This window comes from Corvus moneduloides, chromosome 6, assembly GCF_009650955.1.
Source record: "Corvus moneduloides isolate bCorMon1 chromosome 6, bCorMon1.pri, whole genome shotgun sequence".
Lineage (NCBI taxonomy): Eukaryota > Metazoa > Chordata > Aves > Passeriformes > Corvidae > Corvus > Corvus moneduloides.
Genome location: NC_045481.1, coordinates 31,692,474 through 31,836,652, shown reverse-complemented (window position 1 = coordinate 31,836,652; position 144,179 = coordinate 31,692,474). Strand labels below are relative to the sequence as shown.

Here is a 144,179-nt window from a genome sequence, read left to right as displayed (position 1 = left end):
AAAAGTCTAAAAATGTAAACAGTTTTCTTTCCCCTCCCCAGGAAGTCTTAATGCACTAAAGACGTAAGCAAAGAAGTTAAATTGCAAGTGATCAAATCAGTTACACTTCAGATCAGACTGTGGCAGGGCTTTTTGGTTCTCAACCAGACGGGACTAGACTTCTTGTGAAGGAGGTGCTATTATTTCTTGTCAGAGTTTCAAAAGGAACATAGGAATTCATAGTAAAAAAATTACTTTTTTTTTTTTTTTAAATATACTAGAACACTTGGAGGAAAGAATCCTTGGGAGCTGATGTCACTAAAAGTTATCAGACACACTAAAAAAATCATCTTAGCCATTTAATATTCTTCTGATCTGGCAAAACAGAGTACATAAATGGATAGGATATTCTCCTATGCTGCGAGGCAAAGAAGAAACCCTCCTTTTTAATATAGTTAGATTCTTGGATTCAGAGTTTATGGATTCTTTTGGCTATGCCTTTCTTATAGGCTGAAGTTTTTACATTAAGAAAGCTATGATGTAAAAACATACAAGGAACAAAGTACAGTGGTTTTTATCTTGATGTAATTAGTAATTGAGATAAATCCAGATGAGGGCACAGGCTGTCTGGAGGCAGAAAGCATTTTCATATCCTGTGGAGATAGGACAACTTGTTTAGAAAGCCTTCTGTGCATTAGGAGGGGAGGTGACTGCTGTAATAAGGTGTAACAAAACCGCCTTCCCAGGTGAAAAAAATCACCATAACCAAATGTGATTTGTTTGTTTCTAATTTAGAGAAGTACTTTGTAAAACCAAGTACTTTTATAGTGTAGTCTTTCCAATCAAATTGTTAGTTTGATCTAGAGTTCAGATCCCTCTTGCTTTGAGTATATTGCCACCAGCTTATGTAAAAGCTTTGAAAACCCATTCAGTACTTGGACCTGCATATTTTAATAGGGCAAATTCCACCTGAAACCACCTTGAAGAGAATTATTGATGCTGGTGTGAATAAACATATTTTGTCTTAACTTCAGTGTTGAAAATGCTTATAATAAGACACATCTTGGTATAAACACATGTCATGTTAGCAACACTAACAGGATCCCGTAGGCTCACTGGAGCTCTTGGTCAGCAAATCCCATACATTACAATGATTGCAAGATTAAATTTGTCACTGGAATGCTAATAGTGAGTAAGGAAGTGGAGTTTATAAATTCTTCTTTTCAACAGATGCAAAATGATCTAAAGATATTTTGAAAGTTGCTAGAAGAATGCACAGTCAAGCAAATGAACTCTTGCTAGTTTCCAAGTCTTGCTAAATGTAACATTCTTCCAAGAATCTGGGTAGCAGCTAAATACATCTAACTTTCCCAAAAAAAAGAAAAAAAAACAACCCATAAAAAGTGAGTGGAAGGAGGCTGGTGGTGTTTCAGGAATCAGAAAAGAAAAGGTGGTGTTGTCTACCTACTCACTGGAGGCATTCAAACCGGCACCTCCAGAGGTGCAGCCTCTTGGCCATGAGGCTGCAGCCTGTTTGTGTGAGACCTGCACCTATCCTGCTGAGGCTGTGAAACAATTCAGGAAACAATTAGATTAAGACAAGGAGCCAAAATTAGCCGTCTGCTCAGGAGGATGGGGGTGGGTGGTTGACTTGGCTTTGCCATGCTCTCAGACTACTCTTGTGTTTTTATCAGGTGTCTGCCTAGCTACCCAAACACTCCTTTAGGACTAGCTAGAGCCCAGCTACCCTGTCCTTCCTCGTGTTCAGCCTGTCCTATGAGCCACTAGATGACAAATTTGTGTTCATTTCTTGATTGCCTTCTCTGGTGTCATTAGAGCTTTGATTCTTTTGCCGTAACTTTTACAGACACCTTTTTTTTTTTAATTAAACTGTCTATGTCTGCTGTGGTATTTTGTGCAATGCCTGGTCCTGTAGACATATGTGAGATGAGCCATTGCCAGGCTTGCTCCCTCAGGGAATATAGGGGAAGAATTGCCAAGTTTGTGGATTCAGGCTGGGTTTAGGACGCATATAGATATAGAGCTGTGCAGGTTCACCGAGTCTCAAACAGTCCTAGGTGTATACAGAAGTAGGAGCTCAGTCACCTGGGGTGCATGATTACAAGAAAACATAGTTGTGTATAGCCTTTAGGTGCCTAAGGAATCAGGAAAGAGAGGCAAGGTTTGAGGAGCCTGTTCTTGGGCTTTGGTATTTGTGTTGGACACAAATCCAGCTGTGGATACTTAGGCCTTTACTGGAGCCAGCACTTAACTTCTTTGCAACTTTTGACCCATCTTTTAATTGGAAATCATTCCCAGTTTTGTAAACCTCCAGATCAAGAACGTCCAGATGCACAACAAAATAGACACGAAGTGTTTTTAACAAGCAGCTGATACTTTAGGAGAGATTTATGAAGGCCTTATCTTCAAGTTTGTGGATGGTTCTTGTTCTTTTAAAGGCTTAGAGATTGCTGCTGAGAATGTAAGAACACAGCAGAAAATAGCCAATATGACTAGAAGTTAGAAAATAGCCTCAACTACTAAAGCAGAAAATAATTAATGTATTTTTAACTGAAAGAAATGTGTATCATTATGGCGCACATTGCTTGCCTACTGGATAACTTCGCACTCAAGAGAGTCCATGAAAACGGTATCTTCCAAGATACCATAACTTCAGAGCAGTAACCATCAGAAAGGCTGCAGCAAAGCTGGAGACACTGTGGGATTAGCAGGATGAAGCTATAAAGAATCAGAAGCAGGACATACTTTTCTGCTTTTTTAACTGTGGACACATATGTTACCCACGCATGCACAGAGTCCTGTGGCTGCTCAGTCATAGGGTTTGGGAATTCAACCAATAGCCAGGGTCTATGCATAAACTATGACAGCCATGCTGTCATTGTTATAACAATGCCTTGGAAAGAATTTACTTAAATCCTATTTTTTTATTTGATCAATGGTTTATGCAGCATTAAAAATAGGTTTCTTCAATTGCCGTAACACAGCTTTCAAGCCCATAAATCTTACAGCCATTGCACTATCCATTGGAATCAAAGTTTTGCAATTCTCTTAGTCACTGCAGCGTTGTTTAAAGAAAGGGAAAAAATAACCAATGGTGAAGTATGAGTGCTTCTCTGGATGGCCTAACTTGCTCTTTTGTACGTCTGTTTTGTCCATTTAGAAATATAAAATGTCACAGTGTGGTATTTTGTATTTCCAGTGTAGAAAGGTGTTCTCTATCAAGTTGAAGAATCAGAACCACATTTCCCCATACAGGCTACCCCACTTGAATTTCAGCCACTTTTAGAAGACTTGGGGCATTGGAATATAGATACTGCACTGAAAGAACTGCTAGGGTTTGGGGGTTTTTTTGTTTCTCAGAATAAAGAATTAAAAGCTGTCAAGACTGAATTCAGCGTCAAAGCCATATGCACCTTCTGTGATCTAGCAAATATGCCCAGACCCAAAAATCCCTGTCATCGGTAATGGAGATCTTTGGTGGTTCCCAGGAAAGTAACATTGTCATATGGTGGTTAGGTTAGGAACAAAGATCTGGAGTAAAAGGAGTCTGTTTATACATTTAATGGTCTCTAACTTAATGACACAGGTTAGGGAATGAGGGAAAGTTTGAGACTAGTAACAAGTAGCACATTATTTTTCTCTGTGCTTCCTTCTTTGTCTCACTCAGCTTACCATGAAATTCAGCCACTGACACCCACCACTGTTTTTCTAGAAGAGAGTAGGATAAAGAAATGAAGTGATTAAATGTAAAAGACAACCATGCATTGCATTAGGAGCTGCATTCCGTGTGTTTTGGTAACAGGAACTACAGAAGAAAATTAAAAAGAGGTGTTTCAGGTCTACCTAATCTTTAAAGTCTGAAGCCATTCTCAATTCCTATCATCTCTACCTCTGCCTCACATACAAATACTGACCTCATTAATAAAATAGGATTTTTTTTAAAGTTCTTTTAGTTCCAATTGATAATGCTACTCTCATGACACTTGTATTTAATGTTTGTTACGCTCTCATGTATTGTACACATGGTTAGCAGCTCTCCCAACCATCAGGATTCATGTAATCACAGCAAAGCAGTCAGCATCATAAATAAAGCAAACATGACAACTGAAACTGCGTATTTCCTTCTCCTGGTAAACTAGGACGATGAACTGGAGCTCAATGCCTTTCTTCACTCAACAGCAAAAGGCTTGAGCATGGTAGACCTGGACCATGAGTGCACTCGGAAAATGGTTCATTTGACCTTTTCATTGTCTTGTATTTGAAAATCTTGGCCTAGTTCCCAATCCTGTGGTAGTCAGCCACATTTGTGAGTGATAGGGACCTTTATGATGGCAATTCCACATCCTTTGCTTACATTTCTTTTTAGTTTTTATTTAGTTTGCATGTAAGCAAGTCATTGTCAGTGGCCTTCATGGTTGGAGTCTGCCATTGACCCTAGGCCCGATAAACTGGCAGACCTTTTAAGGGACACAGTAATTCTGTATTTTAAAAGTACACTTCTTATTTGAGATAGTTCCTGAATATTATTCTTTTTAAAGAGTATTGAAGGTAATTGCATGCCTTCAAACAAAACTGAATTTTTAAGTGTACGCATATGTATCCATATGGCAATGGAGTCCATGTGTTCTGTTGGGTTTTTGTTGTTGCTGTCTTTTCTTTAGGGCATATTGGATTGCTATCCTATTTGTGTCAAGCATGGCAGAAATATAATTTAATCAAATTGTCCATTAGCCTGAAATGTTGGATTCAGGTGTCTCAAAATTGGAGATAATGTCCTCTCCCTGACAGCCTTGATAGCTTCTGGCTTGGATGGCGAGCTGCCTTTAATCCTACAGATAGTGACACTTGGCTAATAAAATAGTGGACATACTCATGTCCCTTGTGGATCATGTGGAAGTGTACTTTCCTTGGACATTTTAAATTTTCGTGGGGTTGTGGTAGCATCTTCTGAATCTCCCTACCTTGCCCTTCTCCCTCCATAAGTCTGAGTGTGTGACTTTGAAATCTGAAAAGTTGTCTTTAGGCTCTTTGTCCTACAGATCCAGGTGTTGTCTATTTGCGTGTCAAAAAATAAGTAATTGCATAAAAATTATATCACATTACAAGTAATAGAGCATTACAGATGAGGTGAGAACTGGTTTAGTGAGCTTACCAGCAAACAGGCCAGAAGATTCCAAGTTTGTTTTGGGTTGATGTTGTTACAGGCTTTTTCCAAAAAATTTAAATGTTCAAAAATTAGTTTTTTGTACACCATGAAAATGAAAAAAAAGCCTTTTCAACACTTCCTTAGAGCTACTGTTTAGAGGTCTGATTTGAAGGCAAGTCTCCTCTTCATTGTCAAAAAGCTACTTGTCTTCTTCCCCAACTACTGACATTTGGAAACAAAGGGGCTTGAGTGTTACTCTGTCGACAACAAAGCCAAAAATTTAATTGACTTGGTAGTCATCTTTCTGCCTGTGCCCTTCCTCAGTTTAACAGATGAAGACAGGCTTCATCACATTTTGATAAGCTTCAGGTCAGCTTTACTTGCAGTCCTGTAAGTGACTCTTGGGACTCTGACGTCAGAGAACTAGTACCCAGTTTCTTTGGATTGCTCCTGAGCTGCTGAATAGATAGCAGTGTGTTTTTATTGCATTTGGTGAATGCAAATGTGCCCATAATTAGAAGCATATCACTATTTCCCCTCCTTAGCAGTTCGCTAAGCATTTTTATATTACTTTCTTCTGTGGGTTAACATCTTTATATTCTTTACTAATGAGTTTATTATCAGACTGTATTATCTTCTAAAAAGTGTATTAGCGTGTGTGTGTATGCACATGCACCCTCAGAGTAAGTTTTGTGTCACAACTCAAATACTCTAATCAGTTACACAGTGCTTTTTTTAAACTAGAGTCATAAATATTTCTTTACCAGACAAAACCAATGTTTCAGGGCAATACACTTTATTTTGTATAGCTTCCTTTAAGCACATTGTGTCTCTAATGCATTAAAGGTAATTAACACACTTGCAAATTTTAAAATACTCTAAAAGATTTTAATTTGATGAAAATCCTAAACAACAGTATCAATATACATGCTCCTTAATTCACATGCATCATAAAGGTAAAAGGGCAATTACACCTGTGCAGCTGTTTACATTCTTGTAAATACTGGTTTGGTGAACTCTGAGTGAGTGGGATAGTTGGTATCTTTGTTCATTGATTCTGAAAGACCAGCACTCTGATGATTCTTTTTAAAAAACTACATATACATATTTGGACTGTTGTTGGAGCAGTAGGAGGGACAAGGATTTTTGCTTGATTTTTCTTTTTTTTTTTTTTAATCAATATGGGACTAGCCAGTCCCAATACAGAAAGACAGTTCTACTATGAAACTGAAATTAGAATAATGAATATCATTATCATGGTGCAATAGCCATATTTTATTAAAATTTCACAGTAGTACTGCTGAGTCTTCCTGATGAAACACTCAAGCTGCCTGATGAACTCAGCAGACAGCTGCTCACCACCACGCGCTTGACTTGTTCCAGCAGACAGTTCCTGTAAGACTCATCATTGTTTTGTGCAGTTTAAAGATTTTTTTTTTCTTTGCCTGCATTTAAGGACATAACCAGGTCTGAATTGTGATATTTTTCCTTTGTCTGCACTGTGCAGATCTGTCATACACAGGAGGGCAGCCTCTCTGGCCCAATGCAGTCCACAGGCAGCCTGCCAGGTGTCCCTGTTCTGGCTTGTTTGCAGTGCTGGATTTCACATCCCCACACAGGGTTGTAGTGACCTGAAGTGCTTCACAAAATTACATATGGGATTACTGATACTATTAAACAAGCAATGCTTCTTTGCCCCTCCCTTTTCAAGCCCCCTATTTACTGTACACACCTCCTTTTATTATGCACTGGTCCTTAATGAGAGCTTAAAAAATTAAGTAAGTTGCCATCACGGTTGTTTCATTTTTGTGAATAAAATGGATTTTACTGGAGCTATAAGGACAGAATGTAGCTCAGATTACTTTAGAAGTATTGATAAAACAGTCAAGTATCTGAAGAAACACGCAATTTCTTAGGAATGGCAATCTAGCCTCCAAACACCTGGAAGCTTTGTAGCTACACCAGTGGCTGGCAGCAGGGGTAGATGGAAGGAACGACCATTTGACACACTCTGAGCCACTGGGCATCAGTAGGTTTTAACGCCAGATTTATGCACAGATGTATGGACTCTTTCTTGGTTTTGGAGCAACCTTTGTAATTTTGCAGCTTTCAATACCTGTGTGAAGACTAAGCAGCAGTGCAGAGAAAAAGAGTAAGCTTAAGACTCAGAGAATACAAGTTCTGTCCCATGAACAGCTAGATTGCTCCCATCTTGTTCCAGCCACTGGAAGCCAAGGGAGCTCTGTGATTCATAGAAATTCCTCATTTTTGTGTCATGTGTGAGTATAAACCCCACCTCATGACATACTATTCAGTTTTCTTTTCAAGATTTGTTTAAAAAAGGAAATATGATGAAAGACACAACAGTCCATTCCAAAATGTTAAGAATTTTTCAATCTACCCCTAAATGGCATGAGAGGGCCAATTCTCTATATACATAATTTATTACAGATTACTCAGTGGTGGGACAAAAAAAGCAAATGCCATTGACAGTCATATATGTGCCATCCTGTCAACTTTCATTTTATGTAGCTAGAAACTTTAGTTTCTTACTGTTTTTTTCTTTTTTCTAAGAGGTCGTCATTATTTTACTGTGTCTTTCTATAGGATGGGAAAGGAAACTATTTTTTTTCCTACTGATTTGTAATATTATCTGTAAGCTAATGCTGTTTTCCATAATTCCAACGCTCCATTCACATGGCTTGAAAGATTCAGGTATATTCTCATCATTCAGAAAAGGAGAACCCTGGAATATAAAGTTCTTCAGTCTCCTAGGGGCAAGAAGGCAATTTAAGCTTCCCAGAACAACTTCAAGAGCAATGATAGCTACCTGTGTTATTAGAGTAGCATAGGTTTTCAGAAGATCAACTGTAATGACCTTCATATCCTGGATTTAGATTCAGAGGTTGTTGACACTACCTTATTAACACAGTCAAATGTCTCCATCTTCACTTATAATATGCCCCAGAAGCATAATTTAACAACACTATAATGCACAAATGCTTCAGTTACTAAGACAAAGAACAGCAGGGGAGATTAATTTTCACATAACAGTTCTATTGATAAGGAAGATGTTCAAGTGTTCAGGAAAGCTGTGGGTGTGGAATGATTAAAACTAACAGAAAAATAGTCCAATGAATAGGGTCAAAAAGCAGTTCTTTCCTTTTTAAATTTGCACCGCAATAACAGAGACAAATGAGCCTCTGAAATATTTTGGAAAATGTCACTTTGCAAACCTTGTAGATTGCTTAAGTGTTTATTAAAATGGACCAAAAGCCAAAATTCTCTGCGTAAAATAAATACTTTGTCTTTGCTAAGTAACAATATTTGTGAACAAAACATAAAACTATAACTTTCATGTGTCAAACATAGTAACATTTAAGATGAAATGTTGGGAGTCAGACTTGGCATTTTTTTTCATCTTCCTATTTACAAGCTTCTCATTAAGACCATTTACCTCACATTAGCTATCAAAATGACTAACATTTTTAAAGTTTGCTCCATGACTAAAATAAAAACAACAGAAATGTCCTTTTACTGTAACTTAACAAAAAGCAGAACTGTATTTTTATCATCTAGGAGAACATGCTGTTATAAATACAGCTGTTTTTCATCTACAATTATATAAATAATAAGCATGCTGCCATTCACAAGGATTTTAATAGATGATTATATATAAGCAATATCATGGTCTAGAAGAGGATGGCATGAGTTTTTATCTTTCCTTTTTATTGTACTTATTTAGGATCTTTGTCTTCATCTGAAAATTGTGGAACAGACTTCTTTGCTACAACATTATCCAGTCGCTGTCCTTGCAGATACGGGTTCACACTCTGCAAAAGTTAAAAATTATTTAAACTTATTAGAAACAGGGAAACAGATAAAAGGTAACTAGGATTAGTGAACATATTTATGTATTTTTTATCTGTCAGACATTTGCAGACTTGAGAAAAAAAATTGCTTCCAGGGATTAAATCTAAAAGTCAGTCAGTGTTTTGTTTCTAATATTTTTTTTTTGAGCAATAATTTTATTCAACCCACTGAAAGGAATACAAGTGAACTAGCAAGAATATAAAACAATCTGAATTAAACACTACCTTTTTGCTCTACTCGTTCTTTTCTCAGTTCAGCAGAGAAGCAGCAGCAGTTCTAACTCCCGAATTCTTGAGGCAGGACAGAACTTGCTAGAGAAGTACAGGTAAGCTTCAGCTTAAATCACTAGTCCCTGATGGACATAGTGCTGGGATACAGATTAGAGACCACAATACTATTTTGACCAAAGCCTCTTCTTCACCTTGTCTCCTCTCCAGGAAACCCCTCCTTGCTTCCTCTCTTGATGCTGAGATAAAAGACTGCTGGCAAAGAAGCAGAGCCAAACAAGGTTTTGGCATAGAAAATAGCTCTCGTACCACTGCCAGAACAAGGGAATGCTGGAAAGAAGATTCCTGGAGAGGGTTTAACTTCACTTTGCACCATGCAGGCAGTACAATGTGAGGCTGAAGATGAACAGATCCTGTCTCAAAACTGCTTGGAGATCGTAGATGGAGTACCATAGAGAGCATATGCTTGAATTTTATCTATACCAATGGAATAAAATGTATTTACTGTATTTGGAAGTGGCAAGCAGTTTAGTGGAGCTTCAGTATTAAGTATCATTTACACCTGCTTTCTGGTCTGCTACAGTGTCAGTGTAAGCAAAATTCAAGTATATATTGTCTCCTTCACACAGATACAGACAAAAATTCTAGTGTGAAGATGCTAATGAAAATTGTTTGCCTAAGGACAAACTTTGGAGGAATGCGAATTTTCCAGTATCTCCTGATTCTTGTCAGGCTGACTGCATCACAGAAATTACTTTCCTTAAGACATTTTTGTGCTTCTTTCACCAAAACTTAAGAAATAAAAAAAAAAAAAAAAAAAAAAAAGGCATTCAGAATGGGCATATTTATTTTTCAGCTATCCCAAGTATTTGTCGAATCCCTGGAAAATATTTGGGGTTTATCTGTCTTCAAGTTTAAGGCCTTGGGTTTCTCCAGATTTGTGGGTGCTATTATTAATACTTAATCATAGCACAGAGCAGCCCTTTCGCTTACTTCTGTTGGGTTTTGGGTGTTTTGCCTGCTGCAAGCAAAAACATAAAAATATTAAGAACCAGAAATGAATGTGGAAAAATCTTTGAAAATAAACTAACTGCAATGCTTTAAATTGTTAGAAATAAGACATATGTAAATGATTTGCTTTTGTTTGTTTAAAGAATTCTGTTTAATGTTAATTTAGTCAAATTCAACTGTTGCATAAACTTCTAGGAATTATTTGAAGATTCCTAGGAAGATTCATTGGTCCTTTTTTTGGAATGGTACTTGCTTGCTACTTTTTTAAATAAAGTAGAAGAGAATGAGACTACATAAAATTTTTAATCCTTCTTAACCACCAAAGGAAAGCACAAAATATTATGTAAAATACTTTGGCTGATTTGACTAAAATATGTTTAATCCTGTGCAGCTGTGCAGAATTCGAAGTAATGAAAGTTCCCGAGCACCTTCATGCACAGCTCCGAGCCCACAGCAACTCAGTGATCACAGAAGTAGTCCTGACACTTCTGGAACGGGCTGTCTGCAAGTGTAGAATTTTAAAAATAGGAGAATTGTTCATTAAAATTAGACGTCACTGTAAACCTCCTTTTCTTGCACTGCAAATGCTGCAAGGAAACTAGCACAGCAGCAGATGGTGAATACATGCCTCTGCTATATGCACTGATTATGTGTATGTATGCTTGCACATGTGCTTAGATAGGTACATATATGAATATACACACATGCTTAGAGTATGTGGTTTTCTGGACTCCAGTAGTGCCTCTGTGACTGTGTCACTATAGCCCTGTATATAACAGGGTTACTACGTACACTGTTACACAGGACTTGTTGTAACCTCAAATGGGGACATTCAAATGCAGAAGATCAGTCTGTTCCCAGATCCCAAAACTCTGTGTGTGCAGGAAGGCATGGAGGAGTGGCAGGGAGCACAAAAGGCAGGAAGGGAATTTTTCTTGAAAAATACACTCCACTGCCAGCAGCTCTAGGTTAACCTTCTGCTGATAAAGTGAAAATTCTGAATTGTTCGTTAAAGCATTAGTAATCATTGCAGTATTACTCTAAAATAATTTAAATTCTAATGAATTTAGCATTAAGTAACATGTCGCTGCTAGAAGAATAAATCTGCTGTAAGGCAATTCACCTTCAAAATTCTGGGCTACCCCTGGCCATGTAGCTGTCAAGTGTTTCCAGTTAGTACTTCTTTTGTATCCAATAATGTCTGTCAGCTCACAGACAGAAAGTGTTCTATTTTTTTTTTCCTCATGTATATTTTGCATGAATTCCACTTTAACATGCTGTTCTAGCTATTAATAAATACTCTGCTGAACTATTTCCAGAGTAAATTCTACTTACTTAAAAATTAAAGTCAGGTGCCTACCCTTTTTTCCTTTTCAACTAACAAACTCAAAAATCAAATGTGAGCACGAGGCAGATGCTAAGCTTAGGTCAGATCATTAGCTTATGGTCGAAGTGTCAACTGCCAATGATGTCTGAATCAGGAATAAATCAACTCATCTTCTCCCTTTCTAGCAAAGACTTAAATTTTGAGAGTTAAATAAATAAATCATCTTCACTTATACATGTTATTTTAAATTATACTTACTTCATATACAATATAAATGGTGCTGCATATTTTGAGAAGCTACTTTCTGGCAGAGAGCTAGACTTTTCCTTTTTGTAAAAATAATACACCAGCAGCAAAATTAAAGATGTAGACCCTGCCACAGTGAAAGTGATTTTTTTTTTTTTTCATACAAGAAAGGCTGACACTACCAAAAAAGAGAGATTAGTGAGGCAGACTGTGCAGAAACTCTCTGTATGGACTGCCTTCCTTGTTACAGGAGCAGAACAATGAGAATGCATCCATCTTTGTCTTCCAAGCAAGTGGGGCACAGAGATTGGAGTTTCATCCGAGGTAGATCAGCTAAAGAACCACCTCTAGTGTTATTTACACCCAAAACCATATTCACATGCATAATAGTGGTAATTAAATTTACTAATATTTTTATTAGGAAATTTCAAATGCTGTTCTAGAGATACTTACATAATTTTAAATGGTTTTAAGCAAATAGGATCAATTTAAAAACACAGATAATATGAAGTTTTATAGTGTTCTACACTTAAGGGCATCTTCTGAAAGTAAGAAGCTATTTAGAGAAATAAATCTTGTACCCAGTGTTCAGTCCTGAAGCTGGCTATAGTAGTTTATCACAGAGAGTCCCTGACTTAACACATAATCTAAAGTATAATATGAATGCATTAGACTAACTCTTCATTTCAGGAATATAATTTTAATTTTTATTAGGTCTCTAGATTATATAGGGGCTATAAAATATTCCGATAGTTACCCTCTTTCTTCTTTTTGGACCACCATTGATTTTCTCAAAGAGTAAACTCTTGCTCTGTAAGGGAAACAAAACCAACACAGCCATCAAATCCATTACACTCTTCTTTTAAAATACTGCTTTTGCTGTTAAATATTAGCAAGTCTAGAGGAGTGTGTAGTATTACAGGAGAAATAAACCACAAATAGGTATTTGTATATTCCTGCTAACATTTGCAGTTCTTCAGGAGCAGTCACAGCCTTATCAATAATTTAAAAGCCAGTAATTTTCCACTAGGTTACCCCCGTGTTTAGGCAGGAAGTGTTTCAAGTATGTGCTGATACAGTCTGGATGTTCCTGTCATGTGATACATGGTATAAATACATATATATATATATGGATTTTTTTTTATTATTATTTTTTTTTAAGAAAAGGCAGAAGGAAAAAGAAAAACAAGAATGTGAGGGATAGGTAGCAGGAGTCCTGCCTCTGGTATAGCTTTCTATATGTTTGAGGTGACACAAGAATAGGAGCAAAAAATATTTGCTTTACAAGGGATTTTCTAATTTCTTTTAAATACAGAAATAGGCGTCATTCCTACTGTTTTGTTGTCTTTGCTTATTCCCTTCCAGATATCAACACTTCCCAGTGCAAAGTTCTGCTGAAAGGAGTTCAGCGCCAACTCTTCCTTTGTTTAAGTAGTGCCCTCAATAAAGTTTCTAAAAACCATTTGGTCTATAACATTTTTAATGGCAGACCTTTTAAAAACTGCCAGAAACATCTTGGCAGAAGAGAAAGTTATGATGAGAAAAGAAAAAAGAAAAAAAAACCAACACCAAAAACCCCCTCTGACCATAGTTTACATAAGTGCATCCACATATTGTTGTATTTCTTATAAGTAGTGAATTCTAATAAAGTCTGGAATAACACACACATGTTCAACACATTTTGTTTCAATTCTGTGTTATGAAGAAAACCAAAACCAAACCCTAACCTGAAAATGGAAGGAGAGAAGAATTACATGTATAAAAGCAGAAGACTATATAAACAAGGCCATTAATTCTGCTATAAACAACTGACCGAACATTGATTATATAAATAGAAAGTGTAATTCTAGCACGAGACAAATTCACCAAACACTTCTAACTTTCTCTGCAGCCTTGATATGAGAAAAAACAAACGTTTTCAAGTGTTACAATGAAATCTGCCAAAATTGTATGTTTTGTACTTCTTGTGTTCATTAAACTTCAAATTCACAAGGCCTATCTCTTGTCCAACCTCAGTTATTTTGTCTGAGTTGTTCCAAAAGGGAACAGAGATGAAGCTGGCCAAGGGGGACATTCTTGGCTAATCATTTATGCGAGCTCACTTCAGGAAAACCTAAATGTAACATTTTAAAGAAACTCAAGGATGCTTGAATTATTCTCCTTGGGAAACAAAGCACCACCAAAGCCTCTCTTTGTAAAAACTATTCGACCTTACACTTTCATGAGAGGAAAAGGGGTGCTTCTGAAATAAAAAGAACTCCATGGACTACTGGAGCTACTATTTCTGTCATTCTGAAAAATTCCTTACAATTGAACTGTTCCTGCTCAAAGAAATTATATTTTGTTTAGTCTGCTTGGGAATGTTTTAAGACCCTAAGTACTACTGTAGCATTATGTGGAGTACAAAGCAAGTATGGTTATGGAGCATGAGCTAAGAACATATTTGTATGATAATAGCAATCCTGAAAATTTGTTCCACTGCGTAACGGCCTGACCTCATCAGCCACCAAAATTTGCCCATGAAGTGTTCATCCTTCACTGAGAGGTTGTTAGGAATGAAGGCACAGAGTTTCTTCAGTTAAAGATACACCTCTTGTAGAGACATGCTGCATGTGATTTGCTACTTTTCCCTCACTCCTGGAGCTTCCTTTGCATCCCCTTGGCTACTTGGATTAGAGGACTGCAGGTTGGGATTTGGGTGGAAAAATATCGGAACTTAAAATGCTTACAACCAAGAAAATATATAAGTGGTCTTTAGATTTGGTTGTAAATTGTAAATTATCTTTGTGTGAGTCTTTCTGGATGCCAACAACACTTCTTCAAACCATCTAAAGGGCCAATTTACAAGATGCAAGAAAGGCACACTCAGAAAGTATCTGTGTCCTCTAAGGAAAAGTTTGAACTGGGGAAAAAACCCTAAAATCTTAGAAACTGTAGTTGTACATATGGATAGAAAACTCCAAAAGTCACTCGTCCTGCTATTTCCACTGTCCTCTCTATGTTTTCCACATATGAGGAGAAGGGAGGAGAGTATAAGCCGTGGGTCTCACTCTGTAAACAGAGTCTGTTACTGAGACTTACCACAGGTCAGCATATTGATATATGGGGGAGTTTTCCCAAAGACAGAAAAATTCTTCCTCTTACTTCCCACTCCTAACCCAGTATATATTTATTATGATTTAGATATTTGTATCTGCAGACATATTAGCAGTATTTACACATAATATTTAGCATCTACATACCCGTACACTTTGCTGCATGAGACAGCTTCTAGCCTTGCTTGACCCTTATAAAATGTGTCTGTTGTTCACAGGATACTGCAGAGGTCCCACAGCTTTGCAAGCATGACTGTCACCAAAACAAGCCAACCAACCTGTTTCTGTCCCATTAGGACAAGCTGGTCCTTTTTTTCTGACCTGCTTATATAATTTGGGTTTTTCTGTGGTTACACTAAGGAGTACATGTTGGTTCTTGGAAAGGACAAGTCACTGGGAACTGCAACACTTCCTCAACCACACAGTGGTAGGAAAAGGCTGGGGAGAAGCTCCCCCAAGAGCTGGGAGCACATGCCAACTTCCACAGGTCCAGGACATGCCAGCTGCAAGGGCTGCAGCTGGTGGTGACAGCCTAGTGCCCACACAGCTGACAGGAGCTGGTGGAAACACAGTCTGTAAGCACACAGCTGTCACAGCCCCTGGGCATCTGGTCCTGGGACAGGGGAAGCAGGAACAAACTGCTGTGGACAGTGGGAATTTTAGGGGCTGGGGGCAGTGGGAGGATGAGGATGCACACAGTTACCTGCTGGGCAGCCCACAGCCAGCTGTGGTCATTTACAACTTAATGCAGACAACAGTGAGTGCCCTAAAAGGTCTGATCTACTTTAGCTCTCCTTTATAAGGTCTCAAACAGCTGATTTTTAGAGCACTTACCTTATTTTTCCAAATAATTAAAAATAACAAAGCCAGCCACAAAAAGATACCACTGTATTTATATTTTTACCATGTAGTAACATGTAATTAGGAGATGGTTGGGGCTGTTCTCCTGGATCTCGGCAGAACATTTGCTCATGCAAACGACCAGCTGTTTCATATCTAATTAAAAAGATCTGGGGTTGGCTAAGCTGCAGCTAGATAGGATTGCTGTTTACTACCTAAGAGTGTTTTAATCCATACATGAGCAGCTTTTTTCCCTGAATTAGTAGTGATGGATGGAGATACAAAAAAAGTCCAGGATTCACTAATGATTCAGTATCATTTATTAAATATATACGTTGCTGATGACAACACAGTATGTATGCTTGATTCTGAAATATTGCTATAGGCCAAAGATTTACAGAAGTGCTTTTGTAGTCTTCAGAATGGTATTATGAAAATAAAGTACTTATGAATAATAAGAAAACTAACAGCGTTATCTGGCATAAATAAGAAAGTTCACCATCTGGTGTTTTTTAAATGAAAACCTTTGATGGTAATTACTTAGAGTGCAACAAGTTTCCAAAATTTGGATTTTTGGCATGATTCTCTCCAGAAATTTAGCACTCACATAAGTAATTAAGACTATAAATCTTAAACTGGTTTGATGATGAAGATGAATCATTGTCTCAAAATTACAGCAGGAGAAGAGACTGCCAAACATGTCCATTTATCGATATATGCTTACAGAACACTGGTTTAGTGCAATCTTAAGTGAAGTGTTATAACAATGTAAAATGAGATTTCATTATTTGCTCTACAAGCATAAATTATGATCACTGTTACTGTTTTCCTGGCGCCTGAAAATGGATTTGGGATTGGACATTTTAACTGATGTAATCCAAGATTAAGTGGCAGAGCTTTCGTTGGAGCCTCTAGCCTGCAGAAACAGTCTAGCTGCAGTTATTAAAGTCCTTGTATGCTCAGAGCAAGATTTTTGCCCTTAGTGTAGCTCACTGTGTTTATTATATGTGATGTGTCAGATAGGTTTCCAATATAATACAGTGCATAACCTGACTAGAGGAAGAAGCAGCATCAAGTCCTCCAAAATCCTTAAGGCAGAAAGGATTCCTTAAAGCAAGTTGTCTGACCATTGATTTTTTTTTAAGGTGTTTTAAGCTGCTGCACTCCATCTATTTGTGTTTTCTTTCTATTTTTTATCTAAGTAGCTGAACAATGAATAGTCACTGAACCTGGATATTCTTTGAGATTAGGGCCATTTTATGTTTAGAAATCTTGTCCTAAGATCTGCACTAATTTTGGCTACATGTTCACTCTAGTTTGAAATGTGGTTTTTTGCATTTATTAAGCACATACATAGCTATCATGCTTTGGGACAGGTAATAGAACAAGGATTTCTACTTTCGGTTTTCCTGGGCTGTTCGTCAAGCACAAGCACTATTTCTATTTTTCGGGGCAAGTTCACCTTTTTTGAGAAATTTTCCTTAGAGTGGTAATTTTTCCAGCATTAAGGACAATATTGTCCTCATGGTTTCATAGCATCCCACACAGCAGACAATACCCAGTTCCACATGCAACAAAAATAAGCAAGAAGCACGTACTCACCCACTTGCCCATGTTGGGATAGTCATGCTCTGGATCAAAAAGGTGTTGGTGCAGTTGGTATTCCCTGCTGAACTCTGCTGTGTCCGGGGTGTTTTCTAGACACCCATCATCAACTGCAAAGGAAAGCACTGAGTGCTTAGTAGCTTTGAAACACACAATATGTGCCACATTAGTCAGCAAACTTCTTCAATGCAATCATGCAATTAAAAAAAAAAAAACAAACAACTGGATGACTAGAAAATACCAGGTTTTTTTTTCTTTGGAAATGAGTTTGTCAGAATGTATTTATTAAAACAAACAAACAAACAAACCCTCACAACTTAATGAAACTTCAAAACCGAAGAAATTTCTTTTCCAAGCTGTTCCCCTCCTTCATGTTTTGTTTTAATTATTGCACTTGATTTTTCCTAGAACTGCATCCTGTTCTGATTCAAAAGGGATATTCTTTTCTTTTTTAAACACTCACAGGTAGTTTTAAAAATTGGCAAGGCAGTCCTTTTGAAGGTCATGGTAAAACAGTGCTGTGAGCAAAGACAGAATTTCTTTCACTGTGTAGCTCTTTCTGGAGCTCCATTTCTGGCTTGCTACTTTGTTCAAATTGGCTGAAAATCATTTCTGCATCATAAGATCTCATAAAAATACTATGTAGCAGAAGTTTTATGATGAAGACATTTCTGTAGATTGTAACTAATCTGATTGGTCCAGAAACCTCCTTTGACCACAATGGATGGTTTTGTAGACAGTGTCACATCAAGATAATATCCTTTTAAAAATCAACTTTTTTTTTTTTCTTTTTTTTTTTTTTAACCAAAATAAGTCATCTTTAGCTCAAACAAAGTTTCAGCAACTTGAGCCAGAGTAGCTTTTTGGATGGAGTCTGCTCCTGGAGCTTTCACTGCTTTGCCAGCATGTGGAGCTTGCAGTCCAAGTTCCTCTTAAACATACCCAAGGAGATCCTACCAGCCAGGGCATGACACTGGGCATTCAAACAGCTACATCTGCCAGAACACAGGCACTCCAGAGCACACACCTGTGGACTTTGCCTTCTGTCCTTGTGTGTCATCATGTAAAAAAATTTGCAGATGGATTATCTTTTTCCCTTAGATGTGGGAAACAGTAAAGACTTGACTTAAAATTGAGTTGATTCAATGACCTGAGGAGGTTATTCTGAGTCCAACAGATCCAGCTTTCTCTCCTTTCTCCTTGGGATGGGGAAAAAATAAAATTGCCAATAGAAAATAGGGGAAAACTTTTCATACTGGCTAAGTAACTCAGAAACTATTAAAACACTTAGAAATCATTTCAGTCTCAGCAGGAACAAGGTTTTATCAAGAGAGAAACAAGTGACAACAGAAGTGTGGTAGACCTCAGAGCATTTGTGCCTTTTGGTAGAAAACACAAAGGGCAGCTGGACATATGGGTGTCCTCTATGACTGCTAATCCTGAAGTCTTCAGCTCAAGTGCTCCAGGCTTATGTATTCCTACTGTGGAATGTGCATATGTAGACAGTGACTGGAAAAATTGTTTTCCATTAAGCAAATCCACAGACCTGATTGAGGAAGGCCTCTGGTAATTTGTATGCATAATACAGTCACCACTTGAATTTCCATTTAAGGCTCTGAAAAACATTTTGCTCTAATCCTAGTAGATACTATCTTCACTCACAGCATACCTATGACAGAGCCATTTATCTGAGCAGGCTGCACTTCCCTACAAATTCCCCCTTGTTCAGATCTGACTGTATTAGCTTAGCTAACAACTTTTATTTCACCTAAGAAAGAAAAATTGAAGGGATTTTCAAAGGCATTTCCCTGGAAGCCATGTTTTTAATTGATTTATCTAATCATGAACAGAAGTCTAATGGGCAAGCACAGAAGATAGAAGGTCCGTGTGTTTGCTTGTGTGTGTGAGAAAATCTAAACCCATATTTGCAACTTGTCAGACAACAGCTATAGTGAACAAATTGGAAGATGAGGCATTATTTCACAAGAGATGCAGGCATCATCACCAAATGGGCTGTAATAGAAAACAGTAAGAGAGGACTATTTGAGATTTTGTCAAATTTTTGAACGAAATGCAAAAACACTTCACAAAACTTTTCATAACAAATATTATTTTTTGATGAATTCTAAGCTAGTTAGAACATTTTTAAATAAGAATACGGACAACTGTTCCACATTATCCAAATAACATAAAAGAAGACTAAACAGAAAACATTTTGAAAGGATCTCTTAGCTCACAAATAAAAAATGAGAGAAAAATAGAGTGCTCATTCCCAGTTCCAGTTCCCAAGGCAGCCAATGGGCGTTTTACTACTGCTTTCAGTACTGGAAGTCATTCCTTGGCTCAAATAACAGGAAAAAGATCCATTCTCTCAGGTTATGTGTATATCATGCACATGCAGGGCAGCTTTAGTGACCCCTCAGCACAGCCCCCACAGGGCTCGCTACCTGCACATTTGCAGGCTGAGGGACACCTGACACCAGACCTGGGCCCTGGTCTGGCTCTCTGAGGCTGCACTGCCCCTCTGCCAGAGTGAGCTTGCATGTAATGCCTTGGGGTACATCCATGTAGTTCTCCACTTCTTGGCATAGATGCACCCTCAGTGAGCTATAAAGACGCATGGATTGGAGCCAAGGTATCTTAAATATTGACTCATGGTCTGAGTTGGAGATCAGGGCAGACAGTTTCATTCCTCTTGGCACAATGAAAGTCTCTAAAATAAGGGTGAATCTCATCTGTACAGAATAACTTTTTTCAGGGGTCAGCTTAAAAATGAACTCCCTCGGGAACAAGATGCTTTCATAAATATCACTATCTGCTAATCTGAGGTCAAGATGATTTCTTCCACGTGACCTTTTCTGGCAGTTATATAGCAATACAGAAGGTGCACATATTAAGAAAAAAACCCAAACCCTCATCTGAAACACTAAAACACCCAATTTCTCAACAGTTCTTCTCCTGGAGTAGAGAATGAAAAAAACCCCCATTGCTGATCAAGGGTTGTACAGTGCTGAAAGACTGGAAGATGTACAATGAAGACAGAGGTACAAAGGCTACAGCTGAATTACCTGTTTTTCCAATAGGGCAGGGATTTGGAGGGTCAGGATATCCTTGATCTTCACTGAAATCCTTTGGTACGTTATCTCCTGTCAGCTCAGCCACAATGTTTGGGATATTGCCATAAGGACCCAAGTGCTGGAGACCCTCGTGTGCACCACCTAGCAAAGAAAATTTATGCACAGTCTTTTTACAAGGTTAAAAGTGTAAGTACTTTAGCTGGTGCAAGTACTCTAGACTTCAATTTAAAATATAGTATCTATATATATATATAATTGTTTTAGAGACAAATCCAAGTTTAGATTTCAAGCATCTCTTTTAGAAACATAACCATGTGACCTAAATCCAGTAACTTTTAATAGATAATTAAAAATAAAACCAGGAAACAAGATCGACCACATATTACTAATCTTAGGGCTGTTTTTTAACTTGACTATGAAAGTTTTAGGCAAGAAAATGCAAAGAAAAAGAAACATGAGACAGTAATGAGACCTGATACATTTAAAGCACAATCATCTTCACTGATACTGTTCATTGTAGCAACTAACAATAGAAGATATGGCAAGACAGCATCGTGGCAGGAAGACAAAGTTCATGACACTGTGGAAAGAAATACTACCTGCACAGCCTAGAAATATATTAACAAATTAAGTCCCAAGGGGTATTAAGGTCCTTGGGAACCCAGGGTATTCTAGCAAATTCGGTTGTGTACACCTAGAAAAAATATTTTTAAATCACACCAATTCTTAAATGTAGATTTGCATTTCCTGCTGTAATGATGAAAAGTGGTGAAGAGTCCCTGTTGTTGATGGGGATTCTTGTTCACATACACCTCCACAGTAGTCAACGTGTTACAAAACATCCCAGTCAGTGACTTCTACACCTTTACATACAAGATTACCTTTTCCCTGTGGGACCCAGAGCACCATCACTGCAGGGTCACAGCAGCAGTATGCAGCAGGTTTTGTAACTCAGTGGCAGAGGACACAATGATGGGCCTGCTGTTCTTGGGCAGCTGCACCCAAAACTGGTGTGCTGTGGCCTTCTCCCACACGCCTCAGCTGGGTGCCTTGCCTTTGACAAGCAGGGTCTTCCACTAACGATTTGGGAACCAAGCTCAGGCCACTCTCTGTCTCTATGCCTCTCTACTAATAATTATCTGTCCCAGATCTTTTCTGCATGCCTTACTGGCCAAATACAACCACAGGCTAAACCCCAACTGCTTGTGGAGTTTTTAAAATACTATTGTACACTATTCTTTTGAATTTCAGACAAATAAGTAGTTAGTTTTGAGCATGTTCTTTTTCCCTGACAAAGCCAGCCACCACACACACTGCAGCAGCTGAGATGGTTGTGTGACAGCAAAGCAATATTTTTTTTAAACCGTATATAATGAGGGATAACAACATACAGTCAACATATAAATTCTACTAACAATGAATTGAGAGGAAAAGGCATCTGAACAATTGGAAAATATGAGTTAAAGAGTGAATGCAGACACAACTGGTCGGGTAAATAGCAAAATCACCATATTATCACCAAATAGTCTTATTTTCAATTTATATATTTTTCATAGATCCAGAGTTGTGAATAAAGCCTCTGAACATGAAAGCTGCTCCAAAAGGATCATTAAAGTACTCCTGTCCCAAATTACAAATGAACATTACCAGCCTAAATCATCTCTTATACAGCCAAACATTGTAAGCTAACATAATCACTTGCAAAAAATTGCTAACAGAAGACCTTCAAATACAAAATACAAATTTTGTATTCATTTCTACATTTAGAAGTGACAGTTGAGGCAAATTTTGCAAATGAATTTTGCAAATGATCAGTTGGATGTTGGCATTCTAGTACTAGAAGCAAGTTAGTCTGTAAGCACATATATTTCCATTTTATTTGCACAATAGACTAAAATCTAATCAATGTGGTAATTCTCTCCCTTAAGTACAAGTCTCTTATTCTGTAGCAGTGTTGCAGAAAAGTTTTACAGATATGTAATGAACATAAAACTACCCCTATAAAAAAATTGTATCTCTGTTATATGGGGTTTTGCTTGTAGCTGACCACAAGACCTGATACTAAAACCAGAATAGCATTTTAGCCACTCTGACTTTATTATACCTTTACAGTCCATAGTCCACACAAAAATGACAATAATGTTATGGCTATGAGGTTAAAAAAATGTGTAACATACATTTAATCGAATGTAATTTACTATAATGTCTAATGTACAGCATAAAATACTTCTTTTGTCCTGAGTTCCTTCACATGAAGATTGATTACATGTATGTACTTAAAAGCATCAGGTTATAATTGTGCTGTAAACTACAGAACCACATAATCAATACGTGTTTGAACCTCCTGTATACAATGTGGTTCACTGTGGGACAATCCATCAGATAGAAGCCTATCTGTGCTTGCATGTGGTGCAGACCTCTTGGCACCAAAGTTCCATCCATAAAGAAAACAGAGGTACTTAGCAGGCTCCAGTGTGCTATATATACATGTAAGTTTAAACTGACTGCCAAGAATTCCCTTGACTGAGTACAAACCAATCTTTTTATATTAATATAAAGGATTGTTTCCTTTAGGTATAAATGTACAGGATCATTTGAGGGTTTTTCCTTTCTTTCCACAAGAGGTGCAGACAATAGCACCTGCTCTGGTGCCATAATTTAGCACACTTGAGTGATTTAATAGCATCAGCAAAGCTCATTCCTTATAAGCTGATAAATAGTGCACTCAGCAAAGACTACAATAATAAAAATGAAATGCTATGAATATATGAAGGAGGGGCATTATGTACAGTAACTCTCATTAGTTGCATTAGTTTTGGTATTATAACATTACTGGTTTGAAGAAACATATTAGGATTAAATACACTGCAGCTACCAAGTCAAAATATTGGGATACAAACATACACAGTCAGCTACAGAAATAGCACAAGATTGGTTTCTTGAACCTTGAGGCAGAGTCTGAAAGAAAAAGAAAAGGCAACTAAATATTGAGAAACTTTTCATAATTTCCTATCCAAAGGAACTATGAGAGACACCATTGTTAAATTATTTGAACCTGGACTATCAAAAATCCAGAATAGTAGAGACAGCACCCTTGTACTGAGAAAGGATGAGCTAGATAAATCTATGTTTTTCCCTTATCTCCTTACTTATATGAACAGGATTTCTGTGCCACATACTAGCAAAAAAACCACCCCAAAACAATCAGCTCCCTTTCACATGCAGAATTTCTGTGAGCATTTATTATTAGGTATTTTACATTCCTACAGGATAAACTAGAGGTTTAGGTCTCTTGAGCTAAGGTCAGTATTGTCCTAAGTTTTGAATTTTATTTAAAATACATGCATATATGTAGTCATCTAGCACTAGTCTTGAACTGTTGCAGGGTGGAAAACAAAAAAAGAACAATGCCTCTCACCATTATTATAATTCTGGAAAAGTATTCTACCAGCTCTTCAGCTGCTGGTATCATTTCAATTAGAGAGCCTTGGAATGATTAAAAGTTTGAAGTGCATACATTTCAGCTCATTTCTTTGTAAGAGCAGTACTGTCTGTATGGGTCTCCCACCCATGCAGACAACATAACCACTCTGTTCTTGGAGGAAAAAAAAAACAGGAAAAGAAACACCAAGAGCAACTAATTTCTTGCAAGTATTGACTATTTCCCTGATCAAACACATCCAGTGGAAATGCTGTTAGTCCACTGAAGTTTTAGCTGCTGCTAGCCATCTACTGGTAGTGTAAAGCACAGCTGGAACTAATCTGTGGGGAGCAATCCTCCATATCAAATATAAACAGGCAGTGCTGTCCCCCAGAAGAGTCAGTTTAAGAAAGTCAATGAGAATGGATTTTCAAAAGTGAAATATTATTGCAGAACATTTAAAGATAAATAATAAGACAAATTTGCTTTTCAGTCTCATTGAAACCATTTCCTGTGTCACAGTAAAGATAGAGTTACCCCAATTACAAATTCAGAAAAGTGGTAGTCGGGCCAATCTTAGCAAGGAGGTACAAAATAGGAAGGATCATGAGTATCTGTTGTGAATAAATAAATCCCAAATCCCAAGTTAAAGCCCTTTACTTAGAGAGTCATACTAGATGCCTCAGTCAGAGTGTCCAAGCCCCTCACAGATTCACAGGGGAATCTTCCCCCTGAGCAAAAATGGCATCTCTTTATCTTGACCTGTACAAACTCCAAGCAAACAGGAGCTGCAAGGGAAGCCTGGTATACCTTATCCCATTTGCCCAAGGTTCCCAAGAGAGCAAATAGATACTAATCAGAGATGCAATAACATATTTCCTACTTTGCAAAATCTTTTGTTAATCTGGACTATTTGTTCTTATCACTGGGAAAAATCTTTGAGATTGTGTACAGTGTCTCCTCAATGAATCAGATATGCATCTTTTTCCTTTCACAGTGACAGCTTCCCATACTAGCCTGCACTTTCATCCCCAGTCATCTTGCCATATCTACATTTGTTGTGTTATTGTGACATTCAAAAGGAGCATTTCCCTAATCAAAGGCAGGTTTGACAGAATGCTTCCCAGTGCTCTTATGTGTTAAACTGAGACACCATCCACTAACTTACTTATGCTTTTCCTTTATTATCTGCAGGACTCTCCACCACGTAAGCTCTCAAAAAATCCCGAATGCAAAAAATGCATTTACATTTTCCTTACCCTTTCTAACACTTCTAAAGGGTTTACTGCCCCAATGCCATTTGCTTTGTGCCTCTTCAACTAGCTTCATCCTAGAGAGTCCTGGTTGCTGAGATTGATTAAGCACGGGAAGTGAGAGGAACTGAAAGACTTATAAATTATCACATTTTGTCTATTCCACAGAAGCCGCTAAATAAGAGAATAGGGAAGAAGAAAAGGCATAGGAGAACAAAGAATGGAAAAATGCAAACCTAGCCAACTTCCTTAACCATTCAAGAGCATGCCTCGGGAAACCCAAAAACACTACAGCTATACATGCTCAGGCATCCCAGATTCCAGAGTCAGCTTGTCTTCTCTTTAATGACACAAAGTTTCTTAAAGCTATAAAGACTCATTTTCTTTCTCTGTGCAGAGGGATAAATTTTTCTAAAGCCTTAAGCACACACATCATACAATTACTGACCTTGCTTTCAGCAAATAATTCAATTTTATCCCATATTTTAATTACAAACAGTACAAATATTTAAGATATGAAAGGCTTTTAATGTGAAATGGTTAGGACCAAAGTAATGTCCATGCCTCTCTCAATAAATTTATAACAGTAGCTTATATGTCATTATTATTCAAATTGTATACACAATAAAAAAATCCAGCAGCCCACTTGCTGACAAAGCGAAAAAAAGCAATCTCTTATGCCTGCCTTGGTTGAACAGTCCTCTCTTAACTTGTCCTTCAGCTGAACAGGGGCTTTTGCACTTCACCATATGGATAAGCTCACCCTTTTTACACAGGCAGTGCGTCGTGCAGCACAGAGCCATGGGCCCCTCTGCCACTCTGCCTTGCAGCCACCACACACCAGAGTGAAAAAGAAACCCAAAGCCAGCAAAGAGCACCCTCCTGTCACTGCCACAGCACAGCCTCACTACTGAACACGTGTGCAGCATGTGGCTGTGGGAAGGAGGGCAACTAAAGGAAAATAATGACCTCCTTTATCCCATGAGGGATGGGACACTATTTCTATCCTATAAATGTAAATGTGCCAACAAAAGACTGGAACACTTTTTTCACTGGCATTGACACCAGCTGCATGAGAAGTCCAAATGCTCCATCAGTGTCAAAACATTCATAGAAAAATACTCCTTTCACTCCTATAATGTGAAGCCTGGATGGACCAGAAACATCCAGAACATCCAGGTTTTGTCTCTACTGCTCCACTGAACTTCAGAAAATTTTCGTGTTCATTTCCCCATTCATATTCATCCAATTCCATTTTCCATGCATATGGCTCAAGGTCCCAGCTGGTTCTCCAGCAGGTTTAAAACCTTCCCATGCCTGTCTGACAGCTGCTACCAGGCAGATTTCCCAACTGCCCCAAACGACCTCCTTGTGATCATTCCCAGTGCGGAGCTACAAGGCTCTGGCCTCCACCTTGGTGAGCCAGTTATACCTCAGAACTCCAAAAGCAGAGGCTCTTCCATGCAAAACTGCCCATCAAGATGAGGCTTCTTGTGCACTTGGATAAAAGCATTGGCACACAACAAGGATGCAACAGAGTGGGGAGATGAAGAGCCCTAGAGGGTGAGACCAGGCCCAATGCTGCTCTTTGGTGCTGCAAAAGGGACTCAGCCAACTTGATGTACTGAAGCATCCCAAGGGGAGGAACCAGCTTCTTCAGCTGACAACATTCTTCTTCTCATTCATCCCTGCAGCTGAGAGCACTGCTGAGCACACACACCATGACAAGCACGGAGAAAAAAGCTCTGGAAACCTTTGGAGAGTGCCAGAGATCTTATCTCCTGGCACAACGCCAAAATCAAGAAGAGTAAGAGTCTCTTCTTTGTCTAGATTTCTGAAATATCTCTTCATGGAACCAAATAAACTTTAAAGTATTTTCTTACTGCAATTTAATTTAAAGTTCAGGTGGGAGCATGGGAAATGCAGCTGATTTTGAGAACCAGTGCAGAAAGGTAAAAATCATAGCATGCTCACAGAATCACAGAACATGCAGTGTGGGAAGGGACCTACAGGGATCAAGTCCAACTCCTGGATCTGCACAGGACACCCCAAGAGTTACACCCTGTGCTTGAGGGCATTGTCCAAATGCTTCTTGAACTCTGTCAGGCTGATGCTGTGACCATGTCCCTGGGGAGCCTGTTCAGTGCCCAAACACCCTCTGGGTGAAGACCCTTTCCCTAATATCCAACCTGTTGACAACCTAAGGCCATTCCCGTGGGCCCTGTCACTGCTCACCGCAGAGGAAAAATCAGTGCCTGCCCCTCTTCTTCCCCTCATGAAGAAGTTGTAACTGCAATGAGGTCTCCCCTCAGGCTCCTCATGAGAGATAAGCAGGGAAAAAATCTTTGAAAACAAGAGCTCATAATAATTTGGCCAATCTTCACTGATAGATTTTTTTAAATACTTTGGGACCATATTCCAAGGTTAGATGGAATTTTACAGATTTGTATTAAATTTCTCTATACCATCTGCCAATATTAGAAAATACAGTTACTATAAAGCATCAGACAATACAGAAGCTATCATACTTCCTCTCCTCTTCAGGTTTCTTACCGCTCCTACCAGATTTTTCCGTCTACTAACATGTACAAAAAAATAATTGTGGCTACAAATCCCACTCTAATAGATTAATTATCTTTAGATACATGACAATCTATTTAATTCTAAATCCCTACAGACCTGCCATCTTTCTTTCCCGAAAGCTGCTTGAGATGGGACTCTTTCTCCTTTGGTGGCACCTTTTAAAGATGACTTTATGAATAGCAGCAGTAGTCTGTACCACATAACAGTAGTTAGTAGGAGGTTTTAAGAGTTGGAGTCACTTTGTTTTCTTGGTTCCTCAGCAGAGCTTTGTGATGCCTGCACACCCTTCTGCAATCACGAGAGGAGGATGTTTCAAGAAAAGGTTTCAAAGCCTCAAATCTAAATAGGTTCCTCAGCCAGATCCACATGCAAATAACAGAGATCTAGAGAGAAACAGGGATTAATACTCTTTTCTTCTTGTGTTCTCCATTGACTGACTTCTCTGACAAGCACACTAGATTTAAGAATTTCCCCTGCATGTTCCCAGCCACGCTGAGAACACAGGAGCAGTGCCTGCCCCCCTCCCACAGCTCTGGGGCATTGAGAAAGGGCAGTTCCCAAAGTTCAGTCCTGGCAGAGCTCATAGTGGTAACACCTACCAACTTTGCTGGATCCTGCCCTTGCTTCTCAAGAGGGAAAGTTGTGAAACACATTGAGGTAACCTGGTATGACCTCCATGCAGCAGCACAAACACCAGCTTGGCTTTCTTATTCACTGTTGGTCATGGCTTATAAATTCATATGGAATCAAAGATATTACAGGCCAAATTTTCAAAGACTTTTCCTTAATAAAAATAAAGGCACACCACCTCATCATTTTCCTGTTTGTGGAGTTAGAGGTATAAACATTTTATGTGCAATTTCTTCATAGACCTGTGCCATATCACTCAGACAGAGAAAATCCACTGTAAGCCACTGCTGTCATTCGTCACTGTCATTAGCTTTTAAAGTCAGAAATTAGCATTCTAAGGCACCTCTCTTATGACATGCATCACTGCCTGATACTCAAATTCTGGTTACACTTAATAACTACAATTTGTGGAATAAAATGCAAAGAAAATAGGTATCTTTATTCAAATCTATACAAATCCCGATATTTACATATTAATGTATAAAAAACTGTAGGTTTGCCACTTTCATGTTATCTTAAAAATTTGAGACACCCATATTAAATTTTGAAATCATATTTTCTGGGCTATTTAGATAATTTGGAAAAAAACCACCAAACCCAAAACCACAACAACAAACAAAACCTGGAAGCAGAGCCTAGTGGAGTGAGGTTGGGATTTGAGTTTGTTACACGTCAGGCCCATAGCAGTGTTTGGTTAAAGTCATGCGCGCTTCGGCAGAACAGTCGCAGTGTGAATGCACTTTATGCTTTAACTGCAGCAGGACTTTCTCTGTAGAACAGGTAGGATAAGCCAAGTCCCAGGCGGTGGTGTGGACTCTTTGCAGTGAGCTGCTGGCACGAAGCAGCCCCACTCGCCCCGCTGGCTGCGGGATGTGCCGCAGCTCGGCCGAGTGCGGCCGGCCCCGCGCTCCGCCCCCGCGGCTGCTGGCGCGCAGCGCATCGACTGCAGCAAAGGGGGCGCGGCCACCGCGCTGCCCTGCTCGCTGACCCCCAGCTATCGCACAACAGCCACATGGGTATTACCTCTAGTCACCCAAGGAAGTCCAAATATATTGGGGGTATAAGCATAGCACACATTAGCCCGAAAGTGAATGAGTGCAAAGGTCATTTCTGCACTGGTTTCACTGAGTGAATTCATCAGCAAAAGTTTTTGCAACTTTCTAATACATAGGTTTTTCTGTTCTTGTAGGAAACAAGTACCTGTCTTGCAGGCATGATACAGAACAGACAGCAAAGTAATACACTTATTTACTAATAAGAAAACCTTTTGTTTTCTTATTAGTAAAATGTAAACAAAATAGACACTATTAACATGTGTAATCTGCATAATTTTATGGACAGTAGGTTTTATTTAGACTGTTATTTGTACAGAGTCTGTGCTGACAAACCATTAATTACCAGTTGTTAGTAGACATATTTGCATAATGTTCCACACTCTCTTGAGTTTTATCATCTCAACCTGACAAACAGTAACTACATTTTTCTTAAACAATAAGCATGTGCTTATTTCCTTTCAAAATAATCAACTAAACTCCAGCCTGTTTCCAATAGCTATGAGGAGTCTCTGCAGGAGAATCAAAAGCCTCCCTAAGAGGCATCTATTTTTTATTTTTTCTTATACCTACAAACGATCACAATTTAAGAGACATTGTTTAATGTCGTCACTGAGGTTGACAGCATTCTGCCTCTTCTGCAGACTGAAAACTTCAGACTCTGGGCTGTCATGCCAGCATCTTTACCAACAATCATTTCATTGGAAGTGGTTTCAAGAAATAAAAACAACTAAATCAAACACAAACAAAAAAACCACACAGGAAGCTTTCTGTTGTATTGAATTTATGGTAGGCAATGATATTTGCAAAAGGAAAATGAGACTTCACATTTCCAATTATGAAGTGCTATAAACTGCTCAAGATGAGCTACTGGTGCCCCCGTGTGTTTAAGTGGGATTTCTACTGTTCTCCTATGCAGGGTGTAATAGGCCTGAAATTTACATTGTACACTTATTCTCTTCCACTCCTCAGGAAAAAGGAAAACAATAGAAAACCAAACAATAACAAACAAAAAAACCCCCTTAAATATTGGCACAAAATTGAAAGCATGCAAGGAAAGGAAAAAAAGCGTGGCCTCTTTACTTCATAAACTCCCTGCCAGGCAGAAAAAATAATTTCTGTGATTTTGAAATGTTGAATGCATTTCTTTATTTTACCCTTTTGTTCTCTTTTAATGTAGATACAGCCCTCTTCTTATCCATAAAAGCTTGAATATATCCCCGTAGGGCTTGCATAGTATTTCACTGATAAGCAGAACAGTAAGCACAGAAACACAGCCACTCATTAAAAATTCCTATTTTGCTTTTCTGTGTTTTCCACTCTTTTTATAGATGTTGCTAAGTGACTCCAATATAGCTTTCTGATAAGATGGATTAACAAGGAGAGGGAATATTGTTAGAGAAATTAGAGTACTTAATATGAGTTTATTACTTTTAGGAATCAGGGGATGTACAGAAAGAAAAATCTATTAAGTGGCCAGCAAAAACCAGCTGCTCCTAAGACACCCCTTTCAGATACTAAAACCATTTTCACTTGACATTCATCATGCAGGATCTGTTTGGCTCCTGCCGTGCCATGCACCATCTGCTGGCTGCGGTACATGAGCACAGGGAATCAGCCAGCAAATTCCCGTTTCTGTGACATATCTGTCCTATTCTACTTAACTCACAGAGCCCTAGCAAAGGAAGAGTGCTCACACTGCCTCTGCAGCTCCCTGAACTTCTCAGTAATTTCCCCGTAGATTAAACTTTTTATCAGGCATTTTGTAGACACTACTCCTATTTTAGCAGCCTGACCTGAAGTAACAGTAAATTGACATAGGCAAAGGGAAGGAGAAGAAAAATAAAAAGCCATACTTTTATAGATTTCAACACAATAAAAGGCAGAAATTCCTTTCAATTAACAAGCTGTACATTTTTTTTTCTATCCATCAACAAGAAAACTATCTGGTCACTTCAAAAAGAGAACATATGCTACTAAATGTATTTTCTGAAAAGTGTCTATCTTTTAGTTTTCTTCGGTATAGGATATGTTTGTGACTGCATGTTCTACAGCCAAGTCAGCCCTAAACTTTTTTTTGGGGGGGAAGGGATAGGGTGGGTGTGAAGGTAAGGATGGGAATGATCATGAACAATTCCTTGCAACATATCCGCCTTCTGGTTTTTAGCATTTCAAAGTCAAAATAGAATGATTAACACCAGAAAAAAAATTTAGAAAGCTGAGATGGAAAATGAGCATGATCAGGAAATCTGCTTGTGAACTAAGAGCAATGATATTTTTGTTGCGTGTTAAATTATTAAGCTCTTATTTGTGGAAATAATAATAACATGGAAAATGTTATTATAATCATCACTCAAATTTGCAAACATTTCATTATTATCAGGTTGCAAGAGTAAACTTGTTTATATTATGGCAGCTTAAATTTGTTTCCAAATTCCAAAGCCACAAAATTTAATTTTTCCTGACAGTATGTTGCTTGCAAGTGTACACATATATTGGGTGAAATCCTGGCCTTTTGAAAATCAGTGGTACCTCTGGAACTGTGGTTCAGCTGAAGCTGATGGCAGTGACAGCTACCAACACTGCTGTGGGTCTGTGCTGCTGCGGCCAGTTCTGACAAAAAAGTTTTGTTAAGTAAAACAGTTTTCTGTAGGATCATACTAAATTTATTAAGGTCTAATTGATGAAAGGTTGTTTTTATGTTAAGATGCAGTATCTAGTAAAAATGAGAAACAAATGCACCCCAGAGCAGTCAGGGCCTTAATGATGAGGATGCAGGCATGGAATGAAACAGGTTTTAAAATGTTTACATTGGTCACTGAAACCTGCAGTCTGACAAATGGCTGGAAGTCAACACTTTTGGCAGCTCAGAATTTCTGATAAATGATAAGCATTTCATGCCAAATTTTACTGTCCATTACTTTCAGGAAAAAATTCCCAGTGAAAACAGAAGAGTTGTTAGTGAATTACCACTTTGCTATGACGGTATTTAAGATGAAATCCCTATTTTGCTGTGACACATTCTAATAATTGTTAAGCCTCTTTCTTCCATTCCCCCTTACTTTTCCTTTCTATTATAATGTATAATTCTTTAAGCACTTGCACACGGAATTACTAGCCAGTGGTAACAGTGTGAATATGTTGTGGGAAGCCCATGGGTGAATTCTTCAAACCTGGTACTGATGTTATTTAAAAACATATGAACTTTATTTTTTCAGAATGAATTGCAAGTTTTGATGGATTAGCTATACTATAATTCATGGTCTATATTTAAAAATAAACTCATGGTGAAAATTGACTGAATTATATGTACTTTTTAAAAAAAGCAGTATGAGAAAATATTGTGTTCAGTGATGTAAGACAACACTAGCCTTGAAACTGCAAATAACACTTTCTTAGGTTGAAGTTTCTAATCAGATACTTTTAGACATACCTATCTATAAATAGACACATATCACCACAAGAAACCAAAGAAAGAGCAAGCGATTACTATCTGAAAAACTCACTGCAGAACACTATAAAAAGCAACATTTGATACAAAGGTCTGATTTACTTGTCTATTTCTACACTGACTGATAGTGTTCACCTCACAAGACCATTCTGCTTTTGCAGAAATTTCTCAATGAGCTGTTAAATATCCGTGGTAGGATTGAAAGAAAAAAAAAAAAAAAAAAGAGAGTCATCCTCATCTGAGCAAGAGGGGAAATAAATCAAGTGGATTTATTACCTTTCTGTTTTACTCTGTTACATACACAGATGCCTTCTTTTATTAAAAAAAAAGGAGCAGCAAAAAAATGTTTGTCCAACCTGCTGTTTGTGGAAGACTGTATGGATGACTGGAAAACTAGCATTACTTCAGTCTCACAAACACTAGAAAACTTTTGATACTTGGACAAAGAGGTGCATAGTCTGATTTTCCTAATATTGTAATTAGAAAGTAACAGCAAACAGCTGAGATTAATATTTGCCAGAGATTCAGATTTGCTTATATTTTCTAAGGTTTCTCTTTTTAAAATATATCTAGGGAAAATAGGAAAATGGAGAGTAAAATTACTCACTTCTACCATCTGTCCAAGTTTCTCTACATATGAACACTCACAAAGGAGAAGAGGGTACAGACCAAATTGTGCTCTTTAAACTTAGTCTCTGTTATTTAAGTTTGCAGAAAAACATGTGTCCATCAAAGTTTCTTTGGAAAATATACAAACTTAGGTCTGCAATTATCTGGTAGAAATGCCTATTCAGCTTTAATCTGTTCCTCAGCCTCCATTAAAGCAATTGTATCTGTTTGGCTAGGATAGCATGTAGATCAGAATGAGGATAAAATAGAGAACAGAGACTTATGGCCTGTGCAGTCTTACTGTACTGTGTCTGATTTAATTCTGAGAGGAAGGTTGGGGGCTTCTGCCCTGTTTTGATGTTCACACATAAACAATAATTTTTGGAGTTTCATACCTTCAACCCCTTGCTGTCATGCCAAAATAAAAGCTGATTTGCTCAGTTAAAATAGCAACACACTGAAACTTTATCCCAATATCCTAACATTTGAGCCAGATAATTCAGATTATTTATATAGCTGTAAAAGACTGATTCCAAGGAAAACTTACACAGTGTGAGATCAGAGGTGTTGGCCAAAAAAAATGAAGCTGAGCCCAGAGCATTCATCCCTGCAACACGGTTTTGAGATGCTACTCATGGATACAGGGTGAGGAGCACCCCCAGTGTAAGGTTTATCCCTTTATCTCACATGGCACCACAAACACTTAATCTCTTCTGGTTTGCAGATGTTTCTAAAAATCCATGAAACCTGGGCTCTACAGATCACGTCTGTTTCATGTGAAATATATATGTAATATATTTATACACAAGATTCACGAATAATTTAGTAAACCCATTGTTTTGAGGCACTGCAGATCAGACAATGCAAAGACAACATAACTTTTTCTGCAAAGCCTGTACATTAAAAAACCCCACTACTTCTTCCAAAAACTTTACATTAAGAAAGGTGGAAGATGGATGGTGATTTAAAAACAAAGATCAAGCAACAACCTGGTGAAGAAGTCTATGATTTTATGCTCAGGATATTCTTTCTGCATCTATAAACAAAACATAAATTATTACCAAAGCATACTAATAAATTCATCATTACTCAAAATAGAAATTAGCTACCTTCAATGCTCTGTGGACCAACAAGATTTGTAGCCTGGTGTGCTGGATATTCTACCCGGGGTCTGGCAATGCCCAATTGCTCCATAACCCCATGGAGGAGCCTCTGAATATCTGCTTCAGTTACCCTGTCAGGTGTCCTAGGGCTATGGCTAAAAGCTGAAGCCAATCCAAACGCCAGCAGAAGTATCATGTTGCAAAGCAAGGTAGTTATCATAGTGGTTGCGACTTTTATCCTGTGAAAAAGAAAGGCATTTGAATATAAACTATAGTGGGGGAAAAAAAGTCCTTTATACGTGGTGGAAATAACATATGATCTTACTATTGGACTTTATAGTTTGCTACCACAGGTTCTAGAGGCAGCTGACAGTCTAGCCAGCTGGGCAGGGGGAGCCGGGGAGGGAGTAGGGTGGATATATTCTTCTCTTCTAAAAGAAATATTAGGCAGCAAACTTCAGAAATCAATTTTCTGATTTGCATTTTCCTATAACATTATTTAACAGTCACTGCAAACAAAATGAATCCACTTTTTCATTTGATGAGAATACATCATCCACTACACCATCCAACCCTCCACATTTATTATACTATTTTATAAAGCTCTGGACTAAAAGCCGAGAACTCTTCAGCTAGGAACTGTGTTTTCCAAGCTCTATTCTGGCATTGCCTGAAAAATCAATAATGAGAAGCTGCTAAACAACCTAGATATATTTTGTTTGCACCTAAAGACAAAAGGCTTCCGACTTCATATGCATCATCTTTCCCACCTGAAGCAAATAGGTTTCATTTATTTCCTTGAATCCCTTTCACTAAATGGCTGCACAGTGTAGTTTAATTAGGAAAAAAAAAAACAACCCCAAAGCCAACAACAACAACAAAAAAACCCCAAACCAATAAGCAAGTACCACTTACTGTCCTCTGAGAGGCTGAATTTTAGTCAGAATGCTTGTTTTCTTAAAGCTCCTTTCTCTCTCACATCAGAGACTAATTAAAACGCATCACTTCCAGTCGCCTGGATAAACAAAAGCCCCGCGAGTTGCCCTTGTCTTCCTTAACACACCCACAGCTGCCTGATTTCTCCACGCCAGAGGTTTAAAGATGCTCCAATGCTCCTGCCGCCGGCGCAAGGCACCTGGAAACGACTTTGAGGCAAAAATGGCTGAAATCCCCAGTGCTGGGGATACTCCCCGCTACGCCTGTGCGCGGCTCCCCCACCGCACCACGCTCCCCCCGCAGCCCTCCCGCTCCATCAACCTCTGCAGCCTCCGTTTCGAGGGAAAAAATCTGCTTTCTACGCAACATTCCCCTGCCCTCCGCCGCCCGCACCGCCGCGCCCCTGCCCGGCTGGGCCGTGCTCCCTTCCCTCCTCCCGGCCCCCGGGGCAGCTCGGCAGCAGCGCGGAGCCCCCGGGCCGGAGCGCCCCACTCACCTCCCGCTCCCAGCGCGGCTCTGCGGGTGCGGCGGCTCCGCGGCCGCGCATCCTCCGTGCGCAGCCACGGCCTCTCACCCCCCTTCCCCCGCGGCCGGGAGCTGCTGGGCCGATAAAGACACAAAGACACAAAGCTTGGAGGGATATTATAAACCTCCCTTTTTAATTTCACACTCTAAAAATAAACCTGAAGGGATTGGATGGATTAACTGTTACAGAAGTAAGATACTACATATTCCTGGGAGAGTATCCATCTTCCTGCTGTGATTTCTGTCTCCGGAATAATACGATCAATGGTTTACTTACGGGATGACAGTGTTACCTATCTGCAGGTTTACAGAGTAGCAACATGGCAACCATCTCCAAGGATTTGCAGGTAAATGTCTCCAGATTCTGCAAATCCAGACACATCATCCAGAGCAGAGGTTACCAAGAAGACAACTACAAAAGGATCTTGCTAAATGAAGTCTCTCATCTAACACAGCACTTAGCAAAACGGTAGCCTCTAAAGGCTATTCTATGTATCACATCTTCACTGCTACTGACAGGAATGTGTCACATCCCAGTTTAGTATAGCTATCCCCAGAAAAACTCTGAGATTATACCCCAAAGACCACAATAGTCCCATGAACTACACTTGCACATGTAGATTACTCTCTTTTTGCTGGTCTCTGGTACATTATACAAACTGTAACTTGCAGGATTAAGCAGTAGGAACTTCCAGTTGGCATCTACTGTTTCTTTCTGCAGAACATAATCAACTTTATATAAAGGGATGTGTGTCCAAACTGTTCTGCAAAACCTCTAAAAACAACCTAAACTTTGACTTTTTTTTTTCTGCTACAGGTTTCTTTGTCAGGGCCCTAGCAAATTCCCCCTAAGAATCTAAGTTTAGATGTTTCAAGACTAGCTCGCATTGATGATCAAAAGTAGCTTACTGCTCCATACAGGAGCATCGTTATCAACATACCAACATTGTTAATATGTACCAACTACTTCAAATGCTAATGCAGCTTTGACAATCTCAAGTCTTACTCTTCCAAGCAAAAATCAACATGACACCTCATTACAGGAGTCAGACCTCATTTTCTTCCTGACATTGCCTTTAGCTCCTGTTTTATTTCTAGCTCCTACCTCCTTACATCAGCCAGGACAGCTGGAAGTTGTTTTGCTGATCCGTATCTACCTCGGTGAGATGATCCAGAACATGGTGCTCTGGTGTCTGCATTTAGCCTATTTAGGGATCTGCCAGCACCAGCTGAAGGCAGAGGGTAGGAGTACACTGCCAAGAACAGGAGCTTCCTCTTTGGATGGTGGTGAATTGCCATATATATTCACTCCTTCATGAAACTGAAGCTTCCCATCCTTAACCACAACACCAAGCAATCCTATTAAGACCTCCTCATGGCTGGCTCCCTGGTATTAGATTTTACAGTAATGTACCAAGAATGAGGCAGGAGGTTTCCACCAGATCAACCAGCTGAACCAATTAAACTTGCAAGTTGTTGGATACATGGGGAAGGAGGCAGGGAGCAGAAAAGAACTATTCTTTTGATTAACATACCATTTTAAGAAGTTCAGACTACTGCCGGTAAACTATGTTGCACCATGCCTTTTGCTAGTTGTGAGAATCACCAACATGCATCTAAGATCAATAAAAAGGACAGCCAGAACAGATTTACTTCTGGCTTCAGCATTTTCAGACTTACTAATTTTGGTGTCTACAGTCTGCATGTAACAGCACATTCTAACCTTCCAAGTCATTATAGAAGAACAAGCTCAGAAAAGGGGAAAAAACAATGGTTTTATTAAAACCAAAAGTATCCAGTGCCTCAGCTCTAACCTTTTGCCAATAAGCAATTCACACATATAAAAAGCTAACGAACAGTTTCAAGTGTTTACTCTTAAATAATTTTACAACTGATGACAGACAAACAGTTTTCATTCCAAAAGATGTAAACATTTGCTTGTGCAAATCAACCTTTAACATACTATGGCTTCTTACATTTGTCTCTTGCAACACTTTCAGCATATAAACCCAGCTTCTGCACCGCTTAGTTAACATAATTCTACAGCTCTAAAAATAAGTTAAAACTCCCCTCTCATATTAAGATAAAACATTTTACTACTCACAACTGAAAATACTTAGTACCTACTGCAGAACACATCGCTGGATGAAGTTGTAAGACTTTTCAATTATTGAATAAACGGCACATTTGTTTTCCATGTGTTCTAATAATTCTCCAGTGTGTGTGCATACATGAATTGTATTTTGATATTTACCTACTCAACAAGGAAAATATGCTCCCAATTTACTCTAGTAAAAATAAGAAACATTGTCTCAAAAGAAATAGAGCTCATATGAGGTCCAACTTAGTAGTATCAAGGGGTGCTACAATACACTTAAAACTAAAAAGTAAATTTAACTACTAATACGCAGCATCAAAACACTTCCTTTCATATGTCCGTTAGTTTTATATTAAACATTTGAGAAGCTGTTTTTAAACTTGATACTTTATCAAAATACTGCAAGAACTGTTTTGGAGATGAAGCATGTTTTTAAAAGCTGAGATAATCAAAACTTGAGATCTAGCACAAACATTTGTAGAAACAGATTATTTTTGTTTTGTAAGTCAAATTAATTTAGTTGAACTGACTAGCATTTACAGAAGTTTCAGTAAATGAAGAAAACCTCAATATAAAACGAGTTTCTATTTGTACATCTTCACAACTCGTTCATTTAAAATAAATGAAAAATTACAAATAAGAAGAGCTAAAAAAATAGTCATACAAATTTAGATTTTTCCAAAGGTTAACCAAGTTGCGAAGAACCCATTTAGCTGTCACATTTGATCTTATAAGTCTACTGGCTTTGCAGTTGGCAGTAGTTTTACTTCAGATATTGGATTCTTTGGAGAGCCTCTGTAACGAGCTCTTTCTTTTCCTGGAGCACTTCTTGCAATCATAGATTTTTCTGAGGCAGCACCTGGAATATTTATATTTGCATTAACTTTCAAACTGGATTTAACCATTTCATGATTGGTTAGATCTTCTAGAACAGACTTTGATGGATGAACTTTTTGTTCATGGATCCCAACAGTTCTGACAGAAACATCAGGCTTTTCTGATGGATTTAATGGCCTGCAACATGATTTAGAAGTTAAGTCTAGCTGCTTATGAGCTACAGAAACTTGGTTACATGTGCTTTCACTCCTGCGTGGCAAACGCACGGAATTCTTCGAGGGCTTTTCTGTGCAGGGGAATAGTGCAGAATCATAGCTCAAAGATTTAACAAGTGGTGAACCAACACTGCTTGATTTAACCGCCTGAGAGCTTACAGATTGTCTGTTAGCCTCCAAAAGGGAATTCATTCTTCTTACAGACTGTCTAACTGGAGTACGTTGAAACTTCAGAGGTGGTTTCGCTTTGCTTGCAGAATTTGGATCATTTAATGAAAGCTGGTTGAACCACTGTATGTGGTCAGAAACCTTTCCGTGGTCAGAAACAGTCAATGTTTTAGTTAAAGCTTTATCCAAATTTTCAGCTTTCAAGTACTGGTTGCCTATTTCATTTTGTGATTTAGGCAATTGCGAAGCAGGAAGCTGTCCTGCCAAAGAAGGTTTAGCAGTACCCTCTTCCAAATCACAGCACTTTACCATGCAGCTTTCAGCTGTTTGTGAGTGTATTAATTCTATTTTCTCTTTTCTTCCAGAGCAATCTAATTGGTGTAAGTCATCTTGTGTTGAACTGTTCTCAACAGTCAACTTATCTTCCTTGGCTAGTACTTGAGGCATAGGAAGTTCTTTTCCTTTTTTTATATCTGTTTTTGGGACCTGAAGTTCAATCTCAATAGAAGTTTTGAAGTTTCTTTTCTTCAAAACTTCAAATTCCTCTTTTTTTGATTGCTGTTTATCAGCAGCAGAAGATTGATTAAACTGGTGCAACAGCTCTCTGGATTTTACATTTACTAGATTTTCAGAAACTTCTTCCACTAACGATTCTTTTGCTGAACTGAGCCCTGTGGGACATGGACTTTCATTTAATACTTCACTTGCTACAACTGAGAGGGATGATTTTTTATCACCTATCAAATTGTGAAGAATACTCCCAGATGCAGAGAAGGCTTGCTTAACTTTCAATAATGTTTCTGCAGTTGAATTGCTTTCATCTTCACAAAGTACAAGCTCCAGGTTGTTGTCTTGTTTGCTTACAGTTGCAGATTTGAATTCATCTGGAGTAACTGGTGGCTTTCCAAACACCAAAACAGGTTCTGAAGAGCTGACTCCCATTTCAGTGTGTCCTGGCAGCATTTGCTCATTCTTGTTGATCACCTGAGAATCCGTAACAGCAGGACTACTCCATGACATTCGGTGATCTACTTTATTGTGACATTTTGGAGTTAGCAAGTTTTCTTCTGATTTGCTTACATTCCTGGAACCTTAAAATAAATACCACAGTGTGTAAGAATAATTTATTGTGATTTTAATAATTATAGACAAAATTCTTACTAGAAAATAATTACCAAAGCAACACTGAATTTAAAGATGCTGTTATGCCCTTAATTTCAGAAATGTGAAAAAAGGTTATATTATAAGTGAAATCGTGCATCTCCTCTCACTTAACTTACAAAAGAGAACTACTAAAATATATTAGAAACACAAAAAGCTTGTTCTAAACCAATTCTTTTTCCCCAGAAGCCACTAACATACAAGGTACTTTTGACTTATCTACAAGCATACTTTTAATCTAATTGCTTTTATAAAGTTGCATTTGCAAAGTTAAAAAAAGTAGACCTTTCCCCCATCTAATATATTTAGTTAGGTAGTTACCTTTCTTAGGGAACTTTTCATTGACATATGGGCTGAAGAGTACATCTCTTTTTGCACATTCAGTCCTGCTTTCCAAACCTTGCTGACTTGCAAGACGCCTTCCAATATTTTCTGATCTATTGCCAACTGTACATCCTGATACAATATTCTTGAACAAACAAAAAGTGTTAATTGCTTTTATATAAACTTGTAATTTGGAATCTCTTTTACAGAGGAACTTTCAGGAAACTGCTATGCAAATCAGCCACAGCAGCCTTTTCTTGGCCATACTTCATCTTGCCTTGATTCTCTGTAAACCTAGATAGGGAACAGCCTCCCTGCAGTTAATCACACTCTGAACAGAGTGACTGTGCACAGGCTCTGCAAGGTCAGAAGCTCAGGAACTGTGAGACCCACTGAGCACAAGTGTGGTGGGTTGATCCCAACAAGCAGGCAAGCTCCCACCCAGCCACATGCTCACTTTCCCCATTCCCCAGCAGGATGAGGAAGAGAATTGGAAAGGTGAAATGGAAAAAGGGACACACACACGCACCACAGACAAAAAACCCCAAACCCAGACATGATGCAAAGGTCACTTACAACAAGCAGAACAATTCTCAGCAAGCCTCTGAGCAGTGGCAACTTTCCATAAATTATCCCTGTCCCAGTTTTACTGGTGAGCTTAACATGACCAAGGAGCAATTCCATGCCATGTAAATTCAGGTCAGCTGTTCCCTCCCCTCAGCCTCATGCCCCATGCCAGCCAAACACATTACAAGCTGATCAGTTACTGCTATGCAAATAAACCTCAGGTTTCTTGTACGTGACAGCAAGCAGGTTCAGTTAATCCTGGGATTCCTCCTTTACAAAGTATGTGCTTCCTGCTACTGAAAAGTAGTGCCCAAAACTTTGGATTAAAATCTGCACTCTAACTACAGGACTGGGTACTTACCATTTCTCTATTGCTTTTCCCCAAACCAAATTTCAAGCGTAAAGACCTACGAACCATTTCTTTTCGGCTTATCTTTGGAGAAAAACAACCTGTCTTTCCTGATTCAGCCCTGGAAGGACAGAAGGGAAGAAGGGACAAACTTTTTAGGAGGGCAATGAAAACATCCTGATACTTGTTTACAGTTACTTCCTCCAGTTTTACTTATTTTATTGCCTTCCTGGTAACCTTTTTTTAATAGACACAGGAAGCTACTATACCAGATCTTATTTTGTTTTGAGCTCCATTTTGCAACATCAGAAGACCTGGTGATTTTAAGACTATAAAAATTTACCAAAACCAATAATTTTAGATACAGATAGAGGTCATCATTCAAGGGGTCTAGACCCATCTTTCCAATTTATCTTTAGGTTTTGAAAGTTAATTACCTGTATAGCTTTTTGCTTGCAAGTCTTTTGCTTCTTCTATTACCTGAACTGGACACATGATTTTCACCCATGGTTGAAGGAGATAGTGAGGTTTGTGATGACTCAAGACAGACACAAGGACTTGCTTCAAACTGAACTACAGGAACAAAATTATATTTTTATGAACTTAAAATAGTCACATTTTTTCAGATAAAGACTTAAGAGTTAACACAATAAAGAACATGTTTTTAAACAGCACAATTTTTTTGCTTATTTTGTGGAGTGCTAGCTTGAAATTATTTTGACTTCCACTTTAAAATTAAACAAAGCTATTGCTTGTAGCATCCATAAAAGTGGCTGGAATGCAATTAATTACATGCTACAGATATGACTACCTCAAATAAGTTTCCACACTGTTATCATCAGATCAATTCCTCAAATTTAAGAGTTCAAGAAGAAAAATTAGTCAGTCTCGTTATTATTTGCAGTGTGCTTTTTTTTTTACATACCTAGCCAGAACAGCTAAAGCAACAATGAAGAAAAGAGTTGCTTTTTTTACTACTGGACATTTTATGAAACACATGCATCACTGCTATCTTTATAAAACATCGTTGCCTTGGTTTGCTTATCTGTAGAAACAAGTATTTCATGGAGAACATGAAATGATTTAATAAAAAAAGCACTAAGTTTTATAATACTCCCTTGGGTGGGGGGGGGGGGAAATCTAGCAAAACAGCCAATCTAGAAATTTCCTTTCATTCTAACTTCAGTTGGCACCATATTAAAGAACCAAATGAAAAAAAGACAGGATTTTCAGAATAGCCTGATGGTTGGAAGCACTCAAGTAGAATGCAGTGGTGCTAAAGCCCTGTCAAACGAAAGTAAAATTTTCTCTAGAGTTTTGAAATTTAGCATCTAGAGAAAAAACAAGGGGTGATGGGACACAAGAAAGAAGCTTTATAAAAGCAACAACTACATTTCACAGAGCTGAGATCAGCTATTTAAGCATTTAGGAGACAGAAGGCTACAACTTTCTAAAGATTGGAAGCATAGGCAGTCTTCACGGATTTGTGCACCAAGATAGAAACAGGAGTATAACCTGACTGATACATAGGGAGCAAAAAAGATAAAAGGACATCAGAATTGCAAGTATGAGAGATTAATAGAACAGAAAACAAGAAAGAATTTGGCTTTTGCTCAATCCATGTAACATGAGTCACCGAAGAATATAAACGTACACAATTTACCAAGATGGGGAAGTAGTGCCAGGAACACTTCAGTAATGAGCATCAATGACTGTCTAGCAAGAACAAAAGGCTCTACTCTTAAATTAAAAGCCAACAATCACTTCAAGCAGCAAGGAAAAAGTGATGGCACTGTACCTGATGCTGGTGTTGAGCTGCTGTTAAAAATGCTACTTGGTAAAAACTCAAACGCAAAACTATGCTTAAAAGATCGTCTCTTCTTGCTGGACAAGCCCTGAGAGCAATCAGTTGGAAGTTTACGCTTGGTGCTTGGAGTAAGAACCACCGGAGTCACTGATGAAAGGACTGAAATTAAGAAAACCAAACTTGCAGTAACAGCTTAAAAGGTAGAGAGTTTACTAAAGTAAATGGTTGTTTCGGTGGTTTTTTTTAACTCTGAAAGAAACTTGTTGCAAAAGCTTAGCCAAAGTGCATGCATTTTGAAGAGGCAAAGCAATCAGTATAGCTTAGGGTTTGGTTTTTTATTTTGTTGGGTTTTTTTTGCAAGTTTAGAGTACCAGAAAGGAAAATCCAAACCCATACATTAACAAAACAATACAGGTATTAGGAGGAAGTAAATGTATAGTGATCTTCCCTAAGTTTTAGAAACAGTAAGCATGAAAGAATTTTAGTCCTCGCAGATTCATTCCCAAGATGATAAAATGCTGCACTACTGCACTGAAGCCTTAACTAAAAAGCGCAAATCTGGTTGTGCAATCCCCACAGAGCTAAACCACACAGCCCACTACTGCAGTGATTGTAGCTGCTCCAAGAATTACAGTAAATGCAGTATCCTCAATAAATATGTATCTATATTCCATTTTAAACCATTTAAATTTAATCACTTATCTTCAAATAAGTTCTAATTCTTCAGTTTAAAAAATTGTTGACTATAGTTAACAAATCCAGAGGGTACTGCATGGGCTTTACTCAGTACAAATACTCCAATACCTACCGCTTCTGTCTTGTTGAGGTGTAGTGGAGGGTGTTCTGTTAGATTTAAATTTATTCAATGCTCCACTAACAATATCTGAAATGCAAGACACACCGAGCAATCAAATTTAAATGTGAAGCTTGTCTTGCTCTGTTTTCAACTCAAGTTTAACTTGTATTTCTTTTCAGGGAGAAACAAAGCAAATCAGTTTAAATGGGTTTTATGTACAGAAAATCATAGCCCAGATCTTCCCACCAACAGAGTTTTTATTGCTTTCACAATAGCTGAAAAATCTATTTTCCTTAATATAAAAATTATTTAAAAAAAACAAACTAAAAACCCAACAAACAAAAGAACCCCCCCAAAAAACCAAAACAACAACACCCCCCAAAACAACAACAACCCCCCCCAACAACAACAACCCCCTCCCCCCAAAACAACAACAACACCCCAAAACAACAACAAAAAGCCATTCTGCACAGACAACAGAAGTTTCTTGTAGAAAAGTCTACTGGTCATTATAAAAGTATATGCCTTCTGATTTCTTGTAGGCAAACCTAGACAGTACCCATTGAGATCTTACTCACAAAGTCTCAGAGACCCTCACTTTAATGGACTAATGGACAGACAACTTGAAGCTGTAAAGCTTTTAGAGCTTTGAAGTTAGGTCCAAAAAAGTATGAGATTTTGGTCTTACAAAGAAATAATGTAAAACTTTTCTGTGAACTATGTGCTTTTTTGGGGGAGTTGATTTGTTTTTTTTAAAAATAAAATTAAACACAGCAGAGTATACACATGAAACTTTACTAGTTTTCCTGCTTTTCAAAGTACAAAATTAAAGTATTTTTATCAAGTGTTTTGCAACCTACAGTTGTATTTGCATGTGTTTGTAGTGAAGCTTAGCAAAATACAAGGTGGTAGTACTTATTTTATGGTGTCTCATGGATATCACATAGTTCTTAAAGACATATTTGAAAACAGATCAAGTATAGTAATCTACATCAGGAGAAAGACTAGAATCTGCCTACTATCAAAACCTATTCTACAGAACTACCAAGTTCTAACTGTTTCTCCTCAAGATGTTGGCTTTCATGTTTATCACTTTGCAACTCTGGGATGGTCTCTCTTCTTCAGAGCAGAGGAGCTCAATACACAAAAAAACCATGCCATGGCTAAACATACAATCACACATCTTTAATTTAAACTACTGTCAGGTTTAATACTCCAGGTACATGAGCTAAATAAGTACCTATGTTTTTATACCAATGCATAAAAGATCACTTTGCAGTGGATTTGAATCAATCAAGCATATATGTAACCATAGTATTTCCTGTAAGAGTGCAGAAATGAGATGATACCATTTGATTGTCTGTATCTGGCAAGAAACTCCAACTCAGCCCTGTTGAAAACTGAAAAAAGCCTCACCCCAAATCCCAGATCCATGCTACCAGAGCACACAGTATCCAATAACATCCAGTTTAGATTTACACTTCAAACCACAAATTAACTACTCTAATTCAAAACACACCTGCCATTTGCATCCCTGCTTTCTCATTACCTGACTTATCAAAGTATATATTAAAGTATAATTTCAAAATTAACAAAAAAAAAAAAACCAACCCCAAAACAAACAAACCCCCACAAAAACCCAAAAAACCCCCCAAAAAACCCCTTTAGCCCTCTGGAACAGCCCTCTGAAGCTGACTCCAGAAAAAGCTTGAATATTAATTTGGCTACACAAATCCAAACAAAACCAAAATAGCTTCTTTAGTAGACAAGAGACTAGAAAACTCTGAGTAAATATACAATAATGTGATTACTGAAGTCTTATATAGATCCTGCAGATCAAACCAAATCAATTTTGCAAACATCTGTTCTGCTTCTGGAAGAAGCAAGTGCTTAGGATCAGACTACCTGAAGTTGCAATTCCATTTTTGGTTTTGAAAGTTTCACAAAGCATACCTACCCCCAACACTTCGGTGCCTCCTCCTCTTACATTCACTGGGAGATTCATTCTCACTGTCTTCATGGCCCCACAGTGAGGGTGTCGATTGAAAGACATCAACACCTAGCATTGAAGGAATCTTTTCCAATATAAATTCTGGTACTTGTCCTGGAATAGTCGAGAAGTATTTTTTTTGATTATTCTTAAAAGTTGAAAAGAAAAGCCGTAGACAGGTCAGTGCAACGAGACATGCTGATAAGCATTTATCATCTTACCGATTTCTGCCGCATGGTCAATAAGTGTTTCCACGACTGCAGCTTGCAAGCGAATTTTTTTTTCTGTACTAGCTGACATCTTTTCATTTTCATTTGAGTGCAAGAGGTTGGGAGCAAAAATCACTGCCAGATTACTGCTATCCATTCTGTTTTCCTTGGATCTTTACAAGAAAAGGGTTTTTAAAATCAAATTATCACAACATAAGCAGAGAAGAAGACCAAATAAGACAAATGCAGTTAGAAAAATAAAAATGGATTCATTCACTGGAGTGCTTACATAACAAGATTAATGTATAGATTTATGCATTCCAGGCCAGATAATTTCACAACTATGTTACTGAAATCAAGAAGTTACAGATCCCCTCAGTTTTAGGGAATGCAAGGTATGGTAATTCTGCTTTACAAAGCTTGAACAAAGTCAAGTCTCCAGTTAATTAAGGTTTCATAAAGAAAACCTTGGATTTATGAAATAAAGGACCACAACTGAATTTAGTGAGTATCTGCAGATGTGAAAGTTAAAATTGCAAACTACTCACAGGAAGGTACAGCACTTGCCTGGACAGAGAAGTGGTTAAGGGAATTACAAGCATGCCCTTTACACTGACCTTAAGGACACAGTTCTCAGAAAGCTGAAAAAGTATCTCAAAGCTGCAATTGTTCTGTCAGCCATCAAACAGGACAGCAACACAGTCGCAGTTTTCTTCTCATTTCCAAGCTGCTGAGCTTTGAAAAGGCCTTCCTGCAGGTGAGGTGGAAGGATGGGTTCAGGCAGCTCTCTGAAGAACTGTTTGAGAAGCCCTGCAACATCACATGGCAGTGCAGCTGAGAGGCAGTTTTCACCTTGATCCAGTTTACTCTGAAATTTTTCATAAGAAACATGAGTTAAAGTCTTCAACATATTGTCGGATTTCTAAATGTAAGCAGTAATGCTCTAGCCCATGTCACAACAGTCACATCTTCCCCATTGTTAGTTTCAGTCATGTTTTACCCAACTACATTATCTATAATGAGGCACAGGCAATGTTGTCAGACCATGTGTGTTAATTTACAGGTTCCCCATCTTCCCTCCACCAGGGGAGCATTGCTAAACAAATATCCTCATAGCATCCAGTTTGCACAATTGCTAATGAGTTTGTTCAGTCCCAAACTATTCTCATCACCTGGAAGGAGAAATATTTAAAAGAAAAAAAAAAAAAGGGAACCATGTCAGTTGCTGGACTAGATCTCCTATCATTTCTAAAGGAAGCAATGTTACCAATCTACTTCCCGTATTAAAACTTGAATATGACTGAAAAGAGGCCAAAAATTAAAACATGCTCAAGTGAAATGCAGCTTATTAAGAAAAAAAATAACAGCTTTAGAGATTACCTTCAAAGCTTTTAAGCGAACAAGAGATCCAGACTTTCTGAAAAGTCCCTCAGTATGAACATGTTCTTCCAAATATTCACAAGTATCAACAAGAAAGCTGAGAAAAGAACAGAAACATACTTCTGATACACACAATAAAGCTGGGGTTTTTCCCAGAAAAACTATTTCACCATTTTTTGTAAAACTTAATACATAGAATAATTTCCCCCAATGAGAAGAATATAAAGAAATACAACTGAATGAGAGCTGTGGTGCTGAATTCCCCATCTAACTTCTGCATCCCTCCTTTCCCAGATGGAACTACTCTTATATCCCCCAGAAGCTCTAGCAGGCGTGGAACAAATACTACACTTCTTCTGACAAGGGTTCAATACTAGAAAGAGAGCAAAGTAAGCACAAAATCTAAATATACATTGTTAATTTACCTTGGAATATAACCATATTCTGGCACAAGTGATTGTGGCAACGCATGAAAAGATATTCCAAAGATTTTACCCTAAAATACAAAATTCAAATAATGTTACTTGAAAGTTGATATAATTATCAACTACATATTAGAAAACAGCTCACATGCAACAAGTAAACATAAAGGTAGTTAAGACAAAAAACAAAGTCTTTCAGATAAGAGATATTGTCTGGAAAAGCACTGTGATCTCTAAAGATCTAAAACTATGCTAATTCTAGTTACCAGGTAACACCCTAGATGATTGTGAAAGAGTAGAAAGGTTTTCTGCAGTACATTTTACACTTCTTATTTTACAAGAAGTTAGTTTTCTTATAGGACTCCCAAATCAGTAAGGATATTAACCAGATTGTTTTGGAATCTCACCTTAGCTTTTCCAATTGACTAAAATCTTTTTCTTAAAAATCAACATGAGACAATTGAAATAACTTTTTTTAAAAAAATCTTTTTCTTCATCTCAGACTCAAGACTGCTCTTTTGGGAAGGATTAAACTCCACAGAACAATCTAGAAAACTGTTCTGAACCTCGTATTTAGCATTTGTACTTAAAAAAACTGTTATTTCTACTGCCTAACAGTAAGACATTAAAGTGTATTACATATTAGAAAATAAGCAAATCTCCGTCATTACTGATGTTCACCTACAGAATTTTTTAAAATGTTTATCTGAGGTTGCTACACAGTTCTGTCAGTTATAAAAGCCCACATTCCTGTGTAACACCTTATACTTTTATTTTTTTTTAAATTCATATTTACAGAACATGCAAGCCAGTCCCTCTCCCAACCAGAAGAGGACTGGGATCATGCCCAACTTGTTCTTAGAGATGAATGCAAACTCTTAGTTATTCATAGCTGAAATTCAACGTGCTGTCCATGTTAGGAAAACAGTTAATCAGTAACTAACCCATTAGACCACAATCTAATCTGTCCTACAGAAAGCAAATATTACACAGTCAGGAAAAAGAAGCAACACATCTGTCCTTGTGTTCCAGGTTGCTACTAAAACTACAAAAAGAAAATTAACTCCAAGAGAAAATGTTTTTTCTGTATGTACAAGATTACATACTAGAAAATTCCAGCGGTTTGGAATGCAACACTTAAAATTCTTAACTGATATGCTCACCTCACTAGGTTTTGTTTGAAGTATCAGAAGTTGTTATTTAATTTCTTATTAATAAATAATAAAACTAGTAATATTTCTGCTGTTCCCTCACAGCAGAAATAAGACATCCCTTGGCAAAACAAATGTTATTCTGTAGTTTTTCCTACCTTGCTCAGTAGTTACTTAAGTACAGATTTTCTTCCTTGCATACAATTTAAGCACTACAGACAGCAACGCAGACATCTTTTATCAAGACATACATACGTTGTTCACAGTTCTCATTGTCTTCCCTTCGAATGGAAAAAGAAGGGAAAGTCTAGAACTATATGTTTGATATTGACAAGGGGAAGAAAACTAATTCTAACTTTACTCTTGCTTTCTCCCTTTCCAAACAACCAAACTCAAGCACATGTTTTCCCAACTTCTTTGGCTTATATTGACCAAGGATTACTGCAGCATTGTGTAATATCTTCTCAGCCTTACAGAAAGCTGTCTGAGGAAGTTCAGTTGCACAGAGCTCTTGTTTAGAACTTGACAGTGGTCCACACTTCTGAAATTAAAAGAGTCTACCAGAAGGTCAGTGCTCTGGATTGGACTTCAGTGCTGGCATCCATTATAATACTTCAGTTTTAAATAAGAGCCCTGAGATAGAAAACACTTTTTTCCTTCATCAAACTCAAAACAGGTATTTAAGGTAATAGGACAGATTTCATTCTTGGACCACTGGCATATCAAGGCCAGAGCTGTCTTTGCCAAAATACTTAGTTATGCCTTATACTAAGAAAAGGGCAAATAAAGCCCTTCAAATAAAACAAAAATCTAAGAAAACAAGAAAAAGACATAGAGCTTTTAGAAACAACACCGTAGCTATATTCCAAGAAATAATACAATTACTAAGATTGGAATTCCGTAGTGAGTGACATCAATCACAGTGAAGCATAAAAAGCTCTTGCACGGATCAGAGCGAGCTGGTGTGTTTCAGTGGCCAGCAAGTCCACGGACAAAAGAGGAACACATCCCGTTCGCCATCTGGCCCGCCCGGCAACACGCGAGTCCCAAACTGCCGGGGGCGGGGCATCCAGCGCCACCGAGCCATTACCTTCTCCACTCACAACACGGCTATATGACGGCCCCATGGAACACTTGCACGCTGAGGGAAAGGGAAAAAAAAACCTCTTTTCCCCACTGCAGGAGGTGATGCCCTGTTAGGGGCTGGCAGGAGCCGCTGCATTACGGGAACGGCACTGCTACCGCACCCGGCGCTCCCGGCGACAGGACCAGTCCCTGGACCCATGTGAGCTTTGGCTCTGCCCTGCCCGGGAAGCCGGAGCCCTCCGAGCTACCTCGCCCCGCTCACCTCCGCCGCCGCCGCCGCTCCCGGCGCCTTGGCCACCGCCAGGCAGCTCCCACTCTTCACCTTGATCCCGTACGAAGCCCGGAGCTCCTCCAGCACCGCCAGCCGCATCAGCCTCCGCCTCTGCTCCGCCATCCCTGCGCCCCCCACCCTCTTTGCCTTGCCCTGCTCAGCGCGGCGCGGCCCCGCCGCCCCTCAGACGCCGCCGGCCGCCATCGGGGCCCCGCTCACCGCCCGGCTCAAACCCAGCGCGCGGCCCCGCCCGCGCCTCTGATTGGGCCGTTTGCCGTTCGAAATCAGGCCCCGGCCGCCCAACGGCCACGCGGGGCTGTCCCGCCGCGCCTGCCTCCGTGCGCCGCCTCTCAGCCGAGCCCGGCCAAGGCCCCCGCGCGCCGCCATCGGGCGATCGCGCTGGCTGCCTAAGCGCTAGGAGGGGTGGAACATTGGGAGCGGCTTCATCCCCCAATCCCCACATCTCCATCATCCCCCCCAGCCCATACCCCCTCCTACTTGAGTACTGTGTCCGGTTCTGGGCCCCACAGTTTAGGAAGGACGTTGAGATGCTTGAACGTGTCCAGAGGAGCGCAACAAGGCTGGTGAAGGGCTTGGAACGCAAGCCCTTTGAAGAACGGCTGAGGGAGCCGGGGTTGTTTAGCCTGGAGAAAAGGAGACTCAGGGGTGACCTTATCACTCTCTACAACTACCTGAAAGGTGGTTGTAGTCAGGTGGGGGTCGGTCAGGCAACAACTGACAGAATGAGAGGACACAGTCTTAAGCTGCACCAAGGGAATTTTAGGTTAGACGTTAGAAAAAAATTCTTCACGGAAAGAGTGATTGCGCGCTGGAATCGTTTGCCCAGGGAGGTGGTGGAGTCACCATCCCTGAACGTGTTGTAAAAAAGACCGGACGTGGCACTCAGTGCCATGGTTTAGTTGATGAGGAGGTGTTAGGTCATAGGTTGGACTAGATGATCTTAAAGGTCTTTTCCAACCTAGTTAATTCTGTGATTGTGTGATGGTGTGATCCCCAACACGTGCCCGCCCCTCACCCCCACAGGTGTTGGGTCAGTGGTTTGGTTGGTTGATTACTTGGAAACAAGCGTCTCTTTCTCCGAAAATAAGTTTCAAATAAAAACAGCTGCCCACCACAGTTTTGTGGGTAAACTGGACTCCACTGTACCTGGTGGTCAGGGTGTCGCGTATCGGCATAGAAGAAAGGTCGAGGTTCTTCCCATCTGCTTCCGCCAGTGGCCTTGCTTTCCCCGCCATTAACCGGGCTCTGTGCAGGTCTGCCTGAGGGGATCCATCTTTTCCATCATTTTCTGTAGATAAAGCCACACTCTGCAATTTAAGTGGCACTTGAACCATTAGCACCAAGCTTGCTTGTACTTTCTAAATTTTGGTTCCCTTACCCGTTCTGTACAGTGAACTCAGACAACTCTTCCAGCAGGGTCATTCTGGGCTTTGCACTCTGTTATAATAGGAAGAACTCCTTCCTTTTTTCTTTTGCTTTTTTTTAAAAATTTTCTATTCCGAAGTAACTCTTCAAGTGCCAACAACACTACAGTTAACCAAATGCAGTCTTTCTGTGTAGTCAGAAAAAAGCACCATACCAAAAATAAGCTTTCCAGCTTTTCCTTTATGAGTATTCTGTTACTAGTTCTAAAGCGAGTCTTACTTCACTGAGAGAAAGACAAAGATTACCACAAAGCTTAGACACAGAATGATAACAAGGTCATTACAGCGCTCTGAACACCTATGGACCCAAAAACTAGAGAATAAAAAGAGAATAGCTAGAATTTTTCCAAATGTCAGCAAAATGGAAACAGAAAAAAACCCTCTAACAAATTGTATAGAAGAAAGACCTAGCAGCAGTATTAAAAAGCACATTAGATACGAATTTTCTTAAGCAAACCCCCATGATTTTGATTATGGATGTCAAAATCCTGTTATTGTACAAAAACAATATTTCTCTAAATGTGGTTTTAGTGTAACCTTACTGTAAGTATTATTATTCGTCCTGGCATTGAAATGGCATGAAAATACAAAATTTCAACAAAACTGAAAAACAAAATTTCAATACAAAACATCACTAGATTTCTCTAAGTATGAGAAAAATAAAAGTAAAGGAATCAAGTAAATAGTTACCATAAAATTTAATTTAAACAATCTCTATTCCAACTTAGTTTTTTGTAGTAATTATGAATTACACAAGAGGGAGCTGTGATCGGATAATTATATCAGAACTTTTCATGCCAAGTATTTTCTGTTCAGAATTCACATAAGAAGAAACACGTTATGATGGTATGTGCTGCATTTTTTAACAATATATCCTGCAAAAGGATTATATAATTGATGACAGTATTATCCAAATTTTGTCAAAACCATTTGTCAAATATTTTAATATTTTTTAGGTGAGTATTTTAGCATGTTTCTGTTTCATTTGCAGGTAGAGACTGAAGCAGGAAAAATTACTTTGCAAATAAGAGCTGTAGTTTTGGAACCAGTTGTAGCATCCCAACTCAAATCTATTACATTCTTTTGAAATCAAGTTAGGAAAAATAAATAGCTATTTGGCATCTTCCTCCTGTCCTCCCCGTGCCCTGAATTGTCTCAGAATTGACATGCCAAGGTTCCGGCATTTTAAATAGTTCTAATTTTATGCAGCTATGGTGAAATCATGTCCTGAGTGAAGTAAATTACATCATTCCCTTTCATCATCAAAATCTTTGCTTGTTATACACAAATGTTTGCTTCCACACACAGACGCTTTTTTCATTATTCTTATACAGGTATATGTTTACATTTTGGAAGAAAAAACCAAAATATGAGGACCTACATTTAGTGTGGTATTTTGTGAATTTTGGAAGCCACTACAGAAATGAGATCTTTGAAAGAAAACTCAAATGCATACTAATAATCTCATTTCAGTAACCCCTCAGAACAGTCAGTGGTCAAACCAACCAGAAAATCAGCCAGAGGAAGCAAAACCAAGCTACTCCAAAGAGCAGGGTAACATGAGGAGCACAAAAACCAGACCTTACTCTAAAGTACCGCTCCCTGAACAAACTCAGAACTTGGTGGGAGGAAGTGTAGGTATCCCTCATTCTAGCAGTACAAGGACTTCTTTTGTCTTACTTCTTCAACAGACAAGCTGAGGGAATAAAGACCATAAGGGCAGATTGTGAAAAATAAAGACCATATGGGGAGAAAGCCAGGCCACACCATTCAGGAGAAAGTCTGAGAAGTAGCTGCACACAGGAGGTTCATGCATTGATGTCCTCAGAGTCTGACTACTAGCACAGTATATTCTGAACATCCTTACTCGTTCTTGTCTCTTCCTGGCTTTCTCTCTTAATGAGGAATTATTTACTCAAGTTCCCAGTTGTCATCTTTTCATATTGTTCAGCCTGCACTTATGTTAGTTATATTCATTTTCCATCTCTCACTTGCCCTGCTGCTTTATCTTTTTTTCAGTAAAGAATTTTGCCCAAGACTGAAGGTGCTGAGAGGTGACCAGCCTTATGCAATGATGTCCCTACTTGCAACAATTATGAATTATGTCAGTAGTAAAACAATCTGGATACCTGAATACCATCAATATTTAAGGTTAACTATATCTCTTACTTCTGTGACTAACCTGATGAAAACTATTTCCAGATGAAGAAAATTGTAAGGAAAAGTATTTAAAGTGTATTTGAAGTAAGAAAATAAGGTTAGAGAGAATTTCCTCTGAACCATGGTTTGAGGATAGAATACTTTATTTTAATTTAATTAATTTACTTTAATTTAACCCATGTTTTATTTGGGTTATGGATTTGTCTCAATTTGCCCTCCTGTTATTTCAGGGTTTTTTAAAGAGACTATAGCAGAAAACTAGATACAACAATCTTAAAACTTTAGTATTAATTGTATAAATTGTTAATTCTACATCTAAACTTGCTCCAGATTTCTTGGAGACAGATTATGAAAGCTAAGTCATTTAGGTTTGAATATTCTATGCTACAAATCATCAGTATTATGTCTGAAATATTCTAAAACTTTTTGGATTTTGTGAAAAGCATTAATTGAATTTGTTTTTTACATTCACTAGTGCTACAGTCAAATAAGTTTTTCCAATGAGATTTTGGAACAGCTCTCAAAAGTACAGCAGTATACAGCATACCTTTCTTGCCAGGGTAACAAGTCCTGCCAGCAAACCTGCTCCAGCTTGGGCTTCTCCTTCCGTGGGGCCACAGATCCTGCCAGGAGCTTGCTGCAGTGTGGACTTCCACCTCTTTCAGCCATCCACCAGCTCTGGCATGGGGTCCTTCATCAGCTGGAGGTGGACATCTGTTCCACCATGGACAGCAGCAGCAGATGGACAGCCTGCCCCACCAAGGTCTTCACAAGGGCTATCGGGAGATTTCCCAGTGCCTGGAGCACCTCCTGCCCCCCCTTCTTCACTGACCATGGTGTCTGTGGAGCTGTTTCCTTTACATATTCTTAATCCTGTGTCCAGCTACTGCTCTGCAGCAGTTTCCCCCCCATCTTAAATATGTTATCCCAGAGGCATTACAGCTGTTGCTGGTGGGCTAAGCCAGAGGCAGGTCCATCTTGGAGGCAGCTGGCATTGGTTCTGTCAGACATGGGGGAAGTTTCTAGCAGCTTCTCACAGAAACCTTCATTGTAGCCCCCCTGCTGCCACAACCTTGCCATGCAAACCCAGCAGAGGTTCCTTCTCTGAAGAGATACGGTTTTGATCCATTGAAGCAATCATGCTGAGGATGCATTACTGAGACAACACATTCATTCTGAAGACCTATGGTTCTAGAGTTTAATGGTTAATAAAACTTCCTTGGGAGGAAAGAAAAGCTTCAGACTGGTATAATTCTGCACATGGAAGGAAAATTAAATTTCTCTTTTATTGCTCCACATTTATAGAATACTTGAGATCAGAAGTGCTTCAAAAACTACATGGGCCCAGCTCACCTGCTGAAATCCTCAGTCAGTTGCAAGTACAAAGGCATTGACTTGGGCAGACCCCAAGGCAAAAGTTAGATGAGACACTAAACATCATATCTTGTGTCACAAACTTGTCACAAATTTTCCAGAAGGATAAGATGCCTTATTTATTTACTTACTTATTTATGGCAACACAAAAATTTTCATAGATTATCATAGAGTTTAAAGAAATAACTTATATTCTCTAGTGTGACCCTGTTGTATATCACAATCCAGCAATTTATGTACTAAGGGTAACAACTGATTGTTAGACATTTTTTCTAATGGGAGAATTATGTGTGTTGGATTCTTTTCGGCACAAAAAAGTGAACATTGCATTCTTTGGCAAAGTCTGTAACTGTTATGAAATTGTATAAAAGATGGATTTAAACCTCTCCTCCAGCTGATAATAAAGCAAGAACCTGATACTCCATTTTACAGTCTACCCAGTCCTATAGACTTACTTTGAGGAAGCTTGCCAGATCATTACTGAGCAAGGTTTAGAATAAGGAACTAATTTCTAGATTTCAGACAACCTTCAGTATGAGGTAAAATAGAAAGAAAAAATGCCTCTTCTTCTGGCATATCATTTGGCTAGGTTAGTATTTTAGATGCCTCAAGAATATAAAAATCAAAGAACAGGTAGTTTAGATGTTCTAGTCCTGGGTAGAAGGTGAGTGGGTTTAAAGCTGCTATTTTGGACTTGTGACTGCAGTGGGACCTCAGGTGGAATGCAGCTGCCCAAATCTTCTATGAAGCACCCAATGCTTTAGTCAGATATGCCATAGCATGTCTGAAGTAGGAGCTGTGCTGAAGCCTTTAGAAGTTTAACTCCAGGCCCAAACTTGATGTTTTTTCTCTTCTGACTTTTGATCTCTCCCTTTTAATCGGTGTGGGAAGGAGAGATGGTAAAGCAAGCAGTGTATGGGAAATTAAAATGAGAACAAATGTCTGTCCAAATTATGCAACAAGGATCATTATTCTGTAAAATTGCTCTTCAAATGTGGCTGTCATTGAGAGGTATTAAGATTTCAACAGTTATTTTCTTGATGAAGACTTAATTTCATGCATAAAAAGGTTTTTAAGCTTAAAGCAATGCCTACACAATTAGTGTCCTTTGGTTTTTTGAATGTTTGAAGGGTGCTTAAGGATTTAAATGTTACAGGAGTATTGTTCATCACTACAGATCAACTGTATCAAAGTACTGTCACAATAGCCTTAGAATTTTAACAAATTACAAATGTAATGTATCTCTAGGTAGAATGATCACTAGATCATTTTGCAATGGAATGTGTGTAGCTTTAGGAAGTCAGTGCAGGCTTGAGGGTTGTGCTGCTGTATCTAGGGCTAGAGCTGGGTTGGGCAAAACCAAGCAGTAACTGAATTTCTTCTGCCAATTCAAAAGAGAACTTTACTGGAAAACAGCAGAGAACAGAAGCCATGGATTGCCTTTCTTTAACTCCTTTCTCTGTTTCTCTTATGTAATGGGATTTTCGTGTGTGCACTGAGACAGAAATAAGCTGGTTAAATATACCAACAGGGAGAGAGTATTTGAAGAAATAAAATCTGTACATGAAATTGTTTCATTTCATAGACTGAACGGTGAGGTACACGTCACTGGAGGGCTCTGCTGTGCATATCTAAGTGCACTCCTTGGCCTAGGAGCAGCAACCTGATGTGTGGTTCTGAGCTAGTTTACTTTGAAGAGCATACACAGGGTTTCCTTCCTTAGTTTTTCCCCTAGTCATCCTATACTCATCAGTTACACAATTCCTACTGACCTACACAACCTCTTTTTTCCTAAAGCATCAGTAATTCTAACTGAGTAGAAAAAGTGGTACTTTGTGACTTAGACATACTTCTCTATATATGGCCTGATCCTGTTACCTTATAGTGAGTACAAAGACCTCTAATGGCTATGGAGTCCAGCTCATACTGGAGAGCAAATCAGCAAAGAGAGCATATCTTCAAATAAGCTCACACAAACCGTTCAGCCAATGCACCACATATATTTTCATGGGTAGGGATTTGTTAGTAAACATGGAGTAAAACCAGACATTGATTTAGACAATGGCAACTGATTTGGGACACCACAATATAACTTCTTTACCACCCATTTTTGGATCTGAATTAGTCTACTGGCAAAGTTTTAGAGAAAACCACACACAAATGTGCAGTGTCATTGTAGGTGGCAGTAGCATGGTCACATTTATTACTCCTGTTTTCATTACAGTTACTTTTACAAAAAGCACCGACATCTCACTGTCATAGGAAATGTATGTAAATGTTTTGAAACCGTCTTGTTACTTACAGAGTCACAATTCTGAATACTCTTACACATATAGATACCTTTCTATTATTTGTGGGTGGATCTTCATGTTTTACAGACTGGGCATGTTTCGAATGCAGAGAAGCTCAGGTCAGCTTTCTGTGTATGACTGTGTGGACTGGATCTCTGCAGTGCAGGTATGTCTGGTGACCCAGGCTGAGGGCACAGATTTTGTCATTTGGGGGCAGCACCACAGGCCCATGGTATTGCAGCCTCCCTTGCTGACACGCATGTATGTGGCTTCATTGTGTAAGCCTGCAGGCTTTGGAAACTGTCTGCACTTCCCAGCTGAGTTTTGTCCAGTAGTTAATCTTTTCTTTATTACATCTCATCATATATTCTTGTAGCTTTATTACCTAAGTATTACATTATGTATATTTTAACTGTGTTATCTCTCCCTTCACCTTAGATAAATGATAACTGAATGTTTTAATGTAGCAACATAGTCAGCAATTCCCCCAAAATAAACTTGAAATTTCACGTATTAAAACTGTTTCTTTTAAAATATTAGAATTGCCTGCTCACCTATTATTTTCAATTATTTCAGAAAACTGAAAAAGGCGAAATACATTGAGAATGAGAAGGCAACAACTCAGAAGAAAAAAGAAAAGAAAAGCTTTATGAGACAGCTAATGAAACATGCAAATAGAACCTACTGCTCTATACTTAAATTTCTCCCATTCTTTGTAATCTCTGGAATTTTGCACTGTTTTTATCATGACATTTCCAAATATCTCAAATTTTCAAATTGCCATGCTGGACTTTTTCCACATCTTTACTCTACTAGGAAAAGTAGTTCTAATTATGTATATATAGCTATTTTTATATATGTTATTTTAAAATTTATTTTATTTTTAGCTACTTACTTTCCCTCTAAAAATACAGATGAGATCAGAACTCATCTAGGAAATACAGAAACTCTTTTTCTTCTTTTTCTTTTTTTTGTCTCATGACTACAGATCAGTTTAGATTCTTACTGCATTGAAAACAATTACCTGCCTTCCACTTGAAGGCATTCATGCTGGTGTCAAGATGTGTCAAGATCTTCTGCTGTGCCACCTCCAGTGAAAGGCTGTCAAGGTGAAAACACTATGTGTCATCCTAACTTCCCACGCTACATCCAATTTTAATTTACTCTTAAGTTGCCACAGTATCTTGTGAGTCCTGTATTCTATCAAGTAAATGTTTATAATCCATATTTCCTTCAAAAATAGATAATAATAAATGATAATTTATAAAAAAGGAATACAACATAGTAATGAAATACTGCACTTTTCAGATTGTGATATTTGTTTTTGGCAGAAAGAAATAGAGAAAATGAGAATGAGATATTTCCAATAGAAACAGGCTATGAATTGAACATGCTTTTGGAAGAAATTTTGCCAGGAATGGAAGACTGGCATCCAGCAGCTCCAGTGTCACAGCTGTAGGACTGCTGTAGGAATTTTTCTTTTACCAGTCAGATACTTATTTAAATAACCTACATTGTGTAATCTTCAAACAATCAAACTTCCCGAGTTCATGTTCATGGTTTAGCCCCAGCTGGCAACAAAGTACCACACAGCCACTTGCTCGCTTCCCCTTCCACCCACTGATGGGATGGGGAGGAGAATCAGGAAAGAAAAGGAAATAGAACCCATGGGTTGAGATAAGAACAGTTTAATAACTGAAACAAAGGAATAATAATAATAATAATAATAGTAATAATAAAAGTAAATGAGAGAGAGAGAGAGAAATCACAAGAAAGACGAGTGCAGAGAATACAATTTCTCACCACATGTTGACCAATGCTCAGCCCATTCCTGAAGCACAATCAGCCCCCTTCCAGGTAACTCCCCCCAGCTTATATATTTGGCATAGCTTTTTATGGTATGGAATATCTCTTTGGCCAGTTTGGTCAGCTGTCTCAGCTACGCTCCCTGCCATCTTTTGTGTGCCTCCTCACTGGCAGAGGATGAGACACTGAAAAGTCAAGAATCACAGAATATGATGAGTTGGAAGGGACCCACAGGGAACATCACATCCAACTCCTGGCCCTGCACAGCACCATTCCCAAGTGTCACACCATGTGCCTGAGAGCATTGTCCAAATGCTTCTTGAGCTCTGTCAGGCTGGTGCTGTGACCACTGCCCTGGGGAGCCTGTTCCAGTGCCCAAACACCCTCTGGGTGCAGAACCTTTCCCTAATATCCAACCTAAACTCTCCCTGACACAGCTTCATACCATTCCTTCAGGTCCTGTCACTGGTTACCACAGAGAAGAGATCAGTGCCTGCCCCTCCTCTTCCCCTCACGAGGAAGTTGCAGACTGTTATGAGGTCTGCTCTCAGGGATCCTCTCCAGGCTGAACAAGCCAAGTGACCTCAGCCATATAGCTGTCCCTTAAGGCCCTGCACCATCTTTGTTGACCTCCCTTGGATGGTCTCTAATAGCTTAATGTCTTTCTTATATTGTGGTGACCAAAAGTGCACATAGAACTCAAAGTGAGGCCACAGCAGTGCAGAGCAGAGCGAGAAGTCCTTGACTTAGGGTAAGTACAACTTAGCAACAACCAAAATATCAGTGTTTTATTAACATTATTCTCCTACTGAATCCAAAGCACCGCACTGCATCAGCTACTGAGAAGAAAATGAGCTCTGTCCCAGCTGAAACCAGGGCAAGAGGAAAAAAAGTTAGCATATTACTGCATAAGCATACTATTTCCTCTTTGGTTTCAATCATTCATAAATATACAAATACTCAATACAGAATTAAAATACACAGATTGAAAAAACGCAACAACATTGGAATGTGAAGAAATTATCATTTTAGTAGTTTCCACATCCATTTATTTATAGCTTTGTGAGAAATTTTCATATAGTGCCAGACACACTTAACTCTATCCATTGACTCTGCACAAAAATATCTGTTTAAAAACCTACAAAGATCAGACAATTCCTATGTTGATTATCTTAGCTGCAGAAAAGCCACCACCCCTGAAGCTGACTTCCTGCTTGAGAAACCATAAGCTAATTGCAAAACAAAAGGTACATTTGGAGAGGTCCTCGACTCTTAGCAGTTAGTGCATTGCAGCCTATCTGATGCAGAACAGCTTGTACATGTTTAGCATGTTCTTTGTTGAAGACAGTCTGGTTGATGTATGCTGTTAATACTGCTGGGTGAGATGATAGAGCATGAAGGAAAACAAGCTGCATCCTTTACTGTCAAAATGTTCAGTTTCAGCTGCTCCAAAGAGCAGGCATTTGGGTAAAGAGTAGGCAGCTGCTTTTTTTTTTTTTTTTCAGTCAGCTCTCATCTTTACCAAGTCACTTTCCACCTGCTGTTTTTTTGAAAAATTAAAATCCTTCCCACTCTCTTCAAGTCAGTTATGAAATTCAAACCCATGATGCCAGGATAATGTCTCTTGCATGACCGACTCTGAGAAGAACAACATGAAGAAAGCAACAGGTAACTTGTGGTCCTTAACAGGTTGATTTTGTGTGGTTTGGTTTTTTTTTAAACTAAAATATATGAATTGATATTTATTTTTTAATTCATTTTCCGTTGATGGTGACTCCTAGTTTTCTACTTATATTTAATGTCCAATTTAAACTCAAATTTTCCCACAATTAAAATTAATTAATGAAAATATTTTAGACTTTAAAACCTTAAAAATACATGCTCAGAAAATGACTTTGTTATGTTAGTTTCTAAAAGTATTTAGGCAATACTGTATGCAGTGCTTCTAGGCCTGTGTGACATATGATAGAATGTCCTTAAACCCAGACCTCCTAACTGTCCACATAAAAGGACTCCAAATCCAATCCCCAGGAATTCTGCATCATGCTAGGCCCATAAGGGACTCAGTCAAGCTGCTTTCCTCTCCTCCCCACTATGTGCTTGAAACCTGTCTGTATTTGAAGGGCTTGAGCACAGGAAGCCAAGCAGAATGATCTCCATGGCTTGCTGGTCCTGACTTCCCATCCATCTGCACTTCCTGCACCTCTGAAATACAGTCCCATTCTGGAGGGACATGGCTTCTGCATGGGACAGAGTAGCTCTATCAGCTTTACATGGCCAGCTGAGGAATGGGGTACAAAGACAAGGTGCACACAGGAGAGAAGAAAAGGAGGTACAGGGCTTCAGGTGCAAGAAATGATCTCACCATCAGCTATCACAGAATCTTCTAATCACAGAATGATTGAGGTTGGAAGGGACCGCTGGAGATCATGTAGTCCAACCTCCCTGCTCAAGCAGCATCCAGTAGAGCAGGTTATTCAGGATTGTATCCAGGTAGGTGTTGAAAATCTCCAGTGAGGGAGACTCCACAACTCTCAGGGCAATCTGTTCCAGTGCTTGGTTACCTGCACAATAAAGAAGTTTTCCTCATGTTCAGGTGGAACTTCCTGTGCCTCTCGTCCTATTACTTGGCAAAATCCAGAAGAGCCTGGTTCCATCCTCTTGACATTCACTCTTCAGATACTTGTATATATGGATAACACCCCCTCTCAGTCTTTTCCAGGATAAACAGGCCCAGCTCCCTCAACCTTTCCTCATAAGTGACCTGTTCCAATCCCTTAATCACTTTGCTGCCCTTCACTGGACCTGCTCCAGGAGCTCCATGTCTCTCTGTTGCTGATAAGCCCAGAACTGGACACAGCACTCCAGGGCTGAGTAGAAGGACAGGATCACCTTCCTCGACCTGCTGGCCATGCCCTTCCTAATGCAGCTCAGGATCCCATTGCCCTTCTTGCCCACAGGGACACATTCCTTGCAGGCTCCTGTGTCAGCACAGTCAGACTGTTACAGTTTAACTTCTGCTACTGAGACCTGTGCCCTTAAGTTAAATGGATACCATAAAGTTGGCTGGAATAGTATTTAATGGTTAAAAGCAGGGCCATAGCAGCTGTTTGAATTTAAATGCCATTTTGACCAATTATCTCAAAATATGTGGGACCTGATGCACAGAAATAGTCAGAACCAAAAATAACTGATGTAGCCACTAATAAGCACTCCAGAGACCTGGATTTTTCAATCAAGTGCAGACAAAATTGCAATATCCACAGTGACTGCTACTTCTAAAAACAAAGTCCAATTGTAGATTTAAGGTTTTAAATGCTCTGATTTCACCTGTTTAAAGATTTTCAAAACTCCCATCTGTGGATGTGAAAACATTTCTCATCCATTATTATAGTGACTCTTTCTATTTCCTTATTCTTATTGATTATGAGCCTAATTAATTAGGCTCATAATCAAAGTGAGGCCACAGCAGTGCAGAGCAGAATGAGAAGTCCTTGACTTAGGGTAAGTACAACTTAGCAACAACCAAAATATCAGTGTTTTATTAACATTATTCCATTAAATCCATTAAAATCTTTCTGGCTTTGTAGTGTTCCAAGTGCTGAAAGACAAAATTAAAATAATGTCTAAATGTCTTTATTTACATAAATGTACATTTTTATACATACACAAATCTAAGTATTTAAATTTAACCTGTTCTGAGCAGAACTCATAAAATCTTGATGAATCTCGGTAGATTTCAATATCGTACAATCATAATTTTATACAAGTTATAACACAACTTTTGATACCTATACATCTTTTGCTATGGAACTAATGTGGTTGTTCATGTGCACCAGGTTTAGACATCTCCCATCACTAAAGTCAAGCAAGTTGGTGCATATGAACCAGGTAGAAGCAGAACTGCAACATAGTCCTTATTGGCCTAGAAAAATATTACTCTTAGATGAAGTTCTCTGTCAAGAGATGCAAAATCTGCACACTGTACAACAACCAGAGATAAATTAATATCGTCATTAGGATCTATTGCAAGGTTTTCTCATCATGGAGGCTTCACTATAACAAGTAAATTTCTCATATATCTTTTGTATAGCAGCCTCTCTTCTAAAAGTTCAAAATATCAAAAAAATTGCATGTACCACTCGTGAAATCCGTCCTTCTAAAAAACTGAGGGTTGACAGAAAGTTTGGTGTAAGTATTTTGTTGTATTTTTTTTAGACTGAGTAAAGAAGCCTAGCTCCCCTTCTTATCCTTTGAATCTTGCTACCGCTGGCAATTATTTATACTTTGATGACAGGACAATCCAAAGAACTCCTAGAACAAAAGGAATAAAGAGCATGTATTACAAGAAACTAAAAATACTAAACTGAAAAAATAGGCTTGTGTAAAAAGACAAAGAACAAATTCAATTGACTAGAAAGACATTAGTTAGAGAAATCCTTCAGAGAGGAAGTAAGATATTGTTTAGATTAAGACTAATGATAGTCAAGACACAAGTAGATGTATGTGCTATGAACACATTTAGAGTGTAAATTAGAAGAAAATTTCCAACCATCAGGAAACTCAGGTTCCAAAATAACCTTACAATAGCAGTAATGGGGTAAATAACCTCACTGGCTTTAGGATGGCACCTTATTACTTTACAAAAGAGATTTAATGGTTGCCTATAAAAGGAAGCTAGACTGAGGGACTCAAAAAGTAATTTCTAATACAATGTTTCCAAATTCTGCTTCTTTATTCAGGTGGGGGTAGGACAGAGAAGGGTTTATGTGGAAAAGTAAATCATTAATGTCATGTCAGATTTTCAAAGGAGAAAGAAGGTAACGTGTATATGTTCTCAGTCATATAAACATAAATATGGAGGACAGCAGAAAGAGAATGTACAAGACAAGGTTCAATTGCAAATAAACACAGCAGAGTAAAAATGATTCAGTGGCATTTATTATTTCATGACTGTGATGTGCATACCTATAAGTTCCCAGTTTTGCAGAAAGAAATGTTCATAGTACTGACCAATTTATATGCAGTTACATTAAGTTTCTACACAGGTGAGCAGGCTTCCTAAGTTATATGTATTAATGAGGACATATAGGAATCTTCTGTAAGGTGATTCAGAGCACATAAAATAGGGCAGCAGTTTGACTTTTGACACAGATGTTTTGAATAGCCCCACAGAACTGCCTTCCTTCTGCCATTGACTGTAGAGCACTAAGTCTTCCAAATTGGAGGCCAAAAACTGAGAGTGGAAATAATTCTGTTTCAATTTCCTAAATAAAATCTGAAAAGACATAAATGAGGACAGCCTCTGCCCTGCGGGTCTTATGATGGGAAGGCAGAGCATTTCAAACACTTTCCATAACTTTAGGAGAAGTTAGTAATTTTCAGTATGGCTCCAATTACTCTTTATCAAGTCAATTAAACCTATATAGTGTTATAATAAGCACCATTTTTTTTGTGCATGTATCTTTGTATTGGTATCATTACATGTGTATTTGTGAGGGAGTGAAGATGCAGTTTTATATATTTTTGAGGTGGAGTTTCTGTGTATACTCTTACAGTTACCAGTTTTTTATATAGTCATATAATGCAAATAAAGCACCTAATGCATATTACTGTTACAGGGCAAGTGCTCTAGTTTATTAGTATTCTTTCCTCCATCTTTAATTAAAAGAGATTTTTAAGCCCTCTTTCCTAAGAAATAGCATCCTATTAAAAACAGCTTGGCACCTGAATAGCTGCTTGTCTCTATTTTTAGCTAACTGCCACTGAAAATGTAAGATGAAGAAGGTTTTTGTTTTGCTATATATTACTTGCTGAAAAATCAGATATATTAAGAATTGTCAGATACACTTTAGTCAAATGGGTCCTTCCGATTATGCTGTACTTTATACAACAAGAAGAGAAGGAACAAACATTAAAATTGCATGAGGTAAAACCACAGAGATAACAACAAAAGACAGGGAAGTGAGATACCTAATTTTATGTATAACTTGTTTTTCAGATTATCTAGATACTAACTCAATTGATTTCCTTAAGAAACAATTAATTTCCTCAAAAATAGGTGTTTATTCTGAACTTGCCTATGTGCCTCTTCAGTAGAATTTAATGCCAAAGTTCTTGACAGATATTATAAAATATCACATAAGGAAAAAAAAATTCACTCATTGTCAGGAATGTAATTCCCATCTCTGTCTAGTTGTGTTATTTGATGCACAGGGGGTGCATGGAAATTTATTTTTCTTCTTTCTTTTTCCCTAATGGAAAATGAGCTTCTAGGTTCAGAGCTTGGAAAGGAATGGAATTTCCACCCTGTGACATTTCTCTGAAACCACTCTCTGTTTGTGAATATCTCCTTCTCTGCTGGTAATGGAATCCCACACAGAGCCAGTCTATACTAATGGTTTTAGTTGTTCCCAGCACTGCTTATGACTAAGTGCAAAATCCACTCTTCTACCTCACTACCAACCCCATCCCCCCAGCGAACCACAAGTCTAACAAGAGAACCAAGTCTTTTTCTTCTAAGGTCTTCTTCATAGTGGAGCTAATTATATACAAGACATGAACACTTCCTTTGAGAGGAAACAAAGTCATCATGTCTGTCTGTATGCTCAAAACTGCTGCACGAGTGTGTGTACCTAAGCTAGCTGTGAGTTCCTCCCAGTATTTTCACAATCTGAGGGCTAGTAGGGTAGAAGATGATAAACTTGTAAACATCTGTGTACATATTCTATTACTTTATAATATCCCATATTGTACAATGACACTGATTGTGCCGTAATTAAGCCTCTCCTGATGGGAGAGATCTTGGAAAGTCCTTGCCAGGAGTTCGAGAGACAAACGGGACTCAGCCTTCACTGCTTCTTGATAGTTGTTTGTTACGTCTTATCAGAGAAACAGAGTCACTAGCATGATCCAGACATAGCACAAAGCAGGGAATGCAGGAGAAAGCTGAATTATCAAGGTTACACAGCCTTTTAAAGGTAAATTAACCAATGGTTATTAAAAACATACATTATTTTTACTTTTCTGCCAATTATTTAGTAACACAGCCAGGAACTGCGGAATTCTTTGTCCAATCATCCCAAACTACTTTTACTGCAGAATATGGAGTAGTAGTAGAAGAAGAAGAAGAAGGTTTGCAGAACAACAACAATCCTCCATTTTGATGTTTTTTGCTTTTATCTATTTACTACAGTAACAAACCCAAAACCTCTAAATTTTTCACCCTGTGACAATCTTACGTAGTATTCTATCACCTAGTTTACACCAGTGTAGTTTCTAGTTCTATAAGCGTAGGCAGTATTTTCCAAGGACGGAGGTCAAAAACAGTGTTGTTCAAGGGGGTAAAAGCCTTCAAAACAGGCAGAGAAATATTCTCTGCACTCTGGGCTCCCACAGTACAATGCCACACAGCACTGTGAAAGTATAAGAGCCCACTCTCAGAAATGTGTTCATTTCAGGCAATATCTGAGAAGTTCACAATACAAGAGCTCTTGTCCTGCAAACTCTTAATGAACATGAAAACTCACCTGTTTTTTGAGTTGGAAGTGAATCAGTTTGTGTCAACACAGTGCAAGCCCTGTTCTAGCCAAGGGATCCTTCTGCTGTGTGTATGTCACTCCTCCTGTGCAAAAGCTTCGGAAGTTTTCAATTAGCCAAGTTCTGAAAACAAAGTGCTGGCGTATTGCTCCAGGGAGATGTACCATAAACTTGGCATAAGACAAGATAAACAGAAATTTCTCTTGAAATATAAATGAAAAAATTTCATAATTCGCATAGTTGGTTTCCCCCAAAAAAACCCCAACCTAAACCTGTTTTCAGAGAAAAAAAAGCAAGCAAAAAAAAGCACCAAGTCTCTCTGACTCCTGGATGGATTTCTCATTCCTAACTGATAACCATCTAATCTTGTGGCTACTAGTACTGATGTACTTTTCTGATATCTAGTGTTTTCTTCCAAGTCAAGCACAATTTTGCTGGGTTTGCTCTATGTGGCACAGCAAGACAGTTGGGGCTTCTGGTTCCCATGCTGTTTGTCCAAATTTGTTCCATGCTTTCTCATCAAAGTGAAGATGAGATGAAGATCTACCAAAAGGACATGATATTTATTCTATTCAGTGATTTGGACAAGTCTTGGGAAGAACAAAACAGTCTTTCATCTCACCAATCACATGCCACCTGGACCAAAAACATGCAAATTTTTAAGAAATAAATGAGATTATTTCCTTTGTTCAGGCCAGGTACTTGGAAAATACCAATTCTAATCAATCCAATGAGGTGCATATGGTCTCCAGTATGACCTGCATTCAGGTTATTTTTGTAAAGAACTTGTTTCTTTCAGTAAAATATGAGTAGTTGGTTCCCTGGCAAATATTCTGAGCAGCCTTAAAACAGCAATTCAAAACAAAAATCAGAACTGAAAAACATAAACTAGGAACTTGCTCTTATATTTATTTCTGCATGCTTTGGCATGGTTTATTAAATTTTTATTTACAGATTCATATATTCTCAAATGTTGATAATGAAAAAAAGGTACAAAATTTAGATGTGGTAATGTCTGGAAATACCTTCAAAAAACAGCCTCAATTGAAAAACCTCTTTTTGCTAGCAGTTAATTGATAATGTATCTACTAACATTTGAGTTAATAATGTCTGGATTTACAGTCGTACTTACTCTGGATTACACACTTCCCAAGTCTAGTATTTTAATTTATTCCTCAGTGACTAATGCAATTTATTGTAGCTTGTAACACATCAAGCTGGTAGTATAGGAGATTAAGAGCTAGACCAAACCCAAGGTGTGGTATGCTATATATAAAGCATTGCATGCCTTGTAACTGAATTTTCCAAAGAGCCTACAGCAAGGAAGAGCCTAATGGGCCCTTTAATTTGAAATTAAAATTAGATGTTGTTTGTGCTGTTTGTGCTTTGCAGCATCCTTACTATACTGCAATGCTGGATGACTGGATGAAGTTGTATTCCTGCTCACTTACTAGAGAAAGCATTCCTAAAAGGAAGGATGTGCATCACAAAATGAGTCCAGATTTCAGACAGCATTACGATTTGTAGCAGTTTGGATTTAGGTTCAGAATGACACTGCATTTTAGGCCACTTTAAACTTTCAGTACTTAAAAATTAACTAAATGCTATGTTGTCAGGGAAGCCATTTTTAGCATCAAGGAGAAATACAAGAGTATCTATTTGAAGATTTAACAAGGTTAAATGGAGAACAGTGTTGTTTAACAACTACTTTAAGAAAAAAATCATCAATCTCAGTGGTAAATGGTCTAAGTTATTAAATGTAAAATTAACTCATTAAAGAGATACATCTAAGTGCCATTCTTTTGCCAACCAATGTTTCAATTTAATTAAAATGTTCTCTTGCTTTCAAAGCCACACAGAGTTTCTGGTGGTTTTATTCAGATGTATTAAAATCACCACTGATCTCTTTTTATCTGTATATACTTTTTCAGCCAGCAACAACCAGACATTACCCGTTTGTGCAATATATGAAAAGTAAGTGTTATTTTTCCATTGAAAATAATAAATTCAGAGAGGTTTTCCTTTGGTAAACCTTTTAAAAACAGCTTTTAACTAAAGAGGAGACACCTCACAGGCAAGTTTTACACATTTTTGAATGTTCTATTACTTTCAAAATTATTCTTATCTATATAGCAGTGCCTGATTATTTTCCATATGCTAGTCTTCTTTTTAAAAGCTCTTTGTCTAATGGCCTTTGATGTTTCTTTACAGCATTTTTTGTTCTTTTTCTCTCTTTTCATTTTAGTTCCAATACATATTCAGGATGTAAAGGGAACATCTATTTAAGATCTCCTCAGAGCCTAAGGATAGGTATTTTTTCTTTGGGTCAATGCTGAGTGACATAGATTCTTCTTTAATAAAGAATTACAAATCTCAGAAAAACTGCTGATAACACCTGAAACTTTATGTACTTATCTGTAATAATCTCTGAAAATTGCTTCTTCCAAGTGTAATGGAGATTGTCTCTTGAATATGTAATTAAATACTGAATGTGAGGCGACTTAGGCTCTCACTAAAAGTGCTTTTTTTCTGTTACAAACATATACATTCCATTCTTCTCTTGAGGGTGAAAGTAGATGTAAATAGGAGGATACATAACCTAGTCTGTTCTCATCTTAGTTTTTGACACCCTGTAGGAAAATAATATTTGGGCCTGTGTATTATTGTATGCACTCAGCAAGAGATGTATCTAATTGGTTATGGTCCACAGCCCTGGTCTTTCATCTGAATGCTTATGTATACAGTGGTGTGGTAATCAGAATGCAGATGATGACTCTAGACAATTTGCTAGAAGTTAAGGCTGATTTTTTAACTGAATTTTTAAATTACAAGTGTTACTTATATGGCTAAGTTTAATCAGTGAATCATGGAGGTTACAAGGTACAGAGTTAAATTCTTAAGAGATAGCAAATAAATTACTACTCTGAGAGAAGAGTGAGAGCATGGAAGAGAAAGAAGAAAAATGAAGCCAAAGAAATATTTCTAATAGGATAAATTTTGCATTTGGTCAGCAAGTCCTGGCAACTTTTTCAATAACATGCAGTTTTGTCTTTTCTACACAGAAATTTACTCCTTTCTCTCCCTCAACTAATTTTTTCCATGAGTTGAATATAATTCTCTATTGTAGAATTTACTTTAAAGATATCTAGTCTGATTTGTCAGGTGTTACATGGCATACAAACAGAAAGGTAGAGTCTCTCTGTTGAAGAAATGTAAATTTTCACTTGCCTTTCATACCTAAAAGAAGCATATGCAAAAAGAAAGGTATGTTTTTACTTGAATTAGTTCATCTGCTAAAATGGCCAATTTTTACCTTCTCTTTGAAAGGAATAGTATCAAAAAATGACCCCTTTGGTTAAAGCATACGGCAGGTGAGTTGGGTAGAGTAACGTAACATGAAGTGCATGAACGTACAATTTCAGCTCAAATCCAAGACTTCAATAAACTTCTCAAATGCACATGTGCAACCTGCAGCACCTTACAGTGTGAGAAAAGTTCAGGTCTGACTGTTCAGGAGTTCTGACTAAACAGAAACTACTTGCACATGACTGAGAAAGAAAGTTGAAGAAGAAACTGGTATCTGGTGATGAGGTTAATGCTCTTGTTTTGTCAGATTTTACAAAACCAAATACCTGTCAGGCACAAAGATTTCTCAGAAGCCCATTCTAAAAGCACCTACCGGATCACAGTTTTAGAAGCGCTTATGCATGCAATGTCAAAGTCAAAGCAGAGCACGTAAAGGCAGACTAAAACCACACCTTAAAAACAATATTCCTGCCTTTTTTTTTTTTTTTTAATAGGATGGTAAGTGCAATGCTTATAGGGTTAGCATTTTGTAAGTGTTATAATCCTTATGATTTTCCATAATAAGAAATTATTTTTTTCTTGTTTTTAACTAGCAAATGACAACCATTTGCTCTGAAATTCTTCATGGTGCTGTTTACTACTAGCTGGGTATTTCTGTAAATTTCAGCTACCAAGACAGAACCATCTCTGAGAGTAAAATTGAGCTAAAACATATGGACTGCATTAAATTATCTCCTAGACTTGTGTAGACTGAAAAGATTAAATAATAGGATCAACCTATAATCAATTTTTGCAGACTTTGTTAAATTCACCAAGATGATGGTGTGGATTTTCTTGCCCTGATTAAAACTTGTTTCATCTGGTAATTTTGTAATGATTACAGCCACTTTTACCAAACTGCATTTCACAGTTAAACTGTTTTGTCTCCCCAAGCAATGGTCAGTCATCTAATGTCCAACACAGACATATTCTATGAGTCATTGCTGTATGAGGAAATTATTCAAGTTCATTCCTCGTGGACTCAGGGTGGTGCATGTCTCCCTGCTAGGTTAAGCCAGAGCATCAGTGTGAGTCATTCTGTGAACTGCAGAGCTTGAATGATTTATGTTAAAAAGAAAGAAAATATCCACAAACAAGGCATATCAGCTGTCTGATGTCGTTCACAGCGCAGTCCCACAGTCACTTATGAGGCAGGGGACGTGGAAAACAGCACCAGAATAATGGATGTCCAGGCATGGCAAAGACAACAGTGCCTTACACTGGCATTACTGCTGAAGCCCTGTGGAGTGGAAATAGAGCTTGTGTGGGCTTATCCTCTAACTGAGGCTCAGGCAGACAACTACAGTGATTGATTAGAGCAGCAATCAAATTACACTGATTCAACCGTGTCAGGTAATTAAGTCCTTCGCCCAACTTGTATCTCAGCATCAATTCAGTTTCAACCCTAAACAGTCACCTTGAGATAAAACGTTGCTTGCAAAAACATCTCTACTTGATAGGGACAAATCGGGTGAAAAGAAATACAGTTTTTTGTTACAGCTTAAACTAATGTTATAGAACAAATGGAGGATTTTATATTAAATTGCCTCTGCCATACAGTTCTGCAATCTATGTATCATTCAAGACACAGAAAAAATAAGGCACCTATGATCTGACTTGTAGCAGAGCTGAGTTTCCTCAGCAGAAGTTAGTGATAAATATGATTTTAATATAAATTTCTAAATATTTGGAAAACAAGATTATAGATCTCTTACATGGGACATACAACATTATTTAACTGCATTTTATTCTCAGCACTTTGGTTTTTCTTATCACAACATAAACAGGTTTTCTTTCAACTTTTACTAAAATTAATTCATAACATCAGAAATTGTAAAATGGAAGCTAATTTCTGTATTCAGTGCAGACTGCAATAAACTGTAAATAACTCTTGGAGCAGTATACTGCAGAAAATAGCAAACTCCTTGTAGGACCATGCAACTATCAGGCCTAATTTATGCTATGGGTTGCTAAATCTAACCTGCAATTGCAGCCTACCACATAATCTAATTATTTTCCTAAATGTTCCAAATTGATCTTCAGGATTACTGCACTGCTTGCCCACAGCAGGAAAAGCCATAACCCATTCATCTCCAGATTTTACTGACCATTTTGGCAGAAACTTCTAATGCCTAATCTGAATCATGGAAAGTTTCTGTTTTCCTGCTAACGTTTTTCTTTTACAATGAAATGTCATATATTCAGCTAAATGAACAAGAATTTTATGATAGATTGGACTAGAGCAGAGAAATGGAACACATCCTTCTGAAACATTTTTTTCACTCTGAAATCATCTTTCTTGACCTTGGATGCCTAGAGCTATTGTAGATGAGATAGCTCCTGCCCATCAAATAACACAGCTGCTTTCCAACACTACTGCAGCCATCGTCACCTGGTACACCTGACCCTCCCACAGCCATATCACACCAGTGACTCATAAATCATTCTGTGATCAAACACTGTGTCCCCACCACAGCTGTTTCCAGTCAGTAAGCTCACAAATTAACAAACTCTCAGTAGTCCTGAAGAATACTTGTACTTGATACGAATTCATTTTGTCCCTTGTATATGATTCCAGTTCTTACAGTCACGCAGGTCTTCCTAGACATTGCAGCCACCTTCTGTGTTAGTGAGAGATGTGTTTGCTGTCAGCAAGCTCCATTATCACACTCCCTAAGCTTTTTAATGAAATGACAAAACAAGTATTGTTTGAAGACCGACCCTCTAAGAGCTCCAGTAATAACACCACGTAACAGCACTTTCCATTTCAATGCCACTTTCCCCCCCTCACAATATTGTGCTCTCAGTAATTAGTGAGCACTGATTATCATGTGCACTGAAGGTACAGTCATCATGAAGGAGTCCTGCAGAAATAATATGTTCTTATTAAGGTACACACTGTCTATTGATGCATGTTTACCTACAGACCAAAATAAGCACTTATATAAATCTAGGGGGGGGGTTATTAATTAAAAATATCTTTTTCTACTGTACTAACACGAGTTGAATCTGAAAACGCTAAGAGGCAGAAGAATTAAAATCTCTTTTTTTGCTATTATTAGGGCAAAATATTTTGTTTCATAAATAATGAAATATTTTTTGAAGTTTCATTTTGAAAAATCAAGCTGGAACTAAATTTAAAAAAAATTGAAAAGACCAAATGTTTCCAATGCTACATGGAATAAATGAATAAAATCACAATGAGGTATTTTTTGTGAATCCAAACTAAGAAAATATACTTTGGCTAAAAAAAAAAAAAGTATTTTGCATTGACATAAAATGAATGTACTTTCTGATTGTTTTGATTTTGCAACAGAACTGAAAAAGATAATTCATTTAACCAACCTCTGGTTTTGAGAAAACATGAATTCTGGTGGTCTCATATACCAACCCCATAACTTTGCAGATTTGGTGTTCTTTTACCACAGGTTTTTCAGGACACAAATTAAAATTAAATAGTAGTGTGGCCAAGATAGCTCTGGTCCCACAGCTCAGATGTTGTCATGAGCATAAATTCTGGAGAAGGCTGGACTAACGGAGGAGTGACAGCACCAGGAAATCTCCCCAGTCTCTGCCAGGAAGCAGTTAATGCAGGAACAAACTCAGTGCCATGTGCATAAACAAGCCCGTAGCTCTGAGATGAAGACATAGAAGCACATATCAAAACCCATATGCATATTGAGGTGATTTTTTTCACTGGTCCTCAGAAAAAGCTAGGAGGAGCTTGAAACAAATAAAAAAACCAATTAGAGACAAGCAACAATGTTGACAGAGTTGGACAGTGGGGGAAAAATACAAGCCAAGGAAAATCACCCAGGAAACTACTGTTTCACATGTATATGGAAGAAATAAAAAGTTGTTTACTGAAATGGAAAAAAAAAGTCATGTGTCTGTTCGACATCGTGTGCAACACTACTAAATATTTATTTAAAGGCATAAAATGTCATGCTGTTTTGCATAATTAACTACTGCCAGAAATACTTCTTGAATAAAAATTCTACAGATTTGATCATTATATACTTAAAAAATCCATTTCTAACAGATACTTTATATGTCAGAGTGATCACATGTACCCTAGCAACCACGATGTTATTGAAATTCTACATACAAGTGGAGGAGTCATTTTTAGTTACAAAGTAAGTCTAATGATGAATGTTTAATAAATGGCAGAATCAGTAAGCTATGAGCTAGATTTTATAAATGTGCAAAGCTTGGTAAATTACACTTGTTCATAAACTTGCTGATAAGAAAGGATAAATATCTGTGCTTTTTTTTTTCAAAAGAATGTTAAGTAATACTTTCTGTGTTTTCAGGTTCTTTCCCATATTTATCATCTGAAGATTTTGACACATCAGCTTCACTTATCTCAGGTGTAAGGATTTGTCCTAAAAACATACATCATATCTCTCCTATCCTGCCCAAGACCTGAGAAAGAGTCTTCTCTGCTTCATGTTCAGATTTGTGGGTACAAGTGTCATGTATCTAAGTGACAGAAAACATCTGTGTGGGGTATTTTATATGCCTTTCCTGACACCAGTTGCCTGGTACTTCAGCTCTTTGGTATAGAGGCATTATCCATTTTTTAAGAACAAACTCTTCTGTAGTTAGTGCACAAAATTCGCACAATGTGCTGCTTCGAAGGTCACAAAACACTTGAAAAGAAAAAAAAAGTGGAAATAGAATTAAGCCCCAAAGTGATTTTTTTTTCCATTTAGGAGATCAAAAGTTTCATGATAGTACTGTTGCATTCGTCACAAGGTTGGACTCCAGCTTCTTGGGATTCTTTCCTAAGCAGCAGTCTAAGTACAAAATAGCCTATAATAAAACCTTCAAGTACTTATGATGAAAATACAAGATTTGAGGTTGAAAGGAAAGAGCATTGATGCATTCTAGAATGCCAGTTCTCACATTCCTAGCACATACAACATATTTGCTTCTCATTATTCCAGGCCTTAATCCTCAGTTTAACCGTATTTGTTGCTACTCTCTTTCGTGCTGATTTGCATGCAGCATCAGTTAATGCTGGCTTAGAAGAATTGTTTAGTAATTGGCTGTTAATTCATGTGGTGTACGCTAGTCGTATCTCGCAGTCAAAGCTTTTTTCCTTAATTCCGATTACGAATCAGAAACAAATTTTGATTAGCTATCAATCAGATAGGAAAAATTATCAGAAGTTTTTGAACATTGGAAGTTCCTAAAATAGTGCATGAAAGAGAAATAGACCTTCGTAAACCCTGTATGGAAGAAAGAGACCTTAAAGTAATTGGAGGAAGAAGGTGGCTCTGTCAATATAAAACTTGTTGCTGGTTTAACATGAACTGAAAATGATGGACATCTAATCCAAACTAAGATAAAGTTTCACTGACTGTCCCTCATAACTTGCACAGCTTTGTGGGATCACTGCTGTATTAGTCCAAAGCACAGTGCACATTTTTCATGCAAAATGAGACTACATCAATTATGGTGAAACCAAGAACGGTTTCTTAATAGTTCAGAACCCTTATTTATGGATGTTAAACCTAAGGCACAAATCCATAGTTTTAGTCTGTGCTGAAAGAAAAGCAGAAGTAAACAGCATGTCAGAGAAGCAGTGTGAATGAAAACCTGTCCCTTTTTCTGACATAACTGGGTGTAGGGTGTGGGGTACCCTCACTACTTTATCATAGAACCCATCCCTTGATCTGCTTATAGTAAGGTACTGAGTAAGATAGGCTTATATAGTTCTTCTGAACTTAAAAAATTCTACTTCAGTTACCAGCCCTTGCACCACCAGCAACCAGACAGAATTTCTAAATGCAGTTTTTATCTCAAATTAGACAAAAAAAAAAAGTACTTCCTTCCAAGGATCCTTGCAATTTTTAAATAGTCAAATAAATGATTGCTTAAGAAAAGAATCCTTAGGAAGGGTGCTTAAGAGCAGAAGAAACTAGTAATTTAGATTAATTCTTCATAAGAAGAAGCTTATTTAATTTTTTTTTCATTTAAATGATCCAGAAAAAGTGGTACCAGCTTAAATTTAGCCAGTCAATAAACAAATCCCCTCTAATCTGTAGGAATATTTCAAAAAGTTAACTGTGAACAGCTCTGGTTTTTGGTGTTTTGGTGACTGAAGTCCTCAGATATTGTTTCTGTTTTGATTAATTATACAATAATGAACAAAAGGAATGTTGCTGTATTAATTGGTTTTTGGAGTGTTTCACGGGCATCAGCATGCTAAGCACTGTCAAGACATGGACAAAGTGCTTGTTCCTCCTTGACCATACTGTTTCTAAACAGGCAAAAGGGGAAATGAGTTGAGGGAGAAGAGAATTTGACCAAAATTACCCAACTCGCAAATAGCAAACGAAGGATTTCCTGCATTTAAGCCCGATAAGCAGTGAACGAAGCTGTTTTTACATGTAGGACTTACAGGGGAAAGGAAATACTCCATTTTTTTTTTTTCACTTGCTAGAATGTGGATATTGTATTGGATTAGGAGAAACAGTTTTGAGTTCTCTGGTTTTGTATCTTGTTTTCAGTCTGGTTTGCTAAGGAAATGAAACTCGTGCAATCACGGTGGGTGTGTATGGGTAGCTGCACACATGTCCTGGTAGCAGCTTTTGAATGCGTTGGCAAACTGTAGCAAGTTGGACACAAAGTATTGGTCTCACAGATAACGTAATTCAAAAGTCTTGGTCTCAAAGGTAATGTAATACAAATGTTGTGAAAACAGGGGGACAGTTGTAGGTGCCAGGCTGTAGCCTGATAACATGAAATTCATGTGATAGAAATCATACTACTTTAGTTTTGATGTTAACAGAACCATGCACCTTCTTCAGTCATGTTTTAGAGGTTTCCTCTGTATTAAGAAATTAATTAATTAAAAACCCAACAACAAAATGAAACCTCATAAAACAATGCAAAATTAGGAACTGAGGCTTAAAGGAAGAAAGCCAAATACAGTCTTATTCATAATAAAATAATGAACTAGAATAATGCTCATGGATGGATGGTACCAGATTTCCAAATTTTCCTTCAGAGAGTAGAGCTGGTGGCAGCAGAAAGCTCCGCTGCTGTAACTTAAAGGAAGAAGGAGGAAACAGAGATGAAAACAGGGATGAAGCTACGTTCATGACGGAGAATATTTATCTTAGTGATCTCAGATGTCATAATGAGGCAAGATCTAACCAAAAATATCAGCATAGACAAGGCCTTGCTTGGGGCTCAAGGAAGGCAATGATTCAAGTTCTAGCACTAGAATATGCCGTTTGAGCATGTGTCTCATGTTAGAACTTCCTTGCTTCTTTACAAGCACTGCTCCCTGTCCTGCTGGTGAGATACCCTGCCAAGAGGGTGTGATGGAAGCTGGAGAGCAGGTACATATATTTCATTTGAGTACTCCTGAGCAAGTCAGAAATTTTATTTCCCCTTTTAAAACAAGTGTTCCAGTATAATTCAGTTCCCCCTGCCTCACCAATGTGAGCAGACTTCAACCAAACCAAGGCACACAATTTCCATTGTGTCATTCACATTCATTTACCATAAGAATAAAATGCAGTGAGAGAAGCTAAGACCTTTTTACATGGGATGGACTAGGGAACATTTTTATTCTTGTTGCTATAGTAATGACTACAGCTAATTGTGCAATCACTGCGATTACACATTTAAAAAGGATGGTACTTTCAAACAGTAGCAATACAACTGCAATGTGAAAAAGTGATGTAATCAAGGAAAGATGGAAGCATAAGTCAACAGAATGCTTAAGACATGTTTATTGGATTATGATGAAATATTTTAAAGAGGAAGTCTGACTTAGTTAAGATCTATCATCAGCTTCTTACATTTAAAATCAGCATTTTGCTCTTCCACAGCTTTCTTTTGTGACCTTAACCATGAAACATTGAGTTGACTAACAGCTACGAGCCATTTTAGGGGCTTGGCCATGGAACAGAATCCAAAACCTAAAGTTACTCAGATTGACCACAGACTGCATTCTGAGCTGAGAGCAAATGAACATAGTTACTGGTCATTCTTTCTGATAGATTATATCATAAAACATCATTTGAGGTGTGGAAGAGGTCTTCGTTGAAAGGAGGCACTTCCTTTAATTTGAGGTTACGGAATTTGTTCTGAAGACAGATTCCCTTCAAAGGGAAAGGAAGTTAACAGTCTGGTTTTGTAATGTTTTTAAATTCAAGGGCTCAGGTACTAGGACCCCTAAGAGAGATGCTCTCACTCATAATGTTCTGACACTCATGATTCTATTATTATATGCTACTGAACATTGACAGTGGTATATATTAACCATTACATTTTGTTCAGTACTGCTACAGCTACTCTCCCTGATTAAAACTGAAGCCAGCTATAGATAGGGCTTCTAATCCAGAAAAGTGACAGTAATACTTGACAAAATTGCTATTCTGAGTGGTCCTTAAAACAGGAAACAATACACATTGCTTTAAAGTTGAAAAGGTAAGGAGATATAAAACTGGGGAAAGGAAAGGATCTTAGGAGTTCAGGAAAATTTACATAATTTTAGGTCTAAGTAATTGACATTGCCCTCTATTCATTTTGCATCTAGCTACAATGGACCACCAATGTCCACTTGCTCTCTGCTTACTTAAAATTTTCTTTATTGCATCAATTTTCCTGATTGTGTTTCTAACAGCATTTATTTCAAGGTATCTATTAAATCTAAGGAACTGAGGAGCGGGTTTTACATTCCCTTCCTCTAAGTCTCATGGTATCAGCAGAGGAGTGTTAAGTATTCTCCTTCAAAGGGTCTGAGAACAGTTTTGCTCCCTCCTCAAGGTATGTTCACCATTCACCCATCATAACCGTAAGGCCTGTAGAGACTGACCAACGTATCCTGATGATATTCTTCAGGGACAAAGTAGAAGTTCAACAAAGTACTGTGATGTGTAAAAAATTTTGTAAAAAGCTTTGAAAAAAACCAGGATTTTTTCTAATTAGCTGCAAATATATGATGAAATATCACTTCTCTTCAGCTGAAAAGGAATCAATTAAATTACTCAGTCTACCGCCCTTCCTCCTGGACAAGTGGAACAAAGAGCCTTCAGGTCTAGCCATACATAGACAGACTAACTGAGAACAAAAGAGCACATGAGAGAAAAATGGAGTCATAGAGAGCTTAATCTTTCCCTTCATTCACACACATGGCTGGTAAATTTACCTTTTGCAGCCCACACAAAGACTATTTTTTTCCTTTTAAATAACGGTCAGTTCATTCTTGTACCAATAACAGCAGAAGAGAGGCAGCCCTTGGCAGCCACTATCACCTGTAGCCACACTTTCTTAGCCTGGTTCTGCTTCCTTCTGATGCTCCAGAACCATGGGCTCGATGAGTTGCTGGAATGGGTTTGAAGGAAGATGCTCTTCTTTCCCTATCCTCTACCTTTCTTCTCCATATGACTCACATAATGAGCATATCAGAGAAGCAGAAAGAACAGCAAGCAAAACCTCATGAGAAGAGCAAAGAACCTTTCCCTTAAAGCAATGGAGCAGGACAGTCCCTCAATATAGAAGAATGGGGCTTGTCTATGTGGCATATCATGTCCACTTATATTTGCAGCCTTCAATTCAGTGATCAGTTCAAATCAGCACAACCTTGCATTTCAGGGTGAACTCCCCTTGGAAAAGGTTCCTGCCCTGCAGATGAGATCAGAAAGGGTAGAGAAACACCACTTACCACACCCACATTCTGTGAAACCCCTATGACTACTCCTCATTTCTTCTCACCCCACATTCAGCAGGAGCTGTCACTCCTACTTGTTCACACAATCCCTGCCACTGACTGTGTCACTGCAAATAACAAGGGCAAAATTATTATCTCTGACCTTGAACACTGCAGCAGCAAAATTAAATTTTGTCCACTCAGTTTGGAAATTTGAAGCAGCTCTGCCAGAAACAAAGCACATGGAAATCATGTCTGCATTTCCTTCCATCTTGAAGGAGCAGTGTAATTTTAGAAAAAAAATAAGTAAACATCACATTAAAAAAACCAAACCTCAACACTTCTGTGAGACCAACTTTCATCCTGTTATCCTTTCAAAGGGACTGTTATATCCACAGCAATTTAACTGTGAAACCAATTTTAAAATATTTAAACAATACACTTAGTATATTTCTAGAGAGTGATGTCTGGCCTCTTGCTGCTGACCAAGAGATATCCTGTAAAGGAAGTAGCTAATCACTGTCTCCTTGGAAAATGTTTACAAAGGGAGTTTGGGATGATGTTATCTACATCCTGTTTAAGTAGCTATTTTGTTCTTTTAAATCAGATGGTGAACCAAAAAGAAGCATTCTTAGCAGTATTGTTATGCTTTTCCTTTCTGTATCTTGAGTTTCTAGATAGTTATTTCAAGGGTACCAGCTGTTTTTCACCTTGTCCATCCATACTTTATACACACACGTTTTAAGAAATAAGGTGTTTTGTGCTATTCTTATCAAAATCAGTTGGTAAACTGTATGTACACGTAAGCAAGTGAATAAAAACTGATCAAATATGTTAATTCTGAAAGACCAAAAAGGAAAGAAAGCTACCTTGCTATGGACTACTGGAGGGAAATAAAAGTTATGATGACAACACTGTTGTACTCAGTTATACTAAATAAAAAACTTGTCTTTCCCTGATATCAGAATTAAATGTGATTTTGGTTTCATTGATGCAGAATACAGATTTCAGTTTGCTATATCATGACCTTTCACTGCATATTGCCCCACTGTGTGCTGCTTTTGAAATTCATGAAGGAAATCATATCTTGTTTTATGGTCAAAGGCAATATTGACACCCACAGACATGAGACATGAATTTTGAAGTTCACAAATCTTCAAGGGACCTCTCTGCATGGTTACACTGTCATAACTGCAGTGGCTTAAAGACACAGTCAAGACAAGATTTTTAGGTATAGATAATTCCTTTTATTAGACCAGGTAGTATAATATAGGAAAAAGTACACAGATTTCCAGATGTTGCGGTTTTTAAAGTTTAGTAAATTTTAGCTTTCAACATGATTTCCTATAATACTACTGCATTCTGTTTGGGAGGTCTGGATGGATGGGCAGCTAGATACACACCTGGTGAAGAGCAGTTTGAATGGTCAGGCTCGTGGGGTAGATGTTGTACTGTAACTGGAGACCAGCAGTGAGTTGCACAGGGGTCTATGCTGTGACCTGTCCAGTTTAACAGTTACCAGCAGTGCTGGGGGAGCTGGTGCAGTGCTCTCCCCTCAAGCTGATGCAGGCAGCATCAAATTGGGATGACAATTCAATACACTCGAGGCCAGGGCAGCCACCCAGAGAGACCTAGACAGGCTGGAGAAATGGACTGATCAAGGACAAATGCACAGTTCTGCACCTAGGAAGGAAGAGACCTTTGCAACCAATATAGGCTGGGTACTGGTGAGCAGGGAAGCAGCACCGCTGGAAAGGAGGTGGAAGCAGGCAGAGGCTGCACACGAGCCAGCAGTGTGCCCTGACAGCAGAGAGGGCCAACAGCACCCCAGGCTGTGCTCACAGGCACAGAGCCAGCACACAGAGAGAAGTGATTACACCACCTCTAGATGGATCCAGTTATGGGTGCCCCAGCGCAAGAACGACATTGAGAAACTGGACTGCCTTCACCAGAGGGCTACTGAGATTGTTGGAGGCCAGAGCACTTGTCCTGAGAGGACAGGCTGAAGGAACTGGGCCTTTTCAGCTTGGAGAAGAGATGGCCTTCAGGAGAGATGCAAGAGCAGATTGACTACTTTTGAGAATACTATTGAGAGGGAGCCAGGTTTTTCACAGCAGTGCACAGCAGGAATATGAGAGACAACAAATAAAGCAAAACAAGCAAAGACAGTAATTAGATTTTTTTTTTTAATTTTCAAGGGTTTTTTTTAACCATGAGATCAGTCAGATATTCTAACAGGTTGGTCAGAGAAGCTGTGCAGCCTTCAGACTTGGAGGCTTTCAAGATCCAGCTAAATAAAGCCCTGAGCAACTAGGCTTCATCCCACAGCTGGCCATGCTTTGAGCAGAAGGCTGGGCCTGAGGTCCCTTCCAAACTCAGACATTGTGTGATTCTGAGATTCTCTACAGAAACCCTTAAGTCTACTCAAAATCTTGTAGCTTTTTAACTGTGCCAGTTGGTCTGATAAAAGTTACTGCCTTTACCCACAAGCTATGTCTTGCCTATAATTTCCAAGACTAAAACCCACAGATATTCCATAAAGTGGCAGCATGTTTACACTTACATGGGTCATTACTAGGACTGGACTCATTCAATCTATCCCACAGACCTTTGGCATTTGAAGTGGACAAACTTACTCACCGTAGCTGTAACAATCAGCCTGAGTGTTCACTGAGAATGGTGGTGAATCCATGGCTGGCAAGTAACCCAAAAAATGCTATGGCAAAATCAAAATCCAGCAAGTCCAAGTATCCAATGTTCTACTCTAGGTCCTGGCAGTTTTTCTAAGCTTATCCTTTTCTGCTTTCATGAATTCTAGTCGTGGCTCTCTTTCACCTTGTTTAACTAAAGGCTGACTGGTGGATGCTAATGTTTAACTGAAGCAACCCTTACAGAAGAAATGCAAGTATAGAGTAGCGAGAGAATTACTCGAGGTCTGATAACCTCAATGGGGTTATCAGACCAAAACCTTCACAAACTCTGCTACTTTCTAAAAATGAAAATGTCTGATAAATTGGTGAATGTACCCAAAGCCTAGATCATCCTGATCAAAAGGGATGACCCAGGCTTGGAAGAGACACAAGAACCTCTCCACTAGCTCTAACAGAAATCAACACACCAACAAACTGTTTTAAGAGTTTTAAGGGCTACAAACTTCAATTATAACAGAGAAGTACATTTAGATGATACCTTAAATAGGGCTGACAATACGGGACAGAAAAACTTCAGATGAAGTTTTACATGTGCAATTGCTAGCAGGCTCTCACTGAGGACAATCTGTTAAATCCAATGACTCTGATTACTACCTCGTTTGCGTAAGATTTTGCAAAGGTGTTGACTTTTCATACAGTGACTCTTCTTAGGTTTCTATTTGCTATTCTTCTTCCCAATTATGTTAGCAAGCTTTTCTCCTTTTCTGGAATTGCTTCATATACTATATTACCTGGCTTGCCTCTCTAATGTTGTCGACTCACCCTGCCACATATCAGATGCTCTGTCAGTGCCAAGGAACCTCCTCATTCATGATCCCCCACCACAAGGACACAGAAAAGCTTTCAGAATGAGGCTGTGCTTTTACAATGATCTATGTTAAACAGATCTAAGTGAACGCTACTGGAAAAATGTGTGGTCTTGCTCTCTTGCCACTGTTTGGTTGTGGCAGCAGTTGAGCTAATGTGAGTGGGTGGTGAAATGAATTAAATAATTAGTACTGTATGGCAGAACAGGTACAATTTTTATTTAGGTTATGTGAGTTTATTTTTTTGCTTGGATTAATTTTTGTGTTCAACCCACTGTTTGGTAGTACATGCTCTACTAGTTGACCCATTGTAAGGAGCAGGTATGGACCCAGAAAAAATAGCAAATTGAATGAGCTTAAAATAAGATTTGAAAGCATAACTTTAAGAAAACTATTTTTACTCTGATTCAAGGCCAAGCCATGTTTGTGGACTTGCAGTAACTTGGAGGGAAAAACTTGTATCTTGAAGTACAGCTGAACTCCAAAGATCCAGCTTGACCTGAGGCAGTAAGTTGGTTCTTTCACTTGGTTCTAATGGTAAAATCCAATTTATAAGTTACTATTGTTGCAAAATCTTTCAGGAATCTGAGCACAAGTGTACAAAAATGCCTAGCTGGTCATGTTCCCTTGGGAGCACTATGGTCCATCCTAGCCATTGTCATCTTGCAACTGTTAGTGTGGCTCCTTTGGATCATAAGTTATACTTTACAGCAATTAACTACTGATTGAAGCTCTGAGAATAGAAGAAATGTCTTGCCTTTCCACAGAGCAAACCTCTGATCCTCTGAGAAGACAAACCAAGCATGAATCTACTTTACACTAGGAGATCATTTCAACTGGAGAATGTCACATTCAAGGATCAATATGTCAGACTGCTGTCTGGGCATGTAATTTACAACTGAATATTTGCATGAGATTGTGTACTGTAAGATTTACTTATGGATTACCTTCAGGCCACAAAGCTGGAAAGCACTTGTTCTTTCAAACCTCCATTTATTTGTGTATGCATGCATGCATGTGAACTTCTCAAGGAAAAAGTGTTAAAGAAAAAGGCAAGATGGCTGGGATGTAGTTCTCTGAAGTACAATTCAGTCAGGAGATTGGCTTAACAACACGGCTGCCACAGAGCACAAGATACGTGATCTTGGATATATATTACTGTATTTGTGTTTCTTAAACGACAGTGACCTTCAAGCTCTATGCTAGGAATGAGCTTACAACTCACTAAAAAGAATGTCACCTACTGAATGTGATTGCCAGGAATATGTAGGGTGTTTCCTTTTACCTGGAAGCAAAAGTCAGGTTGCCCCAGTCCCTGTTGTGATAATGCTATTTATCACTGCCTGAGAAAAGCCAGTGAGCAAAATTGATCATTTTGGAAACCTGAAGAGAAATGTGCCCTGGTTGTTGGCAGAAAATTACTTTGAATACCTGAACCTTGTCAGTTAGTCTTAAAGAATCAGTTTATGAAATCCGTGTGAATCTTGGTGTCAGGCACATTGGCATTATGATGACTAAGTAATGTTTAAAAACATAAACTGAGCTCTAAAACAAGATCTTGATAATGCAGCATCTCTGGGACCCTGTACTTTTGCACTGCTCCGTTGAGTGTATTTCTCAACAAAAGACTATTTGGGCAGTTACAAGATACAGGGTAACTTTTCCCCTTCAGATTTCTTGCCTGGCCATTTCTTCTCAGAAGTGGAAAAGTTGACAACATCGAGTTGGAAGAGCTCTCAGAAACTCCTAATCGTGATACAAGAACCATGAAAAACACTGGGGCCTCTTTCCTTGCTCTTCAATTAAACTAGAGGGACACTGTAAGGTTAAGCCTTTAAAATGGCAATCGTCAACGTGGGCATCTCAGTTTTGTGCCTCCACCTCAGCATCGCACAGAGGCTCACTTGGTGAGCCAGCCGCGTGTCCCACGGGGAGAATGACCCGGGACCGCCCCGTCAGCCGGGCCCCGCCAGGCCCCGCCGGGCTGGGTGCGGAGGGGCCGTGCCGGCCGCTCGCCCCACGCTGCAGCCGCGGCCGGGCGAGCTCCGCTGGCGCGCCTCAGCCACGCGTGAGCCCCGGCAGCTCGGCCCGCCGTGGGGAAGGAGCTTGCTCGGAGGGGCGGAGAGGGGAGGAGAGGAGAGAGGAGGGGAGGGCAGGACCTGCCCTGCCGGGCCGAGGAGGTACCGTGGAAAAAAGTTGCGGCAGCTTTAGAGCCGGGCGGTGAGAGTCGGGAGCGCGTGTGGGTACCTGGTAAAGCCGGCGGCTTCAGAGAAGAGCAGCCCCAGCTGAGTACTTCCTCCTGCCGATAAGATCTTCGCCAGCGCTCGTCACGGGTGGCGGCCGCCGCCGCCGTCGCTGCCCTACTTGAATCGGTTTCAGACTCCTCCCGAGACGGGAGCGGGAGAGCGGTGAGGCGGGAAGGAGGAGGCGATGCGCGGGGCCGCGCCGCTCCACCCGGCCTCCTCCGCCGCGAGCCCCTCTCCCTGCGCTGCTGGCAGAGCCGGCCGGCCGGCGGAGCCGCGGCTGGAACCGGCATGGGGACCTTAGGCAAAAGGAGAGAAAACCAGTGAGTTTGCCGTGCTGCTTCATGTCCCCGTCGCCCCCCGTCCCGCGGCGGCGGGTACCGGGGTCGGTGTCACCCCACCGCGCCTGAGAGCGTGCGGTGCCCGGTGGGGCGGGCGCGGCTCTCCCCGCGGCGGGGCTGGCGGGGTTTCCGTGGGGCTCGGGGGTGGTACTGGGGGGGCCGGCTGGGGCCCTCCCGAGTGGGACAGGGAGAGGAAAGAAGCGCGGGAGGGGGTGTGTGGGGGAGGATTTTGTTTCACCCTTCGGGATGGCAGGGTGCGCCGGGCAGGCGGGTCAGCGCGGGATGGAAGAGCCTCACGTTACGGTGTCGGCTGAGCGGGAGCGGGCTCGGTTACCTGCGGCACGGCCGGGGGCCGCCGGGCCAGGGGCCGGCAACGCGGCTTTCACCGCCCTGCCGGGGAAGCGGCACCTGCTCCGGGGTCAGTCCGCGAGAGGACGGTCACTTATTGGTGATGTCCTCCCCACCGCCACAAGCGTAAGGTGGAAATGCAGGGTGGATGCCCCCCCACTGCCCCTCATCCCGCTTTCGTCTCTTTGTCGTGTCGGGTGACTGCTGCGAGAGGACCTGTTCTAAGCAACAGCCAGAGGTGCCACTGGCTGAGCTTTGCCTGTCCAGTGTGGCCATGTCGGCCACAGTATTACTGTAAACTTTTTTCGGGTGTGGAAACTTCAGGTTTGCTCCAGCCCGTTGCCAAAGCCTGAAATATCTTCGGCCTTAACTCCTGCTTTGTTACTACTTGTTAGGATCCTCTGTCCTGTGTTGAAGAGTCATTGGAATAAAGCTAGGAGAGGGGCTTAAGCTTGTACAAAGAAAACACTGAAAGTTAATCAGGCCCTTTTTCTTTTTATATGAGAACAGGAAGTCAGATCACAAAGCTAAGAGGGAAATTGAGAGAAAGGGGGAAGGGAAGAGAACATTTGCGTGTCGGGCACCGTCAGCCTAACTACGGCGGAGCTCAGTGATGGTTACTGCCTCTGAAGGGTCAGGTGTGTATTTTCCTGAATTTGAAACTATGGAGGCCTGGGATCAGTGTTGGGTTGTAAATGACACAATGGTCAGTTTTGAGGCTTTTCCAGGATTCAAATGAGACAGAAAGGTAAGGATAAGGCTGTGCATTCACGGGGATGAGGTAGGGTCCAGATTGTCTTAATAAGGCATGCGTATGTTTAACTTCATGCAGGAGTGCCTGTTCGGGGATGTTTGTGAATTTACTTCTACTCTCTGTATGTAATACGCACACTGGATGAATTTCTGTGCCTTTTCTTCCCGGGGCTGTCAGCTGATTAATAGAGTCTTGCATAGTGTTCCAAGAAAAGTTTTGTGAAAGCTTAAGATAGCAGCTTAAGGATGCTGGAGTCACTTGTTTAGGAAGACTGTGGAGTGTCTGAAATAAACCCAAAGAATCCCTGAAATTTCGGGAGTCCCTGAAATAAACCCAAGTTTTATTGAAATGGCAGTACTTGTTGTTCTTTTGTGAACTGTATGGTTACACTCTCAAGTCAGATTTTGTAGTGGTTCTTGTTATTTGCAGGCAAATCTGTTTCATCACTTTTCATCAATACAATATTGTTCCTATTTACTATTTCATAGAGATATATGAACACGTATGCAAGCAACATGCATTTAATATTATCCATAAACAAACACACTCTTGAAATATAAGATATTATATGATCAAAACACAAGCCTAAAATTAGATATGTCCTTTATTTTGGTCTCATCTATGGTTGTTATTAAATATGTTTATTTGCTCATCTATACTATTTTAAAACAACTTAATAGGAAAGAGTAATACAGGATAGATGCCAATTAATGTATTTGTTTTGACTGTGAAATACTCCACTATGAGGTTGTGCTGATATTTTGTTTACTTAATAGTGATTTTCCAAATTAAATTAATAAAGCTAGTCTGGTGTTTTCTGATGTGTCTAATAGTTACATTTTCTTCTCCTTTACTTTTGGTGGCCACACAAACGGATGGTGGTAGGTTATTGCACACTCTTTGACAAAGAGACAAGACTTCTGATAATCTTGACAGATCATTCAGGGAGCTCTATAACCATGTGCTCTGCAACTGACATTTAGCAGAAAATTAAAAAAAAGTCACTTACTGAGCAGTCCCTTTGGTGTACATATTAGGTGGGAGGGTTATGTCTTTCAGCACCCTAACTAGAAGGAGTTAATTGTCCTTTAAATCTCTCCTCCTTTCCCATGCAGTGTAAAATTTGCCACTCTATCTTCTTGTATTTATTTCACTATTGTGCTTTCTTTTAGACAACCTGCCCAAGCATGCAGCACTGCCCCTGAATCAGCACTGGAGCTGCAGCAAACCAGCCCCTGTCCCAGCCTCTCAAATCATACTCAGGTCATGATGGTGCCACTGGGGCACCTAGCCAAAGGAGCCACTTTGGAAGACCTTCTGGAAACCTGCATTCAGTCTTTTGGTGAGTGCCTGGAGGTTTTTAGAGTCATATTAATTTGTTTCTGTCCTGGCTATGTTTAAATCCCTTACTAGTGAATTAAAAGGATTTATTGGTGGAGAAGAAAGGTGTTAACTAAGAATTGTCTATGCTACAGGTGATTGTATTTTTGGTTGATGGATGTGTTTATGCATATGTGTGTAATGTATGCTAAGAGATTAGTGTAACTACTGCTTTTTCTTGAGGCAAACAGACAAATTTCAATCATCTATACATCTGAGACTAGTTTTGTTGTTCCTTCAAGTACTAATTTTGTAAGTTTTAGAAAGTAATCATTATATTTTTGCATATTGAAATAACATTCTCGTAATGCGTGTAAGCAACATGTTCATATTAAACCTTTTTAAACGAGAAGGGCTGTTTTTATACTAGGTGAGATAACACTGGATTGCTTTTTGCATTATCAGTATAGAGTTAAAGTTGCTTCTCTATAAAAGAGAAGGAATCCAAACAGAAATCACAACTGTATTTTTTTATTTGAGCCTATCGGTTATCCATTCATCTTTTTACAATAAGAATTGAAATATGGATAAACATAACCATTGCCTAAGCTATGTATCCCTAGTTTTCTTTTCCAACTTTTTCATTAGTAAACGTGTTTATATTTAATATTATTAAAATATGTTATTTCCAAAGACTCTTAAAGTGATTCTGAATAATTTGCTTGTAAGTAGCACATCTGTTTGTTAATGCTGAGTCTTTCAGTGCTATGAGCTACTCCCAAAGAATATGTGGCAAAGTCTTAGTTTCAGAAGTAGTCCTTAGAAAATAAATGTACTTGAAGACCCACTCAGCTGTAAAATAATTATCTATATAGTTAAATAGTAACACATCGTGCTGATCTACGGGTACAGTGCATAAATACTGTGTAAACAATGACTAATCTTTCACATTTGTTTGAAACGATTTTTTTTAAACTTTAAAGCCTTCTAATCAGAATGTGCAGAGAAATGCATGTCTGTGAAAAGCTGGTGAAACATGTAATCGTCAGTAATGTCTTGTTTCTTTTTTGCTTCTTTTCTTCCTCAATTCATTACTGTGAAGACACTGAACTGCCATAAAGCCCTAATTCCTTAACAAATGTTGATTGATATTTTTATGAATTTCAGTTCAATAGAAGGGGGATAAGATATCTAAAACATAAGACCTTTAGGCAGTTTTAATATTGTGACTACTTGACCAATATTAATGTTTCCACATTTTAATGAAAAAACAATAATATAAATGTAACATTATTAAAATCTAGTAAAATTATTAAGGTGATTGTTTTTAAGTAGTGTAGGTGAAACCCTGGGTAGGAGATTATTTTTGGCTAACACTCTGTATAGCAATATAGACGTGCTTAGGTGTTCTCAGATTCCTGTGCATCAGTTTATTAAAAGGACTAAGGTAATGAAGAAAAGCAAGTGTACCTGTGCAGTTCAGCTACACATGCACGTGAATATTTCTTAAGTGTTTCATACTTCAGCTAGAAAACTTACTGCAGTCCATTAGATAGGGTTTTCTTGACCTTTGACAAGCTGTACATAGGTTGAGCAAGGTTGTAGTGCGTCAGCAAACATCATTATAACTCACTAAGGGCTGCTAAAATCATGTTGTGTGCTGCAGAGCTTTAGACTCTTCATTGGGCAATCCATGATAGTGTCTGTATTTATGCATCTTCTGTGACATTATGGATGTTCTTATGCTATGTTGGAACTTCCCATTAAGGTATTCAAATAAAAATACAGCTTTTAAAACTCTGGATAACCTCCATAATGAAGTTCATTAAAGAAGGCTCTTGTAGCTTTGTATCAACAAAAACAGTGCAAAAATCATTCTCATTATTGTGCCAATAAATGAAGAGGTGAAAAAAACTTTAATTTGGCATTTTGAAGAGGAGTGGGGTTAGGGAGCAAAATGGGGAGAAAAAAGCATAGTTGCAGAATGATTACAAGCGATATGAATGGTTGAGCAAGTTTCTTCCCGTGCATAGTGCTGAACTAAATCTTCTACCCTGTATGCTAATAGTTCTGCTTAGACTGAGATTATATCTTCAGTTTTGGATATGCTGACCTATAATATTTTGTATATTATTATATAAAGTCATTATTGTGATTCAAGCAAGTTTTATTTAAAAGTTTAAAGTACAGAATCTCCCCAAGACATTGTACATTTGAAGTTTACTTCCTGGGAAAAGCCCTTGATTCATTTGCTGTCTCATCTTAAGGAGGACAAGAGGCAGTAGATAGAGATGGTGATGTGTCATATTTCAGAGTATATGCTGCATGAGGTTAACATTATACTGCACTTGCTGCTGTTATGTGTACAAATACAATTTCTCTGTAATGGATGCAGCTGAGTTTATGTTCCTGGACTCAATTATACAGGCTTGGAAAAAGCAAATAGTGTGTAAGAGAGGCTGCTGTCAACAATGGTATGTGAGGAGAGGTTGGCAGTCTTTTGCCGTATAGGCAGAGAATATCACAAGAAGGTCTAGCAAAGAAGGTATTAAGAATTAATACACGCTTACAGCTGTGAAGAACACAAGCATAAATAGCTTGTCTTACAACATGGATTAGGAGAAGAAAGGAGGCAGGGGATATGCTAAATTGAAATTAAGAGTGAGACAACTAAACTTTGCTGCAGTATTGTAAACAGATTCCAAGATATTTCGTAGAAAGACTTTGTCCAGAGAGCCAAGATAATCTAAAAGCTTAGTCAGTGCAGTTAACTTAAATTCCTACTTTGGGGTGATTAGTGTGTGCTCTTTCACCTCTCAAATTTGGTCTTCTTTAGCTTGGACTGCTGAAGGACAGGCCATGTGCCTTAGCGACAGAAACAGTGAGGGTCATATGAGGTAGTCTGAAGTCATGTAGGTGGTCACTACATCTGAGAGAGTAGCATTATACCAGTGTTTATTCAATAGCATGATGTGGAGATGCTAAAAGTAGAGGTTTCTTCAAGTCCCATGAAAGTTTGAATCAGAGTGACTGAGATGAATCATCCTGCAAATGACTTGCCAAAAGTAAAGGCAACAAAAAAGCAAGGATGTAAGTGAAGGCAAGAGTATGGGGAAAAAATAACGTGGTAAGAGTTTCAAGGTAGGAAGTGTCTTAGAAAGGAGTATTGGTCCTCTCTTAGGAGAAGATCTGTAGACACTTGAAACCAGTCTCATCGGTTTTAAGAGAAGAGATCTAGTTATACAGGACAGTGATTCAAAACACGTTCCATGTCTATTGGAAGGCCTCCCAACATTATAAGTAGCTAGAGGATGGTGTTAGTGCTGTGATCTGGATTGACAGGAAAAATTGTAGAGCACAAGTAAATGCATCCCATGTGATTGCCTTAGAAAAGAAGGTGAAAAAAAGAGAAAGAAGGAAGGGAGAAAGAGCAGGAGGTAGGGTAAAATGATTAAAAAAACTAGAAAATACAGTAACTGCAAAAAAGATTAGATTCAGTGCAACCTCTACATCAGAGATAATAACTCTGAACAAAACGGTCATAAATAGATAATTAGAAGTAGTTTTTCCATTGGCAACAAGAGGGCTGTAATTTCAGGGAAGCAAAGAAGTAGTTGAGAGATCTTGGCCTGGAATATGACAGCTTCAGGAGGGAGATAATTTATTCTGCAGGAAATCTTCATTAGTTACTGTGTTTCTGGAGTGGAATTTTACATAGGACAGTGACTTTAACCCCCTACATCCATTTTTTCCCATTATGTAGTACATAAAATGCCTGGAAAAAATATACTTTTCACTGGCAGACAGTTCTCTGAAAGTTGATATGGCTTTGTTTCCTATTTTGTTGCTAGTTTTAAAGTCACTTCTCTATCAGCTTTGTTGTTGAAACCAGCATAATAGGGTCTTGTTTGCTTGCAGGTCAGTAGAATACAGGAAGCATATGCTTAGTAACACAGCCTTACTTTTATGCCTAGTTCTTACAGTAATCTTTGTGAGACTGCATAAATGCATAGCATATATTTAGTTCAGAAAGTGTTACAGATCAGAGAGGAAAAATGTATTGGCAGTGTTCACTGGGTACCGTAATTTGTTAACTTTATATCTGCTAATGTTCATCACGTTTATCACCCTAGAGCATCCTCGTGCTACTGTGAACTTGAAGTTCTAACTGTGTGTTGTGAAGTCAGTTTCTGATCTAGACAAATTTTTTTTTGGTAACTTCGCAGTATGTTAGTGCATGGCAAGAGGCCCCTGTTTCTTTCCTTTGACTGTCTGTTTTTATCTTATAAATGTACCTTTTATAATCTAGGGTAAGGTTTAAGGGTGCTTATTTTTTTAAACAAGCTTACCTTTCAAAGATCCACTGAGCTATTTTAACATGCATTCAAGCTTATAAACTGTGTAGGGTCAGGGGGCCTTTTCCTTGCCCATGCAAAATGTTTGTTTAAATTGTTTTTACAAGTGTTCAAAGACTCTTATGCAATCAGTACATGTGTCTTCAACATAGTGTCAATTTGATATCTCCTTGTTTTGTCTGCAGTAAAATCCTGAAATGTTACTTAGAATTACCCAACAAACAATTCCAAGAGTGCGCTTGAAAGCCATTATTTATTCAAACACTAAAAAAATCTGAGGATCATTTAAAAGCTGAGAAGTCCCTAAGAGCTCAAAATATTATTGTTATGAAGGTATTTCTGTCCTTAACCTATGAGTGCAAGATCTTACTCTTTGCCTCTTACATTTGAGTGCTGGAAGTGTTTTCCGTAGCATACGGATGACCTATGCCTATCCTACTATTCAGACACTTTAGTTAAAAAGAAATTAAGAAACACAATCTTCAAATGCATGTCACATGCATTGTCCCCGTACAGTGTCCTCGTGTTTGGTTTCTTTAAAGAGATGTAAGTAAAGGGCTTTAGGAAAGCAACCAAAATATTTCTGAGACCATGTAGTGTAATTCCATGTGAAATCTCATCCACAATAAACTGTTCGCAGTGGAGCTAGTTGTTTATACATATATGTCAGTTTTAACCCATGGGTGGCTTAAAGGAAGTTGGAAATTATAATTTCAAAAATTAGCAGTGTTCTTAATAGAATTTATGTGAAACTAATGCAATTTGCAACTTCTAATAGTTGCAATAGTCATAGACAGCTAGGTCTAAGAGCAGGTTGTGATGTTAAGTTGTTCTGCAGTGTTTGATCCATGCTAACTAGCCTGTTGTCTCAATGTGTGTAAAGTGAGATGTTTGTAAACAAACCTTAGAAACTCTGGAAGCTACATCCAGACTAATCTGGATGAAAGATGCCATGGAATTGTTTTCATCGAAATCAAAAATCTCACAAAGGTGCTGATGCTGGTGGCCTCTTATGTGTAATCTGCCTAAAATGATCCAAGTTAATCATAGTTCACATTTTCTGGTATAAAAAATAACTACATTATTGAGTTGTCTAGTTATGTGAACAGATAATGTTTTTATATTGCTCATGTCAATACCATGCAAAAACATATTGAGTCTTAGGAATTCTTTGAGAGCCAGCTACATATTGCATCCATCTCACAAACAACAACACAAGCAAGTTAGAGTTCACTCTTTAGGGCTGTAGACATCTTCTCCTCTAAATACAGAAAAAATGAAAACTATCCAGTTTTTCCCATTTCAGTTATCTGGAAAAACCCATTCTACTTGTAACATAAATACATTCTTCCAGTCTAGTTCAAACATACAATTAACTACTAAAACAATCACAGTTCAGTTAATGAGTTTATCCTTTTATCAAATTTACTATATAATGAATTCTAATACAGAATTCTTTTTCAAAGGCAATAAATTCTTTCAAGGCATATGCACACCCACAGAATGCGACTGTGACCATTTGCTTTATTTCCTCTTAGGTTTGCCTGAAAAATCATTTGTTTTTGTCTCATGCTGCACAGACTTGCAGGGTTCCATCCTTTGCTCTTGAAGCCTGGGCTGAATGTTGAGGTCTCCAATTCCCCCCCAGAGTAGTTAAATTTTATTCATGATGCTGTTCTGTATGAAAATGCTCTTGATCATTGTGTGTTAAGTAATCTGAGTGCTATTTGGTCAAATACAGTGCAGAAACCTTACTATTGCTTGGCAACAGAAACTATGTTAATGATCATTTAATGACATTGTGGGAACAGAGGAGTCATTACTGCTCTGTAGAATGTATGACATTGTGGGAACAGAAAAGTAGTTACTGCTCTGGAGAATTCTAAGTGCTGTTTAGCTAACTATTAAAGTTAATTGTGGTTGTACCAAAATGAATATGATTTCTTTTTTAACCTGATGTCTGTGAAAAAAATTTCCCAAAGAAAAGGAACTTTAGATATGTTTATATATATTTTTTAAAGTTCTCTTTAGCTAATTTGACTTCAGTTTTTTCAATATAATTTTCCAAAGCCAAGAAGTAAGTAAAAAAAACAAAATAAAACTTAGACTTTTTTCTTTATAAAGCAGTCTCCTATTTACTTATATTTACCACAGGGATACGACTGAAAATTCTATCTCCAGGCCTCTAAATATAACTTCAGGAAAAATCAGTATAACTTTTATTTAGCAATGCAAAATACTCTAATTGCCCATCACCAGCCAGCTGATACCCAGACAGTTCCCAAGCAACAGCAGCCCTGACAAACTTGCAGCCTGTTTTTAAATGCTAAGCATTACATGATATGACATGAAATATCCCATTGGTCAGTTGGGGTCAGCTGTCTTGGCTGTTTCTCTCCAGGCTCCTCACTGGTGGGGCAGTGTGAGAAGGCATCCCCAGCTGCTGGGTTAGGAGCTAATTTGCCATAGAGAGTAAACACCAGTTCCAGAAATACACCTACAAGTTAAAGCAAAGACTAGAAAGGTAAGTCAGGAATACTAGAACAGGATTAGAGCTGCAGCATGCACCAGTAATGAAAATCAAGGTCAGGAACTGGTACCCAAGCGATGTGAAACTTCTTCAAGCCCTTGAGAGGCAAGCAGCTTGGTGTCTACCAGTGTGTTCCAGTTTGAACCTTTGGATGGGACAGGCTTCATGCTTCCTTGGATGTGATGATCAGCTGCCCCTGGATCAATCACGCAGTTAGAGGGAAGCATGTTGTAAAGCACTGTGGTTGTGGGATGTGAAGGGGTTAAGCACACATCTGGGTTCAATGGTCAGATAGTGACACTGCCCTCAGAAGTTTCTGGTTCTCTTCTGGGTGTCTGTTTGGTCCTATCCCTCAGTGCTTATGCTAGAACAGCTGTGTTGCCAAGCATTGCACTTGAATTATTCAAGAGTTGTCTGCAGCTCAAAAAATGCACATGGCTCCAGTATCATGATTTAAAGCTTTGGAAAAAGTTTTGAATGCTCAAATTATGTTTTGTAGGCTTTGGAGAAAAGACTGTTTGATTAAAAAGTTTGCATCTAAATTTGCTAAAATCAATATTTTAAATATGCTGTAGAATGATGTGTGGTGTGCGTCCGTGTGTGCAAACTTTTTATCTTCTTACATGTACCTCATCTGAATATCCAAGGCTAATGGAATGCTTTCCACCCACATTGCATTTGGTTTCTCTTAAACTACACTTTAGTTTCTGAAAATCATCCCATTTCCCTTTGACAAGAGCTTTTATCTCCTTGTTTTCATTTCAAAGAATTACCCACCTAGAGCTCTTTCTGCAAGATGTAGCTTTCCAAAAGAGGGTAATGGTAATGTAGCTTTCTGAGTGAGGGTAATGGTTTTCCCTGGAGACTTTTGTCCCCTAATGTTCCCTACCCTGACACAGAACAGTCTTAATTCTTTTTGGATGCATATTATGCTCTCTTTTGTCTTGGATATATCTGCATTGTTTATGAGTATTTGGAGGAGCAGGAGTGGGTTCCTCCTCCTCTATTCTGTACGGAGTTTAAAGGGAGTAGACTTAATGAAACACCAAGTTTAGGGGGTTTCTTCTAACATCTGTGTTTACTTGGCTTGTTTAGAGAGCTGTTGGTGCAGGATTAATCACAAAATAGTGCAGTTCTTTCCTCTCAGGAAAATACTGATTTCTTCTAAGCTTAGTTTTGGAGTTTTTCTTCCTAAGATCAATTACTTGTGTAAATAAATTATGTATAACTCAATAGTTGCAAGCATGTATGGACAATAATCCAATTTAAAAAGACACAAACAGACCAAACCAAAACTTTAGTGCAATTTGCTAAGTTTTTTGGTGCTGTCTGCTAAACATCATGTCACTCTTGTTGAGGGGGAGCACCACCATCCTGTACAGAACTAAATGTAAGCTGGAGAGCTCAAGATTCCACCTGCTTTCTGCTGCAGCTAAAACTAAAAAAGTGTTCTATTACTTAATTACTGTGTCATCTTTTTAAGTTATTACTAATTATTATTAAGTTATATTCTTTCTGAAAGATATTAAGCACTTAAGATAATGATTTGAAATAAAGAAAAATTTGCTAAGGATGAGTACAAAGTTCTACTTAATCAGTTGTAAAAACAGTATGATAAAATCCTTAATATGCAGCATTTCTGCAGGAAAGGATCTCGTTGTGAAGATGGACTTTAAAGCTGGAAATGGTTTAATGATACCATATCACTGCAGAAACTCTTAAGTGGGTGCATAGATGGACGTGTGTGCTTTCCTATTTTCTGTATATGCATTGTACGTGTACATTTACTTACATTAAAATGTATGTGTATATAAAGGTATTATGTAAAGGATATAAAAAATAATATTCTAACTCTGGAGCTAAGATCTCCTCTGTAGTACTGTATTCAGGTTTGCTTCATAATGGTGTGAGCTACAAAGGGTTCAGAAAACAACATCAAAGTTGACCAGAGAGCTAGAAAACCTGGCCTCTGAGGAATAAAAAAATCATAGATTTGGTGTTTCTTAGCTGAGAAAGTAGATGAGGAAAGCAGCCCTTAAACAGAGAAAATATACTGATAAGGGAAATTTTTTTTGTGTCTGCTGGAATCTGGGCTTTAGCAGCCCAGGTTGCCTGAAATATTTGATTGGACAGAAAGGAGCACTCTTAAATGATGAGGAAGCTCAAGTGTTGCAGTAAGTCACCTACAAAAGCTGTGAAGTCCTCATCACTGTAGAATTTTAAAACCAAATTAAACTGGTTCTGAAGCATGATTTTGAGAAAGCTGATCCTGCATTGGAGCAGCAAAATAGAATATATTAGCTCCTAGCCCTGATTTCTGCCATCAACTGAGCTTTCAGCTGTCATTAAAAAATTAGTTTAAGTTAAATCTGCTTGCTGACCCTCCATAATGGTGTCATAACTGATAAGGAGAATGATGGCTTCTTACAAATCTGATTCTGACCAAATGTATTCAATTTAATGAAGAGAGTTAAATGACTAGCTCTGTTAGAGGATATCAAATACCAGAGCAAAAGTAATAAGCCTGGAGTAAGAAGGCTACTATGGGTTGCGTAAGTTTTAAGCTAAAGAGGAACAGTGTTTCCTGTCCGTAAAGGGAATTTCCGGAGAGTATCTACAAAATACTCATGAAATATTTTATTTAGTTTTGGTTGCTTCCAGCCATTTTTAGGTTATCTTGCAGTACTGCACCTTGCATGTGGGGCAGATGCATTGACTTATGGCTGTTTCAGTTCAGTCACTAAACTCTACCATGTGCTCCCACATGTATCTGCATATTTCATACATGTCTGTGTGTTTCATCAAGGTCTTTGAGACCTTGAGATCTTAAGAACGTAAGTTCCCTCAATTTTCAGGTCACACGTTGATTTAATAATCTTTGCAGACATTTATAGCACCATCCCCGCACCATCTTCTTTAAACTACCAGAAAAAAAAAATTGCAGAAGTCTTGAAGAATTCTGTGTAGCACATCAGAATAGCAAACCACGACTTTCAGCTTTGCACTGAACTTCTGGCAATTGCTTGATGCTTTCCTGCACTAGATTGTTTTTGGTGCCACTTTTTGATAACCACTGGAAGTCTTAAGGGAGTTTACAAGAAGTTGTTCGTGTTCTTAGTAGCTTAGTCACTGATCATGTGATGTCAGTGCTCTGTGATTCACTTCTGATTCATTTCAAATTATACTCTAGGTGATACAGTTGGAACCTGCTTATGAAATACATACAGTGCTTATGAAATAAAGGCCTTTTAGACCTAGAAAAGCTAACTTCTCTTTCCTGCAAAATTCAGTTTGGTTAAGACATCCTTGGCATTATTAATTGCCTTATCAATTGCATTCGTGAGTGGGAGGGAAGGTCTCAGTACAGCGATCTTGTCTACTGAACATATTCTTTTTGTTAAGTATATTTACCACAGACTCTTGGCCACCGGGACCTGGTGAAAAGCAGATAGTTTGCTCTTAAGGCCCTACTTACTGACTTTTGAGTAATTTGTTACTCTAAAGCATTCAAGGAACAAGCAATATTTAAGCTGTTTCTAAATCATGGATTACGAGAAGTCACTCACTGGATCATGCAGTAGAGTGGCTGATGGGCCTAGATTAGAATGTTCTTACCCTTGTGTGTTCTGAGTCTCACATAAGAAATGGGACTTTTGTAATTGTAGTCTTTAGTGGCTTTGTGCTGCTATGTAGATCATAAAATACTTATCATTAACTGTCACTGTGCTTTCACTCACGGAATTAAATGCTGGAAAAGTTTATTCAACTTCTGCTTTCTTGTTTGTTTCAGAGTACATTTATTAAAAATCTCAGTACAATAAGGGAATTTACAGGAGAAAAGCATTCAACCAGTTGGTTGTTTGTATTTTGCTGCAGCGAGACAAAGCTAAGGCTTACACAGTAATTTGCAGTTTTCTTTAATGTAAATTGACTTAACTGAAACACACCCATCCCACTTTGGTTAGTGTTCACTCAGTGGTTTTGCTCAGTAGGCTGTGTGGTTAGAAGCAGGTATACAAACGGAAATGAAAAGGAGTCTCAGAATTTTGAAACAAACTGCTGGGGGTTCAAGAGAATGCTGCAGAGGCATTCAGAGGCACGCTTGCAGCACAGTCAGGAAAGCCCTCTGACTGGCTCCACCATTTGCACAAAGATGCTTTACCATAAAATTGTGTGCTGCTCCAGTTCCATGCAGTCTTGCTGTTCAGTGCTCAGCTGTACTGGGAACCTTTAGATTTCTTTTTGCAGAGTGTTTGTTTTGTTTCTTAAGCCATCATTAATACAATGTTTTCTTTGTGAAGGTGAACCTTTTAGTTAGATGAGAGAACAGATAGCCCAAAACCTAGTATTGCTTTAATGTGTGCAAAATAATTGCATGTCATTGTAATAAAGGGTATCTCAGTTGCAAGATAATTTGGTCTGGATGTGGTGAAGCATAAATACACTTTTATTATGAAGGAAAATACCATAAATGTGTTGACCTAATCACTAATAGTAGGCAGAACATACTGTTTTTCTCTGCACCTTTGTGACATGAAAAAGGTAAAATGGAAGATAGACCTTCTAGACGACAAAAAGTCAGTTGGGAACCTGGGGCCAACCTCGGTACCTGTGTTATGTCATAGCAGAGGATTTTGGAATACACACAGTGAAAATGCTAAGAGAGAAAGAGTGTTATTTTTTGCCTTTGTCTGGAAATGATCTATATTGAACATTTTTGAGAAGCTGTATATTCTTAATAGTATGTGTGCACGTATCTATTGGGCTTCCAAATTAAGCATAAACTGAACTGCTTTCCTGCTTAAACAGGAGCTGGTGGATGGAGCTTCTGGCAGAACACCAAGTTTTGTCAAAGGATGAAAATTGATACAGGCCTCTGTGTGCAAGGCCTAAAATAATTTTACGCTTCCTGAAGACACTCAAAGAGTACAAAATGCCAGATACTAAAGGCCTGAATAAGTATTTATTCTTGATGTCCTAGCCTTCCTCTGCAAATTTCCCACTTCTCTAGCTGAATAACTTGCTGGTTTGCCCTCAGTGCGCATTCTGTAATACCTAGGCAGTTTATATCTCCAAAGGATTCTTTCACTAAAGGAGTGAAATTATGTGTGAATGCAAACAAGGAACACATAAACTTTGGTTCATGCTGTAAAACTGAGAACTTGTAGCATAAGCCAAAAGGCAGATCAAGAACTTCCTGTTACTTGGGGTCTATACTGCTCTCATATATGGGGCTGTAGGACAGGCAGACTTTCCCCTTGCCCATATCACTGAAGAGGGATACATTTGATATCTTCCTGTATAACGGCATGGAAATTCTCGCCTAGTAACTGCTGTGGGTTATCTTGTTTTGCAAATGGGCTAAGTTTAACGTTGGTGATGTGCAAGTTAAAGTGCCTTCTCCCTGCCTTCTCTAGCAATAAATGCCATTTCTTATGCTGCAAATCTCCTGTTTCACATCCCTCTTCCATTTTGCTGTATTGTGCTTTGCTTCTGTATCTTGTTCCTGCTATTGCTTTTTAAAGAGATAACTACATTTATCCCCTTAGAGGTTAATCTATTAAAAATTATTCAAAAAAGATACATTTTCTTTTGTGTTTGAAAGAGTGTCAAAGTCCAATTCAAGCTACGTAGGTTTTCTTATGACAGGCTGTGGGAGAACATCGTCAGTTAATATTTACAAACACTTTCACTACTGTTTGTTGCAGGAATGGAAGCTTTTTAAAGTGTTCTGCTACATTTCATTTCCTTGATCTTTTTGGAATATAGGAAAAAAACCCCACAAGACCAAGAAGAGACATGTAGTCTAAAGACCTTCTTCAGCTGAAATCCTTGTAATGCATAGTTCAGGACATTTAGGTCCACCACTGGGGGTATGCACAGATTAACCTCTGGGTTTCCAGCATATGTTGTGTCTCATTCCATGTGCATCTATGTATAAATGCTATCCTGTGTGTGTACTTTGGTATTATATATGTCATCTGTACAAAAAGCCTCACAAACACTTGAGAATATTGCTTGAGAATACTGCGTGAGAATATTTAGTCATACCAGTAACTGCCTGACATGGCTCAGTAGCTGAATTCTTTTGCTTTGCAGTTCAGTGATTTGTTTCCAAGTTTATATTCGTATGCCTAAAGCATTTAAGTGCCTTGCTGGGCTTAGATCATTGCGTATAATTATCTGGGTATTCTGAGTGCTTTTGACACACAGTTGCTTTTTTGCTTTCCTTTTTCTTTTCTTTCCTTTTTTTTTGTTTTAATTTTTTAAGGGTCTTCCAAACATGGTAGTGAAATATAGTAGTTGTTATATGGCTCTCACCAGAGAAATGATGCGCTTCCTAAATTAGTAAGTTACTGCTATCTTTGAAATAGCATACATGAACAGACCTGATTGGAATTAGGATTCTGAAAAAGCCTGTTGCAAATTGTTTATGAAGGTATAGCAAGATTTCAATATGAATAATCCTTTTTGTTTTCAGATTTAGAAGGAAATGCATGTCAAAACAACCAGCTGCTGAAAATAATTCTGGCCATGCATCAGTTTATCATCTCCTCTGCAGACATGCTTCAGAAACTCGTTGATCTATATCCTTTGTAACTTTCACCTGCTTTTAAGGTAACTTGACAAGTTTGAGATGGGTAAGTAGAGGATATTTAATCTATGGGTGTATTAGTATGCCACTAATTAAATTGTATACTTGTTTACAGTTTTTTGGTTGTATGGTGTGCTTTTGTTTGGTTTAGGGTTGGAGTTTTTTGTTTGTCTGGTTTAGTTTGTTATACACAGAGCAAAAGATGACACTGCAGTTCAGGCTTTAATTAGGATCAATCACCCTCTGTTGGCTGTGGAGAGAATACCTATCAGGTGTTAGATTAATGTAGGCACCTCAGTTAGACACTGTGAACCTGGGCCTAAGTCACAGACGCATTTCTCTCTCTGTCCACCATCAAGTCGAAGAGGAAAGAACAAAACTGTATCATCTGGATATGATAATTTTCAACAAAAATTACTTCTCTCACACACACTCAAAATTGCTGAAATAAATCATAAGCTTTTCCTTTCTATTTGTTCCCATTTTGAGTTGTCTGCCTGGACTCATATATGTGTGTTTCTGGCTCATTAGATTTTTCGCAATGTAGCTACTAGATCATATTCACAGTACTAGCCTTTCTTTGCAATTTTTAATTGTGGAATATGTTACCTGTCTTCTTATCTTTACAGAATGCTTACTCCTAATTAGATGAGCACAGTACAGGAAGGACACCGGTCATGCTAAGAATCTCCATCCAGTTTTGGTACAATTCAATTTAATAATCCTTTCTTTCCTCAAACTGTGTCTTACAGGCATTTACAAGCAGCATCCTTGACAACAGAGCTTTACTGCAGCTTTGACTGTCTGTCTGTAGCAGGACTGTCCGTCCTGGTGCTTCTCTAATCACAGGTGTTGGATCAAATGTGCAAAGCTGCAGCTGTGGTGTAGTGTTGCATTTAACTTAGGCTTGTGGGCTCTTGGAAAATGAAGCAAAGTCAGTGCTTGCATCTTTCTGAGATGGAACATATTCTGCAATCAGAAGAGCAGTTCAAACTTTTATCAGACTTCCATATTTTGCAAGCTTGGTTTTTAACTCTGTGTATAGCTCCTTGTAAAGACATTGAAAGTTAAAGACAATTTTGAATGGATCAAGTAGTCTGAGCTCTTGTGTTTTGCAAAACCTTGCAAATGTTCCAGTTTCACCCTTTCCCATCCTCTAAATTACATGGGTGATTTTGGGTGGTTACAAGTTCTTTGTAAGTCATCTAATTTTTTAGACATTCAGAGAAGAGCCTTTAAAGATATTTGAGAACTTACTTAGACTTCACCAGTTCTATAGTCAGCCTAATGTTAAAGGGCAGATGGCTTGGGCCCTCAGCTGTGGTAGATTTAGGCTGCAGTTAGTTTCAGTCAGAGTTTGAGTGGATCCACAAGGTATTTTCATTAAATTATGTTTTTCAGGCCTGCAAATGTATGTGTCATCTCCATTACAGAATCAAGACATGCATAATACCTTTTCAAAATAGGTTTTCCGTGTCTTCAACAGATAATGCAGTACTGCTGGGTCACTGCAACAAACAGACACTGGCTACAATATCAGAACATGTTTTAAAGAGCTAATAGACTAAGAATATGGGTGTTTCTTTCAGTTGTCAGAGCAAATCAAATGAAAACTGTTGCATAGCTAGGAAGGTGAGGTTACTGTGGAGAGGCATGTTACATTTTGCTCTACCATTGTCTACAACTAGTTATGTTTAACAGAAAATAGAAAATAATAGCTTTTTTTTTTTTTTAAAGCTCCAGTGAATTAGCTGAAAAGGATTTCTTCATAAACGCAGTGATTGATAAATTTGGTATTACTATTTCAATGATCATGAGATGTGTCAGTGCGAGTTTTATGAGAGGCATGCTGTAAAGAAACATGTGAAAAACAGAATTGCTGCACTACTTAACACTGCTCAGTACTCTGGCAACTGCATCAATGTTGCTCATAGTCATAGCTGCAATAAACTTCAGTAACAACCTTGGGATATACTTTGTATATACTTATGTAAACCTTAATCTGATATAATATTTGCCATCAGCAGGATGATTCTTATTGCTTACAGGAAGCATCGAGCATGTTACATTTTACATCTTATGTGAATGGATGTGGTTTTCCTTAACAGTTTTCTACCTATCTTAATGCTTTAGAAAATAACTCTTCCATGCAGTGTGTAAAGATATGCTATTTTGTGAGGTAAGTATATTCTTGGTAGCTATTAGTCATTTGTCTGCAGTCACCCCTGTGATATATATAAGCATGTTTTTGCAAATCTGAAATTGACATTAGAAAGAGAAACAGGTGTTCAGCTTTTCAAGGTTCACTTTAGCAGCTTTACACATGAAGGTCCAACTGGCTTTGAGCCGACCTGTCTAAGTCAGTGCATGAGTTGTCGGGTCACAGTTTTGAACTGAATCTATATGAATCTGTATCTTAAACATCTGTGAAAATCGACAGTGCTCAGGGAATGATAGAAGCGTGTCTAATATTATAGGTCTATTAAAAATGAGGTGGGATATTGCAGATATTTTCATACTAAGCAAAGCTCTATTGCATTTGGTAGGTAATTCTCCTCAGTAATTCTACTTAATCACTTGCAGTGATGCTGGGACACTTTTTTTCCACCTATTAAGTATAATAAAGTTTGATACCTCAGTTTAGAGAAAACAGGAAAGAAAATATTCAGCTCTAATAGATTGATGATACCTCTTTTTTACACAAAGGGGGAAATTATTAGTAACAGGAGAGTAGAATTTGTTTTCAGTTGTGATGATTGTATTACCTCAGAGCAGATTATTATTGGTTATGTCAGAATGCTTTAGTATTGCGTGAAATCTGGTAACATTTTTGCTTCCAGGCAAATTTATACATACGTGCATCCGTAAGAACGTGCAGTCCCATTTTTCCAACAAGCACAGATTTTTACATGTATAGTGCTGGGTACTGGGTCTGGCTGGGATGGAGTTAACTTTCTTCATAGCAGCTGCTGTAATGCTGTGCTTTGAATCTGTGGGTGAAACACAGAAGTATTTTACCTATTGCTGAACAGTGACTGCACAGCATCAAGGCCTTTTGTTTCTCACTCTGCCCTGCCACAGTGTGGCCTTGGGGTGAGCTTGAAGCTGGGAGGGGACACAGCTGACCTGAACTGACCAAAGGAACATTCCAAGCCATACAGGGTCATACTCAGAAATAAAAACTTAGGGGGTAGTCATTCCAGAGTTGCTGGGCATCTTGTGTGAGATGGTGCTTGCCTTTACATCTTTTTTTTTTTTTTTAAGCTTTTCTATTTCCTTTAGTTATTAAACTGTCTTTATCTTGGCCCATGCATTTTTCTCACTTTGCCCTTTCTGTTCTCTCCCCCATTTCGCTGCAGAGGGAGAGGAGGGAGTGAACACCTGAGTGGGTACCTATGTGCTGGCCAGGGTCAACCTGCCACAATTAGTGACAAGTCACATGCAGGAGTTGAAATATAAAATATATGACTGAAAAGATTTGAATGCCCCACAACGAAAACCGTAATTCTCTGAAAAGATTTTGTGCATGTGGGACAGAATCACCTGTAAACTATTAAATATATTTAGTTAGTAGATTTTTGTGACTATCGAAGTGTATTTTTTTGATGTCCAGACCAAATAATTTCAAGTTTTAAGGAAGTTTATAAAACCTGAAATTTCATTAAGAATACGTCAGGATGCATAATGTCTAGATTTATTGTGAAGCAAGAAATTTTGATACCAAATTTACTGCAAGCTGTATGCGTAGCGTAGTTCTTTACAGCCTTAAGCCAGGTATTTTCTAATTTGTTTTTAGTCTTGAACTTTTGCTTTGTGATAAAATTAAGGTAGCCTGGCGAAAACATCTAAAAGCAAGATTTATCCTCCAAAGTTGTTCAAAAGTAATACAACTTGTAAACAGGAGCAGATACCTAAATTTCAGCCTAACTGATGTTAGATCAAAACGGGGTTTTTTTGTGTGTGTGTTTTAATTTTAATAGGTACTGGATTACAGAATTCTGGATTATGTTCAAAATGGACTCTAAACTATCCACAGCTATGGAGGAATTTCAAGAAGTAGTTAGAGCTAATGGTGAGGAGTTACATTGTCGTCTAATTGACACATCTCAAATGTGAGTGTCAAAGTCTCAATATACTCAGAAAACAATCTTTTGCTCTGAATTTCCTTTATTCAAATATAATGTCTCTCACAAGTTTTATGTTATGTACCCTTAGAAGAATTTCTACTTCATTACAGATGAAATATACATTATGTAGTGGAACAGAATGCCTTTCAGGAATGGCTTAGGTTGAATTTAGCTGCAGTGTAGACTTTGGGCTGATTGTCCATGACAGCTAAGTTTTACTCTATCCAGGGAACTTAGAAAATTTGTAGGTGCCTAACGGTTTTGCAAGATCACGTGAAATCAATGAAAAAGCAGAATACAATTTGACTGGGTAAGAGATGAGGTAAAAAAAGTGTGTTTATATTTTAGCAACAAAGGTAAGTGAGGATATGGTTTATTACATTGTCAGACTCTTGATATAGTTTAGATGATTTTGGTTATAAAATACTTGTTGTGGCAAGAATAAGTCCTACATCTATACATCATGCAAGTTCTTTCTTGGGAAGACATCTTTCCTTGTTATATGAGAGTAAGATAGTTCTGTGGAAAGTTCAACTGACACAAGTGTCAGTTCCTACTTTGGAAATGCACAGGCTAAAGCAGAGCAGAATTTGGCATACATTTTGTATCTGATTATGAGGGAGGATATTTAGTTTTTCAAATTAAAATAAATTGTATTACTCTGTGGGTCAATAGCAAAAGGAGACAGTTCATACTCAGAGGCTGGTCAAGGAAATCTAAGAATTATTAAACGGAGGAGCGCTGGATGTGTTCAGTGGAGATGAAGTTGCAGACAACTATTCTGAAAATGCAGAAATTACGTAGAATCTCATGCTGTTTAGTAAGACAGTTGTATTGTACTTAACATGCTACATCAATACAATAAAGACTAACAATAATGTTTTGTCATATAATCTCTAATGCATGAAAGGAGTTTTCTGTTTAGAAGTTCAAATAATTCACTTTTTATTGCAGTAAGGCATGAAAACAATGTTACCTCTGACTTAGGGAAAGAGAAAAATGTTGCTCTTCAGTAAATAACTTGGAGTAATTGTGTTTTGAAAGAAATTCTAGGGATTGGTCTAGAAAGCTGACACAGCGTGTAAAGGCCAACACCAGTAAGAAACGGAAAGTCTCACTTCTTTTTGATCACCTTGAGCCAGAGGAGCTGTCAGACCACCTTACCTATCTTGAATTTAAGTCTTTCAGAAGAATATCAGTAAGTTATTTTTATTTATTTAGTTATTTATATTAAGCAAAGATGGGAAGGACATAGAAAATATGGCTGAGAGGTAGTATTACAAGATTAACTCTGCCATACGAGATGTTGGACAATCTGTTTCCAGACTCTTTTTTATTTTACTCATGTTGAAGGTGGCCAGTGGAACTTACTCTGAGTAAAAACCCTTCTGCAACAACCATATGAGAGAGGGAGAAGGAACCTCAGCTGTTGAACAGTTGAGGCAAGATCAGTTGGATGGAAGAGGAGTAAACCTTCTTCCAAATCCAAGATCTTCTTCCCAAGAAGCTCTTTTTGTTAGAACAAGGGATGTCATTGGGCACAGGAGCAAGCAGCGTCCTTTGACTTAAATCAGTAATCAGGCTGAAATGGAATGAAGGAAACCTGGAATATTCTCCTAGAATGCTCACCTTCTGTGGCTGTGGTGAACAGTACAGCAATTCTGAGCAGTGATTAATGGACTGCATTGAAGATGTCCGCTGGACTCTGCTTGCCTTTTTTGATTGTGCATAGCAAAATAAAGACTAGAGATAAGAAAGCATTTTAGAAAATGCCATTTTTAATGTAAGGGGGGATAAACATATTTTATTATACCAGCTTTCATGTACACAAACAATTCTTAGGGATTTATCTAATTTTTATTTCATTTGTTTTGTTTTCTCCGTAATGTTTGTAGCTGCTAAGATGCAAACTTCCCTATGCACCTTGGCTTCAGTTGCATCATTGTGTGCTACAACATTACCTCTATTAAAACCTGATACAGTTTACACATGGAAAAGTGAATGTTAGAGACCAAAATCTAGGAGGGTTGCAAAGCCTGTGTGATAATAAGAGTGAAAGCAAAGTGGTTTTTTCAGAGTGTTTTTTTTTCTGTTGCTGTTATTTAGCTGGTTTTGGCAGGTTTTTTTGCAGCACTACAATATGAAGCTGAACCTATGCAAGAAAAGGGGCTCTCACTAGATGGTGGAAGATTTCACAGTCGTGTTTTAATGTACTTTATTTTGAGCTGACAGTACGTGACTCTGTGTTTTGTGTTAAACTCAATAAGCTGTAGAACCGAAGTCATGCACAGATTGCTGCCTGTAGGCAGTAATAATATGCAAAGCTTATATAACTTATCATTTTCAGAACCTCTGTGTAGATATAAGGTAATTAACGGGTGCAACAAGTATGGTTTTAGTTTGTGTCAGATGTGTCATGGAGTTCCAACAGCTACATACATATATACATTTTATATGCAGGGTACCTGTGTATGTTTTTTGTATAAATGAGTTTACCAAGACTTTGGGTCAGAAAATGTGTAATTAATAATTAGCTATATTAATTAAATCTTTGCAGAATCTGTTCATGATGTGCTAAGCCATAGAATCCTTTCGTTATTCTAATACGGCATCATATATCAGGAAAAAGACTGAAGACGACTGGCTGTGTTATTGGGCACTGAAATAACTATTTAAAGGTTTGGGCATTTGAAAGTCAGGAGGGAATATTTGATCACGTACACAGCGCACAGCAAAATCTTCCATGAGATACCGCCCATCTTGTAGCAAATTAAAATGCCGGGAGTGGTGTTCACAGAGTAATGACTGCAGGCATTCTGGTGCTTGGAAAGTATTTTAATTTATAGTCATAAAGTACAGGGAGGCCACAGTCTTTTGTAAGAATCTGGATTCCTGTTGAGGCTCTTAAGTTAGTCACCGCAGTAACAGGCTCCTGCATTATTTAAGTACCTAAACTTCTTTACCATATCTGCCACTAACAAGCTTGTTACAGCTGACCTCATTAATAAATTTGTGCACTACAGTTAATTAAAAACTTTTAAGTAACATTTTAGGGATTAATTTTTTCAGCATTTAAAAAAAAATCTTTTCCGAAGGAGATGCTGAGAACAAAACATAAAACTGATTCATAGTTGTACTGAAACTTCTATGAAGTCCATAATTATGTAGTCAGATACTGAAAAATTACCTATCTATCTATATAGAGTAGTTGCTTAAATTTCAAGATCCACCCAAACCTGGCTGGGGTTCAAAATTCAAAGAGTAATTGTAGAGTAAGTACTATGTAATCTCAGAGACAGCTGTACTTATTACTAACATTTCTTCCATTTTTAATTTAATGAGAGGAGAAATCTAGAGGTGTCTGCTGTCAGTTTTGCTTTTAAAGTGCTGATAGTTCTTACTAAACAGATGGAAAAAATTTATAAAGTTGTGAGAAGGTGAGAGAGGGAGAGTAAGAAACAAACAACAGCCTGACAATTTATGGCCTTTGCTTAAAGATCAGTGCTATTCCACATATTCCTGTGGAAAGGAATATATGCCTCCTATGGCTCTGAGTGTTTTTGGTAAGATGTTAGTATTAGTGGTCATAGTAAAGAATGGACGTAAAAATTGTGTGTCACATTTTCTGATGATCAAATTCTTCTGCATTTTTGTTAATGGATAAATCAACAGAACGGATAAAAATTGCATCAACAGAAGCAAATGATTGCTTCTCTTTAATCTTAATGGAAGAATGGCTTTTAAAAAAAATCTGTGTCACAGGTGTCTACCAAACAATTTTAGATTGCCTTGATTAAATAAGAGAATCTCACAAGCTGTATTGAAAGTATTAAGGAATCTGTAGCCCTCATTCTTAATGGTCTTATCTCAGTTTCGTATTAATCTCATTGAACTTGCTTTTTGTATTAGTATAGCTTAATTCAGAAGTGTGCCCCAGCTACAGAATGCATAAACTGAACACTGAACTCCCTTAAACTATTACTGAGTTACTAGATTACAATTTAAATTCTGTTTAACCTTCCCTATAGAAGTCTAGACTCAATGAATCTATGAAGCCACTGAGGCTGGGAGGAAAGCCCCAGTTCTGCTCATCCTGGGGTTTATAAGAGCCAAGGCCCCTGAGATACAGGAAAAAGATGCTTTCAGTTAATTCAATTAGTCGAAGCCCCTGCTTTTGAACTTAACAAAGCTTTTACAAAGGAAAGATTTCAGTCTTACGGATATTTAAGGTATAAAATATATCTTTTATATTTAATTTGAAAAGCAGACCTCTGTCTGCACACAGATCATGAGGTATATGAAACTACATGAATTTTCATTTATGTTTCTTTTGTTTGTTTAAGTTCTCAGATTATCAGAACTACATTGTGAATAGTTGCGTGAAAGAGAACCCAACAATGGAAAGATCGATTTCTCTTTGCAATGGTATCTCTCAGTGGGTGCAGCTAATGGTTCTCAGCAGACCAACACCACAGCTTCGGGCTGAAGTGTTCATTAAGTTTATTCATGTTGCACAGGTCAGTTAAAATCTGGCATGTTTGGTGTTTATTTTGTCTTTCTCTGATACAGCCCTTTTTTTTTTTGCTCTTCCTATGCTACTACTGTAGGGTGAGCTGGTAGTGTTGGCACTGGTCTCCTGCTTCATACACAGCACATGTGTATTTGTGTGTGTGTGCTGCCTTACCAAGTGCTCAGATATTACAGTGCCATGGCACCAGGTCTTTCTCATGTTCATTCTGAAGAAATTGTTTTTACTGAAAAACTGGACTTGCTTTTGAATCAGCATGTGAGATTCCCAGCTGTGGCTGTGAAGCTTTCCAGAGCATGAGCCACTTGCATGCCTTTGGCTGTAGTTAGAAGCATTCCACCAGAAACACCTTTCTGGATAAAAGCAGAGCTACGGTCATATTCGTATTCTTTGCGTAGTAATGCAAAGTTGTATGGTTGGCATACAACTGCACTCATAACCAGGATAATAGGCAGTGTTTCCTAGTTGTGGTAGACTGTGGGAAGAGGGGGAACTACTGAGGAGGTACTTTGAAGACTTACTGTATCTGAAAATCTAATATTTGATTTAGTAACAGTAGAATAAGTTCATGTTACACCCAGTAAAATCACAACTCATTACCAAAATACATGAAGTCAAGTGTCACAAGACTTGTAAGACTTCAGAGCAATACCAAAGAGGAAATTAAAATTTGAGTGTGCACGCTGAACAACCTGAACCTTTAAATTATAAATGCTGATTTTTTTTTTTTTTTATGTCACCATAGAAGCTCCACCAGCTGCAGAATTTCAACACATTAATGGCAGTGATAGGAGGCCTCTGTCACAGCTCCATTTCCAGGCTCAAGGAAACAAGCTCATGTGTTCCTCATGATGTAATTAAGGTTAGTATTGCTTCTCTAAGTTTTACAAATAAGGTAACCTTTAACTTTTTTTTCACTGCACACACTAAAAGCAACCTTACTTCATTGGATGAGATGGAAAGACAGAACAAAAATTCTTTGGTTTTGAAGGGTTTTTATTTGTCATTTCATCTCTACATCACCAGTTACTCCTACACTTTTTGCAACCCCAAGACTTTCTTCAAGACTTTTATACATTCTCTAAGGTTTTTTGTTTAATGTCAGATGTGATGAGCTGCATTTTCATTTACATGCAGTAGTACAGAATAATATTCAAGCATGAAAACAGAGAATTGGATCCTGGAACGTTTGAAAACAAAACTGTTGTCATCCGTAGCAACACTGACCATCCTGAGTCTGTAAAATCTAGTGCAGAGCTCTGCACTTCGAGTGAAAGGACTGGTTTTGTTCATCTGATCTTTCCCTATGACAGGTTTTATTTAATTCAGACTTTAACAAGTTTAGCCCTAATGCACACAGTATGGTTGAATGTTAGAAATCTATTTTATTTTCCAGTTAAATTCTTGTGAAATTCACATGAAAGCTATTAAAATGGGTAAGAAGGCATATTTTTTAGCAATGCTTCTTAAGAAGCCTTCATGTGGCTTCTTAGGAGACTTCTTAAGAGAATAAAATACTTTATTCTTTTTGGGGCCTGAAATATTTTGTAAAGGTATCTCATGAGCCTGTTTTGATCACAGTATGATCAGTTTAAATGAACAGTGCATACCTGACCTTCCACTGGAAATGCTTACAGCTCTCAGAATCTATAAAATCAGTTAGAAAGCTTATTTCAGAAACGTGTTGTTTTTCAAATTTTGTCATTTTAAGGACTGCATGTGTGTACATCATTTGAATAACTTTTTGTATCAAGAAATCATATACTGGTGCTAATAGAAAGCAGGTAAAAAAAGGCTGGTAATTAGTGACTTGAAAACACACTTTGAGGTTTAACTACATCAAACAGTTTGTAAAGGTTACAAATCGAGAACTTTGACAGGAACTTCCCAGAGAAAACATTGGTCCGTTGATTTTGCAGTGTTGTGAGTCAACTTTGTACCTGTATAATTTTAAACAAGGGAAAATATTTATCCTGGTAGACTGAAGATTATTGTGGCCTTTATAAAAAACCCAAGATATTGTTTCTAATTCATTTCCATGGAAAAAGTTTTCTTAAAAAACAGATATGAGACCTTGAACCATAGTATGACTTCTGATCACACTGCAGTGGGATCACGGCACAGTACAGGGTTTCTCTGCCAGGACCTCTCCAGCAGTTCCAGCTGGTGACCTGGAAGTCAGATAATGCATTCCACATTTTAGGGTGAAGATGACTGCGTTTATGAATGTCAGAGAGCTTGTGCTGTGCTTACACATTGACTGCATACAGATCCCCCTGATTTGAGAGAATCCTATCTCCTTCTTTTCATTTGACTAAATGGGGAGTGTAAGGAGACCAGCATTACAGATTAGACTACAGATTAACTATCTGTAGTTGCATATTAGTATGTGATTTATGGGTGTAGGAAATCTAGAATACCTAGATTTCATTTGAAGTTTTATAATCTTTTTCAAGAGCCATTGTGAGTGAATTCCTTAACAATAACATGGGAAGTTCTTGTGCTGTATGACAAAAACAGAAACAGTAACCAGCATTGATTTTTTTGTTTTCTTTTTATTTTTAGGTGTTTAATGAAATGACAGAATTGCTTTCGTCTTACAGAAATTATGATAGTTACCGACGTGCCTATAATGAGTGCAGTAACTTTAAGATCCCAATCCTTGGGGTCCACCTGAAAGACTTGATATCCCTTTATGAGGGCATGCCAGACTACTTGGAAGACAAAAAAATTAATGTATACAAACTATATTCTCTGTATAACCACATAGATGAGCTGATACAACTCCAGGAAATGCCACTTCCCCTGGAGGCTAATATGGACCTTGTTCACTTGCTTACAGTAAGTCTGTGAGATAAGATAAATACATCCAATTAAAAATTTCATTTACCTATCAAACAACTAAATAGAGAATTCCATTAATTAATTAATTAATTAATTATGAATTCATAAGAGTGTAAGATTTCTTTTAATCTAAGGGGAAATGTACAGGAATAGAAGAGAAAAAATTGGTGACACTGATTTATCTGGCAGCAAGGGTAGAGGTGCCAGTTCAGCAGTATGCTTGCAATTATTTCTACAAGGGAAGGAAATGTTTATTTCTGCTTCACTATAGTAGCATGCACTCTCTGTACTTTCAATAAGGAGGATTCCTTGTGTTAAAAACAAAATCACACAGAAGTTCAGTCCCTCAAGATACTGCATTTCTAGCCAAGTTTCTTCTGGTGCTAAAGAAACTGTCTGACATAAACATTAGTCAAATGTAGTCAAATTAGTCAAATATGACTCTCCCAGTCATATCCAGTCAGTGCCATGCTACTAAAAAAATTGATACTACCTGGGACTTCGTTAAAACAATAATTATTTTAGCTTCTCCTAGTAAGTTAAGCTACTACCTTCTATTAAAATACTACATCTTCCTTTCTTGTTTCTCAGTTTTGTTTGGCCCTAACAAGTATCTCATCTTGGAAAAACTAGTTAGCCTGCTTCCACTTTCTGGTGATAAGCCCTGTTTCAGTAAAAAACTAAGAGATAAAAATGCTTATGTGCCTGAGGTTATTTGTTCTCTCTGGGAGCACTCTTGTGTGAAATAAAGCACAGACACCCATGGCCTGAAATAAAGCTGTATGAAGTGGTGAACTTCTTACTTCTTCCTGCTATTTGTTCTAAATTATTCTAAGTATTTCTTTCTTCTAAATAATGTTTTATAAAAATGGCTATTACAACTGTGTAGAACTTTGTCCATAATTTCATGCAGCAATATATGACAGGACATAAATGAGAAGAAACATTTTATTTCAATGCAAGAGCTTCTGAACTCCCAATACTCAATGTTACAGTTTTCCAGATAATGGCAATAACAGTCTGGAATGTAGAATTGGACACATTTCAAATCACTGTGAACACCTGTGCAGCTCAAGGTCATTTTTTTCTAGGTGTAATTGAAATAAAAAAATAATGCACCAAAAAATATGAATGCATTCCAGCAACAAGTTTATAAAGTAGTAGTGGTGACTGTTCTGGGATTAAACTAATGTGTTGTTTTCAGCTGTCCCTTGATCTTTACTACACAGAAGATGAAATTTATGAACTTTCATATGCACGAGAGCCACGAAGTCACCGAGCTGCTGTAAGGGCCTTTACAGATTCTTTACAAAAGGAGGGGTTTTATGAGTGATTTTAATTTAAAAAGAAGAATTTTTTTTAAAGAAAGTTTTATCTCTTGCATTAAATTTATTATTTTATTTTATTGTATGTGAAATTGAAAACATAGTAGCTTTGTGGACTGAGGTAAATCTATTAAAGCACAAATTGTTTGGTTGGTGATGAAGCCTAAGTTAGAATATGTGGCAGAGTTGACACCATATCAGGTTTTATAATATGAACACAAAGACAAATGAAGTTGTTGCATAGAGACATGACATCAGTCTCAATCTTGGTAGTTGATACTATTTTTTTCAAATGGAGAATTCTTACATGATTCAAATGATGAAACCCATGAGTGTCATGTGGTAGTTTTGTTCCTGTTTTATAAATATGGAAAAGATGGTGATTTTACAGGGTTGTCAGCAAACTGTGACAGTTCAAGGCATGACTGCTGTTTTGAACAGTTCAAGGAAGAGCTTAAGCACCATGTAATTATCAAAAGAACGATCTCGGGTCCAACGGGTCATTTCTGCAGTCCTGTGCCACAGAGTCCACTGTCACAAATGGAAGAAGTGTAATCTTTCCATGTGGTACTAATGAAGTTCCTTTCAATTTATTTCAGCCTATGACACCTTCCAAACCACCAGTAGTTGCAGACTGGGCCTCAGGAGTGGCCCCAAAACCTGATCCAAAAACCATCAGCAAACATGTTCAGAGGATGGTAGATGTAAGTAAGGTTGGCCAGTGTACTTTACATCATTGTAAATCTTTGTAGTCTTAATCTCAAGGTATGAGAGAATACAGGGATGGGACTTCTGTCCTCAAGATCAGATATTTTTGCTTACCTGTATATAGCAGCAGCAGCCGTGAGACATGGATGGAAATTCCTTCAGTGGCTGAAGAGCCAGTAGGAAGTGTGAATGCTGGTTTGTGTACTTCCAGAGTCACTCTTTCAAGGAGCCAGGGAGTCCATTTCTACCAGGGACTCCCAACGTCATGCAGTCTGACAGGAGGCCTCTCAGTGGCTTTGTTACAAGCAGCCGTTGCTTTTTCTCCTTCTTTTGGGTCCCCCGCTTTATGGGAAACTACTAGTTAAGGTGATTGATTCCAAAACTGGTGGGGGTAGAGAGGTAGTTTGTCTTTGCTTGCCTGCTTCATCTCTTCTTTCTAAGCACTTCTAATATTGCGAGGCATCCTTTGATACACGCTGTTTTGGAATATATTTCTAAATTTGATCTAGGTGTGCTCCTTGCCTTGTGGCCAGAGACAAACAGTAATGCATTCTGCAAGTGGAAACAGGTGTCTGCCCTGAAAATTCTGTCATATTACTGATTTTCTCATTACACTGATCTGATAAAATAAGCCAGGCAGTTACACTGATTTGGCTGCAGAAACCATCATTGAGAACACTAATTGAGAGCATTAGTTCAAGTTGTACATGTGAGTCTGGGCAGAATGTTCTTAAAGAAGAAGTAAAAAACAGTTGTCATTGTGTTGTGAAACTTTTAGTCCAGCCTGTGTGGACTTTGTCTCAAACCAGTACACTATGTTTTGCTGCAAATCAAGAAATCATAATGCTTTTTTAGTCTCAAGCAAAAAAACCAATTAGACTGTTGCACTGTTTAATAAACACTGGGAGAAGATGGGAGAGGAAATCCATAACTATTACTAATGTGGAGGCTTTCTAAAGTGGTAATTCAGACCATCCTCATTATAAACTATTCTGCTATTACCTCGCGCAGTCTGTCTTCAAAAATTATGACCATGATCAGGATGGATACATTTCCCAGGAAGAATTTGAAAAGATTGCTGCCAGCTTTCCATTTTCATTTTGTGTAATGGCTAAGGACTGGTGAGTACCTGCTTATCAACTTTGCAGCATATGTTTTGGGAGGGATTTAGGGGTTTTTGTGTTTAAATTGTATTTTATCATTAGGGTGGTAAAAACGTCCTTTTCAGGCACAGACAGAAGTGAAAACGTAACTGACAAAAGCATCTTCTAAATGTGTTGTGAATGACATGGGCTTACAGCAATGGTGACCAAGCTGATTTAGAAGAAAAACAGACAATTGAAAAAGAAGTATTTTTCAAATTATAGTCAGTATTTACTGCTAAAGAATTTTCCTGTGATAAAGCTGTCCCTTAAAGAATTGGCAAATGAATACTTTGATAAAATCAGGAACATTTTCATAACATATTAGAGCATGGAAAAATACAACAGTGATTATTCAGATCTATGAAGTAGTTTTGAGGTTGCATTGCATTTGCAGATATTTCATTTATCCTGACAGTTTGCAGTTTAAATGTGTAGATAAGCTTCTGTGTATTTTGGAAACAATTGGCAAGATTACTGAGATCACTTTAGTTTTTTGCACATGAAACTATCGCTATTATATAATGCAAGAAAAATATGTTTCATTCTCCTTATGCATTTAACAAAATATATGTCTCACAAACAACTTTTCTTGTTTATTTCCAGGGAAGGTCTGATTAGCAGGGATGAAATAACAGCTTACTTTATGAGAGCTAGCTCAATCTATTCCAAATTAGGACTTGGCTTTGCTCACAACTTCCAAGAGACCACTTACTTAAGGCCCACTTTCTGCGACAACTGTGCTGGATTTGTAAGCTTACTTTTTAGCAAATTATGTTAACATCCTTTGGAATTATGCCTTTTTTATCTCATAATTGCCTTGTGTCATATACAGAAAAGGATCTATATAAAACATCAGTGAAGTTATATAGAACACCAGGCTTCTGCCTCTGTAGCCTTCTAAGGTATCCTTTACTCCCTTCTTGGCAGGGCCAGTATGTTTAAACATGGTTCATACCTTGTGGAGTTTGGCTGTGTCACCAAAAACAGTCTCAGGCAAGACTTCCAAATCCAGAGACTTCCACTCCACAGGGCTGATAGAACTCATGTCCTGATACAGACATGACATGCCACTGCCTATGGCACGGGAGATTTCGTAAAATTGTCCTACTAATCTTCATTCAGCTGAGATCATACAAGGCTGCTGAGGCAGAATTCTCCATCTACTCCAGCTCCACAACTCCTCGAGGGGCTGTCAGACCTGCTGATGTATTCAGTAGACTAGCTCAAGATACTTTGTATGTCATTGATGAACACATGTAAAATATTCTGTTTACCTTATGCTAAAGAGGTAAAAAGTTCCATTTTGACCTTATGATTAGAAGTGTAGGAGAACAAGATATTCTGCAAGTGCTCAGATCTTAGAAAAGAGTGGAGCTTTTAGTGTTTGTTGTTTTTTTTTTTTAACCTGGAGGTATCAAACATGCAGAGAAATATATTAATACATAGGCTTTCTGTTTGTTTGAATTTCAGCTATGGGGAGTCATTAAACAAGGATACAGATGCAAAGGTAAAGTACTTTATACTTCGTTAATTTTAATCCATAATTGATAGTGAATGGCAAAAACCCGTGATCATCATGAGATCCATTGCTACAGAGATCCATCTATGGACCCATTTAATCTGACCTCCCAGGGAGGAGAAAACTGATTCAGGAATAGTATGACAGACAGAAGAAATGCAGAGATGAAGGAACTTGTAACTGACAGCTCTAATGCTTTGCAAGACATGACTGAATTCAGAGGGTTTGGGAACAGACCCTTGGACACAAACAGCACCACTCTGTGAATATTGTGCAGCACATTCCCAACATCTGTTCCGCAGTTTTCTTCCTGCAGGTATCAGCTTTCTCTGCAGCCCCTACAGTCCCTGTTGTGACTGAATGTTGCCATTTTGTGCTTTCATAATGAAAAGGAGTTTTAGCCATACATAGCAAAGGGATGTCATTCTACAGATGTGTGTTGTTACAGGTAGTCGTGTAGAGAACACCAAAGAAGGCTTCTTGCTTCCCAGGAAGGCACAGTGTGAGAGCTACCTTAGATGCTACACCAGAGCCACTGAATCATGTAAACGTTGTTTTGTTTACAGACTGTGGAATGAACTGTCACAAGCAATGCAAAGACCTGGTTGTGATAGAGTGCAAGAGAAGACCCAAAACTGCAGTTGCAGACAGCAGCCCAACATCTGCCCTTGCTTCAAGCCTCTGCCCAGTAGGAGTCAAAGAACAATTCCATGGTGAGAAAAGATTACATTAAAAATACCAAAATATGTAGATAATCTTTCCTTTGCTCCTTTTTCTTTTAAAGCTGAGTTGTACAGCATCTTTTTAAGTCTTGTTAGTTAACTGCAGTGTTTTATCAACATAGAAACTAGAACCAGGTGTATTTTAGCTTGTATCAAGTAACACCATTCCTGCTCTAGACTGAGTAAGGATGGACTCCCTTTCTGGGAGATCTCGTCACACTACACAATGTATGGTGCACAAATGCCACCAAAAAATGAGTAAATCTTCTGCCAGACTCTCATGAGAACTATATGCCATGAGATGAAAGAGCTGACAGGAGTTTCCTTAACTCTCTCACCTTGTGACGAGCAAGTCTTGCTTTTTTAGCAAGTTGTAACATTGACTACTGCACTGTTACAATTCTGATTCAAATTTCAATGTGGAGTTTATAAAGTCAGTTTTCCTACGTATCTGTCTGCTAGGAAAACCAACAGCTAATTGTCCTTATATTTTCCACTTCAGTAGCAGAATCTGTAACTCCTCCCCATCTGTCCATCTTTCACAGAATCAGAAATGAAAAATGTACAGCTCTCTGTTCTTTTCTCCTTCTATCAAACAAGCTGTATACAATTTTCTTACTGTGTATTACTGTGTAGGCTTCCAAAGAAGGAATGTTGTCCTTGAAAAACACCAGGCTACTTCTGGTTTTGATTTTGATGTTCCAACTCTCTGAATATTCACTTTCTTTGAATTTCTTTCCTGCTTTTTGCCTGTATTTCATACATTCTTCAAATCTGCTTCCTGCCACTTTGATTATCAGTCTTTTGTGTTGTATTTAACACTCATACTGCTGGGTTCCACCTTAGGCTTCCTGTTAGCACTTACACAGAGCTCAGTGCAGCCCATTTCTCTTGATACTGACTATGTGCATCTCTGTGACTGTGTCTGAAATGGCTGCAGCACTACGTCATAACCACCTCTTACCCATAATAAAGGTTTTCTCTAGCTGACCTTGGTGCCACACCTGTTTTCTTCTTACTGATCCATATTTATGTTACTGAGTCAGGGCAAAGAGTTGTTTCAAGACACAACCTTGAGAAACTTCTAATGACACCTATTTTGGTGAGCAATGAATGTAAAAGTCAGGAAGGAATACATGTTTTCTTTATTAAAATTAAAATTCTTTATTAATTACCATGCCTCCTTTTTCTCCTTTTCTGGGAGAAGATCTTGCCTCAACTCACTGTATATATTTTAAAGGACAAGAAGAAGGATCATTCACCTTTCCTAATGGAGAAGTAGTGGAGCACAGTGAAGACAGCAAGGACCGAACCATTATGCTCATGGGTTCCTCAGCTCAGAAGATCTCAGTGAGACTGAAACCAGCTGTGATTCATAAAAGTACACAGACTGATCCTGTACTGCTGGCTGGTGATGTATCTCGTAAGCGGAGAGAGAAGAAAGAACACAGGATGCCAGAAAATCCTTATCTCCAGGCAGCTCCAGCATCCACATTTCCAAGCCCAATTCTAGGCCGCAGAAAGGCATTTGTTAAATGGGAAAACAAGGACTCCAGCCAGAAAATGAAGGAGGAGCATCACAGCTGTAAACCCTCATACCAGGAACTTGAGCAGGTACATACATGATGGAACAAATTCTGTTTTACACAACAGTATGGTCAAGTGGTTGATGTGTGGGGGCGTGGCTGGGTGGGAAGGTGTCACTTTACTCCAGTGTACTTAGTTGCCAATTTAATTGCAATTAAACAATCCATGAAGTCTTAGCCACTTCAACTTCCAGCAATGCTTCATTTCAATTATAAATTTTAGTGCTAGTATGGGCTTTGAAGCCATTGTTATGATCACAATGATGCCCTGTCAGTCCTAGAATGTGAACATAATCCACTCAGGACAGAATGTTACTCCATTCATAGTTCTGAATTTCCTCCTGATTTTGGTGGCCTCCCCTCCCCTAAGTGACAGACTATATGGGGTTGGGAGGGTAGGGAGCTCTGCTTTTGTTCAACTGACAAGTGCAAGCACCACCACGAAATTTTGCTATGAACAGAGATGGTGCTTCTTGCTAGATTTCACCTGCATCAGCCCAGTTGTGTCTCACCTTACTCTAAAGTGTTCTGACAAAATAGCTATTCATGAGACTGCATCACCTCAAACATGGCCCAAATTCAGGTTTGTAGAAACACCTTTCCAGACAGATTAAAGAGACTATTACAATATCAACAGTGGAGCTAATGGATGGATCCAGCTATAATTATGAGGAACAAAGACTTATTTTCATACTTTTTACTCAATATTTACCACTATTCTTTGATGAACCAACATGAAACTGATGCCTTAGGTTTTATCAGACCACAGTCTGATCTTTGAATGATGACTATCACTTTCAAAATATCCCTTGCTGCTGATAAAGTGAACTCATGTTTTATGAAAGATTAATGGTTCATTAAGACAGAGATAAGACAATCTTCCAATAAACACTTCCCTTTCAATCAACAGTATATTCAATGCAACAAGGATGTGAAGCATGGATGTAACTTGTAAAAATGCATTCTTTAAAATGCCCCATTCATGTGAGTCCCATAATTTACACTTGCCCTTGCTCCCTCATCAGATTCTGACCTCAGTTACTAAACAGCAGATGATGTTATAAATTAATGGCTTAGCTTCTGGTACATCAATTTCTGCAGCAGTAGAGTGGTAAAGTGTGACCTGTGTTGTTTCCCCAGACTGCTGTTGTTGTGAAAGGTGCAGTGGAGGGTGGATAAATGCAGGTTGTGGACATGACTCAGATACCAGCTGCTGGAAAGTTGTGAGAGTATACACAAAGGGTAGAGCAGTGACTGTGGAAATGTTCACAGAAGTTACTAGTTCTAATAAGAGCTACACCAATTTATGTTTATGGCAATCAAGCTAAATTTACAACCAGACAGTCCTCAAATAATTGCAGAATAAAATACAATTCTCTGTTTGTTTGTTTGTTTATTTGTTTAGGAAAGGAATATTCTAAAGGCAGACAATGAAGGTTTAAAGATCCAACTGGAACAGGCACATAAAACAATTGAATCTCTCACAATCCAGAAAAGAAACCATGTAGTTGACAGTCTACAACACAGAGACTCCTCCTAGCAGATGAGGAAAATCTCCTATGGAAGAATGTAAGACTGAAAGAGGGGCTGTGATAAAGCTGCTTTACCAAGTGAACTGGAGACAGAATCTGAAGGATGTTACGCAGAAATGTTCTCTTTACTCAACACATTTCCCTTTTAAACATGCACTCCCAAATGTATAAAATCATTCCTTTGACCTTGTAAGGTAACTTAGCATTATCTGTGCAATGAAAATAGTATCTTCTGGGTTTGCTTTTAAAAGGAGTGAGAGTGTTGCTGAAGACTCTGTTCATGTTGAAGACCATATTGATTCCCCAGTGACTTCCTTGGCTGCCAGCAGCACACCTTACTGCACAAGTGTTCTGACAAAGTCGCTATTCGTAAGACTGTGTCACCTCAAACTTGGCCCAAACTCAGTTTTGCAGAAACAAATGTTTGATAACTCTTGAGTAAGTAAAACTGTAAGAATACTAAATTAAGAAAAACAATTCCTTCTTGGAGCTGAAACCAATTAAAACCATGAAGTGAACTGTCACGTTTAATTCCAAAAATTAACCAGAATATTAAAATAAGTAGTTAAGCTGATGATATTTGATTGATCCTTACACTTTTAAGATAAACTGACAATTTTTTAAAACATCTTTCAGAGCTTTAGAAGTTCTGCTGCTTGAATGCTTACCTATATTAAGGTAACAGAGGTGAGACTATAGAGACTTGACATTGAATACTGCTTCCATTTTTGTGCTCCATGCCATGACTTGGAACATGTATTCTACTTAGTTGGTTTAAGGGGTAACTTGTTGTCCCCATACAGTAAATATGGGACAAGGTTGATCATAATTCTCTCACATCAAAGTAGATAACACTGTTGAGTAGAACCTTTAGAGCCACATTATGAGGGAACCTGTACAGCAATCCCTGTGCAAAGCTACTTATTTCAGAGCTCCTAACAAGGCTTCTCCATTTTCTCTCTCCTAGATTTCACATGCACTTTACGTAAAGAGTCAAGATGAGTGTGCTCCTATGTCTGTAAATTTTGTATAGTAAAAGGTGTGAAGGAGGTAACTTAAAGACACAAAGTGTACATATTGTTAAGAGACAATAAAACAGTCTTTCAAGTTACTGATAAATCTACTTGTCAGAATAGCCGATTTGAAAACTGCACTTGCATTCCAAGAGAATCTGTACACTTAAGAGTTGTACAAAACTTTCTTGTATTTATCAGGTATTTGTCATCACATATACAAACATCAGAAACAACCACTTAATGCTCAACGCTTCTAAGTTACCAGGTCCATTATAGATTGAAATTTAGTCAATGACAATACCATCTGTGCTTTGTGTTCAAAGTGGCATAAATATACATTCCATCCACAATTTACAGTCACTATCAGGTATATGAATGCTTTATTTGTAAAGTTAATTTGAAACTACTTGCCAGTTTAGTGATTCTAAATTCTTGTTTTGAAATTGGGTTGTGCTTGCAACTCCATATCTAAGTAAAAATAAATGGAGGGAAAGAGTAGTAGTAGTAGATTTTCTGTTACATTACTGTAAATAACTGAAATGCATAGGAAAAACCCAGCAGCTCTGAAGACTGCACAGCTTTTTTTAACTCATACACTAAACCTGAATTATTAACAAGTAACATGGAACTGCACTTTGATCAGTGAAGCAATCAGAATGGCTGTCAGGTCATGTCTGCAAACTTGGTTTGCCCATTTTCTGTGAGCTTCTTGATTTTGTCCTCTATTCAGGGAACTACAGCAAGGCATATTTCTAATAGGCATTTAGCGAGTAAAAGTCTGTTTCTACAACTGTTAAACAAGATAAAAGTTGAATATATTTTCACTTATTTAAAAAATACCCCAAAGGAGCAGCTGACTCATAAATCTTGTTGTATAGCCAAGGTAACTGCTCACTGGTGGTCTAAACTCTGGATTCTAATACAATTTGTGGGTATACATATAATTCATCTGTGATGGAGTGTGGAGATCATGAACAAAACCTCAGTTAAAAGGAAAATTTCCTAACATCAGCTGGCCAAAAGGCTACTGCGTAACTAGGTTAAGTACTTAATACTCAAAATTGAGTTATGACCACAGATTTGTACAGTCCTAAGTGTTTCTGTGTGATGTTTGCTTGTTCAATCTGAAAGACTTAAAAGGGATCTGTTTGCAGGAGTGTCTTACAGAACGAGTGTGCAGTGCTTCATGTGTGCTGAAAACTTCCTGCTTCAAAGAGGTCAGCTGATATCTGGGTAACTTCAGAGCTCTCTAAGTAACCTCCAGGTTCTCTGTTTGTTTGCTGAAAGCCACTAACAGTTATTCCCTCCACCTCACCCCCCCTTTTTTTTTAAGTGCTGTTAGTCCCTTCTTTTCTTTTGGGACTTTCTTTTCCTGAAAGACTAACATGAAAGACTTAACAGCAGAACCTGATTACAGGGAAACTGTTAAAACTGACAAAAGAATCATTTGCCCCTGCGTTAATCTTCAAGCTGCTTTATGTTAGGAAAAAAAGACACAATTAAAAGTGCTGTTTAAAAGTCATGTTATCAAACAATGATACTGAAATTTATCTTGTCGTGGCTTAAGTTAAATGGAAACACTCACCTTTTCCTTCTCTAGGTTCAGCTGTACTTACAAGAAGACAGAAAGAAAAAGAGCCATCCCCTGTTTATTTTTTAAGTGTTAATTCTGATTGTTTAAAGATAAAAGTAAATAGATTGAGTAATATCATAATTAAAAATGCAGGGCTACTGTTCATATTCAGGTTAAATACAACTGCTTTTAGATTAGCTTATATATGTTTTTGTTCTAGTAGCATCTGTTATTTTGTTGTAACTGATCTCTATGGCAACTTGAAAAAGTTCTAATGCTGTCTGAGAAGACTGAAAAAGTGTACAGATTGTAAAGATTTTATATAAATTGTAAGATTTTGGTTTAGTATTTATAATAGAAAAATATTAAAATTGCATTTTATGCCTCTGATTTTGTATCTCAGAGAAATCTGTACCATCTATATTCATCTTCCTTTACTGGCATCTGAGACCGTTAACCTAGTACTAATCTCTAGGCCTGCTTCACCTTCTCTGAGCCTTGGAACAATGCCTGGGAAAACTTAGGAAGCTAAGTATTTGCAGATTATTTGTTTGGTATTTTAGTGGTTGACACAGTACAGACATTGTTTTGCTACTCACTATTCCAAGTATTACAAAGCACCAGTCTTTACTATCATAGTCTCTCACTTTTGTTAAGAATGCTACGTTAGAAAAGATTCCACAGCACAATAGCCAAGTTCAAGCAAGGCTTCTGCTGCCTCTGCTAATGCTGCCTATTGCACAGGCAGCACTGTAGCACCCTGAACACTTGCTATTCTTCTTCACCTTATAGGAAACGTCAAAATACCATATCCTAAATTTGTTTTTATATGGGGAAATGGACATTTATTCAGTTATCTACAATCATGAGGGAAGACAAGAGGTGAAACTCCTCTTTATATGGCAAATCTGCTCTACAGTCTTATACAAAACAAGTTGTGGTTCTCTTTGTAATTACAGAAAGTAATAAAAAGAAAACTTGAGCAGTAATTGGAATATATTTCCTTAGTTTACATAAACACAAAAGCAGTGATCATATAGATCACTGTTTAATTTTTTTTTACTAAGATAAAATGTAACTGAGATTCCTTAGTAATCCCAAACAAACTCCTTAGACAAAATCCCAGACTTGTGACATACCTTGGCTGTTAAAATTTTCCTCTAGAATTATCTACAGCTTTCTCCATTTTAGTCAAAATATATGTTATTTTCATTACCATAAAAAGTAAGTTTCATCACTGTTGTAAATCACCAGCAGGAATTCTTTCTTACAAACAAAGGAGGAACATATGGTAGTGGATCCAAATCACAATACACAGATGATGCAATAATTTCAAATACAGTACTTTATTCCTCAGTGTTTACAGCTGTTAACAAAAGTATCTCTCTCAATACCTGAAAAAAATCCACAACCTTTTTTTCAGTTCTTCAACAAACAAAACAATATTAATTTAGGTATTCACTAAGTGTGAATAAACACAAAAATGTTCACAAACATATATATGAAAATCTTTTACTTACAACAGAATTTTTGAAAATATTTTTTTTTTCAAGACAAAACTTGAGGTTTAAATCAATTACTCTCATGATGTTATTGCATTGTTTGAGAAATTAAAAGCATACATTCTGACAAGAGGACAGCAGAGGATACCTCCATGGAATATGGTGGTGCTTTAGTTTTCAACTACTGGCTTCACATTTTGAAATTACTTTAAAAAACCTGAAGTGGCCAGATTAAAAATCTCCAGCCTATTTATATTTCCATATTTTACATGGTCTACATACATATAATTGAAATATGATACTGAAATAATTTAACTGTTACAATTCAAGTGGGCATGTACCTGCTTCACTTGATGATTTACTTCATTCAGAACTGTCCTGCCTACTACAAACAGGATGGACTGATGAGTGTAAAAACATCAAGGCACATCCACATCTGCAGTTAAAACCAAATTAAACCCGTGCAACCTTGCATCCTAAGACTAATGAAACCTTTAAGTGTAGGTAAGTAGTTTGTTTTTCAGAGTGTATTTCCTTGATGAAGTCACATGCTTGACTGCTGGTTTACTTGTAGCAAAAAATAACATTTGGATGAGCAAACAGAATTTAATCTTAAGGCTTTGGTTGTTAAAAAACTATTCTCTGTTCCTTTGCTGACCAACACTTCACTCAAGGCTAGCAGTCTCATTTGGTATGTCATCAGTTTGTGAGCTATCCCAGACCCTTAGGCAAAAACCAAGCTCAGAATCAAGACAACCAGTACTGTGCTCCCACGTGACCCATGAGGGTCTCTCCATAAAGACTGCAGAGGCTGCCAAGGGCTTAAGCCAGTAAGAAGCATAGAAAAAAAATTGGCAAAGGAACTATAGTGTTAGCAGTTGGGTGACATTAAGCCATTATTGCAAAAGTTCACATCCCGGCTAACAAATTCTAACAAGGAAAACTTCTGCCTCTTTTTGTCAGGCACCTGCTGGGACCCTAAAGCCTGGGTAAAGCCATATCTATCGCATCAGAAGCAGCATTCTCAAGCAAACTGATGAGAGAGGAAATAACAGGAGAAAAACTTTTGAAAGATAATAATTTGATTTGGAGCAGAGCTTTATATTCATGCACGAAGTTGCCAGTGAAACAGGACGTGATACGTATGTTTATGGAAGTAACAAAACACCAATGAACACCGATAGGAAATTTGTGCAGAAAGAACTTCTAACTGAGGAACATAAATCCGAAATCAAATCCTAAAGTTCAACCCGCAGTTGAGCCTACAGTTACAAGTGCTTCAAGTCTGCTGTGCTATTTAATCATCAGACACACCAGGTTAATCAGATGCCTTCCTGAATCTCTGCAGTAACCTGACCCTGATAAATGCTGTCATGAGTACATTCAGGCATCATCCCCTGTTCCACCTCTGTTCTCAGGAGTGGCCTTACAACATGGGAGATCTAAGAGATACTGGGCAGCACAAACTCACTTCTTTAAGTGACAGCTCTAAATTTAATTCCTGACTACATATATTTACACAGCCATGATGGTATGACAGCTGACTTCTGTCTCTAGTACTGTAGCCACTCCTTCTTCTAGAGTAACAGTGTATGTAAGGGAGAAGACACCTATACCATGTCAAGACAGGGCTTCTTTTAGGTTGGCAGAGTAAGAGAGAAAGAAATCACTGAGAAAAGGCAGCTGCTGTATGAGGTGTCTTACTAACTTATTAACTAGGCAGTTGGTGATTCCCAAACACAGAGCAGGCAGGGGAGAAGAGGAAAATTTAAAAAAAAAAGAGGGAAGAAGAAAAGGCAAGAAGAAATGTCATGTTCTTTTTTACGAAGCTCAGCTTATTCAAACTTTGTGTCTCAAAGCTGATACACAAGGTTATACACATGAATTCTTATCAGACATGACAGCTGCAGGTTTTCTGCCCAATCTGATCTTAAATTTTTTTTTTGAAACACCAATAACGGAAAACAAGTAAAATGAAAATAAAACACTATCAAAACTCACTACGATTATGAGTTTACAGTACACGCTCCGACCTTTAATGAGTCTGATACATTATGAACACAAAAAACAACCTGATTTGATTAACCTGTGTAAAGTATTAATTCACAGTGTTACTTTAATGTGAAGTTCTGCAAGAATAACCAAATCTAATTGAATAATTTTGACCAAAGCCTTAAGGATTTTAACATTTGAAATTAAAATTCATTTGTATGTCCCACATGAAAACTATGAATGAAGAACAAGCCTAAAAGCAGCATTCTTGAGTCTTTTAAAAGTGGTTTCATCTAGTTCTTAGGCCTACTTTGTTTTTTCTACACAACATTTTGGAGCAGGAGAGTAGATATGCAACATGCAATAATTAGAGAGGTCTGACCATTAATATATTTTTGTTTGTTTAGAAAGGGTTTTATTCCGTTTTCTGAGACTTACTTTAAATAACATGACAATAAAAAACACCATATAAGCAGTACGAAAACCAAGGACTTTAGTCATCAGATTTTAGTATAAAAGTTCTGTTCAGTTAACTAAAAGAACTCAGTGAGAACATCAGTTGGTCTAATGAAATGATTCATATGGTCATACTTAACTCTAGCCTAAACCCAAGTAAACATACCTAAATTCCTAATACCAGTAAATACCACCACTGTATCTTGCCAGTTACTCTGTCAAGATTTACAGTACTTTAGTATCTTCGGTATCCTCCCCCTCCTCTTCCACCATATGGATCACCGTAGCCCCCCCTGCCACCATAACCTCCTCCCCTGCCACCTTGGAAGCCACCCCCACCCTGGAAGCCACCCCCACCCTGGAAGCCACCCCCACCTCTTCCACCACCTCTGAAACCTCCGCCTCCTCCTCCTCTACCCCCTCCACCCCCCCAGTTACCCCTTCCACCACCACCACCACCTCCCCAGCCACCTCTTCCACCACCTTCCTGTCGTTTTTGCCATGGAGGCATTTCGGGAGGAGGTGGTTCAATCTCTGTTGGTCTGCCTCCACGGTCAGGGACTCTCCCCATCAGAACCTTTATGGAAAAATTGGTGATTTTCAGAGTTAAAAAATAATAGAAATAACTTGAAGAGACACAGGATTTTCTCCTGTGGACAGAGAAATGCTGCCTGCTGTTTTCAGGAAATACAGCCCCTCAGTGCAGTGCGTGACAGCAGAATCACTATCTCCTGTCCTTGTAACACCACAACAGAGCTCTTGAAAGTGTTCTCATTTTTCACCTCTAAAACAGAAATAACTGCAGCTAGCTGACTCATATTACTTTTGTGAAATTTTTATGAAGAACACTGCACACCTGAAGTATTAGTATTGCAATAAGCAACATACATACTTCATATGTAATATATACAAATACAAATATATATTCATATAGAAAAGATTCCTTATGATGTGGCTCTTCTACTTAAATTTCAAAGTTCAAGTTCAAACCTCATCAGCTGGCAAAAAACAAACTGGCAAATTGATGTGCAATTCTCGAAGGAACACCAGTTTGCCTACCATCAGAAACTACTGACACTCAGTACAGAGCTGGAACGAACAAAATATGCAATAGGCTGCAGTAACACTTTCAAGAAAAGGAAAAAAAAAAAAAAAGAGCTCTTGACTATGGCAGGTATTACTCAGTGCACAAAAAGAGAAACTGTACTGGACAAAGTTACACAAAACATTAAGTTGAAGAACAAAGATGTACCAAAATAGGTCTTTTTGTTGTTGCTTTCAGATTTCCTAAACTTTGTGTGATCGTTGTTAACATTCCCTGATCAGTCCCAGGCACTCCAACTAAAGTTCTCTCAAGAAAAAAACCCCAACTTTCTCTGAGATCCTACAATAATTAAGAAATTTCAGAGTGTTCAGGATGAAAACATATTAAAGGGTATAAATGAGGCAAAAAACAATAGAAAAATCTGTAAATACAGGATCAATAAAAGCAGGTTTAGTCACCATTTGAATGGTGAAACTCACGTCACTACTCGCAAGCATCAGCTTTTACCACACACAAGAAAGCAGCACAACGTTGTTTCATTACTGTAGCCAAACCAGATAATTTTACTTTGCAGCAAAATGACATTTCCACAGAAACTTTTGTGATTTGTAACACACAACTAGATGAACTAGAGATGGTGGTTTACAAACCTAGCAACACAATCCTGGAAAGTTAGCCCAGGAATTGATACCACAAATACTTTTATGTATCTTTGATGTGCACAGTTCCACTGAACTCAAGAGGTCATTTGCACACACATGTACACCCCCCACATTGTTCCCTCTCATCTACACTACTCTGTTTCATCCTGTTGCATGACTGACTGTCCAGCAAGATAAAAAAAAGAAGTTTCTGCAATGTTTACTGGAATACTGCAAACCTTCCTTTCTTAAATGGATGAAAGCACCAAGCAAAACCAGTGTAATTCCACAATTACTTTTGGTAGGTCTGTAAATTCCCATGTCCCTTTATCACATGCCAGAAACAAAAACCATACCTTGTTGATAGCACAGGCGGTTTTCTCCCGTGTTGATCCACTACTTGTTCGTATGATCTTGGACAAATCCTCGCGAGCAGCAAGAAGGTGAGCTAATGTAATGGTGGACTTCGGAGACAACGCATAGCGCTTGGGCTGATAGATCCGTGCTATTTCATCTGTTTTTACCTAAAGGATAACATCAAACAACTTACTTGCCAGGCATCAAACACACCAACAGACTTCCAATAAACCACATACTGGTCTCAGTAAGTTTCACTTCTGAAAATACAGACTACCTTACAAAACATAGTGCCAGTTATCACCAATTCTCTTCCTGTTGGTGGAGCTATTATACAGAAAGTGCTGCTGATTACGTATAATTGATGCTGAAACTTAGCACCATTACAAAAGAAACTCCTCTATCCACTGGCATCAAACAGATTCCTTAATGTCTTCCAACATGTCTGCAGACTAAAACCTAAGGAGTACATCCTGCTCTCTCAAGAGCTTTCCATAACCATATTCAACAGACCGCTTCTAAATATAATGAAAACAGAGCAGCTTCAAAGTAAGGTAAATTTGTGGAAAAAAACTGAAAATATACCAATGCTGCAAAACACTTATGTAAGCCATGAAAAAGTGAGACTAAGAAGGAGAGAGTATGAGATTTTTTCCAAACATGCTTTGATGCTTCATTTGTTTAACAAAAAAAGAAAAATAAATATACTTTCTGGGAAAATTTGGAATGATCTTCAGAGTGAAATAAAACATCTGATATTGGCTAGATCAGACAATAGGTGCTGAACCTTTACAAGACTGTTTTCCTAGGCAATTACTCCATCCTTTGTGAACCCAATTCAGTCTGCAAACTTATCCCTCTTGGGGACTGAACAAGTTACAAAAAACTGAAAAAACCCCCAAAAATGCCACACCATCAAAAGCAGAGAAACATATCAATACCTATTTAATGGTGGGGAAAAAAAGGCAAGCTAACAAATCTTAAAAAGACAACAATTTGTTTCTTTCTCTAAATTACATCAATGCCAGAACATTTTCAATTCTCAAAACCTTCTCAAAGAAGTTATGAACATCCTTCAAGAGAAATAAGGGGAAAAAAAAGATTGAAAATAGTATGTAATTTTGAATTAGTATATAACTTGGTTATTTCTGTAACTGCATATATTTCACATCAACAGTCTTTAAAAGACAGGAAAATTAATCATCTGACTACTTTATCATCAAAAATCTCTTTAAACTATTGTTCTATTTCAAAAGGGCATTCATTGTTTTTCACATTGTTTGAATGGAACAATAGCAAGTGACAAAGTTTTAGTCTGCTTAAGTTAGTCATCAGTCACCTCAACTACATTTCAGAAGTATACTCTAAATCTGAAGACATATAATTGTATTGGTACAGCTGTAAGGAAGTTACACAAGTAGGGACATCTCCTGGCTTCTCTAAGCTAAATGCCCCCCTTTTCCTTTCTTGCAGCATAAAAGCATTCACAACCCCTTCAAAAGTTAAACAGTGAGCCATTCCAACACAGCACAGCAGCACCCAGACTCATGTCTTGCACTGATATTTAGTGAACTTCATGAAGTTGATTCTGCATGTGTCAATGACAAATTGTGGCACCGCAAAGACTGGTGACAAAGACAATCCATACTTTCAGTAAGCTTTCCAAATTTTATCCATCTTAAGCTTTCTACAGAAACCTTTGGCAGGAAAGCTGATCTTACCACCTCCAGCTTCTCACACGTGCCTTCATCAAATTACAAACTTCATGTATCTTCTCTCCCTACTCTGCTGGATACACACAAGATATATTTCCAGCTCAGAAATATCATGACTGTTTTTTAATATACAAAGTTCTAGGAAATAGTACAAATGAAATTATCAGAATTAAAGCAATACCTGCAGAGCAAATACAGAGGAGTGCTTTGGAATTTTTAGTGACCTGAAGGATTACAAGCAATTGTGTGATTTTCTCACACAAGTTACTATTCAAATAACCTGTTCAACTGCACGGCTGTTCATCCAGCAGCACTGAATCCAAGATAGGGGGCAGTCTCTGTAACCGCACAGACTTCATGAGCAGCCACGTTTTACACCCAATCTATGTTAAGGCCCAGTGTTTGTCTTACTTTTGCATCTGCATGAGAAGTGCTGAATTCTCTCCTAGTTTACTTCATTGGAGGGTGTTAGATACAGAAAACAGGGAGATGGGAACTTTAAATATAAAGTGAGAAACCCCAACAAAGGATGCTAGAATTTCTAATTGTGAAGCTATAAATAGTCACAAAGGATAGGCTGTGCCACCTGGTTAAATCCATCCCCTTCCTCAATACCTAGGATTTGGATATTACAAATATTTGGATATTTGGGATGAGAAACAGGCTGGAAAAAAGATAACAGTGATAGAAGTTTATTTGTGTATTTACATGGTATGCATATTCTGTAGGAAGACTTGGGGAACTGTAGCAGACTCCCACCTACAGGAAGCAAAAAGTACATCGAGTTTTACCTTTGCTCTGTCAGACCAGCCAAAAGACTGTACAGTCACATCGAGCCTCTTCATTAACATCCGCCGTCGACACTCGTACTCACTGCAAAGAGCATCATTGATTTTTTCCAATCTTTCCTGCAGTGTTACAATAAAAAATTCAGACACTCAAATATATAAAGTTATAGAAGTCAATTCAAAGTTAATCCCATTTATCAACTAAGTTGTCTATCCCAAGGTGACTACTATAAACTACATAGCATCTATGTAATGCTACAGTAGTACATATATACAAAATGTTTTGAAACTGAACAACTGATGAATCAACACAAGGTCTGTTTTATAATGTCAATTCTGGAAGTATCTGATTATCATTGTTAGTGTTTAGCAACTGAATTTTAGTATTAATATTCAGCAATAGAACAGTGACCTTAAAAATGCAAAGTTAAATGAAGCCATATGCATTTATTTTGACCATCCTGTTAAATGGAGAAAAGAAATGGAGAAACTTTTATTTACCACTTGGTCAGAGTTCAGAGGTTTTGTTAGCAGTGATTTCCCCACATGGTTATTTTTAACTTTTGAGAGAATGTCCTTTATCTGAAAAAAAACCATACATCTCAGAACACAAATATTTAGATTTATTTCAGCACAATTTGTTACAACCTCATTTTGTTACTTGGAAGATCAAACACAGCATGTTTGTTTCAGCAGACTCATGAAAACAGATACACATCTTCTGGCTTATGATCGACTTTAAAAAGATTTCCTGAATACTTTAAGAAGATGACCAGCCTCTATGCAAAAATATTTTATGGCACATCACTTCTCTTCCCATCAACAGAACAGTATCTATATAGCAAATTTATCAAGTGCAAACAGTAAGACTAGTTAAATTACTAATTTTACATATACCTAAGTGTTGTAACTACAACAGGAAGTTCAGAGTTCTGTTGCCAAATGCTACACTGGGCTACAAAAAATCTGGTGATGGGTGCTATGAAGAAAGGCAGGAGATATGATAGGTATGCAGTCATTGTTTCTCATTAACTTTATTCTAATCCTTTAAGTGGCTCCAGCTAACATTATGTTTAAAACTTCTGCATTCACTCCAAATCAAACTTGCTTATACTTCTTCCGCTAGTTCTTGCTCTCAATAATCAGAAGTGAAATATGCTCTGTCTTCCAACCACCACCACATTCTCCTCTCTCATTACAAGAAACCTCTACCTCCTCTTCTTGAGTGAACTTCCTTTGGCAAAGGTCTTCTGAAACCATTACCAAAAATGCTCAAAACACTTGCGCATAACTTTCCAGCCAACTGGTTTTTCAGCTGGAGTTGACTGCATGCATATTATTGTTCCTTCAAGTTTTGTACCCAGTCTGATGGAGTGAACTACATCTTCATTTCCTTTGGTAAATAACCATGGGGAACCAAGCAAAACAAGTAAAACTAGAGTTAATTTTCTTTTATATGTCAAAGGAAGGATTAAGGTGGTGCACAATCTACAGTAAAACCTGTAGCTGGGGACAGCCATTAGATACATTTGCAAGGATTGTAAGACTTCATGTGAGCACACAGGCATTCACACTACATTTGTTACAGAGGCATGGTTCAAAGCTCAGTTTTGAGTGTCACATATTACAGAAATATCATCTCTAGTGATTGCTATGAAAAAAAATTCCAGAAGTCAGAAATCAAATTCTAGAGCACTCAGTTCATTGTTAAAAGAAATACTCAGAAAATCAACTCTCAGGAGTATATGTCAGGATTTTTGTAAGTATCTCAATTTTTTTTTATATATATGAAGAAAAAAATCTGATCTCAAATTCTGTGTGAAAACCAAGATGTATGTATTTTGTTCTTTGTTTTTACATCACTGCTGGGCAGCACTATGGCAGGTTAAAAACACAATATCCCAGAAAAAGTCTGAGGTAAATATATTGTGCAGTGAACAAACTAAGGGAAAACTGTGTTTTGACTCTATCAGAAAAGACAGCCTAGTAGTATCTGAAAGTGGCCATCTAATTACTGTAATATTCCCTGCTGTTATATTTCATTCATATCAAAAGAGGTTACAATAAGGGTGAAGTTCAGTTCCATGTACCGTACTGATCCCAACACTCCTCTTTCTCTGATAATTCTTGCTTCTCTACAACCTTTATTTTCTTTACAAAAAGCACTCCAGGGTTGTCTGTCTGTCTTCTGAATGTAGCCTTTTTTTTTTACTGAAGCATGTACATGGTGCCCGTCATATTCTGCTCCAAAGTGCAAATGTACCTAAGCACAAACTATGTTTGAATTCAAATAAGTGCCTGAAGAATCAAAATCTAAAGTTAATAATCAGCAATAGAATAAGATCAGTATGATAGCAAGAGATGAACAGATCAGTAATTAGTATAGAAGAAGGAATGAACAGCAGACTAATTAAAAATTCTATTGGGCAAGAGGTGTCTATTCATATACCATTGAGGTCAGAAATATTACCTCAAAGGTTGAAAGGAAGAGAGTCTATCAAAATGAGACCAGCTGCTGAAACAAAAACCAGTACAACAAAATTAAAAATCTTCAATATAATTCACAGTTAGAGTGTGAAAGAAGATCTGAAAACCAGTGATGATGAATACTATCTAGAGGCTAGAATTATTTTAAGTTTGCAGCTGCAAGGACAACCAAGAGATAAATGCAACACTGGGCTCCACATACAAAAGCCACACATTCTGCCATCACAGGTCGATCAGCGCTGCATACTCCTGATTTCTATGAAAAGTGAAAGGAAGTTTAGAGAGAACAATTAAGGAAGATAATCAATGAAAATCAGAACTAGAAGAAACAAGAGCAGCTAAATGAAACAATCCTTTATTGACTGAGAAACCAGCCCCAAATTTCTGCAGCCTCTTCTTTCCAAGTTAAAAGAGAATACCGATGTAATTCTTATCCAGTACAGCCTTACTAATCAATAACAGTTAAGGAGGAATCTCTTCACTGATGAACTGGTCTATGCTTATGACACACTGTAAAGTCATATTCAGAACACTGAATCTGCACTTGCTCCTCACTCCCATCAGCAGGGCTCATGGGGAAATTCTACTGCTGTAACGGTGAAATAAGATGAGCTGCCTTACAGTTGCAGAATATGTTGTCCAGCTATGACTGATGACAGAGGTATGAACACAAGAACCCTGACACACAACAGTCTGCCAAAGGACAAGAATACAATGGATGTGAGAATCATCTATGTTATAACCCATATTCCCACACACAGCAGTTGCCCTGGATTGAGAAGGATAAGCAGGAGTCCAAAAAAACACCACAACCTAAAGAGAAGCCTGCACATATAAGTGGGAACAATACTAAAAGCAGTGCCCAGATAAAAGAGCACTGAAAACATACTCAAAGAAACATAAAACATATTCTAACAGCCAAATCATCCTAAAGATTTTACACAGTCAGGTGTAAAAAGCAAACCAAATAATTAGAACTAGATGTACACAAGAATATTTGACTATTTGACATACTGTGTAATCAATGACCTTGGTAACACTAGAAATTTATGGGATTGCTTCGAAAGTTCACACATTCTCTAAATATAAAATGAAATAAAACGTGAGACAAAAATACCTACTTCAAAATCTGCTCATAAAAATACACAGTTATTCTACTGTTACCAAATGAAGTGTACCTTTATGTATTGAACACGACATTTCTCATTTGTTTTGTAATTTTGTACTACTGAAAAAAAAATTTAGCTCACATTTCATTATCATGTTCAATATATTTATTAAATATCCTCATCTGTCAAAACAGTAATTTTTACGTTTAATACCTCTTGCACAGAAAAACATCACGTATGAATGCACCTCCAGGGTTTTTTGAGATTTTGAAAAAACCTGACCTGGGGACAGGTGTCATTTTATTAAGTCAAAATATCAACACTTTGAGGAAAGAACATTACCCTGATTAGTCATCAGGTGTACTGTACAACTGTACAGTTGCAGAGAGATCACCTAAAATCTTAAGCACAAAATATTTTTAAGCCTCTCTTTCATATACCTGCAGATAAATTCAGTATTTATCTAACTCTAAATACATTTTTGTTTGACCCTGATGTCTGGTGAACAGGACAACTCTTTTGTCTTGTTCTCTGCAGTGACATTAATACTTACTGTCCAGGCACCATTACATCCATAAAATTACCACAGATCAACAGTTAAATGTAATACATTAATTAAAATATTAATAAATTCTAGGATGTATACCCAAATATGTAAAAAAAAAAAATTCTTCTAGCATTTCACTTAAGTGTTATGTTAGCTTAATTTTGACTTAGTTTGTTTGGTAGCCCTTTATAGTTTCTTTTCATTCTACTGATATGTGAAAAGTAGCAGAGTACTTTTCATAACGCGGGCAAAAATGTTCAGAAGTCTTTTAAATAATATCACATTAAGAGTTTTTTCAGATAAACAGTATTAGAATGTCACTTTGTAATTAGGTGTGAAATTCACACTACCTGGATTGGAAAACAGCCAGATGTAAGCACTAGTTACAAAGCACAACAGTGGCATAAACTTTTCTGAATCTTTCATCAATGTTCATTTAGAATTTATGGAGGTTTTGGCACTACGTTTCAGAATGACTCCTAGATTCCTGCTTTGTAAATATACTTTACAAGGGAACAGCATCTTAAACAACTGAAAAATTACTATCAGTTTTTCAGTATTATACAATAGAATAAAATACACTTAGAGGTAGAAGGCTGTTCTCTCACATTTTCACAGTGGCTATGTTGATAACCACTACCCTAGGTAATTACAGAAGATGGAAAAGATACTTGCTATGATCGTATATTCAAAGTTTGAGCTACTATAAAACTCATTTTGAATGAAGAAAGGAATCCTGATTTTATACTAGTCTCTTAAATAAACTGGAAAATTACTTAAAACAATAAATGTTCTAATGTTCCATACCAAAATACAGTGTGTGATCTCTCCCTTTGGTAGGTTGCTGCTGCACAGCCAAACTATTCTCAGAACTACTCCCACAGCTACTGACAATGCTGAAGATGCTGGACAGAGACAAAGAGTAGACATGTTGAAATGCTGCAGATACATGTGCAGATACACTAAATAAAAATACTAGATCAGTATGTAAGCCTGTATTATGAATGACATAAATGACATTATGAATGACTAAACATCAACAGTGCAATTTTATGCAGAACCTAACTAAATCAAAAGCCAAAAAATATTTGGAAAAATAAATGGATCATTTCAAGTGAATTTCTGTGAGCATATAAAAAAAAGTAACAAAATGGTGCTCTTAAAAAAATGTTTACAAAGCCAATGAACTTTAATTGGTGGCACCACCTTTCTAATGCAGCTATACCTATAAATGTAGGTCTCTAACTCTTGCTCCCTGCAAATATAACTCGAAACTTGTCCTATATTAAAGTAATGAAGGACAAGTAAACACAAAGCAGAAATGCTACAAAATCTCCTGCAAGGCAGGGAAAAAATCCTTTGTTTATAAGGGATGAAACGCACAGAGAACAAATTACTCTATTAATTTGGAGTCACAGAAGATGAACGAACTAGTTTTGCCACCTTTCTACACTTTGAAGTGAGTAAAAGTGGTATAACCACTGTGGAACTGACAGACCTGAGAACTATTGGAAAATAGTCCAGGCAGCATTATTAATAAAAACCCAACCAAAAGCAAAGATAAAATGCTTTTAAGATTCTGCTCATTTTAGTACTTCTGAAAGTTTAACAGTTTATACAAACTGGGACGCCAACACTATGCACAATTCAAGCCTGTGATCCTATCGGATAGGAAATCTTGGACTTTGCAAAAGGCAGCAGATACCAGCTGTCTAACAATTCAAAGGAAATGCTCTACTATCACTATGTGTGTATGAAGGAACTGGTGCTCCAGGTCTGGTCTTGCTGTCCCACAACTGCAGAACTGGAATCCTATCCCTATAATGGGATGAAACTAAATCTGTACCTGAGAAGTGAAGCAAAGAACTGAGCAAGGAAGGCCACCAGCCATGGTTGCAGCCTATAAACACACATGGATATAAACACAGCTAACACTCATAGAGGGAGAGCAGCACAATCAGGCCAGTTTCAAACCATTAGTTACTAGCTGTAACTCTGACATTTTCATTCTCAGAACATTGCTTTTTGAAAACAATTTTTGAAAACTGTTTTTTCATCCCTTCAAAAATATTTACCGGATGTAAAGATTTCCGTAGAACTAAATGTATCAGGCACAGTTAATAGTGTAGGAATAGTCATGTCTGTTTGCCCCTGGGTGATGCCTTTTATAAATGAATCTATTAAAGGTTTTGTCTTGTCATGCTGAAGAGAGATGTAAGAAAACCATGCAAGTAACAGGCCCCCTCCCCAAACTCTCTGAATGTTCAACTCTCCACTGGCTGATGAAGAAGAAGAAAAAAAAAGAAGCACAATCATGTAAAATTATTAAACTCAAAGACCCAGAAGCAGAGGGAGTTTTTATTCTACCTTTAAGGGGGGATTGGTCACTCTCTCCCCAGATATCAGAGAGAGATGAAGAGCAAAACTTTTATCTGTCTGACAAAGAAGGTAACTTCCACCTCAAGAGCCTATTTACATTCTGCAGCAAGGAAATCAGACTAAGGATCACATCAGTGAAATGAGTTAGAACCTAGAGGGACACCATGGAAAGAACTATCTTGCTGAATAAGGTTTAACAGGGCTTATTCACGGAATACTGGCAATTCAGGCATTTTCATCCTCTTTGCAACTAAGGCAATAGCACCAACAAAACCATACTTGCAATTAAGAAATTAATAAACTAAAAAGAATTTAAGTTTTGGATATTAAATTTAAATACATCCCAGAAATTACTACAGGTATATAAAGGCACAATCAGTTATTACCCAAAGTCTTCTGCTTGCTGCAGCACATTTGAATGGGTAAGAGGAAAACTTATAATTGAAACTTGCACGGCAAAGTACGTCTTACCAGGTACATTGCAACCTCAGGGAAATGCTGAAATACTTCAACTCAAAACAGTTTAACCTAAAACACTAAGCTGGCTTTCAGAATTAAAATTCTTTTGCACTTGTCAGATAGGGCTTTTATGGGTGAGACTGCTAGGCCTCAACTCTAGGATCAATGCTTACAGAGATAGTGCTTACAGTTTAGCAACAGAGAGAAGACGTAAAAGCCCATACCTTTTGTTCCACGCTGGTTAACAAGGGAGGAATACCAGAAGATGGGGAGTTTGGCAGACCCAGTGCATCGCAAATAGCTTGCACTTCCTGAATAATTTCATTGTGCTTTTCCAAATGAGAGCCCTTACTTTTCTTGCTGTGCAGTATCTTTAAAGCCTGAAGTTCTGTACTTAGAAATACTAGAGAGAAAAGCACCATAATGGCAGATTTAGAGACGCTTAAGTATTTCTGCATCCACATTCTCAGTACAGCTACAATATATACATTTGTAAGATAACCATGATAAAACGGAGACTTTCTCAGTTCTCTTCTGAACAGGTCAGTATCAGTTTCCTATTCTTTACCTCAATTTCCTCTCACCTGACTTCCTACCTTCAGTCTACACACTGCATTTAACTGTTCAACTCCCTTCTGCCACTAGACCCCAAATTCCTTGGCTAGTTTCATGTTATCACACTGGTTCCTGCTGCCACTCCTTTGTCCAAGTCCAACTTAAACTTAGACGTTGTTTCTCTCAATTCTGCTTTCAGCATGTTCAAACTGTGCAGCCTTTCTGTTCAAGCTGCCCTGAGATCCCTCACAAACACAGGAAACAAGGTCTCAGTTTAGGTCAGCTGGAACAATTGGATCAAGAGAGGGATCAGGAGGCCTCAGTAGGTTGCACCATACTTTTAAAAGAAATTTTAGTTTCTGCTAAAACAGGTTTCTAATGCTGCTCTATTTTTCACTTTGCACAAGTGAGTTGATGCATGCTGAGCTAGGATGTAACAACTGTACACATCAACTTAAAAACACATAAAGAACTCCTCAATGTAAATTGTACAGTAATAATAAAGCATGCACCTAAAATACTGTATTATAAATGGGAAAAATTATTATTACTTACATAGGAGTTTAAGACAATCTTCTTTCTCTCTTAATCTATCTTTGATGTCTCCAGATATCAATGATGAATACGGACAAGCCATTTCTCTCAGAAAGCCACTAATTTCAAGCTGGAAGCTCTCTGTATCTTTCACACCTATGGAAATAAATGCACAATTAATGGCTTTTTACAGAAACATCAAACGGCAATCTAATTTTTTTAACTTATACACTTCAATTGCAGATTTCAACAGTCCAAAGATCAACCACCTACCACCCCAGTAACATTCTTCTTTAAAAAGTCCTACATACAAGCAGACATGGCTTCTAATAGTATATTGTACTCGTGCTTTGAATGAGGTAATGCTACAGAAGTCTGTGAAGACATGAATGCAAACGAACATCAGCAGGAAGTGAACAGTTTATGTTACTAAATAGCGTGATTTTCTGATGAAGAAGTCACAGGAGTCATGAACTCATTATTTTCAGTGATTGTTTTTAGTTCCACTACTTTTCTGGTGAAAACAAAAGTAGTATAAAAACCCATCCAAATTCCAGCACTAGACAGAAATAATCAGGCAATGCTACCTAGCACCTCGCGTGCCGACACATGGTGCTGACGGGAATATTGCATTGGATCAACAGCCCGAAAATACCCAGCACTGCAATTTATGCCATCAAAATATGATTGCAGGTGCAAATGTACTTTTTACATTTACGTATATATATCTAAAGCCACCTCAAATCACCTTCTTTCTCCCTTTTGAAACAGTCTTTACAACACAAGTCCTTAATCTAAGAGCTGCTTATACACAAAAGCAGCCTGGGTTTGGCTACCTTTCAGCTTTCTTGTAAACTTCAACACTGTAATTTCACTATTAGCTGAAAAATATGGGTCTAAATCCACTGTAAATTAACGTTCATATACCATCTGTTGCAGTGATGCTTTCTTCCATATTACAAAGTGACTTTATCTGGGAACCTAACCAAACGCAAAGCTCAAAAAATTCTGGTGAAGACAATCCATTTTCTGCTGCTTTATTCAGGGCTTCCTCCTCCAACAGGGCACCCGTGTACCTGTACAGGCAGATAAGCATTAGTAATAAGTAAGCATAACATAAAATATACATATTTTCCAATTATTTTACTCTAAGCTGGTTAGTAACTACAGTTAAAGGAATTAGCCTTTCTACGTTATTTTTGTTAACCAAAAAATTATTGGTCCTTCACAAACAAAATAGTTTGTCAGAAAATACAAGGCGGGCGTTTTCACATGTCTATATGAAAACAGACTTTGATCTCTCAAAACACACCAGCCAGAGAAGAACTCTAGTACTAATTCAAGTGTTTAGTCAAATTGCCTCCTAACATTAACAATTCACTGCCCTGGAGTACTGGGAATAATGTAACTGAAAATTAAATTTTGCACAGATTTTGTCCCGTAATACCCGAAGCACATCGCGGGAGGTGGGCAGGCATCACAGAACGAGGTGCTGCCCCGCCAGCCTCCAGCGGCCGCCCCAGTGCTGACCACCGCTGCTGCACCCCTGCACCCCACGGAGCGCCCGGGCTCCTCTGCCCTCCCTGCACTACACCCGGGGCGAGCCCACCGCCCACGCCGTGACCCCGCTCCCGGCCGAGGCCCGGCCCCGCCGAGCCCCCAGCACCCGCCGAAACGCAGGGCCCGTCCCTCCGCCGATCCCGCGCTCCCCTTCACTCCCGCCTCCGGCCCGGCCTCTCGCCCTCGGCTGCGGTGGCGCGTTCCACGCCCAGCCGGGCTGCCCTCAGCCCCTCGCCGGGGGAGCCGCCGCTGCTCCCCGGTTACCCCAAGGCCTCCAGCGCGTCCAAGATGTCGCTCTCCATCCCCGGGCCCGGCGGCAGCTCCCTCATGCCGCCGCCGCACCGCGCAGTGCCCGCCTCAAAGCGGCCCTCCGCAACCCGCGCCCGCCGCCGCGTTCCGCTGCCGCCACACGGCAGCCCCGGCCGGGGGGAGGCCCCGGGCTGCCCCCGCCCCTCTCTCGGCGGCCTTCCCCGCCCGTGTCTGGGAATGAGCCTTCCACACAGCCCTGCTCTGCCTTTCCGCCCGTGATGGGGAGCGGCTGGGTTCCCTCACCCTTCCGCGGCGGGGCTCGTCTCCTGGGCCTGCGGCTGTGGTCCGGATTTGGCCCCAAACCCCTGCACGCTCCAGTCGGCTACCCTGCTCCATCGGATACCAGCCACCTGGAGACATACAGGGCCAGGAGAGACCACAGCCACCCTTTTGGGCTCCGGACGTGGCTCATACCCAGGGCAGCCAGCTCTGCCACTCTTATCCCAAGCTGCCTCTGGGATGTGGTTCGAAAAAGCAGGTTTTGAGGCCTGGACTTACGCGATATTTCTGGGACCTCTCAAATTGTGAAATTCTGCCTGAGATGGTGCAACCTATATCTCCTGGGCATCTGTAGTCCTGATTTTCCACTGTGGGGTACCTCAGCCCTGCTGTGCTTTATTTTGGCTGAGGTGAAGTTAATTC

At 38.3% G+C, this 144,179-nt stretch overlaps 3 protein-coding genes and 2 long non-coding RNA genes across 13 annotated transcripts in view; 2 read left to right on the top strand and 3 right to left on the bottom strand.

Annotated features, from left to right (window-relative positions):
• Positions 1-13,425, top strand: part of LOC116444987 — a 21,893-nt gene extending 8,468 nt beyond the window's left edge. The window contains exons 2-3 of the long non-coding RNA XR_004240615.1: positions 9,272-9,344; positions 9,457-13,425. This is a non-coding gene — a long non-coding RNA (uncharacterized LOC116444987). The remainder of the gene's footprint in view (positions 1-9,271; positions 9,345-9,456) is intronic.
• LOC116444984 (neuroendocrine protein 7B2) lies at positions 5,926-51,076 on the bottom strand. Of its 6 annotated transcripts, none has more exons than XM_032110881.1 (12): positions 50,833-51,076; positions 48,337-48,407; positions 47,912-48,008; positions 47,149-47,399; positions 46,544-46,704; positions 46,290-46,436; positions 44,345-44,419; positions 43,528-43,695; positions 42,167-42,302; positions 41,742-41,850; positions 40,811-40,958; positions 37,764-40,419 (listed from the first exon to the last, which is right to left on the bottom strand). In XM_032110881.1, the coding sequence occupies exons 1-12, from the start codon at positions 50,962-50,964 to the stop codon at positions 38,837-38,839; spliced, it is 3,078 nt and encodes a 1,025-aa protein (XP_031966772.1). In that variant the 5' UTR covers positions 50,965-51,076; the 3' UTR covers positions 37,764-38,836. The 6 variants fall into 6 exon arrangements, with proteins under 6 accessions (XP_031966775.1, XP_031966777.1, XP_031966776.1 ...); XM_032110882.1 differs by having other exon boundaries at positions 48,337-48,409; positions 50,838-51,076; XM_032110883.1 differs by lacking the exon at positions 44,345-44,419.
• Positions 51,077-60,943: 9,867 nt separating this feature from the next.
• LOC116446103 lies at positions 60,944-66,555 on the bottom strand. The gene is made up of 2 exons (XR_004241051.1): positions 62,283-66,555; positions 60,944-61,555 (listed from the first exon to the last, which is right to left on the bottom strand). It is a non-coding gene; the product is annotated as an uncharacterized LOC116446103 (long non-coding RNA).
• A 19,590-nt stretch (positions 66,556-86,145) lies between these two features.
• On the top strand, positions 86,146-125,492 carry RASGRP1 (RAS guanyl releasing protein 1). Of its 4 annotated transcripts, XM_032111191.1 has the most exons (18): positions 86,147-86,557; positions 87,434-87,561; positions 88,850-89,019; positions 102,364-102,469; positions 104,594-104,656; positions 106,458-106,589; positions 107,649-107,802; positions 110,948-111,121; positions 111,878-111,994; positions 113,698-113,973; positions 115,181-115,261; positions 115,901-116,005; positions 117,021-117,130; positions 117,758-117,902; positions 118,625-118,661; positions 119,240-119,386; positions 120,636-121,009; positions 122,387-125,492. In XM_032111191.1, exons 3-18 carry the CDS (start codon positions 88,944-88,946, stop codon positions 122,519-122,521), a joined length of 2,232 nt encoding a protein of 743 aa, XP_031967082.1. In that variant the 5' UTR covers positions 86,147-86,557; positions 87,434-87,561; positions 88,850-88,943; the 3' UTR covers positions 122,522-125,492. The 4 variants fall into 4 exon arrangements, with proteins under 4 accessions (XP_031967081.1, XP_031967082.1, XP_031967085.1 ...); XM_032111190.1 differs by lacking the exon at positions 87,434-87,561 and having other exon boundaries at positions 86,146-86,557; XM_032111194.1 differs by lacking the exons at positions 86,147-86,557; positions 87,434-87,561 and adding an exon at positions 87,604-87,671.
• Positions 125,493-126,424: 932 nt separating this feature from the next.
• On the bottom strand, positions 126,425-143,621 carry FAM98B (family with sequence similarity 98 member B). The gene is made up of 8 exons (XM_032111195.1): positions 143,493-143,621; positions 142,596-142,744; positions 141,690-141,824; positions 140,804-140,982; positions 134,100-134,180; positions 133,602-133,718; positions 131,095-131,262; positions 126,425-129,629 (listed from the first exon to the last, which is right to left on the bottom strand). The coding sequence occupies exons 1-8, from the start codon at positions 143,555-143,557 to the stop codon at positions 129,288-129,290; spliced, it is 1,236 nt and encodes a 411-aa protein (XP_031967086.1). The 5' UTR covers positions 143,558-143,621; the 3' UTR covers positions 126,425-129,287.
• Positions 143,622-144,179: the final 558 nt, after the last annotated feature.

What these genes read in the sequence shown, in the direction of transcription:
- FAM98B (XM_032111195.1), bottom strand. Translation starts at nt 143,557, where the DNA reads ATGAGGGAGCTGCCGCCGGGCCCGGGGATGGAGAGCGACATCTTGGAC. An exon ending in TAACCAGCGTGGAACAAAAG is followed by an intron (nt 134,181 to 140,803) that starts GTATGGGCTTTT and finishes GTTTTTTTTCAG; the next exon opens with ATAAAGGACATTCTCTCAAA. An exon ending in GCTGGTCTGACAGAGCAAAG is followed by an intron (nt 131,263 to 133,601) that starts GTAAAACTCGAT and finishes GTTATCCTTTAG; the next exon opens with GTAAAAACAGATGAAATAGC.
- RASGRP1 (XM_032111194.1), top strand. Translation starts at nt 87,619, where the DNA reads ATGACACAATGGTCAGTTTTGAGGCTTTTCCAGGATTCAAATGAGACA. An exon ending in GATTCAAATGAGACAGAAAG is followed by an intron (nt 87,672 to 88,849) that starts GTAAGGATAAGG and finishes GCTTTCTTTTAG; the next exon opens with ACAACCTGCCCAAGCATGCA. An exon ending in CTTCAGAAACTCGTTGATCT is followed by an intron (nt 102,470 to 104,593) that starts ATATCCTTTGTA and finishes ACAGTTTTCTAC; the next exon opens with CTATCTTAATGCTTTAGAAA.
- LOC116444984 (XM_032110881.1), bottom strand. Translation starts at nt 50,964, where the DNA reads ATGGCGGAGCAGAGGCGGAGGCTGATGCGGCTGGCGGTGCTGGAGGAG. An exon ending in GCAAGCAAAAAGCTATACAG is followed by an intron (nt 41,851 to 42,166) that starts GTAATTAACTTT and finishes CTGTCCTTCCAG; the next exon opens with GGCTGAATCAGGAAAGACAG. An exon ending in TGAAAAGTTCCCTAAGAAAG is followed by an intron (nt 40,420 to 40,810) that starts GTAACTACCTAA and finishes ATTTATTTTAAG; the next exon opens with GTTCCAGGAATGTAAGCAAA.